A 116089-nucleotide genomic window follows, 5' to 3' on the forward strand; every position below is an offset into this window, starting at 1 on the left:
GTTGTTTGCTAATTAGGAGTTGCGGCGCTGCTCATTCGGCGGAGCAATGTATTGTCAAAGCTGACGACGGCCACACCTTTCGTGCGAACGCCGGCTCCTACGGCGTAGAACAGCAGCACCGGCGGCTGATAGGAACGCAGCTTGATGGATGTCACTAATTCACGCAAGAATAACTTCTCCAAAGGTAATCGGTTTTTTTTCTTATGAGCACAACTCTTCTCTTACTATTACAAACCACCAGCGCCGAAACTTTTACAAATAGTTTTAAAGAAGTCCGCGTCCTGCTGTAGTTGGCGGAAAATGGCAAACCTGCTCCACAAACCTTCTCGACTCCGCGTCTACTTTTTATTTAAACGCGCCGTTTTATTTCGTACAAAACCGGTTTTTCGTCACTAACTTTTTTGTTCGCCATGTAATTTGTAAACGGAGAACCGAACGATAAGAGCTTTTTTTGTCAAAAAACACAATTTGCGCAGCCCTAAGCCCGTCTTGATCCTACGCAATCCGGTTCCAAAACTACCCATCATTCCCATTGAAGCGTAAGCGCCGCTGCCATGTTCGCGTTGACACTAGCGCCAGTCTCCCCTCTAGTTATTTGTATGAAACTCTATGGGCAGCGCTGTGCGATTGGCTGAGGCTGCCAAAAGCAAACGCTAGTTAGTCTGGGCATATGAGCTTCCAGAATGAGCTATTTGCACTTAAAAGTAGTGCATATTTTTTTATAGCAGTAAGAATGGTGTGGTAAACAATGCAAGTTACGAACTCACACGTAAACATAGAAGCACGAGTGCGTACTGAGTGCACTATGCCGTTTATAGCTGCACAGCCATCCGGTGCGTTGAGCTTACACTGGCCAACTGGCATAAGGGACACTGCCTTCTGTGGCTCTTTTTGTCGAGCATACCCAATGTTTCACGAAACGATTATCATGAATTATAACAAAAATTAGACAGGTACAAATCCGGTGAAAAACGGTGTGGAGAGTGGTCCTGAGCAGTATCGTAGCACCATCTAGGCGGACCGATGGTAAACAAAGGCATTTAGGCGTTCGCTGCAGCCCTAGTCTAAATACTTGCGTTCGCTTTAAGTACCTGCCCTGGATACGTCATTGGAGATGTCGCGAAACATGCAATTCAGTGGGAGAATCAAAATTTTGGCTTAAATTTTAAAATTTCTCAGTGAATAAAGTATCGTGTGTTGCCGGAAAAGTGCTGGGGGCACTATAAAACCAAACTTTGCGAATAAAACAAACTTGTATTTTGTCTTCATGGCACTCCTTTAAAGCCAACACTGGGCAGAAGATTTACAACTGGTTGCAGGCAAAGAAAAAAAAAAAAAAAGGCCCGAGACTATCTTGTGCTTTCGTCCAATAGAAAATGCATAAAATGTTGGTTAACACTACTTTGAAAAGAAAAAGTGGGAAAACAAAAACTAAATTTATATCACAAAATAGAAGCAACTGGAAAAGATGCCTGGCCAAGCTGCAAGTTCGTGAAGTTGTTGCACTGAATACAATTTTGGAATAAATAAAAAAAAATGCGGGTAAATTACACAGCTGCTGTGTGGAACCTGCAGATATGGAAGAAAGTTTGAATAATTATACGTAGTACGAAAGAAAGTTACCATTGATAAGTGAAAAAGTTGCAAGAACTAAAAGTACCCATCACTTTAGCAGCAAAAAAACAAAACTTGAGGGCATACAACCTTGTTCCAGACCAGGATTGAGAACAGGACAGTACAGCGGCAACACAGCTGCTTGCTGGACACTCGCACAACCAGTGATCAGATGCCTTCAGGAGAGCAGACTTATTCGGTAAAGTTTGGAATGTTTGGAATCTGGGCAAAGCAAATTCATGAGCAAATATTTGTGCTATTAATGATGGCATTCGCTACAAAGTTGCGTTTCATTTTCTGTTGCCCATAACTAGCTACGTTCTTGGCCACCAGGCCGCACGACACGCAAAAAACAACGCCCCTTACTTGTCGAAGTGTTTTATTAGAAACATCTCCCTACGATCCTCATCGAAAAACTTTTTTTTTTCTATTTTTGTAGCTCGCAAATAACAGTGAACGCAAGACATACAAACAAACAAAGGTGGAAAGTCCGAACAAGTACATCAGCAAACAAACACACAGCCGCGCCGCGACACAGGAAAAGCTATGTATATCTTATGTATATATTTATATATAATATGTATAATACCACTCACACGCAAAACTTGGAAGCGTAACATCTACACGACAGCACAGCCAGAAAACAAAAATTGTCACCTTGTTCCTCAGCAAGCACACACCATCACACAAACGTATTTACAAAGGTCTGCGCTGTTTCTTCCCAATAATGTCACCTCTGTACAATGCACGAAACAGCAGCACTGATCCTACAGACACATTTACATCACCCCCCCCCCCCCCTCCCCCCTCAAAAGAAAATTATGTTGTCGACCCGAGGCAGCAAGTGCAGTCAACCAAGCAGCTGTATAAGCGGCCACACTTTCAGTCTTTGTGCAAACCGCTAGAAGCAAACATGAAATCCCGCTTGTGGCATGAACGCCGCGTGACGACGAAAGAACAAACTTAGGGCATAATAACAGTGCAGTGACTGAGCAAGGGGCTAGATTCAGTTTTGACAATCGACAGATACCCAGAGACAACTTTTCAAACACAGTTCTGATGTTACAATGCTCCAACTGCCCTGACACCCGGCTTACAGCGACATTACATTGCACACTCCAGTGCTGTTGCCCAAGCGCCGACAAAAAAAACACTCACAAACAGACACTAGCAAGTCCCACAACGCATTCTGTCAAGCCACGCTCGTGTTTCACTGCGAGAGAATGCAACACTGGCAACTGCAATATTTTCATAAACAATGCAAGTTTCAGGGCTCCTATCCCGCTCATTCGTTGGGCACTGATAAATTGCTTATTCATGCCTATGTCTCAGTCAAGTAGAGATTATCCAATACTTTCAGACCGGCAGAAATATTCCGTATTAGGCAATAAATGACACAAAAGCGGTGGCGTGCTTCTGCGGTAAACTTTCCGAGCTCTTGTGTGTAAAAAAAAAAAAAAAAAAAATCACAATCTGTAGGGCAATTAAAATTTGATGGCTAAATTTTTTGCAATCCTCATGTGGCCAAGCAGAGTTGATGCACAGACAAAAATCGTAATTCTCACAGCACTTGCGTACGCACGGAAAGTTGGAGAAGAGACGGACTGCCTTGGAAGCACACTGCACTAAAGATTTCCTTGAGCACAGCGAAGCACTAGCTCGAAGAGAATGCGGAAGTTTGTTCTTATGGCAAAACTGCTTGGTTTGAACCGTGTAATGGCATCGCATCCCTACAAGTTGCCCTAGATTTTAAAAAGGAAAAAATGGAATAAAGGCTCACCGAAGCAACTCAAGCGGCCGACTAATGCCCGTGTTCGGAACTCGATCTACGCTTGTTCCACAGCACGGAAGCCATCCAAAGCTGAGACGTGGGATGCCCAAGAGACGAACGTAAAATGCGCTAAAACACCTAAAAGGACACTTGTGGCTTCGCGTGTTCCTGGTATGTGTATCGTGTGTGTGCCTGTGTGTTCGAGGGAGTGTGTTGTGTTCTTACATTGCGCGCTGCTTATTATACAGTACATGGTCCGTGCGTTGCGCTGGTAACGCGCCTCTTTCATAGTTGCCTGCGGAGGCATCAGCCAACGCGGAAGGTGACACCAAACGTCGGCCGAGATTACATGCCCCGAACAGCTTCGTGCAACTTTATTCTTCTAATGCACGCTGACTAGCTTGTCTGAGCCTGCCCTGCTTAATAGGTCCCCCACCCCACCCCATCCTTTCCCCACAAGTTGGCTCAAAGACCGTGACGCTTGCTGCAAGTTTCAACTCAAGCTTTCATACCGACACTGATACGGACAGTGCAGCTGTGTTCCAAGCGCATTTTTTGCAACTTAGAGGTTCTGCCTACTCTGAAAATAAAGTTAACAAGTTCCCAGCACGTGTAAAACGCATGCGTTCTGCCTTTTGTAGGCAAAGTCGCATTGAGAGGCTTACTCCGCAAGGTTAAAAACAAGAGCAAAACTAGTTGATAAGCGAGACCAGCGATGTCAGCAAGCGATGTTTCAGCCAAATTTGCTCCCCACGATTTCTTGAAAGGCTCAGCTGAGCAATAATGCTACAAAGCGGAAGTAGGGTTACTGGTGCGAAGACGTACTTGTGGTATATAAACCGCAACGTGCAAGGGAGAATGGAAGTGGGGTAAAAAAGAAAAAAGAAAGAGTTGATTTTGTTCTGCTCAATAAAACGCACCTAGCAGACTCTTTCAAAACAAAGTAACTTTAAAGAAAACAAAGCAGCAATTTACACATGTGTAATGAATGGGGGAAGACTGTTCTTTCAAGCTAGGCACAGAGGACAGGGGCATCGAGAGGGTGAACCCTGGTTTACAATTAAAAGATGTTTGTCTCTAAAACATCATTGATCCTACTACCTCTTGATTTGATTGAAATCAGCATGGACTCCCCCAAACATGACCCCAGCCTCTTTGCCTGGCCCCCACTACCCATGTGCACTTAGCCTATGAGCCTAAACAGCACAAACTATGAAGCCATACATTTAAGCTATTCCACAGAACAAAAATCGAAATAACAATACCTAATATGACAAAAATCTGGTCCAAAATTTGCTCTCAACGAGAAAACTCTACATATTTGTTCCAATCCACAAACGCGTAAAAACGTACGCCACACCACAAAATAAATAATAGTAGGAAGTGGTTACAGCACGCAAAAGCAGTAGGGTGAGCTTACAACCATTTTTCTATACAACCTATACCTGCGACTTACAAATTTCTGTTCTTTAGTCAGGCGACAAAAGCCTTCAGCGGTACTTGTACTGCCCAAATCTACAATGCAAAGCACAGCATATGGAACACTCGATGAGAATTTTTTTCACTCCTCCGTGTATGGCAGTGATGACTCAGTGTCGTTGAGGGACCAAATTGCCGCATTATTTTGTGCTGGGCATGTTTTTCTCATGCTACAAACAGATTGCGCAACAATAATGATAACTTGACTGCAAAAACGATTCGATGTAGCTTGCGAGCTTTTCAAAAAGTAAAGCTATCGAAGTTAGCAATTCTGTAATGATAAGCAAAAAACAACGTGCCATTAGTTGATGTTAGTTTTGTCGCAAAGCTGGCAGTGAAGGCTTTCTCAAACATATCAGGAAAAACAAAAGGCAATGCATTTTTGGTACCGCATAAACTTGGAGACGTCTAGAAGACGTCTAGTAGTGCTCAGGTTTAGATTATTGCACTGTGGCACACAAATAATAGTGTCAAATATCTAAACTTCCTTTTTTATTATTTTAACGATTACTTGACGCAGGTAACTTGCTTCAGTTATTTTTAACCCCCTGAACTTTGTCCCCCATTAATTTGTCAAGTAAGAGCTCAAATATTTGTTGATTAAAGATTCATGCCTCCCTCTTGCTTGTTGCTGCATTTTCCTCTAAACAGGCATTGAAACAAATATGAGAAGTACGCTAATTCTTTCTTTTTAGGAATTGGTGATTAATTAATTATAGAACATAAGCTTCCGGTGAACACTGTGTAGCTTATTAGTTCTCAAAAAGTCACCATAGTCTGCTGAAATTTCACCACGAATTCTGACACTGAAGGCATTACAAATTTGAAAGGCCTGACAGCGCATAAAAAATCAGAACTATTTCAATTCTTCCCAAACATGCTTGCGCGCAATGACTCTCAAAAAGGTAAGTATGTGTTCTCGCTAATGGCACACTGAAAATGTCCGCAAAACAGCATTCTACTGCCACTAGTCTTAACCTTGAGCCGACATTTTTTTTTGTCTTTGGCAATCTGGACTTGTGCTCAAACCATTTAGTTCATCAATCTCGCATGCTCAACATCTGACTTTTGACTAAAACATTCAGCCTGTTCCCAGCTACGCCTGTAGTCCAGCAAGAAAACGCCTCAAGTAAAGGTTCGGGAAACAATGTGCAATGAACAATTTCTGGCACAAAGGAATCCACGCTGAAAGCAACCTTGAATTTTTAAATACCTGCCTTCACAAATGAAACGACGACAGGTTCTGAACTACAAGGATGGAGTGAAGAACTGTCCGTTCACATCTTTGAATCGCTAGTGGCTGGACAATATTTTGAAGCTGATGCTGACCCAAGTTTTAGTCAGAAGTTTTAGGAAGCCATGACCAACTTGTTTCCTATAACTAGTGGCACCATGCCAAACATTAGTACTTTTACTTCAAGGCTGGCTGGAAATTTTTGCTGGTACCCAAACTTGCATTACAAGCAGGCTTACTTAATAACAAGATCAGTAGTTGCAAAAGCAGACATAATTTTGCAGAAATTGTACATTTTTGTGAAAGCTTAATATTAAAAACAAAGCGCCATTTTGCCCTCCTAAAGTGATGTTAAAATGTGTGAGGTAATTTAAAAGTCATTTGAAGGCTCTTTTCTTTTTGTTCGCACCGGCAGAGCAAGTGAAGGCAGCATACAAAGTTCAAACACTTCAAAAAAAAAAAAAAAAAAAAAAAAAAGCAGCAAGCAGTCTTAATGACTGAACGAAACTCAGCCCAAAGATGCAAGCCAGCTTGCCTGGCATATTTCAATGTCATTCCACATTTGGCCACTTATTGAAAGATGTGGTACATTCATTACGTTGCATTTCTGTGCTCCAAATATTCAATACTTCTCTACCTGATGCTTGATAGCAGGCAACCAAAATCACATGCATCTGGCAAAAATACCTTAGAATAATCTCTACCTCTCACCTTGATTTTGTTGAAAAGCTACAGCTGGTTAAACTAAGTAAAAGAGTTTGTAAATAGGGGCAATTCGAAGTTTAAAATTATAGCATGCTGTAACTTTAAAGTAAGGAAATCAGTAACGCAGATGTCTCACAAATTGATACAGCACTGACCGGGCAACACTGATTTTAAAGAGAAAAAAAACTGAGTATAAACCCAAATAAATAAATTCTAAAAATTCCCGAAACTCCTCCGTAAAAATATTTCACGCCAAGTCTAAAAAACACGCATGCCAATTGCTCAAGATGTTAAAAAGAAGGAGTGCGAGTTACAAATTAGTTCAGAAATGCGTTAGCATCCCTAGCCAACCTTGAGGAAGTGAAAGCCAAGAACAGAACATTGCAGAGCGCTCGCATGCCTTGGAGCACAGAAACCTTCCGAAGCTTTCACATTTGCTCAGCGTTCTTTGAGGCCGCTAATGCCTCCAAAACAACAGCCACGACAGAGCAAATGACAATCACTGCCCTTTCTCCCTCCCCAAAATACTTCGCCCAATTGGCGGCGGGGTGCTTCGCATTCGCTTTGGCTGCACTCAGTGTGCAGTTCGGCCCACTTCCAGTGTTATGGGAGATTCAAATTCGGCCAAGGAGGCGCGCAGTACACGTCACCTTCACTCTGCCCCCAGAACCCAAAGCTTCTCTTTTCGTTCCGAAAGCCACAGCTTTCCAGAAGGCCTGCCTCGGCCATCTTTGGCAATAGCTCCATGGGCAGCCACTCACTCTTGGCACATTCAGTTTCAAAAGTGTTCGCTAGTGACTTCCGATTCCCCGCTCCTCGCATCTGCTACACTGACCTCCCTTGAGCCTCGCAGCTCGAGCTATCAGTTCTCGACGCTGCAAACTAGAAGTTGAGCCGCCACCTGTCCAGTGGTGGGAGGGCACCCACCGCACAAAGTGCAGCCAAAGCGAATAGCCCCGCAGTGCAGAGCCACATCTTCGCCCACCCAGCGAGGGGGACAACAGCGGTGTCCACAAACACGGCCCCAGCAGCCAGCCCTTGGCGTTGCGGCACTGTTCGTTTTGGCAGGTATGAAAGGCAGCGGGCACAGAGGGTCAGGCGGGCCCCTCATTGCAGTGGTGGCGGTGGTGGTCAGTGGCGGCAGCCACGCCCGCAGTGTCAGAGGTGCCGCTTGCCGGCCGGCCGCAGCTCCACCGCCTCGGGCGGCAGGGCCACCGTCTGCCCCCGCGAGCCCTGGTGGTGCCGGGAGGAAGAGGCACCGGCCGAAGACGAAGCCGCAGCCCCCACCGAGCCGTGGGCCGAGCGGCTGTTGTAGTGGCCCCTGCCCTGGCCGTAGCCGTGCGAGGGGCCGGCCGGCGGGGCACTGGGTCGCGGACCCCCCGGGTACGGGGGAGGGGGGCCACCGGGCACTGCGGAGGGGTCTGGCACACGCCGCTGCAGATGGACAAAAAAGCAAAATGAGGCAGCCTCTCAAATGTGCTGGCAAAGAACGACGACTGGATGGTGCGATAATCGTGAATTTACTGAAAACTAATTCAATTGCAGGATCCCAACATGAGGCAGAGATAATTAGAAGGATGAGAATGGGGTGGAGTGCATTGGTAGGCATTCTCGGATAATGAATGGCAGCCTACCATTGCACCTGAAGAAGAAGAAAGTGTACGACAGCTGCATATTAACCTACAGGGCAAAAACTTGGAGGCTAACTAAGAGGGTTCAACTTAAATTGAGGACGACTCAGCGAGCAATGGAACGGAAGATGGTAGGTGTAACATTAAGGGACAAGAAGAGAGCGGAGTGGGTCAGGGAACAAACGAGTGTTAAGGACATATTAGTAGAAATTAAGAAAAAGAAATGGGCGTAGGCAGGGCATGTAATGTGAATGCAAGATAAACGGTGGTCATTAAGGGTAACAGAGTGGATCCCTAGAGAAGGCAAGCGTTGCAGGGGGCGGCAGAAAGTTAGATGGGCAGATGAAATCAATAAGTTTGCGGGGATGAATTGGTCGCAGTTAGCACACAGGACCGGGATAAGTGGAGATCCATGGGAGAGCCCTTTGTCCCACAGTGGGCGTAGATAGGCTGATGATGAATTCAATAGCAAGCCAGTATTTCAAGCTCACTTCCAAGCTCCTCCGTCCTTGAATACGAGCCAGCCAAAAGATAATTAAGCATGAACCTTTTCCGAGTTGCAAACGGTCCTAATTTTTGCAACTTGCAGCAACACTGTCACAGCACACTGTCACAGCAAACACTGTCGCTCGTCTGTGGTGATTGACATCGCTCGGTTATCTGCCACTCTCCTCTTCGCACAGTGTACTCCTTTGGTTCAGGTGAGCACATTCAAGCTACAACACTTCGAATAATCATTTTCACAAAAGGGTACTTATGCAGCTGCACTTCACTCTGCATTTTCACAAAGTCAGCAGCTCCTGTTTCTATGTTGCAATGAATGAGGGCCTATCTGCAATCCCGTAAAGGCCTTCTTGGTAGCACCACACTTAGTTAACAGAAGACCCTGGTCTTCAGAAAACTGCCCAAAAATCAATTTTATGAGCTACTTTTATTTATAACCTACTCACTCTAAAGAAAATGTTTCAAAATTTTACAGCGCTATCACAAATATTTATTGACCTGTCATTCCCCAATGTCTTCCAAACGACTTGGTTTTACAACCACGTTTTAAAGGGACCCTGCAACACTCTTTGAGCAGTGCAAGTAAACCTGCGCGACGTTTAGATTACACTGCCAGGAATACCTGAGCCAAATATTACACGTGCACGTGAAGCGGTGAGCGCGCAAATCGATGTGAAAGACGCGGAAAAACAAACCGCTCTCTCTTCAGTTGTCCTCATTATGCATGGCCTAAGGGACGTCACATAGGCCATGGCTGCCCGATCGGCTGTCACTGGTCAACTTCGCGGCTAGATTCTCCCATTTCCGTCGTCGTCATCGCTGTGTACGAACCTCTTCTATGCCTGAACCTGTAGGCACAGTTTTGCCGTTTATTTTGTGTTTTGAGTGCGCGCGGAGTTTGAGTGATGAGCTCAATACTTCCCTTTCAACGGGACCACTCGACTACAAACGTTTATTGCTTCAAAAACGCCCTACCAGCCCGAGCGCGCAGTCTCGAGCAGGCACCCATGCCTGCTTTTTTGTGGCACCAGACCGGAAATAGGCCCCTCCGCGTTGCGGAGAAAAGGAGAAAACTACCCGGCATGTGATATATCGAAGGCCGCCGAAGAGAACGCCGCGAGCCGCCCCCCTCTCCGGGAGAGAGTGCGCAGCTTTCGTCGCCTTGTCCGCGCTCGATTAGAGAGGGAACAATTATGCGCGATTTCTCATCGCGCGTCGTTTCGTTAATTGTGAACGGATTTTCATAATTCTTGCGGGAGGAGATTTCTGGGACAATAGACTTTATCCCAAAATACAGTACTAGTGGTCGATGGCAAGTGTTGCAGGGTCCCTTTAAACTACTTTCCTCGTCTCCAAACTGACCTGTTTCTTTATCACTGATCTTTGCTGCACTAAACATCGTATCAATTAAATAGCACAATAAAAGTACGAAATGTTACACCCACTAGCACGAGCATACGGTATTTTTTCACACTAAACCAAAATAATATGTAGTGCTTTACAACATAAAATTTCATACAGTGGTAGTTTCGACTATGACAAAATAAAATTATGGTTGTAGTATAATGCCACTTCCTGGTGGTGTTTAAGCACAAGTATAAAGAAAGAGGCACAGAGGCAACCCGAGGCAAAAAGAAGGCAACTGTGGAGAGTGGGAGATTGGAAGCGATGAGCTCATGCGATAATTAAAGGGACGCTAAAAGCTGAATGAAATTGTGTTTCAACTAAAATATGTTTCGTAGCTCTCTTGGCATTTGTTCAACAAGCAACGATGCGTTACTTCCTCAGAAAAAGCAAATAAAGCTGGCATTTCTCTCTCCCATTTCCATTTCATTTTTTCGTGCCGTAGCCATTGCGTCGCAAAGTTGAAGCAAGACACCGGTGTGGTCTAGGCACTTTCACGCTGGCAACGGTAACTTTTAGGTCTCCAAGCCATGGCCGACCATGACAGCATTTCTCCAGCTGAGCAGGCTGGCTTGGACTTTTATCATTTTTGACCAATGGAATGAGCAATGCTTTTGAATGCTCAAGTGGCCAGCGCACCCACCTATACCAGCCTCCCAAACCCCATCGAGCCAGCTGCGAGCGAAGCCTTCGAAACAACAAGCGCCATTTCGAATATCAAGCGCTGTGTCCTGGCCACTATTGTTCAGGCTAGCACCCTCACCTCACCTCGTCCTGGTGACCGCAGCCGTTTCATATGATCTTCTCTCGCATGATCCCAGAGTGAAATAAACACTCTCATCACGGCAGCCGTGTCGAGGAGTCGTTCCCCGTGCCCCCCTTGCCCAAACATAACAAGGGCGGAGCGATGCACGCTTTACAGATTATCAACAGCAGTTCGTGGTGAACAGAAGAGCACAAGGTCAGATCGGCCAGCTAGCTACCCGCAGTAAGTACCGTACCTTTCACGAGCGATGAGGCTCAAACCAGGCGTGGGCACAATTTACTAATAGTAACATCTGCATGCAAAGAATGGGAGATTGGAAGCTCGGGCAGGTCCTTTAACCCCTTAAGGGCCGATTAAATGAAAGAATTCTGTCCTAAAATGGCCAATTTTTTTAATGAGATGATATGCTTCAGTAACGTGTTCAAAACAAAAAGATATTGTTTAAAATATTTTACAGCATATAATAAAGTTTTATTGGTCATTCTCCACTCCATATCATACGCTATACCTGGGGCATATCAAATGTATTCACAAATAAATTTCTGCACCTCCACAAAGTAAAGGCTGGGGGTTTCAATTGCTGCGCCGATAACGCACTATTCCTCGATAGTTCACCTGAAGCTAGGTGAGGCTACCATCTGTGTGGTAGCATTCAGAGCGCGGCACTACGCACAGAGCCTCCTCGGGGTCTATGCGGTACCATTCATGGGAGCTTTCCGTCGTATCATAGCGGCTGCCTTCCCCTTCGGAGTCGCTGTCCGTAAAAACGTCATCGCTATCCTCTTTACTTGAAGAATCAAACACACAGCCGATATCCTCATCACTCTCGCTTTCATCATCTGAAGAAGACAGATTTTTCGCACCAGAACGCCGCACGGATGAGGCCATGTTTGTATATCGTGCGGGAAAGAAACCACCCGTTCCGCCATCTAGTGTGGAAACTCTCATTGAATACAAGCGCTAATGGTCGAACCCGTGCTGCCATCTATGTTGTAAATAGAAAAGCACCGTTTGATGAGCTGGGCTCGTCAAAAGCCTCTTGTAGCATTGCAAAAGACCCGTGATGAGCAGAGCTCGTCATAAGCAAAATACTGGCAACTGCTCATGACAAGCTCAGGCCGTCGTCTCAGGCCGTCGTAAGCCCTTAAGGGGTTAAAAGGGTACTGACACCAATTTTCTGTCATAAGTTTATTACACAGTTCACTTCCTTTACTCAACAGAATACCCTGGCTGAAATATGAGCGGCCAGCGACGCGTACAGTCAAACCCGAATATAACGAACCCGGATAGAGCGAATTATGGTATATATCGAACAAAAATAAATCAGTTACGAAAATACATGCGAAACACATTCCTTATAACGAACTTCACATCTGATATATCGAACTCAGCGTGCCTAGAATGGCCGCCAAAATGCATGGTCTCGGAGCGGCGATTGACATTTTGAACGGTCGCGACTGAGACATTGCGCCTCGTATGGAGTGACATGACGCCCGACACTTTCCGTAACTGTTTCCGACGCGTGGAACTCATGACGGAACCCGCCCAGTCAGTGAGTCCGGACCAAGGCGGCAGCTCGCCAACATTCCCGATGCTGTGACGAAAGGATTGTCCTTCGAAGATTGCCCGAGTGTCAACGACGACGTTGCCGTCACTGTAAGCCCCTCGGACGCGGGCACCGTCAGCAGCACCGTCGTAATGCTGATGAAAAGCCCCAAGGAGGCAGAGGATGTCGCGAGTGAAAGCCGTCCGACGCTTAATGAAGTGCTTTCGGCAGTCGATGTCCTCCGCCAATGTTTTTTTGATATTGAAGGACGTGGACTCGAATTGGAGCAAACAATGTCTCGTGTAAAAAATGTTGTCCTAGTTGACGCTGCCAATACGAAAGGGAAAACAAAAATCACCGCTTTTTTTGGAAGTAGGCAGTTAAGGCGTTAAGGCGGAAAGTAGCTTTATTATTTGCAATAAATTGATTGTTTTGTGTATGGTAATGACATACTTTATTTTGTTCGTTTCTGCATGCAGAGATGGCAAGGGGATTCCCGCGTATTTCGAACTCGTAACAATTAATTCGTTATAGGCGGGTTCGGCTATATCGAACTGTTGGATATATCGAACTAATCGTGGCGCATATTGCAGTTCGCTATAACCAGGTTTGACTGTAGAACGTACTGCAATTTGATATCATTTCTTGCACTGACAGAACAGCACGTGGAGAGGCACGAAGCAAATGGACATCGACACGACATCACCCCGAGACAGCGAAAGGAAGTGACGCGGCCGTATGCCTCCAGCACTCACCAGAAACTCGTGACGTCACTTCACACACACGACCCGGCAAGTGGCGACTGGGCACTGGCACCGCGTCTTCAAACTGATGCACGCAGCCAGAGAGCTACAGGCATAACTGCTGCCCAGAAATGCACTTTTGCAAAGAATAAAGTTCCATTTGTGGGAAAGGAGCTGATAATATAGATCAGTATCGCGATAGAAGTCGCCATCAGGACTTTTATTGAAAGATGTCATCGAATTTCCGTCACAATGGCAGGCCTAACGCTTTCAGGCAGCTCAAGCGCTCATTCCAGTGGCGGCGCGGTCGTAACAACGCCTCAATCTAACAGGTAGAGCGTTGGTTGACATTCGTCATGATAATTCCTGATAACGAACATAGTAACAACAACTCGTGAAAATTTATGCCAGAGGAGGCAGAAGCTAAAGGCAAGGCCAATTGTTGGATGTGCTGTGTTCAGGTCAGCTGAGAGAAAGAAAGACAGACTCCAGAAACACCTTTCCCTCTTTTCAATACTGTGGCTAACCATACGATTTCTAAAAAAAGAAAAAGAAAAAGAAAAAGAGGGCAACTGAAGAAAGGTTGGAACGTTAACCAGGATCCCCCCCAGACTGACTAGTGGGAGTGAAGTACAGCGACCTGGTTTGGCCAGGGATTGTTGATGAAAGGGGCCATGAAGACAAACTACAAGCTTGGTTCATTAAAAAGACCGCCTTGCCTTAAGACAAGAACGACGCCCATTTTATTGCAAACTTCAAACAAATAATGGAGATACTTTTAGAAAAAGCAAATGACCACTTCCCAGCAATTTCTCTATGACATCACGAAATCTTGTTTACACGACTGGTAGTGGCTGAAATAAGCTACTGCCAAGAAACATGACTGGGCGATAATAGTGGGGCCTCTAGTTATGTTTGGTCATTTGACTTTAATGCGAACCTGTAGTTAACACACGGATCAAAATGAAACAAAATGGATAGTTGGGTGCGTTGGTGGGTATTCGTGCTGACGTGTAACAATTTTTACCTCATCCTTTTTGTGCTGTTACGATTCAAGATGATAAAAATGTTTTTAGTGCTGGCCATTAGCACGCCACTCCTGCCCATATTACGCTGCTATGGCGCAAAATTTGAAAGTTTTTCGTTATTTCTTGAATATTTTTGGTTAAAAGGTGTCTTTCGTGGCTGGAATGGAGCAGAGTGAGTTACCAAAAGTTAATTATTTCAAACTGAAGTTGTATTTTGTCATCACGGTCCCCTTTTAACCACGACACCCCCCCCTCTGGGATGTTTCCCAGCCTGTGATTCAAGCAGCTCTGTAAATACTCGCACAGGCAGCAGACCGCACCGACCTTTCTCCGGAAGGTGTCCCCAGGCCGCCGTAGCGTGTCGGAGATGCGCAGCGCGGGTGCCTTGCGGGGATTGCTGCTAGGCGTGTGCACGGCACAGCAGCGGATGAACACTGCCATCACCACGATCAGAGACACCATCATCAGCAGCACTGCCCACCAGTTGAGCTGCATTGGTTGCAAAGGGGGAGGAGGCGACTTTCAACAAGTGAGCACAGCAGTAGGAATATGTGCAACAAATCATGGCAACGTACTCTGGCACAAAAACAGCCATTTTCAAAGCTTCAAATAGCACCAGAACATTATGCAGTTTCACTCAACGTGAAAGCTGTCGAGCGCGCAGCAGTGATTCAACAAAGGGGCTGTGGCGCCTGTGCCCTCTCTTGACTAGTTTCACTATCAGCCTCATGTTGATAACGAAAGTAGTCAAGGGAGGGTGTTGCAGCCCCTGAAAAGGCCTATAAAAAGACAATGAATAGGGTATTCATTCATCTGGGGTAATTAATGTCCTAATTCATGATTTTTTCCACTTATTTTATATTACTGTACTTATTTGCGGTCTAGCACCAGCAGCATCTATGGCAGCAGCGTCATGCAAAGATCACCCCCAACACTTTGCGTATGAGTGTCGTGAGTATTGTGTGCCTGTGTGGACTGACAAAGCCAAGGTCCCGACCAGGGGAAGCGATCATCTTTTTTGAAGCCTCTTGTTTGGGTGCGTGATGCCGCGTGACTGCAGTATACCGTGACCCTGGTCGAGCTACGACAAGCCAGGCCCTTAAAGTGCTCTGCACTTAAAATGAGGCAACCACAGAAATACACAACAGGCACAGACACAAACACTTGTGCCTGTTATGCCTTCCTGCGGTTGTCTCCCTTTTTGTGCTATACGAAGCTATGAATCGCCGACACCAACTAGCCCCCGCACACACTCTACTAAGCCATTTTCGATATTACCTCAGAAAGACCAGCGCTAATGTATTTAACAGCATTACTAAGCAATGTCAGTAATCACAGCCGACTGGTATTTGACGACAGATTTGTACATTGCGTCCACAAAGCATCTCTCAGTCTCTTAACGAACTAAGGCCCTTAACGAGACATACTACCCATAACAGGGCAAAAACTGGTGTCTAGTGTCAAAGAGAACAGCGCTAGAGCACTGCACTGGCCTGAGCTGAGCTCAGTAGCCCACATCTTCTCCTCCGCCAGCGCTTTTTCATTGATTAAATTTTCCACTGCCCTAAGGCGCCTGCTCATAAAATGTACAATAAATTAAGCTATACCACACTGTGTTCTCCTTTATAGCACTGATGTGCACCAATCTGCATCACTGGTGATGAAACTAAGCTACTGGCCATATGATGGCAGCACAGCTTTTAAGTGCAGAGCACTTTAGGGGCTCGCCTCGTCGCTGTAGCTCGCTCGATGGACCAGAGCCCCACGGCGTTCTGTCAAAGCGGCTGTCATCAAGGCGTCCCACAGAGGCTTTGAAAGCCAAGCGGTTTACATAGTCACAAGGGTTCAAAATTCATGAACCGCTGGCGCTCATCATACATGTCCCCGTTGTTTAGCGCAAAGAAAACTGCTGGTACATTTGAGACAAAATATACGCAATTAACCGGCAGCGCTTGCATTCATTTGGTTAGGAACGCTCGTGGGTTGGTCTTTGCGATAGTAAGCGAGAAAAAGTGGCAGTTCAACGCCGGCACGTGTGGGAGGAAAAGTGAGCACAAAAAGAACAGAACTCCCGCTGGCGCAATTTCAGGCAGGGGTGCACGAGCACTGCGAATGCGGGAAATTTGAAATGTGTTGGACAAGCCTCCGTTGAATTCATCACGAGAGGGATGAGACAGGGCGGCGAAGAGAGTGATGGGTGGTAAGAGAGAGTGGATAACAGCCGTACAGCCCATTATGGCGAATCACTGCTCTGCACTTCCGACAGCTTTCACATTAAGTGGAACGGCTTTAATTTTTCATAGGTGACCTGGAGCAAAAGCCTCAATATGCAGCAGCAGGAGCCCAGCAGCACCACTGACCGTGACCCATTGCTTGACCGTGAGCAGGGACTGCCGGTCAAAGAGGAGCCGCTTGAGGCGCGCCAGGGGCCCCTCGGCGTCCACGTTGCGGCACTTCTGGAAGACGTCGCAGTAGCCGTGGAAGTTGTTGCACGGGGAGCCCGGGCGCAGCTTGATGCCCCGGATCTCCTTCATGCGCTCGATCTCGTACGTGCTCTTGCATGACTCGGGTTTGTCTGCGTGATTCCGAAGAAGGGCGACTGTTGTGACCGGGTTCTCAGAACCTTTTTGGTTATCCTCTATCCTCTACAAACTTTGGTTATCCTCTACAAACTTGGCTCTGTCTGTTTCATCGTTTTTCGGTTGGCCATGGTGCCGTGTGGTTTAATTTCTGTCCTGACCCTTTTTACCCCCCAAACCATTTGTTAAAGGTACGATTCAGCATGCTACTTGACATTCTCTGGGGCTTGTTTAAAAGTCGCACCAACAGCGGGTAATTTTTATTCTAATTACTATTATCAGGGAAGGCTTTGTAACACATTTTCATCTCAGCAGAGTAATAAATGCTGCGTTGTTGGTTGTGTGATTAACTCAAATAATTCTAAGCAGCCATAGTATGGAGTGTTGCAATTTAGACAGGTATGGTGCCCAGCACAGTGAAACGGCTTTTATGTGTATCGTTATTTGCAATCTGGAGAACCCAATCAGCTCAAGAAGAATGGCTACCTTTAGGAGCAGGTTTTGGATCGCTCACTTTTTAAAACAGTCGCGGTTTTTTTAAAGCAACCTAACAACATACATATATAGACGTGTCAGAGAAATCAAATCCCAATGCAGAAAGGATGAGTTCAAAGAATAAAAAGAAAGGAAAGAATACCTTTGTTAAATGTTGCTTTACTCTGAGACATCACTTAGTCATAAACAGAGGTCACATATAATACCCTTACACTAAGAAAAAGCTTCTCGTATTTGCGCATTTGCTGCCGATAATTGTTACGCTTCAAGGCACTTCATGCACACAAACGTATAGCTAAATAACAAATGGTCAAGCAAACCACGGTGCTTTCTCCACTCACGACCCGCATTGCGGCATCACGTGCCAACTAATCTTTGCTCGCAGTCACAAAACTTTTGCAGCCCCACCTATGCAGCAATGCACTCCCCACAGCACAGCCTCAAAAAAGCACTGCCCAAATGAAAAAACGGCCGTTACACAGTTTCGGCAGATCACATCTACACTTCCAAGCGATCACAGTTAATAAGGCATCCCAGGGAAAGCCACATTGCTGTAAAGCCTCGCACAGATGGAGGTGTCTACCGTCTTCGTCACAAGAGGTATCGGTGGAAAGCATAGAGAAAGTATATATATATATATACCGTAAAGTTCTGACCCCCCCCTCGAAACATCGACCACCCCCCTTGAGGGGTGAAATTTACTAAAAGACTCCAAACATCGCCATCCCCTAAAATCGATGGATGGCTTTAGCGCCGATGAGCGAACAAAATAAACGCGAATCATCTATTCATGTGTTGATGCGGTCGCTTATTTGCCCTTTCCACACTCTAGCCGAAAGTTCTCCCTTCTCCGCAGTTTTGGTCAGCGGTGCGGCCACATTTTCTAGTTTTTCGCACCTGACCCGAAAGATCGCCCATCCCATATTTTTCACTTCATATCTCTCCTTTGGGTGGGCGTGTTTTCGGAACTTCTCGGCAGGAGGTGAAATGGCCCACTCTGGCAGGCGCAGGTGAGCTGCCAGGTAATGCCACACTGAAAACCAACGCGGGCTACAAAGCTTTGCAGCTGCGACGGCAAAGAGGATAGCAACACCTGATGGGCAAAATGATAGCGACTACAGATTATTCCGGGGATGCGCAGCGAAATACTAATTGCGGCGCAACCGCTCAGTGTCTTCTCTTGCGACAGATGCTGCCCGCTTATCCTAGGCTGCTTGTGGCATTATCTGGCAGTCCTATGAAGTGCCATTTCCCCTTCCACCTCGTTCATACTCTGTGGTGGAGATGGAGGGTGGCAGAGAGAGAAGGAGGGGAAGAGAGTGCCGACCTCTCTCCTGGCAGGCGACCTCGCACATCTTGTCAGGCGAGGGGTTGGAGTCGTCGGTGAGGGAGCACTCCTCCATGCCGTACTTCTCGCAGATGGAGCCACTGCACTCCCCGCTCCAGCACACCTGCGTGCCGTTGTTGCACTCCGTCTTGTTGCGCTTGTGCACGGGCTCGGGGCAGCTCGCCTGGCGACCAGTGGAGGGGGCAGCGCAGCAAGTCAAGGCGTCCATACAACACCACGCAGCAGTCGTTGGCCACATTGCCTACTTGGCGAGCTGAACTTTCTGCAGCTACATCCGTGCTAACAGGTTCCACCACTAAAAACGGGCTCACATCAGACGCACGTTCCTGCGGACAAACCCTGTTAGGTTTGGTCAAACTTGTAGAGACACTTAGCCCTAAAAACTTTTCCTAGATATTTTCCAAGAGATGAATGATAATGACAACAGCTTTGGAGTTGCACACTGCGCAAAACAGACCGCTTTTCCCGAGGTTTTAAAAATGTGAAGCTACACGTGCTCAGCTTTCTGCAGTGCTGCACGGAATAAGTGGCGCGAACGCGGGCAACGGACAGGTGACCATCGAGCAAAAGGATATTCGCAGAAGGACAGTTCGGTGCAGTCAGACTCCAGCTTGCACAGCTTTTCCTTGCTCTCGAAGTTGCATGTGTCGGTGCAGCAGGGGCCTTGGCTGGGACTGCAAATGTGGGAGTGACATCACGAGGTCACATCACCAAAAGGAACAGGTAACAAAGAGTGCAAGTGACACATCACTGCAGTAGAATTCTCAGAGCTCAAGGTGCTAAAAGCTGTGCAGGAAAGACAAAAATAAGTCTAGGCAACCAGAATCAGGTGAACAAGTGGAATTTTGTAGTGGCAATCATTTGTCAGCAATGTGTCAGAACGAATTGTTTTTATAACTCAGCAGCAAATTATTTATGCTGCCGGCCACTCACTCAGAGTTTGGTATAATGGCTTTCTTTAAAAAAGTGTAGAAAGTTGCTTTCTCTAACAATAGTAACCCACCTAAGGTATTTTTTATGCGCTACAAAAACACGTGCAGCAACGAGCTCCTAAGTGCGTAATTTTGCAAACCAAATATGGCATTCATGTGGTGGTAGCAATGCTCTCATGAGATACAGAGCTAACAAAGACGTTTCAATAACGTTCCTACGATGAAAGAAAAAAAAGAGAAATAAAGAAAAGAAAAGATACGCGATACAGAAAAACTGCTTGAACATTACAGTGGGACGGCCGAGTTAGAACTGATTCATTGTAAGACTTTGCACTACACAAACAGGGTCATTCAGCGATACACACAAACAGTCATCTGTGTGTACCTTTCACTGTCCCCGTTTGCATAACACAGTTTTACACTGCTCAAATCAATGTTTAAATTTGCCAACTAAATTTGCTGATTGGAGTAAATTTGTTTTTAGAAGTTGAACTGCCTACTTTGGTAGTCCTCCTGCACAACTGGAAGTGCAACAAACCACGATTCTAACCAAAGTTGGCCTAGTATAGATATGATCAGTGAAACCTCTCCATGGCATTTCATCCAGACACTGCTTTTTGGAAAAGATTGATGATAGTAGGGTTTAAAGCGCCGATGCAACGCAGGTGATGAGGCGCGTCGTAGCGGAGGGCTCCGGATTAATTTTGACCACCTGGGGATCTTTAACAAGCGCCGAAATCTCGAACACACGGGCGTTTCTGCTTTTCGCCTCCATCAGAAAAGTGGCCGCCGTAGCCGGGAATCGAATCCGCGACCTCGTGCTCAGCAGCACGACGCCATAGCCACTGAGCCACCGTGGCGGGTTGCTTTTCGGAAAAGGTCGCAAACGGTCTCAATGCAGGAGGAGCAGCAGCAGAGTGCGCGACAGTACCTGCAGATGGCGCGGGGCTTGCGGGTGCAGCCCTTGCCCGTGTGCTCACGCGGGTAGCAGCACGACTCCATGCACTCCTGCTCCTCGTAGCCACAGTCGCACTCCTCGTCCCCTTCCACGATCTTGTTCCCGCAGAAGGGGCCCTCGTCCTCTGCAAACACCGGACAACAGGCGTCAACGGCCGCTTGCGGAGGGGAGCCACACCCCATCATTACACCAGAACACATTACCAGTAAGAATGAGATCCCCAAGCGGTGTCCCAAGTCTGAGAAGATCACCAGGGATTCGGAGTTTTGAAACGGACAGGTCTGGGAGCACAACAATGTAGTACAAGCATTCTTGGAGTTTCGGGTTTCCTGGATATCAGCTCTAAACCTGAAAGCTAAACAAAGCCCATTTCCTCCCTCCAAAAAGTTTGGCCCATCAAAATGGAAAAACTGCTTCTCTCCTCTCATTACGGAGGCAATGAAAGCCATTCTTAAATGCTCATTTTTAAAAATATTCATCAATTAGCAAAACAAAGGGGAAACAAATGGGGTGCTCAATGTGAACACAAAATCAAGGAATGACTACTCCAGCTTACGCCATCTGTGGCATTAAAAAGGAGGACTAGAATGCCAACAAGAGATTTACAACCAGAAAGCCTGCGGCACCAGCAACACAAGTCAGCTAAGTCCATTCCACCTCACCCACTTACTTAGTTCTGCAGCTTGAAGCGAGGCACATTTTTTCAGTACACAGTCGAGTCCACTTATAACGATACCGTTTATAACAATATATCGGATGTAACGATAAACAACTTGGGCCCCGTCAGCTTTTGTATGCGTTCTATGGTAACAGAAAGTGCTTATTACAACGCTCCTATGCCGCAATATCAGATATAACGATTGAATCCAGTTTAAGGATGCACTGATAATGCGAGTTGCCGCAGGCTCTCCGCGCCGACCGCACCGGCGGCATGTTCCGTGATATGCTTCGCATCCCATCCACCCCTCAGAAAACGAGTCGATTGTGCCGCTTACTTCCTAAGGAAGCGAAGGGCCTGAGGAAGCGAGGGGAGGAGGGGAGCAGTTCAATAAACGTTTATTCTCTCTCTCTTCCTCCTGACCCCCATCCTGGTGCCGCCGCTTTGGCGTTGTCCCCGCACCCACTCGCTTGCCCCCGCGTTTGCTTGTTGTGTCACATGCGCACCACTTGAATTAGGCTGGGTGCCTCTTCCACTGCCTCTGTTTTTCCGTGGAAGGGACACGAGGGCCAATGTTTCGGAAATGTCCGAGTTCCTCGCTGAAAAGGCAATCGTGCGGATAAATGCTGCGGACACCAAGGATGATGACGTGATTGCGCAGCCTACTCGGGTGGCGTCTTCGCAAGAGGCCCAACGTATGATGCAGTCCATAAGTGGCTTCGTTTCTGCCAAGGACCTTTTGCTCAGCTAGGTGAAGCACTTATAGATACTTTTGAAAAAAAGACGTGTGCAGCAGCTTCGCATGCAGCAAACAAAGCTGACTGACTATGGCTTCTTTTCTGCAAATAAGTAGTTGTACGACCTTGCTTGCATGCAAATGAAATGCTTTGAGCTCTGTTTTATCTATTTATTTCGCAACCCGCTCATAACATTTATCGGTTATAACGATGGCATTTTGTTGGCACTTGAATATTGTCATGAGTGGACCATACTGTACTCCCACAGCCTTGTTCACACTCTGCTTGGACACCCTTTTCCCGACACTGCTCACCTTGGAAGCAGTTCTCCTTCTGCTCCCCGCGCAGGATGGCGGAGAGGACGGCGGAGATGTTGCGGATGCTGCAGGGCGAGAAGCGCTGGTTGTTCAGCTGGTGGCCCTGGGTGGCGCTGGCGTACATGATGTAATTGCCGTAGCTGCCCCCCGGCACGCACTCGGGTGGGTAGTCGTGCTGCGGAAACGGGGCACGGGTGGAAAGAAAAGGCCGTTACGGTCAATCCTTCGACGTCAAGCTCCCTTATAGCGAACAGACCAAGCAGGCAAACGCCTGCATCTCAACCTTACCCTCCTTCATTGCCTTCACACTGTCTGGGAAAGGAACAACAAAAATTTCACAATTTAAACATTCCCGCACCACTGAGTTGCCACAGGAGCGTTCCAAATTGGCATCTACGACGGGTCCATCAAAACTGCACTGTACACTCTGTCCTTTGGTTATCAATCAAACTGCTTGTGCAATGTGCTGTGCAAGTTCACACCCTAAGCACCACAGCTATCAAAATTAGTATACAAATAATCTCGATCCTTTAAAATCTCGTCTGCACACTGGAAAAACAAACGTAGTGATTACGCCCCTTTAGTCAGTTGCGCTGCATTCTTGCCAGCAGATTTGATAATAGTTTTCTTAAAGCACTCGTTATTGCTCATTACATCACCGCCCTCCAACAAATACCCACGGCTGCCGTGAGTAGGACTTTGAAAGTACTGCGACACTCACGGGCGAGCCAAAGTTGTGTCCAATCTCGTGGGCAAAGGTGATCTCGGAGACCTTGAGCGGGATCTTGGCATTGTGGTTGAGGAAGGTGATGATGCCCGTGTTGAGGCTGCGCTTGACGTTCTCAGACTTGCCATTTATGTTCTCCGAGTACGTTTTGTACTTCTCGCAGATGCCGCCCGACGCACCTGGCAGGGAAAAAGAAAAAAAAAAGAAAAAAAAAAAATCAACGCTGTGTCCTTCTTTCGGTTCCTTGCGAAAGAAGGTGTCACAATGCAGTGAATATTTCCTCTTACCCCGCTCAAGCTGAACCATTGTAATAATGTACGCAAACTGGTGAAAGAAAGTGGTTACGTTTTAACTTCTGTATCAACTCTAATTTTGACACCTGTTGCGCAGGGAGATTTACGGTGCTAAGGTCCGCACTGACAAAGGCACACCATATTTGTGAGGGGAAAAACAACCAAAATAACCACACGGATAATACTTTACTTTTCTCACACAGACATACACGTAAGACTAGCTTTTTTATAACAAGCAAATAGGAGTAGAGAGAACAGGCAACTGACCGACACTGAAGTAAGGGGAACAGAAAAAGAAAAGCATTTTTAATGCAAGCAAAGCCATCAGGGCACCAAAAATGAATGCTGCAAAGCAATCCCTGCTTAGCAGCCTCCTTCAAACTTAGTGTTGCTGCACTGAGCATTGAATGGTGCATTCAAGTTTGCTGATGCAACGTTAGCACATAGGAAGCACTACTCAATTTTTTTAGAGAGTTTTCTAGGATAACAATCTGCCACGATGGGAATAATGCATGCGTAAAAGCACACACTAAACTTCCTGTTACTACGGTAACACCTTAATACTATATGCCCCGAGCGCTGCCGTTAGGGGCGCCACTGAAATCCCCCTAGCGGCCCGTTACGACAGTAGTCGCAGGAGTCTCCGGACCGCTCACCACTGTCGCCGCTGCTTTTGCAGCACGTTCACGACTGAGATTTGCCGTTTGTATGCCTTCAAAATACATATTAATGTGAAGTAGTCACTCTGTTTGCAAATGTGGTGTATTTATGAAAGTGTAAATATCTTTGACACGATCTTAGTGTGGTACACTCGGTCTGAGTGAGCGCCAGGTGTGTGTCACAGGCCGGCATTGCAAAATCGGCATATGCATGGACCTGATTGTCATTCTACTGGTCTGAATTTTACAAATAGTGTCTCCATAAGCAGCGTTTCCTCAGATGGTCATGCTACGGCTATACACCCCGATGTAAATCGGTTTTGTGCGCTTACATAATCTAGCGGAGCACTCACACCTGACAGCATGCCAGCTATGCTTGTCAATATCATACCTCAGATATTAACCGCTACCCTGGACAAGCCAATGTGGCATAAATTTCACAAACATTTGATGAAAGAAGTATGATGGATAATGTAAAATTGTACTCGGGGATCAGCATACGACAAACAATTTATGCTTGGTCGTCTTGTTGCGAGGTGAGCGCTCGCAAACATTCCTATATCCTCTGCGAGCAGTGCAGAGACGGGCTTATAGTCCACATGCACGACTGAACGCTTCTTCGAAACATCGTCACATGACACAGGGAGGTTGCAGAATCTTGCACAAACTGAAATCAGAGGGCCTTATCAGATACCACACTGTTCCAACGACACCTTTTATCGCTTGTGAACTGCCTACCCTGTATACTTCAAAAGATGCATCCATCGAGTGATAAGCTAATCGTTGGAAGTTGAAAAACAAAAGAATTACTAAAATGTGTGTGATTAATAAAATGTTCATTCCTTGATTTCTCTCTGCATTTGTACACGATAGTTAAGCGTCCCCCCAACCCCCACAGTCTTGCGAAATAGAGGTGCATTTCACACCTAGTTGGTCTGGTGAGCCCTACCAGATGAATGTCTTTAGCATTCCCAAAACTGCACTGGGCTTTTTCATTGCTGTTAGAGCTATTCTGTTTCTTCCGGACTTGCAGACCATTTACCGTGGTTTCATTAACTTTCTTTGGTTCTTGCTATAAAGCGCGAGTGGCCACATACTTAACGACACGCAGCCTTGGAATATACTTTAAGGTTGTTCGTTTTTCGGGTAAACCCCGATTTTACCCAATTTTCACACCCCAAACATGTTTCAGAAGAATCGGGGTAAACGCGATTTCTCCCCGAGTGGACCTTTTCAAAGTAGCAGTCTGCACGATTGTAGGCTGATGGTCCGCCGTTCTCAAACAGTACTATGCTGGAAGCAAGACCCACATGGTGTCGAACTCATTGAGTATTGGCATGACTCTACCGCTCACTACCCTGGGATGGCAAATGCTGCACTGACATTGTTGTGAGAAGCTAATGGGAGCTATGATGTCGAGAGAACTTTCTCCCGGCAGAGACATGTTCAATGATGGGACGGGTCTGGAATGGAGACCGACGTGTACGTTGCGTGTACGTAAACAAGGATGTATAACAAAATCGATGACCAGCTTATCGTGAATAAAATTTTTAATTTCTTGGATGTTATCAATGCTCTTTACCATCATTATTACTGATCCATTTCCAAACAAATGCCAAATTTAGGACAGTATTTGCCAGTAGAGCCTGATGTCCCCCCTTAACCAACTTGAAACAAAAACCAAGTTTTACGCGTTAAGAGTCAAGGAATTCATGATTCCTTCTGATAAAAAATAAACTGAGTGTATTACTGTTATGCATCTGTCGATTCAACCTGGAAAAAACAATATTTCGTAATGATTTTACGAAACAAATCGATTTTCCCCCGATTGTGACTTTGAAAAATAGCACCCAATTTTTACCTCCCCCTTTAAACTTTAAAAAAATATAAAACCCGAAAACAAACAACCCTAAATATATTTAACATTTTTCCGTGGCTTATATTCCCATAAGAGGCACAAGTTATTGTCTGGTATTGGGTAATTGCATCCCCAAATCATATTTTTATACGACGTATATATGCGAAACAAAGCCGCATTCGTTGTCCGCGCTAGCAAATGAAACCAGCCCCTCACTGTGCTAGTATCAGGTCTAAACGGAGCAACAATAGATATACCCTGTCCTGACGTATTCGGAGGTTACTGTGGCGATATGCTGTTGCCGTCGCTGACACCCATAAGAGTGGCCAAGAAGCGCAAAGAACTGCGCACCCGGATAGCTCATGTTGGCGTTCCAGACCTCTACCAAGACGCATCTGTTTTTGGAAGTGCCCCCAACGTACTATTTCCTCCCAGAAGTCATGATAACAAGTTGTTGAGGTCATGGAAAGACAAAAAGAAGCGAAAGAGAACCAAAACACTGCACGAGCCTCTATCAGCCACGCAGCGCTCATCCCGTAAACACTGCGGAGAAGCGGCGGCAGGCGGCACAGCTATCATGAAGCTCGAGGTGTATAACAAACTTCAATAGAACAAAATCCTTGCTATAACGAAGCTAAAATATATGCAACCAGATATCCATTTGGTTACATACTATACAAAAATACCGCGGCCATGCAAACAAAGAGCAAATGTAATGTGACCTGAGGAAGTTTTTGCACTTTCCCCAATAAACTCCACAATTCGAGGTTTGACATTCCTCCCTAACAGCTTGCACAAATCTTTGAGGCAATCGGCGGATAATTTAGACTCACCGTTGACGGAGGCGACCCAGGCCAGACCGAGGGTGCCGTGCTGGAAGTCCCTGAAGGTCCACACGTAGGCCAGGCAGAAGTCATCGTGGTTGGACAGCGAGTTGAGGTTCAGGAAGTTGGAGGCGTCCAGGTTGCCCGCACAGAAGGGGTTTGTCCGCCGGTGACGGTCGTCGTAGCACGCAGACGAGTCGTTGATCTGCAATGGAAGAACGCACGTTAGCTAGGGACAGTCTCGGGGCTCTCCACACTTGAACCAGCTTAAGAGAAGCCTTGCTCGCACCAAAGGTACAGGAAGGCTAAGCACAAGGAATGAATAGTCTTCCTGGCACAAGAGCGCATTAGCGATGAAAACACAACTACAATCACCGTCAGTGCAGTTTTGAGAAGTTTATCAAACAGACAGCTTTCCTCTCGTCAGCAGTCGACAAAATGTTTCACCAAGCTTCGCTATCTCTAAGGGGAAGGGCTCTCTGTCCTAAGCCACATGCCTTCAATTCTCCCCTGCCACAAACACTGCCCTATAAGAACCCGTCACATGACACGTGCCTGCCACAGTATGGTGCAACTCATGGTTTAGAGGTGCCACAAAGCAACCTTTCCTGAGGGAAGAATGTAGCATTCTTTATTTTAACTTTTTAGTATGCATTTCATGATGCGAACAAGGCAAGTTTCGGAAGGGAAGTGTGTAATGTCCATATACTCCGTCAGACACTGACCAACATAGCTGGCAGACCAAAAGTCACACTTATGATGCTTCGCTGGGTGACAAAACATCACGTATCCTTGTACTCATAATAGTCAGAGTGATACAGACTGTGTCTGCAGGAATACTGAAGTGGGGTAGTTAAAGAATTCTTGGTAAGACAAGAAATTAAAGCGTCTTTAATAATTCAGCCTCTCAAGAAACTACATATAAATGGACCATAACAACAAGGCAAAAATGGAGAAGGAAATAAATTAAATAAATAAAAGCATTCAAAATAATGCAAGCACTGAACGGGTGTTACAGCCGTTGAAAACCCAAATCTTGACGAGTGCAAAGACAGAACTAAAATTTAAAAAAAGGAAGCAATAAAACACAAGCTATTATAGATATAGTAGAAAGAAGACATGACAAAATTTCAAGTTTATTGGCACCATCAGTGAACAGTGCTAGCAGCTTACAGTCACTGTGGAAATAAGACTTGGACACCTCCAAGAACACGAAACCAGTAACACCCAGCACTGCCTCCCAGGGAGACGAATAAGAGCCAGGTATCGCTACCCTCCCAGGACTAGGTGAAAAGGGAAGGGTAAGGCAGACAGTGGGAACAGAGGCTCCACTGACCCGTATGCGCTGTACGGCGAACTTGATGTCGCGGATGCCGTTGAAGTTGGTGGAGCGGTAGATGCGGCTGGCGGCCTCGACGTGCTGGGCAATGAGGGAGGAGATCTCCTCGCGCGCCTTGTTGGGGTCCCTGCCCGTGCTGATGATGTGGTCCCACAGGTAGGTGTCTGTCTGCACAAACAGGTTGCACACGCGCCGCTTGGGCAGGTAGCTCGACCCGCCGCTGCCGGCCCCCAAGTGCAGGCCGCCTGCCGCTGCCGACCGCAGGTACTTGGCCTGGGGGGCCTCCGTCAGGTGGTGGTGGTCATCGGGGCTCGATGGCGGGGAGCGCACCGTCCGGCGAGGCTTGCTCCGGCTCTCCTTCTGGGAAGGGCAAGGGGAGAGAGAGAACGTTTATTAAAACTACCAGGGAAGAGGCAAGGGAGAAACAGCTATGGGCAGCGGGTGGTCATCCTATTTGGGTAGGCCAAGTAGGAAGAAACGGATACATTTTATGGGCCCCCCCGCAGCATGGCAGCCTTGTAGACAGCACCCTCGCGGACAGCCGACTAGGAGATATGCATGACCCTCTATTGCCTTTGATCAGTACAAAGATTATGCACCAATGTGGTGGTGTGAGGAGGGTTTACAAGCCATAAACAGACGTGTTTTAACACGAAAGTGTTTTATTCCCTGCTACACAAAGATTTTGGTGACATGATATCCATCACGGAAGTGACGTCGCCAGAAAAAGTGCAATTGACGCAGCGGCGCCCCGTTTCGATTCCACGACTCTCTGGCCGCGACAGGAGGTACGAAACGTGCTGCCGACTGCGCTACGAACGGACGCGTGAATGGGACGACAAACGCGCCTTATAGCCTTGCAGATGGTGCTGCGTGGCCTCTGCGATCTGCTGCCGGCCGCCGGACCCGGTCCGCTGCTCCTTTGCTCCTTTCGCTGCAGCGGACCATGTGTTCACCAAACGATTCGCTGACAACCCGTTTCTTTTCGTTCGCGAGGACGGTTTGCAAGCACCTGTGGTTTCAGTCAGATTTACGCAATGCTCCGGGGCATGCAATCCAGTGTCTAACGTTGATGCGTCTAACGGTGCCATACCGACGAAATATCAATAGCGACGTGCAAGTTCATATCGATGCACAATAAATATTCAACTGCTCATGGGAAGGTACATTTCACTTTTGTGTTTTACCGGTTCCTATGGAAGAGCAAACAACCACATTTTTATTGTATGCCCTGAATCACTATACCCTTCTGTGTCATCCCAGTCCTTGGTGGCAACCAGCTGAGATAATTTTGGACTAGCTTAAACAGGACAATCAAAGGGATCCAAGTGAAATTCATTTTTCCCTGTGGTGCATTTGTGGCCAACCACGTGACTCAGGCTGTCCCTGCTATCTCATGATTATCCTTGAGTGTGACAGCACACTTGCTTGCTTGAACTTTGGTTTGAACCTGCACTTTGCGCAGTGGGCTGCTAGATGGCCCGGCAATTGCAGTCGATTGCAAACATAGTGTTAAAGTGCGCAGTTAGAGTTGTTTATAGAATTCCATTCCCCTGTGGTGGATCCTACATAGGACAAACGGGATGGCAGATTGCGGGAACACACAATGCTTGCAATCGACTGCAATCGCCGGGCCTTCTAGCAGCCCACTGCGCAAAGTGTGGGTGCAAACCAAAGTTCAAGCAAGCAAGTGTGCTATCTTGCTCAAAGGAGCAAAGGGTTCAGGAAGTGATTAAGGCCTTCAGCGTGCCCACAATAGCACTCAACGATAAGGAGATAACAGCGATGAAGCAAAAAAAAAAAAAAATCCCATGGCACGTGAGTGCATGCACACAAAGATATCTTGTTTAACCTATTTCAGAAAGAATGCACACTCCCCATCACGTGCTTATAACTAACGGTCATTTGATTGCCCACCATCATATCGTTTTACTGTCCCTCGTCCAAGTATGCAGCGCACACCAGTATTGAACTCTAGACTATACCAGCTAGGCCCCCCAAAAAAACCTTCGATAACATGATTTTTTTTCTTCACAATACAACCCGCGCTCAAGTATTTGCGCTACTTAATTATCTCTCAGCCTCCCCTCCCATGAAATCCACCGTAAAGTTTCTCGGCTCTGCCTTTTACACAAGCTACACTATAATTTCCCCACACAACGCAGTACAGTTTTCCTCCCACCGGCCTGTTCATCGCGTCGCCTCTTATTAACTCGTTAATTTTATAGTGTTTACACGGGTCAAATAATGCTTTCACTGAATCGTTTTTACCTGCAGCCATTAAAGGTTGGAATAACCTGCCCGAAACATAGTCAACGAACGCAACCCCTTAACGTTCAAGCAATTAATCTCAGCTCATTTCAGTTGTTGTTAGCTTTTTGAGTGATACTGTTCCTTCCATGTATTTATATATTTGCCTATGTTGCTGTCATTTTATTATGAACCTGTCTCTGTACCATCGACCATCAACCATTACAGAATTTTGTACCTGCCCTCCTGTTATGTTATACCCCTCAAGGGGCCCTCAAGGGTACAATACATGATGATGACGATTCAGCTTACATGAGTGCAGCTGAAAAGTATCATACAAGCATAGAGGCAAAACTTGGCTAACATTCTTTTCTCCTTGGCTAGTTTTAAAAATGCGTGCTGATGCTTGTGGCCTAGCTGGCTTTGTTTCCTATGATACACACCTCTGACAAGCCTTTTAGAAGTCAAGAGCGAGGAAGCAATTTTCCCTGAACCTTGCCTCAAAGCACTACCACCTAGTAGCACTGAGCAACGACCAGAGTCAAAATTAACAAGCACTTGCAAAGCCTATAGATGACATGATTTTTATGACCCTGGAAGACGTACGACCAAATAATCTCGCTTCTCTAAGTTGAGGTGCCCCTTTCGTCGTATGCATAATTACTTTTTTGAGGGCGGCACGACGATTACTTCGAAATTGAGTTTCACCAGTATTCAAAGCTTTTTTTCGAACACGCCAAAGTGGCGCTAGTGAACTCTTAGTTTCAGCAAAGAGTTTGCTTCGGCGAACTCTTATCATTCACATTGTGAATGCAGCAGTGAGCCTAGCACAGAGCTCTCTACAACTCATCTTGGAGTATTTACACAGTTTAAAACACAAAACAAGCGTTAAATAGACGAACGGTAAGTAAGGACTGATAAAAAATAAGAAGAGAACTTGGCAAACAGAAGATAAGAGAGACAATTGCAGCCTAATTTTGGTTAGAAAAAAATTACGTGTGTCAACGACGATTACATAAAATATGGGGCGACTTTTACCGGCATTTTGCGGGGAAGAAAATTTATGTATATCCCAGTGAATACAATTTTGGAGGCCTTAAACATTCACCAAGACTGTCCATACATTAGCAGTCCCACCCTGAGCTTCTACTACAAAAACCAGTCGCCGCGACACAGACAATCCCACGACTTTGTGCCCACAACTACTTAAAGGGGCCATGTAGAGAAAATACAAATTTGTTTTATTCGAAAGATTTCGTGTTTTTATACTGCCCCTAGCACTTGTCCGGCAGCAAACAATGCTATATTCACTGAGAAATGAATAGATTTAGGTTAAAATTTTGATTCTCCCGCCAAATCGTGTGTTTTCCTGACGTCTGTCATGAAGTCACAAGGGTGGGTATTCAAACGCACTTCCAGTGTGTCATTAGGCTCTGCAGCCTTGCTTACAGTCAGTCCTCTCAGATGGCACTACTATATGGAGCCGCAGACTGTTGACCGCCGTTGCTCTATTTTTGACCGTATTTGTGCTTGTTTTTGTTACGGTAGAAAGCTTAATCGTTTCGTGAAACATAGGGTATGCTCGACCAACAGGGTTACATAATACAACATTGGTAACGCCAATCGGCCAGTGTGGCGTAAGAGAACTCCAAAGCGGTGGACTGCTGCGCAGCTAAAACGAACATAGTGTGCCCAGTACCAACAGCAGTGCATATCAGTACTTCTATGTTTACGTGTATTTTCGTAACTTTCATTGTTTACCCCACCATTCTTACTGCTATAAAAGAAATGTGCCCTAAAAGTGCAAATAGCTCGTTCGGCAAGCACATAAGCCCTGCCTAATTTGAGTTTGCTTTAGCCGGCCTCAGCCAATCGCACAGTTGGGCATATGACATCACAGGTTCAGCTGCGGTTGCATGGCCATTCCCTTTTTTCCTAATTATATGGCTTATTTGAGCGAAGTGTGCACTAAAAGTGCTGTCAGTATGATTCTAGCGAGGCAATCTTTCGAATGAACCAACCTTGCGTTTTGTCTGCACGACCCCTTTAACCACTAACCAGCGCGGCAGATGCCCCAACAGACACAGCGCAGCGCTCACCTCCACGTCTGGCACAGCGCTGTTGGCGACGGTGTCCATCCAGTGCCGCACATCTTCCGTGATGCCACAGCCTGGCCGAGCGTCGTTGCTGTTTCTCTCGACGTCGTTGGTGTCGCCGCCCGGGTGCATCTCCACGTCGCTGGCCGCGTACATGATGGAGTGGTAGGGCTTGGCCTCAGCAAAGTACCTGTCCGAACGCTCCACATAGTAGTGGCCCAGGGGCGTCTCAATGCGCCCCTCAAAGATGCCATCGTGCAGGGCCCCAAACACGTGGCTCGACGGCTCCCCTGCGCCGAGAGTGGAGGGGGGGGGGGGGTACAACAACCGTGAGGCATAGCCGGTTGACGTTTTTGACGTTTTGTTTATGTTTATTGACAGAACAACGTTCAATTGTGGTTTGTATTGGTGCCAAGGAAAAAGGCGACACTGAAAGCCACCCGACTGGGCCTTTGACACCAGACAGTAGACGCTCCAGACAACATGAGCACAACATAATTCACAACACATTGTAAAATATTGAACGCTCAAAACGTATTATATGAAATAAAATATCAATGCTCAAACACATTGCAAAATATCGAGCGCAAACAATGCAAAACACATACAGAGTATCGAACAAGGTACGGCAATATAAGGGAAAATGACAGAACTAGTGGTCAACACATACATCACCAAAATGACACATAACCAGCAAGGCCAAAGGAAGTACATGTTCTTTACGACTGAAGGGACCGAAAACAAAATGTACACAAAAATTACGATTGCTGGAGGAAGTACATTTTACTTAGACTTCCGTAGGCAAGCAAAGAGTGGGAACTCTCCATTGTATCCAGAAATGATGGATATAAGCAATTCAGAAGGTTCGGAATTTGCCATTTCAATAAATTGCACACCATATTTAGCTCTCGATTTAATCTTTACAAAGCTTTTATTTCTGAAATGATATGGTGTATCCGTATTTGTATACTTATCAAAAAACAGCTCACGATTTGCTTTCAATTAAAGAAAAATCATTTCCAACAAACACTGTTTATACAACATTTCTATATGAAGGATCCGGTTGCTACAGCAGTTCCCACATTGCTCACAGAAAAGGACAGCTAATACTTCAGCCTGCATATATTTCATCCCGCAAAGACCACCTTAATGAAGTTGGTGTTCCTTCTTGTCGGACTAACTTATATAACGATTACTTCATCCCAGGAACCAGTGTTGGCTGGAACCACCTTCCTGCCTCGACTACCGCCATTTCAGAACATACCCAATCCAAGACTGCCGCACAAAACCTCACTTGTTAAAGGGACAGACAACTGATTTTTGTCGAGCATATGTTCTCTATCCCAAATGAAAGGGCATCCCTTAAAGCACCTTGACGAGAAACGGTTTTGCTGATAACGCCCTACAACTTTTTAAATCGAAATTTTCAGATCTGTGAGCTGTATGTGTCCTCCCAAAAATAATGCGGCCAACCATGACATACAGTAGCCCGGCAACATACTTTTGTCTGTACGCGAGATGAAAAGCGATATCTAAAAACTTGTCCCCAGCTAAAAAAAATGTGAAACGCAGGCTTTCTAATTCCTTTATGTGTTTTCTTTTTATTCGGTAGTCTACTTTGCACAAAGGCTCCATCTGTTAGGATGGACGATAGGCAGAATCTGGCTTCACGTTGTGGAGGACGGCAGTTCGATTCTCCCCGGGCGCGTCCTTTTTCTTTTTAAGCTGACATTGGCGTATTTGGAAACTTAAATCAAATATTTCGACAGAAGAAAAGCCCCTGACTCGGACAGAATCATCAAAGCTCCTTCACTGGGTCTGTTTACTGAACGCTGCCATTGATTCTGGGCATAATGGCTTAGTTAGCCACACTGAGAGCAACCCAGCGGCGGCGGGTGGCGTGTCTTAAAAATTTTCAAAATAATGTTTAAAATACTTATACAATTTAAACTTATACAAATATATGCGTTAAAGGGTTTCCAATAGGTGAACAAACATTTCAGCAGTTGCAGTAGCTGCTAGGTTTGCAGGTCACGTGACCGGGACACATACTGTAGTGTCAATTTTGCACACTACAAACCGCCACCCTTCAGATTTCGGAAAGTTAGGTGCCAAATTAAAATTTTTTCGCCAATTTGTTTATAAATGGCATGTGGTTACCGGGCTATATAAAACGCTGGCTTTCATATGAGCTAGAGAACATATACGCAACATAAATCGGTGGTCCGTTCTTTTAACGTGTTTAGTAATACTATGCACTCCCTCTCATACACTCCCACTGTTGATTGTCGTAGCACTGTATCCCAACTACCTTCTGTAGTACCTCTTGGCTCTGGAAGAATTGCAAATAAGTAAACGAATAAATGCCGGATGTGAACACACGGCTTCCTTGTATGAAGTCAGTCCCACAACAACAACAACAACAACACAGCCATGCTGTGGATTAGAGAGAAGGAGACTGCGGGTCCAGGTGGCAGGCGATCACGATGGCGGAACTTACCTAGTAAATGCCCAGAGTAAATGTGCGACAGGTCGACAGCCAGCGGCTTCCTGTCGTGGGATTCTATCACAAGGTCATTGCTGAATACAGATGCGTCACGTTTTAACCTCAAGTGGAAGTGTCTGGAACAGATCAAAGCGAGAACACGGTGACGGTGAACAAGCAAGGTCCATGCGTGGCCTGATGGCGGCTGCAAGATGTCGAACAGCACCCCACACTGGACCTGAGCTTATTAGGTGCCGAGTACCTTAGGACTGCACAATGTCCGTCCGCGTCTGTGCACATAGCATTTACAATTGCAAAAAATCACACAGGCACTGGCAGGATTCAAGCCTGTGTCTGGTAGAGCAGACAGAGTTAGTCTTACCCATTGGGCTACGACCGTGAGTTAGTACCCGAGAGTCAAACGGCTTACTCCCTCGCCTGTAACGGTGTGGAGTACCTTAGGACCTCCCAATGTCCGTCTGTGTCCATCCGTGCACACACCACCATCAAGCGAAAATCAAGCGAAATTCGATTTGAGCCGTGAGTTGCAGTTTCATTTGGGGAATAATCAAGGTGCAACTCACGGCTCAAATCGAATGTCACTCGGGGCGCAACTTGGATGCCATTTCGAGTCCCTGTACTCCGCACCCTCGCCATCATCCACGGAGTGGAGATGCTGCCATTTTTTTGCCTCCATTTAATGCAGCTAGGCCCTGTCTTATAATGACGGCAATGGGTGCCTGTTACGGTAATATACTTTAGAATTTTACGCGTAAAAAGTTAGCAGTGAATTCAAAGCTTTGCTTTTTCTGGACCTTGTGTGCACAGTCAAAGTACATAAATTTAAAGGGGCCCTAAATAGGCTTCCGAAGGTCGCCATTTCAATCGCGCAATCGCTAGAGTACCCCTTCACGACAACGTGTACCAAATATTACACCTCTGCCTAAAGCAGGGGCCGCACAAACACGAAAAAAAGATTTCACTTTCTCTCCTGGCTCACCAACCATACCTTGCCGCCACACTTGCGCGCTCTGACGCAGTTCTTTCCGGCTCTGACACGCCTCTATGACGCACGAGACACTGCCCAGTGCGGCGCCGCGAACGCGAACCACAGCGACAGCGCTCACCGTGCAACCGGAATCTGGTGGGCGGAGCATGCGCGTCGAGTGCTAAAAAAAAAAAAAAGCGTGCGCAGGGCTTGGCGCAGCCAATGACTGCACGTACATCAAGGAGGGTGATGGATTGCCCTGTTTCTCTCGGTGGTCTTGCGCCGGGTCGATGACGGCGCAAGACCACCACAGTGCTTCGGAGGAGCTACTAGAGGAGGAGAGCCCCAGGCCTTATGGGCGGCCCCTTTTAATGAGCGATAACTCGGCTAATACTTAACGAATTTAAACAATTTTTGCGGGATGACGTTCCTTGGATAGTACTCCAGTGACTGCGCACGCAAAATCGTAACATTTGGCAGCCTATTTAGGGCCCCTTTAAGGCAAACATGGCATGGTTGCTAGACCTCAACGGGTGGATCACTTGAGCAAATCAAACCACCAAATGTTAACATGAAGCTTTCACAGCAAATGCCAACACTGTTAAGCACGTGAATTATACTGTACAGGTATCCCACGCATCTTAGGTAAGAATAATGATTGATACAAATAGAGCTGCAACCACATTCCTGAACCCCAAGACTACGCACCCAAAAAACGTGCCTAAGAAATTAATCTACACGCACACAGGGAAACTGCTCACAAATGGTATTGTTCAAATAACGACTCTAACTCAACAACCCCATCGAAACTTGTCATCCCCCGAATACACTTTTGAAATGTTTGCCTCTTAATTAAAACGCACATGAGCAAGCAGTGGGTAATAATTAGGCTGGACGCATAACCCTTCGTCCTCATCATCACCATCATCTTATCTACACCCACTGCAGGGCAAAGACCTCTCCCATGGATCTCCATTTATCCCGGTCCTATGCTAACTGCGTCCAATTTACCCCTGCAAACTTATTGATCTCATCTGCCCATCTAACTTTCTGCCGCCCCCTGCAATGCTTGCCTTCTCTAGGGATCCGCTCTGTTACCCTTAATGACCACCGGTTATCTTGCCTTTGCATTACATGCCCTGTTCACGCCCATTTCTTCTTCTTAACTTCCACTAATATGTCGTTAACATGCATTTGTTCCCTGACCCACTCCGTTCTCTTCTTGTCCCTTAACGTTACACCAATCATCTTTCGTTCCATTGCTCTCGGAGTCGTCCCCAATTTAAGTTGAACCCTCTTAGTGAGCCTCCAAGTTTCTGTCCCGTAGGTGAGTACCGGTAAGATGCAGCTGTCATACACTTTCTTCTTTAAGGACAATAGTAAGTTCATTAGTGTAAGCCAAGGACAGCTGGACCGGGAGCTCTATCGTAAATAGCCCGTGTCAAAAGTTAACTGCACGCACAAAGCGACAGCTGCACGCACAAAGCGACAGAACAGACAGTGAGCGAATGCTACGTACACCCGACCGGCAGTGCTCACCTGTTGTGTGAGTGAAATTTGAGGTGCAGTGCTGCGTCCCTATCCTGGGGAGACCTCTTGATGCGCATGTGACGCTCGTGGACGTCATTGTGATTGTACATCAAAGGCTCATAGTGCTTTACAAACCTATTAAGTCTTCTCGCTGCAAAAAGAGAGGGGGCGGAAAGAAAGGACAAAAGGGATTTTTTAGTCCAATATAGCACTGTGCATCAGCGCAAACGACAAAGCAACAACCAATCACTCGTACATCCTTTAATAACGTGCCTTCCAAAGAATGAGTAAGTAGGCAAACGTTACGCAAGGAGGCTTCGTCGTAATGTAGTCCAGTGACCAGTTTTACTTGCATGCCAATTTCTGTTCAAATCTCAAACTGCACCCTCACTGCAGTGCTACATGAGCAAACTGGTGACATGTGACGCATTTATCCAGGTGATCCATTCATGCCTACGCCAATATCCTTGTTGAGCTTCAACAAGACCACTTACTACTCCACCATATTGCAAAAGGAGCAACAATATGCTTCCACTAACATTCGGGAATACACTCCTCACTGCTATTAGAAATATACACATAACATCTGCCTAACACATTTCCCTGTTATTCCAGTTCTGGGTGCTTTAAAAATTCGACACCAAAAGCTCAATTACTTTTTGTTTGAAATGAAAGAAGACATGTACGTCTAAAAGCTCTTTTCTGCTTTCATCCGACCATAAACGGCACGTGGTTTAGAAGTAAATAACCATAACTGTTTTTTTTTCTTCCCCTCCACAAACTTCAAGACCTACACAGCCGTGAGGCGCTGCCATCTAGGGGAAGGTGTAGAAAGTACTGTGCAACTGTCTGGCCTGGTGAGCTGTAAAGTCGATGGCTAGTTTTGTTGCCTAGTCAGTGTGCACTAATAATATCCCACTGTTGCCGCCGGCTATTGCAGAAGATCAGACTTTTGCCGCTAACGTAATGTTATACACTATCACAATAGCAACAAGAACCGACCATTACTGTAGCATTCAGCCGGGGCACTTGTACGCCGAGGCAAAACATTAAGCTACCAAATTGAAACCAAAACGAGGTTCTCACTGCCTGCTTGTCACGTTTAGTAGCTAAATGTTGTGTTTTAAAAAGAAAAACGTATAGTTTTAAATGACATGTTCAACAAAATTTGCCGGAAATATCTTGCTGTTCTCTCCAGAAAAAAAAAAAAAAAAAACACCACTTTACAAGCTCCGGCGGTCCCCATTTGTAGCATACAGGATTTGTAGCACCACAAGTTGTACAAAATAATGTGTGGCGCAGCGGTAGCAGTTTTCATGCTTGTGCCATTTCTGTAATATAACATAGCAACTGCTTTCAACAGTGCGTTGTCAGCAATGCATTCACCGATTTAACCAGCTTGTTTTGGCACTTCAGCATCCCCTTAAGTACATGTTTTTTGCATTGGAATACCAACCACACCTTTTCTTATATATAAAAAAATCTTTAAAGTTGAACAAGCACATCATGCAAAAATGGTATGTGTGGGAATCAGAAATAGCAATGTAATATAAAAATAATTACGATATAAATACTACGTATTACAAGCCATAAGTACAAGGTTTCACACTTCAACTGACAATTCAAACATAATCTAGGAGAACTTTTTCACGCTTTTGAAAGAACATCAGAACATTTGTTCATATTGCCCAGAAAATTGACATTTCATAGAATTGACGGCTAAGTGGCAGTAAACATTCTCTGAAACTGAATTTTCTGAGCAAAGAACACATATACAGTTTGCACATGTACACAGCTGTTTTTATGCAGACTGCATAAAACTGATTTTTTTTTTAGGGGGAACCCAAGAATACATGCGGAAAAATTTTTTCGTTACTGTGAACAGGTTGAAATTTCTGTGCAACAGCAAAATTTTCATTTGAAAAAATTCCCCCTTCAACACTCAAAACAAGACTCATCTGAAGATTTGAGTAACTGCAACATTTCCATACCACATCGCATGCAAACCTGCATACAGATCGTACTATCAGATTTATCAAAATTTAGTTTCACATATTAAAGTGAAACCTGGGCTTATGAGGTGTGTTGTAGTGAAAGTCTACGGGCTAATCTAGACCACCTGGGGATCTTTTACATGGGCTCAAATCTTGACACACATCCGTTTTTCACCTCTATGACAAAAAGAACTGCAGCGACTGGGAATCGAACCCTCGACCTTCTGCTAGGTAGGGAATGGGCTCACTCACTAATACCTGTGCTATACGAGCGTTTGAAAGGACATTTCAGTTGAATGGCCTTCGAAATTTCAACTGCCACCAGAACTGGAAAAAGTTCCACCGCTCTCAAAGTTTCCATGTTCGCCCGCCATGTTTTGTTGTCGCTACTGCTGCCCTGTTTTGTTCTCGACAAAAGCTTAATTTTAAAGCTCGAATGGTCAAAAAGAAAAAAAAAGACAATTATTACTGATCAAATTGATTACAATCACAGGTGCGCACAAAACAGACAGTTTTTTTTTTCTTTCGCATCATCGGTAAGAAAAAAAAATTACGCCCATCTTCCCGCGAGGGAACCCTGATGTGATGCGACGCATCGGGGGGTTCCATTGGTGTTAACGTTGCCTTGAGCGTTTGGACTGACGATGGTATTGGATTGTGTCAGCCCACTCACTGAAGGGACCGTCGCTTCCATCACGTCTTCATCGGAAGAATCAAGTCAAGCACGGAGTCGTCAAGCAAAGTCACGCGGAGTCGAACGAGAGCGAGCGCTGACTGAACCGCCTCAGCGCGCTACCCGCTTTATATTCACAGCGCCTGAAGGAGAGGAGACAGCGGAGGAGAGTCGCGCATGCGCGCACATGCGCACACCGCGCGCGCCGGAGCAGTTGTTAACGCAGTGAAGCGCGCCCAAACAAGCGCGCCAGCTGTGGTATGCTAATGGGCCTGAGGCGGAGTGAGAGTGTTGCACACAGCTGTGGGAGAGAAGAACGGGGGAGGGCTGCGGACGGACGGCGCGACGACGCAGGAGGGACATGCCTCACAGCAAGAGATGTGTCGCATCTAAAAGTGAGAAATTATGAAGATCATGCACTTTAAACAGCAAGTTTTACTCGTAAATAATTGTTTTCGTAATTACAGCATTAAGAAACTGCACACGAGAGTACGACCGTTTACGTTTCAAAGGCCTTTGAGAACCTCGAAGGTTGTTGGTGGTGCTCCTTTGACTCAAATGCCATTGCAACCAAAGGCCTTTGAAAAACATAGTGCACAGCTCAAAGGTGTCATTCAAGTCAAATGACAATCGACTCAAATGCCTTCGAAATGCTCGCGTAGCATGGGTATAAGCCACTGTGGCAGACAGTTGCACGTCAGTGAAATAATTTTTTGCAAAAAGTAAACATTGTACAGTTGAACCTTGTTACAATAAACACTTGATATAGTGAATTGTTGGCTATAGTGAACTAAATACAAACTTTGGTTGGTCACACTTAATTTCAGTGACCCTTATTCTTTTTGTACGAAACCAAAACCACGAGAGCTGCGTGTGATTTTGGGTGTAACGAAGAAATAGTTGGTTCGCGCGAGGCGCAAAACTTGAAAGCTAGCATAAAAAAAAATGCAAAATAAAGAAATTGAATGATAACACAACCATTTTTTTAATCGTTTGAAGAAGTTTCAGAAATTTTGGTTCTGCTTCTAAGTAAATGTGCAAAAGTGAATTTTATTAGAAAGTAGAAAACTCCTTTACATGCATGGACACTGTAAAAAACTTTATCCTGCTCAGTGCTGTGAAAAGGCACCAGACAAAGTCACATATTTCTTTAAAAAAAAAAAATAAGAATGCAGGCCTGTTTCGTCAAACGAACTTTGTTCTGTTGTAATTTCGCATTCTTACGTTCCGGTCTATTTAGTTTGAAGTGCCACAAGGTGATAGGTAAGGATTACCCTGTTAATACAATATGCGAAGCCTAGAATAATGCGTTTTTGCATCTGATTTTTGCGCGATCCAGATTTTTTGAATGAGCCAGATTGCCAATTTGTTACAGCCAATTTTTCCTTCTGCTGTCACAACAAATATCGGATATAACGAACTAATTTACTGCCCCGATACTACTTCATTATAACGAGGTTCGACTACATTAGCTTATCTTCAGCCACTTGACGCTGACTTCGCAAATATGCAAGCTCCACAAAAATTAGACATTAATACCACCGCACTAGGACAAAAACTGTGAGAAAAGTGAAGCAGTTAGCTTCTAAATTAAATCATACCTAAATCATACCAGGTTTTTATGCAAGCAATGCCATCCCCAGAATGGTCATTAAGGCGTTAAACTGCGCCCCACTGCGTTACTTTCCTCCAAGCTCCGTTATATGGTAATTACTGCGGTCCATTTATTGCCACTCAGAAAAAAAAAAAAAAAGACTGTTCCCCGCGCATGCCAACCGGCATAGATGTTGAAGACGACGCGGTAAAAAACGCGACAGAGCATGCTGCTGTGACTTCCGCAGGACAGGTTCCTCCCTCCCCCCGTTTTCACTCCGCTGCAGTGCGGTTGCCTCTCTGGTGACCCGTTCGAAAACGTTCCCAGTCGAACTGCACCCGGTTGCCTGCCCGTCGGCCGACTCCGACTGCCCGCAGCGGCGGCCGTGGAAGGGGAGTGGCTGTTCACCTCAGGAAGTGGCCTCTCCTCTCCCTGCCCTCGCACAACCGGCATTGTTCGAGACGTGATCGGGCAGGCCCCCCGGCAGCTCGTGATAAAGCGGCAACTCCGTACGCCCCCGCCACCGGAGCGGCGTAGGACGCATCCTCGCTCCCCTTTCCGTACCTGTGTGGGTTGCGCGCCGGCGGGCAAGGCGCGCTGGTCGCGCGCACGCGTGTTCACACGTGCGCGGCCGATTTCAGGAGGATTTCACGCGCGTCACTCCTCCGCCCGAGCTGACGTACGGAGCGGTGAAAGAGGAAGTGCGGGCTATTCGCGCGATCGATGTCAAACTACAGCCCCGTGTACATGGACGCGACGGGGGCGGGGTGAGTTGAGTGGCGGGTTCAGCTTACCTCGACGCGTCCGAGTTTATATGAACCCCGTCCAAAGAATCGAGGTGAGGGGAGCGGGGGAATTCCCGGAAAAGGGGCTACCGTATTTTCAGGATTCTAACGCGCACCCTCTCTTGCTAAAAGGTAGCTTAATATTTGTGTGCGCGTTAAAATCGGGCTCAAAACCGAAATAGGCTTTAAAGCGGCCAGCAGCATTCCCATGCGCAACGGACACTAAGTACCCGCAAAATCCAACTCAATCCAATAAAAACAATCCGTCAACACCACGTGAGTGAATTTCGGCGCACTGATTCCTCAATGGTATGCCACATACCCTGGTCAGCTGTTGCACATTTTTTTGTGCTTCTGCTTAGCCCCTAATGCTTAGAATTATGAAGATCAAGGCACTTGAAATCGCAGGCAGCTTCAGTGTTCCCCGCTATAACTTTATTTCCAGCAGCAGCTGGATAAGCAACCTTGTGAAGCACAATTCATTATTGGCTTCCAGAGCTGCATACGCCAAATAAAATCTCCCTCTTCCAGGTACGTGGTGTTGTGTCTTTTCCATCTGCGCAGTACCGTCAGTGTCACATTTTTTTTTTTTCGAATTTTCCTGCGCGAAGTTACACGGGCCTTACGATTGGGGACGCGTTAGAACCGCGCAGATACGGTATTCTGCTCCCCGCGGCCCGCCGACTCAGCCCGACGAGAAAGCTAACCCACCCCCTGCCTCCGAGTTGACTGGACTCGTCGCGACGGCTCTCTGACCCACCCCGTCCGCTTATACATGGGGGGGTTGAGTCCAAAAAACCTGTTTATTTCGACTCAACGCGCCCTCGTCGGGTCAATGTAAACGGGGCTTACGTGGGCTCAACGGGACGGATGCGAAGCACTCGGTGGGAAACAAGTCAGTTCCCTGTTCTTTTCACCGGAGGTGCGGCTGAACAAACATTAGCTGCGCTTAATCTGGTGACAAAGACAATATACAATTGCAGGAACCTCTCATTATCAGCCCGAGATTGCGGTCGAGACGCGGCGTCCGCTTTTCCATCACGTGTATTCCCCAGCACCAATTATGCCAACGGGTGCACCTCGGACGGCCCGATCAGGGAGGCCAACTGGAAACTTTTGTCACAAGACCTCTTGTGTGCCGGGCTTCGGGGAAGAATAAACCCGCGTGCACGTACACCGGGACATTCATTTACCGCCATATCTTATTCGTGGTCGTTGTACCGCAATCCGGGTTCGGACAAAAAAATTACGAATAACTCCCCTCCCTCCCCGTGTAATGGAAAACCAGTGCGACCATTCTTTGCTCATAAATTACTGCGACGAAAGCGGAATGCCTTCCTTGCGAGGTGCCAATAACGGTGTGATAGCTGTGTTAAACATATCTGATCGCGTGGAAACGAGGCTATCAAACATAACGGGGGGCACTACAACCGCACAATTACCTTCAATTGGCGGTGATTTTTGTTTCTGGACGCCAATTTCGCCCTCACAGCAGATGGCGGGCCACCACTCTTACTGTCTGGATCCCTGAAATTGGCATGACTGCTGTTTTGACATCGAAATTTTCCAAACCTGCATTTTGCCTCCACGATCCCTTTACACGGAGTAGCTAACATGCTCGCAATGTTACGCACACATGCTTCTTTTATACGATATAGAAACACGCGTCGTATTCAGCTGCCTCGACAGAGAAGGAATTCGGCGATGGCATTACTCCGTACGGCGTGGCGTCGACATCGGAGAAGCGTCTGGCGTTTACACAGGATGTTGACAAAGCGCCTGCGCATACCCGGTCAGTTTACGCAGAGTTGTGGAAAACGCCAACGCAAAGAAGAAAGAATGGGGAAACATAAACATACCCCCCCACCCCCCCAACCCGCTAAAGCACGAAGTATCTGCAAAATAATAGAGGTGACGACAAAAAAAAATGTTTTCAATTTCCATGAAAAGTGGGAAGTTCACTTCGACTACTGCTAGGCAATAGTTTCAGTTAAACGAAGTGTCCTGCAATTAGACTTCTTCTTTGGTAAGAAATCCGTTGTTTAAGGATTGTGAGAGTTAGCTTTATCTCGAAAAAAAAAAAAAGATCCGTGGACCGCTCAGCAAGAGTTGTGAATGAGAAAGCGTTAACGTCAAACCGAATGCCGCTGAGTGCTTTTTCCGAGTTTTGCGCTGCGGGCAGTGTTCTCGTGTTTGCGATTGAATTGGGCCGGGTTATTGTTCGGACCGCGTACGGCACCATGTTGGCTGCAGACCGGATTCATTTGGACGATATATTACTGAGAACTCTACAGCCGCATGACTCGATGGTGACTGTCGCGCCGCCGGGTGAGTTGTCCAAACACATGAGCCGAAAGCGACGCGTTTCCGCACGCGTATTCCCTCTCTGGAAACCGGTCCGGCGGCGACCACGAGCCCGCATGAAGGCTACAGGACCGGTTTGGGAGAGGGTAAAAACGCGCGCGGGAACGCGTCGCTCTCCGCCCATGTGCCCCCCGCAGCGGTGGACACATGACACGCGCTAAGGAACGCCTCACACTCACGTGGGGCTAGGAGCCGTTTCGCTGCTTCCCACACCGGCTTTTTCTTCCAATGGGCCACGTAATGCGATCGCATCAAAATTCGCCAAACAGCACGCCAAAGCCACTTCAATTCTTTTCAGGAAAGACACCGAGTTGGTGTTCGTCGCGCCCGAGATGAACGTTTAAGAGTTTAGCAAGGAGCTCGGTAATCCCCAATAAGCTCATACAGCCTGCCAAGATGGGGATATAGGCGAAAGCACAAAAAGTTGCAGGTGAAATGACATACGTGTTTTTAAAGGGACAGACAATCGATTGTCGCCCATCCCTTAAAACACCTTATCGCGAAACGGCTTTGCTGATAACGCTTCGCTGATAGCTGATAGGACGCTTGTCCTCCCATGGTAATGGTTTGAAGGAATAAATGTAAAGTATGAAAGTAAGCCGAGCCCGTCTGCGGCAGCAATGATGCAGTAAGCTTGTACCCACAATAGAATTTTAGGTGAAAAGGTAGAGGCAACTCAAAAGAAACCTAAACTGGTAATTCAACTTCGGGGAGTAAGGGGTGGGGTCAGCATGGCCTCAGCAAGGCACGGGTCAGCATGGCCGAGGGGGGGGGGGGGGGCGGAAGCTCTGCCCCCCTGGGAAACACCGGAGAGGGTTCATGCCCCCCCTCCCCCCCCCCTCTTTTTTTCCCTATGCATCATTCCCACAGTATTGCACCGCACGATGCAACCACACCACCACACTCAGACAAGCGGAGATCATTTGGCACGCTGCACTGTTTGCTGCCGCCGTCTTGTAGCCGTACACTAGGTTGCGCGCATTACGCTCGCTTCACACACACACACACACACACACACACACACACACACACACACACACACACACACACACACACACACACACACACACACACACACACACACACACACACACACACACACACACACACACACACACACACACACACACACACACACACACACACACACACACACACACACACACACACACACACACACACACACACACACACACACACACACACACACACACACACACACACACACACACACACACACACACACACACACACACACACACACACACACACACACACACACACACACACACACACACACACACACACACACACACACACACACACACACACACACACACACACACACACACACACACACACACACACACACACACACACACACACACACACACACACACACACACACACACACACACACACACACACACACACACACACACACACACACACACACACACACACACACACACACACACACACACACACACACACACACACACACACACACACACACACACACACACACACACACACACACACACACACACACACACACACACACACACACACACACACACACACACACACACACACACACACACACACACACACACACACACACACACACACACACACACACACACACACACACACACACACACACACACACACACACACACACACACACACACACACACACACACACACACACACACACACACACACACACACACACACACACACACACACACACACACACACACACACACACACACACACACACACACACACACACACACACACACACACACACACACACACACACACACACACACACACACACACACACACACACACACACACACACACACACACACACACACACACACACACACACACACACACACACACACACACACACACACACACACACACACACACACACACACACACACACACACACACACACACACACACACACACACACACACACAGCAACGCGTACGAACGTACATGTTTTCACAATGCGTGTCATTTCTGCCTACGCGACACCTTCCGCCATCTTGCGCCGACTCCCCTGCACCGCCTGGCAGCCCTAACATCTAACAGAACGCCAGAGATAATCCAAATTTTGCGCGTTTAACGAGCCGAAGCTATGTTTAACGCCTGGGCTAAGATGCGCGCCACAGTAGAGGGCTCCGGATTAATTTTGACCACCTGGGCATCTTTAACCTGTGCCGAAATCTCGTACACACGGGCGTTTTCCCTCCTCGCCTCCATCAGAACAAAAGCCGCCGCGGCGGGGATCGAAGCCAAATCCTTGGTCTGAGCAGCACAACGCCTAGGCTACTGAGCCATTGCGGCGGGTCCAACGAGAATTAAGCCCTGCTGTTTTTCTGCGTGCAACCGCGTGCGCCAAGGGAACTTCGCACTGCTGCAGCACGCAGGATTAAAAAAAAAAAAAAAGAGCGCGAGAAGCACTCGTTTTGAATGGATTGTTTAGACGTGGTGTCATATTCGACAAATAAAATAATCGCGACAGCAGCCTCTTCGGAACCCACAATAGTAATTATCGAGAACCGCGAACAACGTCCCGGGAAACAAGCAACGACCGATTTGGCGCTGATACGGCGAGAGCTCAGTCACTCGACAGCTCATCAATCACCCGCCACAAGCTCTGACTACGCTGAATGACAACGCCGGAAGGCTTCTGTCGGGGCTGCCACCGAGTCGCGGCAGATGGGGAAAAGAAAGAAAAGGCCGGGTAGCGGAAATGAAGTAATCAAATCAAATTGAAGGTAAATTATCCGGTGGCAACTGCTGTCCAATATCGAATTGAGTGATGCGAAAAGCGATGGATACCCCGAAATGAACAAGAACACACGACAACGCGTTTTTGTTCTACTCTCTTTCTCGTCTTTGTCTCTGTATCGCTATTCCCTTGACAAACAGGCCCAACGCGCAGTTATTCTAAACGTCGACTCGAATCGAATACTTGTCAAATCGTCAAAATTATAAAGAAAGCTCGGCAAAATGAGAGCGACAAAACTCTTCACGGGGAGACAATTGCAATCGTCTTGTGTACATCTATCACACATAAAAGGCTGAGTTTATTTAGGCGTAACAGAAACTGCTGCCCCGACAACTCGGGTGGAGGGGGCTTTTCTCACTCACGGGTTAGAACTCCTTTAGCGAAAAAAAATGAGAAGAAACTTTCTTCTGCCGCAAAGCGTTTCCGCACACGCACAAGAAAACTTGTACGGAACCCTCCACAGCATAAAGCTTCTCTTCAAAACCTACGTTTTCATCGCTTAGCGGGAAGTGACCACAAACCAAAACCCACCCCAAACTGGCTCGACCTTCCAGTATCGAGCAGTCAAAAATCCGCGGCAAAACGGGTGAAGCAGGTTGTAGTTCGACCGCGGGCCCTAACCACGCCAGCCAGAAACCACACAGTCAGACGTCACAACTGCGTTAAACGCAACGAAAGTGACAATCGGCGACACCACCGCCGACAGCGACCGTCGCCCAGCTTCGATGAACTGTTGGACGAAGTGCGAGTGCAGACCGTTTTTCAGCGACAATGCGCACGAGGAGCGTTCCCGCCGACTCCGTGGGTGCAGTGCGCCGAATACATAGCGCGGTGCTTATCATAATGCGTCGCGGCGCCTCGACGATGGGATCGCGGTCACGCGTGAGCGCTGCAGGCAAAAGTGATAGAAGGCAGAGAGCAACCTTGGCCGCCCATCATGGATCCAGTCCATGGTCCCTCCGTCCCGTTGAATCTCGCGTTTAAACGGCTTCTTAAAAAAAAAGAAGAAAAAAAAAGAAAAAAAAAACGGGATAAAATGTAGCACTATTTAGCAAACCAGAAGTAGTTAAATCCGCATAGCTCCAACCCCATTGACGATGAGGAGATGGGAGTTCCAGAAAAGGTCAACATGCCTCCTCCTCCTCTTTCACCAGAACGTTCGTACCGCGGCTCGTACCAGGGAAAGGAAGAGCATGAATGGAGGAAAAAAGAACACAAATAAAAAGCCAAAGATAGTTCTTCTAATTAAAAAGAGGAAACTTCGGGATGGCGCTATGATCTACGTAACTTTCCGACTGTGTTGATCGTTTTTCCCCCGTGAAATCACAAAATGGCTGATCGTCGTGTTGAGCGCATACAAGAAGCTGCATATGGTTTGTGTGTAGTTAGGGACACAAAAATGACTAATAATGGTACTCATTACGCTATATGACAGGCGATGTTCTCTTCGTCCGCTTCTTGCTCTTTCCCTCTCTCTTTATCTCTCTTTCACCCTGAGTATACGCTAGTGCCACTGTTGAGCTCACCCATTTGACGGCCCGGATACGTACCACTTTTTTTTTCTCTGATCAGATTAGATCACGGCTACGGTTCAGTATGTTAGCGATAAAAAACAAGAACCTCCCCACCCCTCTTCGCCTTCGTGCGTTTTTTAAGAATTAATAACACCCATGGCAAAAAAAAAAAAAAAAAACACGCATATGAGCTGTCCCTTCTTAGGGAAAACCCCAACTTCGCGGAAATCGAGCGCCTCTTCAGCGCATCATTTTTGCGGTGGACGAGCATCTCCTGCTGAAGTTTGCATTGGCGCAGATTCTGAAACGCTAAGCACAGAAATGGTCAGTCGTATCAAAGGCTTTCCTTGATTTCCTCGTCATGGTGCCTAACGCGAAGCTGGAACGTGTCTATAAAGATGGCTGATAAGGCCAGGATATTATGCATGATATGACAGGAGCTGTAAAGACTTGGTTGATTGTAGGGTTTAACGCACCGGCGCAACGCAGGCGATGATGCGCGCCGCAGTGGAGGGCTCCGATTAGTTTTGACCATTTGGGGATCTTTAACGTGCGCCGAAATCCCCTACACACGGGCGTTTTTGCTTTTCGCCTCCATCAGAAGAGCTGCCGCCGCTGCCGGGAATCGAACCCTCATCCTCGTGCTCAGCAGCACAACGCCTTAGCCACTGAGCCACCGCGGCGGGTGAGCTGTAAAAACTTGATGTCTGATAAAAACTGCAAGACACGCTAAATAGAAAACACCGGGTTGTCGGCCAAGAAGTGTGATGGGTGCAGCGGGAGTGTTGTCTGTACAGTCCAGGAAAATGTTTGCGTCGTGTGGTGTCCAGTGCCTTGCACTGAACGAGTATGTGAACCACGGATACGGCCTCACCGCGCCTGCTGCACTGGGGTCTAAAGATCCCGAGAGCAGATACGAGTGCGTTGCATGGGTGTGCCTTGTCCGTAGCCTAGCCACGGCGACTTCCGTCTGTCTGTTGTGTGAGTCAGTGCGAGAAAGAAGGCTGTATACGGCATGTTTCCTGGTATTGCATGCGATAACTTATCACCCTGGATGCGTTGAAGTCGATTGCAACGCAAGGCACAACAGCCATTTCTTTCAGGGATCCTGAATAAGGTACCGCTATCAGCCTTCAGGCCCAGCTATTACGTCCAGCTATCAGCTCTTACATGATACTCCTTCAAAATTTATTATGCAATATTCCGTCGTTCTCTTCTTTTCAGCTCATCGTGTTTAAAACGGTTTTTACAGAAAAGCTGCATAGCTCTACACCTCCGCCCCCCCCCCCCGCCCCCCCTCCCAACGGTTTCATCGCCGTGGGAAAAAACAATCTTCGTCGGAAAAAACACCAAGGCGCCGAGGCCTAAGACGACGAGCGCATGTGTGTCAAGCAAATCAGGCATACAGCATAGAGCTCAGAATTTGCGTTTAAGGAAACAACAAAACAAGCGCTGCCGCCAGAGAAGCCGAGCCACTTCTACTGCTAAATGCTGTTACGCGCGTTATCGCTGATTCGCATTCGAAACGACGCAGCCGCAGAGCAGGGAGGACAAGCTAAGCCTACCAGAACTTTAGAACAACAGCGATGATGATGATGATAATGATGATTCCTATTGGTTTCCCCTTTGAAGCGGGGTGATGACATGTCATCTTACCAAAAAGGACTAATATAACCATGTTTTACACTCTTGGTTTAATACTAGCGCTGCTTAGGGCAGGCACTAAAGCTTATTAGGCCCGAAATACTTTTTTTTTCCCAGCTACAGGTGGTAACTGTCCTAGGCAATATTCCCCTCTGCTTTTCGTTCACCAGCATTCTAATCTTCTTTTCGTCCCCTCGACAGCCTTGAAGTTAACTTCCTCTCTGATACCCTTAAATCCTAGGGCTTCTGGAAGCCCAATATTCCCTTCATGTAGATTTGGATGGATACCCTCACATTCTAACACTATGTGCCGCATAGTTTCGGTTTCTTTTCCGCAGACCACACATACCCCATCATTTTGTGAATACTTCCCCACAAAACTTAGTCCGCAGGCAACCTGCTCTAGCCTCAAAAAGCAAAGCACTGCCCTGGGAATTATCGTAGAAATTTTCCCTTCTGACGTTCAATTTCTCAGCCCTGTACACCTCTAACGACGTTTTAGCTTCCCTTTTTTCCCTCCATTTATTCGTTTCAATCTGCCTTGCCTCTTTTTTGGTTACCTTGGCTGTTTTGGATTCTCCACTGTTCTTTCCGTATTTCATCGTTAGCCTTCTGGTCTTTCTTAACCACTGCGTGTCCACGCTTTTCAAGTATAGGTACCTAAAAACCTTAGCTGCCCACCTTCGTTGATCCATTGCCCTCAACCTCATCTCAAAGCATATTCTACTCTGAGCTTCTCTAACTTCAAATGACGCCCAGCCCATATCTCCCTGAACTGCTTCGTTAGTTGTTTTTCCATGCGCGCCTAAGGCCAAACGTCCTACCGTTCTCTGGTTTACTTCAAGGCCTGATAGAACGTCTGATTTTAAGCAGAGTACAGCATTCGCAAACGTGTGACCCGAACTACTTCATATTTGTTATACCCCCACAGAGCTCTATGCTTCATTAAAGCTGCGTTTCGCTTTCCCTTAACGTTAAGTTGCTCCTCGTGACTTCTTAAGTAGTTATCCCCTTCGTTTATCCACACTCCCAAATATTTATATTCCTTCACTCTAGGTAATTCGCCTTGCTGGATTGTTGACAGCGGAAGTTGCCGCTGTGCCTCATCACTGCAGCCGGATGTTACTCCGCGCGCCGCAAGTAGTGCTTTACTGGAAATATTTGGAACTAGGCACGAGCCGTTTCCGTAATTTTCTGTACTTAATATGCTTATAAAGTAACGCAGCGACGGCAGACAAACTACGCGAGGAAAGGCAGACGATATCACGCATTCATAGCATCTCCGTTCAAAACGCGCGCGCCCGTTGACATCCGGGTCCGTCGCTTTGGCGGAGTGATACTGTATATGAGCTCGTAACAACGAAATGGCGAAATAGCGCCCGTGAATCTTCCCAGTGTAAACAAATGCCAGGTAATGGGAACTGACCGTTGATAATGGCGGCGGCACGGAACAATAGGCGAAAGGAGTGCCGGTACTCTGTACCCTTATATAACTAGTGACAGTAACCGAGCGCAAGCGACAAGCCCGCCGAGACGACGAGAGAAACCTTTCATACCCTCCTCCATCACCATTCGTAGTGGTTTAGAACAGCTTTGCTGGGCATCCATTTTCACAGGGCGGGATGGCGGCCAACTGTTTCTTGCTATTCCTTCTTGACCGTCGTTTTCATTGTGTGGTCTTTCATATTGTGTTGTTGATGTTTTCACTGCGCACATTGTTATACTTCTGCGCAAGCCCCGTTATGCAATGTCCTCGGGCTTTTAAGCAGAAAATAAATGAAGCGATGACCGATTCTATAGGAGGGCAGTGAGAGGGGGAATGAGAAGCGAAAAAAGCACCCGGAAATTGAAGAAAAACGAAAGAAGCCCACACTAACGCGCAAGATTTCGAGGTAGGGAAGCTGTGTTCAACCTTCACGACCATCACGACGCTTTAAGTCCACGATTGCAGCTGATTTGCTGCTTCTTCGCTGCCGCAACAACCTTTACTCCATCACTGTTGCTATGAGTGCGAGCTCCCTTCATTTTTTTTTTTTTTTTTTGAGGTGATAATCATTGGACATCACCTTGGAGGGGCGTACGCTATGACGTGTCTTTTTCGTTACGAGCAAGTGTTGCGACGAATACGGCAAACGCTGGAGTATTTCTCGTACCGGGTAAGTGTTGCCACGATTACGGCGAACGCTGGAGTTCTGTTCTTTTTTTGGCCAATTTTTCTAAGTGGGCATGCTTGGCTTGACAAACGAACGTGCGCCGGGGACGCTGGGCGGTCGTCGCGAGGCTAGCACACACGAGCGCTAGGCATTTTCTTGATTTTGTTAACTGCCGGGCGGTCGCCGCGAGGCCCGCGTTCACGTGCGCGCGCTCGGCAATTTCTTCGCAGTTTTAACTGCGGACACGAAAAATTCCAATTTGCTAAACAGCTTCGCTGTTAAAAAATATGCACCGAAAGCCGGGAACCTATAGTCGCAGCCTCTGAACAATCGAACAGCTCATTCTTTTTTTCAGGACTAGTACACACACACACACACACGATTGCCACGGACAGTGAGGATCAAGCGCAAATGAGCGACACTGTGTGAATGTGCGTTTCCAGGCATGTTTTTTTTTTTTCACGGTGGTGGTGTTCACCGAAACTACAGTCACTGATCGCGCGAAAAGAAACGTTTTGACCGAAGGAAGCGGTAAAACACAACGAACGTGGTTGTTTTCGAAGTGTGGATAATATAAGAGGCCCCAATTAGCACACAAGCTGCCACTGTCAGCGATTCACCAAAAGGGAAAAAAAAAATAAACAAACAAAAACTGGATACCTCCAGAAAACAAAAATACGTGCCGTACAGTTTATTCGCCCACAATACAAATGCGCACATCCCGCGACTCATCCAGGAAAACTAAGGGATTTACGCTACCCTCGAATCGGTGCGCACGCTTCTTCGCCGGTAGAATCCGTCCCGCGCTTCTATTCAAGCCCAAAAAAACTGTCTTTTCCGCGACGTTTTTTCAATCCCACATTTCCCAGACTAACACAATCAAGTTGGCTTTTTGTTTCCCTGACGCACAGTGGAAGAATGAAATTCGTTGCGCGCCAGCGCACTTCCTTCAATCGATAACAGAGGCAAATATGCAAAGCTATTGTGGCACTGTTTTCAACTGGCGCTCCTTTTACATTGAAATTTATCGTTTCTAGCAGTGCTTCACATATTTCGTCTATGATTGTTGTTCTAACACTGCACTCAATAATCCTACTGCACTTTTTTTTTTTCGGCTCGACCTGTTCGCTGGTTTTCTGTGCCTTCTGGCATTTTGCTCCTCCCACACGGGTTTTCCGCTAGGAGTATTAGTACGTGCGATTCAAATTGTCCGTGGTGCCAAATTTTGCGTTGGTTGTCCGCGACTGGCGAAATTGAAATATATATACTTTATTCCTACGCAGATAATGAATGGCGGCCCACCACTGCCCCTGAAGAAGGAAGTGTATGACAGCTGCATCTTACCGGTACTCACCTACGGGGAAGAAACTTGGAGGCTCACTAAAAGGGTTCAACTTAAATTGAGGACGACTCAGCGAGCAATGGAACGGAAGATGATTGGTGTAACATTAAGGGACAAGAAGAGAGCGGAGTGGGTCAGGGAACAAACGCGTGTTAAGGACGTATTAGTAGAAATTGAGAATAAGAAATGGGTGTGGGCAGGGCATGTAATGCGAAGGCAAGACAACTGTTGGTCATTAAGGGCAACAGAGTGGATCCATGGAGAAGGCAAGCGTGGCAGGGGGCGGCATAAGTGTAGATGGGCAGATGAGATCAAGAAGTTTGCGGGGATAAAGTGGTCGCAGTTAGCACAGGACCGGGATAATTGGAGATCTATGGGAGAGGCCTTTTCCCCGCGGTGGCCGTAGATAGGCTGATGATGATGATACCTACGTGTACGCAGCGAACTCCGGCGAGGGCTGATCCTCCAGTACACGGCTCTTGTACGGACCCCACGTACTATAGTTTAGTATTGCCACTTGGACTCACTAAGCATGACGAAGCGATGCTACGTGGTGTGAAGCTACACACGGCACTTCGAAAAGATCTAGAGCACCTCATCTAGATACACCTGTACCTCTTATATGCACGTAGAATAACAAGCTAGGCCTTTCTTGCGGCTAACACCGCCAGTGGCACTTAAGTGGCACTTAATGTGCACAAAAGTGAGTTCAAAGTACACTGTCAAACTGCTGCATCAGATTGAAGTCTAGAAGGTGTTTAGGAGTGTATATTTCCGTCTGCATATTCTCCGACTATGGCATCACCTCCAGCAATCAGTTTACGCCGCAAATTTTGTAATGAGCACCACAAACGAAAGAACCTTAAAAAACTGAGCCATCCATATACCGCTCTGTGATGACCAGCGAAACTGCACAAAATACACATCACACACGACTATAGAACGTAGGCGGATGTATTTTCGCGTCACGCGGTAACACTATAGCGACTATGGCTTTGTGATAACTGAGCCCCGTAAGTCGTAACACAGACCTGACACCTACTTGGCTAGAAATTCAACAGCGGGACGGGAAACTGCGACTGCAGAAATGAAACGCTTAGGGGGTACTTTGACCCGTTCAATCAGTCTCCCCAGCTATCACAACAAGCGAGTCGAATAACATTTCACAACAAGGAACTGCCTTTATGAGGAAGACCAGGCGGATAGTGGGACGAAAAAGCGACATCGGCGGCAAGAAAAATCCAATTGGCTGCGAACGCGTTGCGTGTTCCCATACCAACACGTCATCCTCGGCGTAGATGGGAAAGACGTGGGTATGTCCCCGAGTGTAACCTCAGGCCGGCAACGAGGCAACGACTAGAAATCAGATCAGATTACGGGGTTCCGCGCGCCGAAGCTGCACTTGGGTTATGAGGCGCGCCGTAGTGGAGGGCTCCGGGTTAGCAGGGATTTATATACCCCACCCCCCAGAAGAATTTCGACACCCTCCCGCCCCCTCCCAACATCCCCTCATCACCCACCTCCCAAGACCCCCAAAATCGAAATTCTGGATAAACTCCTGACCTGTGGATCTTTAAAGTGCGCCGAAATCTCGAACCCACGGGCGTTTTCGCTTTTCGCCTCCATCAGAAAAGCAGCGCCACCGCGGCCGGGATCGAACCAAAGCCTCCGAACCCGCGTTTTCGGGCTCAGCAGCACAACGCCACAGCCACTGAGCCGCCGCGGCTGGTGGCAACGTCTAAATATTTACTGATGCTAGTAACGGCCTCGCCGAAACAACAACGAAACTTCTTCATATCTCAGCAACGCGGTCCGAATGCGCGTTTGGTCACATGGCGAACACCCCGCAACCCACCTATATACTTCCATACCTTCCATATGAGCAGACTTCGGTGTCCTCCGCAACTTTTCTGACCAAGAATCGAAATGATAGCACCGAAAGAAGTTAGCGCAGTGGCAGTTACAGCTCCACGGTAAAAGTTGTTCAGGAACTTGGCAAATAAACAGCCGAGGTCGCTTCGCTGTTACACTCCTCAACCTTAATGAGGCCGGCTTAATATCTCGCTCTTAGCTGTCTTAATGCGAGAAACGGAGCACGCGGCAAAAACGGAAGCGTAAATGCGTGAACCGAAGTAATTAAAATTCGAGCTAATGAGCCGTAAAGAGCCCCCGCACAAGAAAAGGATGGGCTTTCCTTTGTTCAGGGGGACGAAAAACCTTCTGAGCAGCCGAGAGGCGCACAAAGTTATAAGCCACAGCGTGACCGCGGGAATTTTGTTTAAGGTTTTTTTATTTATTTATTCTCCTGTGACCCTCCTCATGCCCTCTCTCGTACCATGGTTTCGGCTCATTATAATCTTCGTATCCAAGCAGGGTCCGCTAAGTTCACCTCGCCCCATCATGGCGGGATTCGGCCTCGAGCATCACCAGTGACGTCAAGAGGGTCTTCCCCTCCCATAGAGTTTCATACGATGTCCCTCCCACGGTGAAGCGCTCCGCTGAAGATTCAGTTAAACGCGCCAGCCTTCAGCCTTTTCCCGCGTTTTTAACGGCAGAGCTGTTTAAGCTTTTGGTTCCGCAGTCCGGCGTTACTACCTGAAAGAATACCGAGCGCACGAGAGCTTGCGCCTCGTGAGGAGCGTGTGGAGTCGGCCAGCTCGACCTTCTAGAAACACTCTGCCCAGCGTTCGCGGCGTGATCTCTCGCGTGAACTTCTCCTCGCCACTTCACGTGCGTTCGCGCCTGAAATGGGGAGCACACACGCGAAGCCTGCTGCCGCGTGTTTTAGCGCGTGCGAACGCGGTCCACTTTGGGAGAGCCTGCGGAAGCCAGGCAGTCATGGAGACCTTTCAGCGGAAAGTTCGGAAATCCATCTCAGGTGCAACAGCCGGGTCTCCGACGGTGGGAGTCTGCTGTTTCTCCAGCATTGCACCCATAGGGCAAGCTGCGCCATTCGCCCCCTTTCCCCCTTAAATACTCCTCCATATTTAGTCTCTCGACATGTTCTGTTTTCCTTCCTCCAGAACAATTTAATGTGCATCATCAGTTAACTGTCAGGGGTATACTACGACAGTTAAGGACGAAGGCAGCGTGGACCCCATGACACCGGGTAGCATCGCACCGGCTTGCCCACGGGACGAAAGAAGCATGTCCGCATTGCCATCTCGAGGTCACAGGCTTGCGCCATTTCCGTAAAGGTTGTGTGAAGTTTGCGCACACGTCCAACAAATCCGGTCGGCAGGTCTGGCTATCTTCCGTCGGTGCCCAATGAATCACCAAGGTGTTTTCGCGCTATGTCGTCTTATCGCAGCCCGCGACACCATCCCTCACTGCATGCCGAGATTTCCAGCCATTGCCGATCGTAAAAAATCCATCATCATCATTCGCCCATTCGCGTTTACCGCACGAAGGCTTCTCCCTACTGCTACTCCGGTCACGGGCTTCCGACTCCACCTATTTCCCCAAATTTTCGTATTTCGCCCCTCGATCGGGCATCATGATACCCCCGCCCACGTGATGCGTTTGTCGTCTCTCGGTATCCACTCCGTTAATCTACCTGTTTTTCCGTCATATCGCATCACGTGACCTGCTTAATGCTTCTTACGCTTCATTTGCACTAAAACAAAATGTCTTCGACCCGAATTTGTTTCCTAATCAAGAACAAGATGGTAAAAAGGTGTTGTGTGAACAAAATGTACCGACGGAAACAGAAACCGAAGGCTGGGCCCTCCTGTGTCAGACTTGCGCACTTGAGCTAGTACAGCCACTGTAGTGCTAGATCTACAAAGGGTCACTTCCACTTCTCCGAGTGAAATCTCGCCTCCTCCCGGATGAGAAACTGTCCGGGCGGGTAGTTGAAAAGCGTGGATAGCGAATGGGACTGCAGCGATGACGCAGGACGTTGTGGTAGGGGGCGTAACGTGCAGAGTGCGCGAACGGCTTGTTTCTGCGAACGATGCTCAAAGCAGGTTCGTGCGGCTCTCCCTTCCAGCGAGGTACCTTTAAAAATAGTGACGACGGACGAGGCGGGACTTGGGCGTGTAATTGCCCACGTTTAGCGACCAACAAGGGGGTCGCCGTCGCCACTGCTGCCGACGTCGTACCCGCGCAAGCACCGGGTACGGCACTGTCGATGACAGGAAGCCTCGTAACAAACCGCAGATGCCTTGTACAGAGGGCTTTCAAGGCATCTTCATTCGGCTGCCATTTCCGTTTTTTTTTTTTTTAAAGTAGCAACAAGCGACTAGACTGGTCCGATTACGCGGTAACCTGGGGGTGGAAAAATGAAATAAAATTCCCATCGTACTCCCCGAGTGAGTGAATTGAGTCTTGCTGATGGTCAGCTTTGGCAAACTTGCTGCTCAGTGAAAGGGCATCAATGCAAGTTACTCAGCGGCGTCTGTACCATGTGAAACGAGAGCAACGCAATTGCAAGCGCACACTGGCATACAGAAAGGACGAACGCGACAAAGGAAACTACCTGCCGACATTTACTGCGTCCGGTGCTACTCCCAAGAGTTTCTACAGGCTTGCGTCGATTTTTCCTCTACAAGGACATTTTTTTTTTTTTTTTTGCAGAAACACTTTTTCGAACATGAACTATCACTGGCAGTACAGTCAATCAAAAACGCACGTGATGGTTGAATGAATTATTTCTGAAAATAACGAAAAACGTTGGTTTCCGGTTGCACTGCATGTGCCAAGAGAGCTCAGCTAATGTCCGCTTCCCGACACGAGAGACTCGAATGACTCGTTCCGACCTTCGGAACTAATGGTCAGTGACACACGCCGCAACAACCCACCACTTTGTAATAAAAAGAAAAGAAAAGAAAAGAAAGTAGAGGCTTCAGGGAAAGCAGCTAGCTTCGCACGCGCCAGACCGGCGCCGCACCAGCTTATCGCTTCAAAACACAAGCGTCTCGAGTGATATTTGCTCCCAGTTAGCAGCTATATCGCGTGCGACGGAAACTCCGGTGAGTCAGAAAGGCGCGAGCGTTACCTATGCGAGCACCGTCCTCGCTATCCGGAAAGACAACGCACGGTCGTGCTCTCTTGACAGTCGGCAGAGCACGATCGCGTGCTCGTCCCGAGAGCATTTTCGAGCGACCCAAAGAATTAGCGGTCGACCACGACTCGCTCCCTCGGCCCACACGGGCTACCAAAGAAAAGAGATGGTCCGCCTGATCAACGCAAACAAGGTGCGCATCACAATGCGAGCCTGCTCGCGTAATTTGGGCGAATTTCCGGCGGTTGCTAAGCGAACACAATAGCTCACCCTGGTCTCAAAAGAAGAGCGCGCTTGCGAGGCCGATGGCTCTCCATACCTGGCCTCGCACAGCCTCTGTCCGAAACGTGACATTCACGAACGCTGCCCTCATTGAGAAAGCGGCAGCGACGCTAATCAAGGGCGCTATAAAACATTTAAAAATGGCTATTGGGTGTCACGGCTTCAACAGGACGTCGCGAGAGGGAACGATACTATGGCGTTTGAACTCAAGTAAACAGATCCCTCTCGCGCGAGAGAGGAGCAGGGTTTAATACAAAATCGTACGACTAAACCACTCTTTGTATACAAGATCAAGGATTAACTGCGATAGCGGGGCGCGTGAGAGTAGTTACAACAAGCATTCATAGCCCTGACTCGGATATCCGAAACAGACAGTGCCAAGCTCTACTCACCGCAATCAGCTGTTGTTGCATAAAGTGCTATAATAAAAAACAGCAGTTCAGAACGCATCCTACTGTCATCTGGTTCCGTGTGTCTCACTCCGGCCCCGACAACAGAGGAAGAAGGTGTCAAAACAACGCAGCACCGACACAGCACACACGCTCAGACACACAAAAGTGAACTGTACTTTGTTGCTTAGTTTTTTCTCGTCAAGATTTGCGAAGTGGCCTCTCGCTGCGCATGCGCGAACGACGCAAAGTTTTAATGGAGTCGAGAGTAAATTTTTCACATATCCTCCATACCAGCGGCGCGCCAGTGGACGTGCGCTTGGAAAATGGCGATTGAAATCGAGTCAGCGGAGTATGTATCGCAGTGTTTCACAACGTTCACCCTAATAGGTGTCTTACCAATCGTGTGCCGAATTGCTAAGCAACGTGTATGCGTTCTAAAAACAACTCTTACTTGTAGTTTTTATGCGCGGTGTTTTTCAGACAAGAAAGAACGATCTCAATTTTGACTTGGCGTTGCACGCGCGTCGCTTTATTGACTAGATTGAGCGTTCTTAATACGCAAATATACCGCAGACAGCAAAACAAGCACCATTCGCATACTTTAGCCGAGATAAACGAACGCTGGAGTGGCGTTCCGGAAGTCCGCAATGATTGCTGATGGAATGAGTGAAGTAAACAAGGTCTGGCAGCAAGTGAATGAACCTACGAAACTGATGCGCCGGTTGCCCCTATCTAGATTTTATATTGCATGTATCTCATTCTCAAAGTATTGCATGATTAAATTGGTAATAGCAGAATCGTTCCATTTATTGCAGCGTTGTCCGCCTGATACAGCAGTACCTGAAAGAGAGCAATCTCTTTCGGACTCTTCAAGTTCTGCAGGTAACATAACTTTGCTTTACAGGTTGATTTTGATTACAGCGCCGCCTTGTTGTTCGAAAACTGTTTATTTGCTTGCTCTGCGCAGGAGGAAACTTCCATATCACTCAACACTGTTGATAGTGTCGACAGCTTCGTTCAAGACATCCACAGCGGTCACTGGGACACTGTGCTCAAAGTTGTTCAGTCGCTGAAGCTTCCGGACAAGAAGCTGATCGACCTTTATGAGCAGGTAACCGTTTTCCCTTTGCGGAATACAACTGCGGGGTAACACAAATAAAATGAACGGGTTGACAAAAAGAACGTGTAAAAGCATGTATGTGACTTACTATGTGTATTGGAACGATTCAGTGAATATGTGTGGTTAGGCAGGACCACATACTTGAGTGCAGTTGCATTGGTCGTACATGGTTTCCCTTGATATCAGTCTCTACGAGTGGTAAGGTAACCTTTCCCCTTTGCTTTGATTCCAGGTGACCATACCTAGTTGTATTGGTAGCCTAAGCTGTCACTCTTTTAAGGCAAATAAATGTGGCGCCAATGTCGCTCACTGATCTGCCGTCATCGCCTCTTGTTTACAAATGTAGGCCTCGCTTAATCGGACATTAACACAAAGGGGTTCTGAACTCTCGAGCTCAATGCTCACTCGCTGTTTGCCTGTTGAATGGGAAAACTGATGTTAATGGGGTTGTTCCTGGTGCAGAACTACACCAAGTAGATGAACTTGTGCTATTGAGCAAGGATGATTAAAGTTTTGGCTAAAAAGCGTTGCTAAATGAAGGCATGCATAATTCGAGTGTGTTGGACTTGCGGTATCTTCTATGAGGCAGCTAACGTTACCAGGAATTGGCTCCTAGCAATTAGCCGAGAAAAGTTCAGACAGCTTTGTTTTGTTGCATGTTTGTGAGTTAAGCATGGAATGACAGTCTCGTTATTCTTATTTGTTATGGCTGCACCGATTCACAGCTTTGAATTTTAAGAAGTACTGTTCATTTAGTTGTTGTTTGTTGTTGGCTAACAACTTTGTGGTCATCTCGTTGCTGTTTCTAGTGCATCAATTCGTGTCCCATTAACACTCTTAATTAAAGAGTGTGCAGGTACATTTGTAGCAAAATTCGATAATACAGTTAAACCTCATTAAACTGTGCCTGACGGGGACGCGAAGCAAGTACTTACTAACCGGTACTACGGTTTATCCGAATGGATTAGATTGAAGGGAAACCGAGTCGGTGATTCAGCTTAACTACGTATAAAAAGAAACTACGGCTTATGCGGGTACAGTTTAATGAGACTCCACTGTACAGTGATCCATAAACCCTACTGGCCGGGAAGTACGAAATGACAGCATTACCACCCAGTCTTGGCAAGGTTTCAAATCATGACTATTGTAATTCGAGACTTCTTAGGCGAAACCCGAGTATGAGCGGGTGTGTGCCACTGTGCATGTGTGGTGCTTAATATTTTTGGAGGAAAATAAGCACAACATAGCCTTCAAACCGAAAATTGAATTTCCGAAAACGTCGCCAGAACCAGCGAAGAAGCAGGTGCGTGTAGTAACAAACCTTCTTTCCAAGTTCCTTCCGAAAGGCTTTTTGTCCGTTTCATTTTAAATGAAGTGTGCGTCTTAGCAAAGTTTGCATGCTTGCCTTGTGGGAATGTATTGGCTCTGTTCTGTGAGTATGCCTCCTAACTCTTGTGCAGTTAGGGCTGTAGTCTAAAAGTGTACTAGTTTGGAAGAGCTGAGGCCTCTCTGCCGCGGGTGCAAAATAGATCCTGGCACGTGGAACATTTCTCGTGCTGTGTCGTCGCGTGGTGTGACCTTGTTTTTACCGTACTCCATCCAGGTGGTGTTAGAGCTGATCGAGCTGCGCGAACTTGGCGCAGCTCGGTCCCTGCTCAGGCAGACCGACCCGATGATCAAGCTGAAGCAGGAGGAGCCAGAGAGATACATCCACCTGGAAAACCAGCTGGCACGGTCCTATTTCGACCCACAAGAGGTACGCGGGGCTAATTTGGAGGCTTCAGTGCTTAAAGCACGCCTTGCCCAAGCAAAGGCTAGATGATGAGAGTAGCATGGTGACTTCTTGCAGGAGCCGGTGTGCTCTGTGACTTTCATCACAGGCTCTTCTGTTGGTGAAGTTTCGTTTCTGCGTGCTTGCTGGGGAAGGCCAGTGTTTGTCAGACGTACTTTGCAGCTGAAACGTGGGAACATTGTTGCGAATGATCTTGTGCGTGCCAACCATTGTTTATTGGAAGTGAAAATAGTGCATGCAGCCTCTGGTCATTGGGCAAAGGTTTCTAATGACAACGAGGAATGTAGGTAAACCTTGCGATTGCTTTTGCGGCTGGTTGGTTATAGCAAGGTGTCGCAGTAGCTGCATGTTTGTTGTGTTTTAACAGTTGGCCTGGTGGTCGTTCTAATCCTAGAGAGAGGCGAGTCGAAAACAAGCTTTCTGTGGTGCTTCATGTTAAAAAAGTGCTTGCATCCGATGTGCCTGTTGAAAGCGAGACTATATGAATAAGCAGGGATCAGCAGTGATTGGCTGTATTCTATGTTCAAACTGACGTAAAAAGGGGACAAAGCCACCTAAACCAAGAAAAGTAATACGCAAAAGAGGTGAACTTTAAATGTGGCACAAACACTTTTCTATCCTTTTCTAAAGAAAGTTGAGAGAAGCACGAAAGCTTTCTGACATCAAAAGCTGCGTCAAAACTCTTGCTAAAACTGCATCCAACCTTCACCGAAAGTGCATCCAATCGATAATCAAACCTTCAAAGGCTCAAAACTAAGAACGAACCCATGCAGCGATTTTTCGCTCACTAAGTAAACGCAGCTACCAATGATCTAAAAGTATACCGATATGTGGTTTATGAGATACAGGTATACGGTCATGTCTCGTTCATACGGACCCCGTTAATATGGACACCCCACAATATGGACCAAATTTTCGGCGACCGGTCTCTCGCCGTGCAATTCTGCCCCGTTAGTATAGAAACCCGCAGTCCGGACTATGGATGGCCATTTTGGGAACGAAACGGGTGAATAGAGGCACTTTTGTCTCGTTATTATGGACATGGGTCCACAAAGCAAAAACAAGAAAAAGAGGACTAGTGACCCCCAGGGCCCCAGCGCGTACCAAGAATTTGCTTTTTTCCGAAGTATACAAAGCCGAATCATGTACTTATCTCGGAACGCTCTTCCTTCTGGTACCATCGAATTAGGTCGAGAAAATTCAGGACCAGTGAACAACACTCTAGGATAGTGACGACAGGGTGACACCGTCTGCCCATGAAACAAGACTGCCCAGTGCGACATATGCCGGAAAGACCAAGTCCTGAGGCTCAGGATAAGATAGTTCGTGCCAATATTCGCTGCGCATAAAAGGCAAGGCTTCTCTGGTCAGTTCGGTTGAGGCAATGGCTGGTAAACGGACAGAGCTTTCCCTTATGTTTCCTTGAATGATTAATGCCTGAAACGAGCTTTTCTTAACGTTTGGGCTTTCGACCTTGATTCATTACTATGGACGACTCACATTATGGGCGATTTTTCTGGGGAACAGAGCCGTTCATATTAACGAGACATGACTGTACTATTGCACTATTTCTTCACGATCGATGCGTGTATTGTCTAATCTAGAACCATTGCTTTTTCGCGATTTTCAAGTAACTGTTTGACACAATGGAAGCCCGGTTTCACACACGCCCTGCGTGTGCAGAGATCTTATCAGAGGTTTTTGGTCGACCAACCGGTCTACGGGGAAATGCGTTAGTGTTTTTGACAGGACGCCATATGTCCCACTAAAAACGCTTTTGCTCTAAGAACACGTCTTTTTTGTGGTGCTTCATGTTGGAAAAGTGCTTGCATTCGATGTGCCCGCTGATAGAGACACCAGATGAATAAGCAAGGTTCAGCATTGAACGGCTGTATTTTGTGCCCAAACTGACCTAAAAGGGACAAAGCCACCATAACCAAAATAAGTAATGCACAAAAGAGTTGACCTTTAAATATGTGCTTGACGAAAAAATTCCTGTTCAGGTAGCATAAACAGAAAATCAACCACCCCTCTGTCTAAGTGACAACGATAGGGGAATGGGAAGCTTTCCAAAATCAAGTCCAACACCAAACGAACCAACCCAAAAGTGAGCGGACCCACATCACACCGCCTTACCACACACAAGTTATTTCCTATCGGTACGGTTTACTGCACTGCGGTTGTGCTAGTGCTTTACTGATACAAGCATTCTATGGCTTTCCTTAGCGTTCAGCCATTGTTGTCGTTAGACGGAAGGGTGAATTTTCTTATTTTGCATGTCCATGCACCCCTCTCCAAATCAAAACTGCTTCGACTGTACCAGAATGACGCAGTCGGAGTAGACGTTGGCTTCATAACGCAAGGGATCCAGGTTCGATTCCAACCACAGGAAGCATTTTTAATTTTTGTTCGCTTCACCCACGACCATCGTCATCGTCAGAGAAAGTTGGCTTTCTGGCAGTGCTGTCTGGGTGGACTACAGATAACACCAGCTTTAAAAACTAAAATTGGCGGCATCAGAACTGCAAGCATCAATGTGGGAGACTGAGGCAGGGGCTTCACACCACTGAGGTGATTGAGACACACTTTATTATGTGGGGCTGTGCTATCCAATACAGTTAATGCTGCAAAGATACCCACCGCAGGTTCGAGTGAACCAAGCCATGAGGCAGAGTCGGCTTTCGCCACATATGTGCAGTCACTTCATTGGAACAATGTAGCACAACAGAACTGTGTTTAATGCGTGGTATGCCACCATACAATATCTTCTAAACACACCTAGCACTATATATGTAGCCAAAGCTATACAGCTTTCTCAAAAGCTTTGCAGTTGAAGAAAAAGTTCATCCTGGTCGAGGATTCGAATTTGGTACCACCGCCTATCTAGGGCAGTCACTGTACCAACTGCTCTAACCAGGAGGCCTGTTGTTTGTAGCACGAGAGCAAATTGATGAACAACCTGAATTTAGGGACAAGTTTTAATGGACCAGATCTGGTAAACCCCCCAGGTGGAGCAAGTTTCTGCAAAGGGAAATTTTGTCATAGGACATTTTTGATGGTGTGAGAGTTTAATAAGGCCAGGCATACACCATGTTCTGCGGTAAAAAATTTTTCACGTGTTCACAGCCTGCCCACTAGATGGCATGCCATGCTCTGACCCTTTAGAGTTCCGAAATGGGAGCTAGAGTCGTGCTGCCCTGTTGTAAGTCCACGTGTAATCCAATGCGGTGCGGAAAATCTCCTTCTAATGCTGACGGCACTATGCCTGGTGCCACTGGAGCTCTTTGATGTACAGTCTCACTGCAGATAGTCTGCAGGTAGTCTAAGGATTCCCCGCGCCTTAGGAATATACGGGAAAAGTGTATGCTTGGTTACCAAATCGAAGAACCGCATAGATAGTTCCTCGGATGCTGTCCAAAGTGAGGCAGCATATATCCTGCAAGCCCAACAGATGGCTTTCCTGCATCGATTCGGATTCCAAGATTGTGGATGATTGCTGTGCAACTCTAGCTCCCCAAGGGGGAGCGACATAGTGGCACGAACCATGTATTGGTTTTGTTTGTTTATGTTTTGTGTGCCAAGTGAAGCGCTGGTTCCTTTCTTTCTTATGCCGCACGGATTATCTCATTTGATACGGAGAGTGTTTTGCCCTAGTGTCACTCGACTGGAATAATCTTCTTTAATCTACAGTGTTCTCTATGTAATTCGACAGTTCGAGAAACACCTGTAGAGCAGACGCCGCGGCATTCGAATCGCCGGAACTCGCCTTTGTTGACTGCTGCTTCGTCACCTGTGTGCTTTTTGAGTTGTTAGGGGAGCACGAGTTCGCTACAGTAAACTTGTTTTTTTCCTTCAAGACAGCCGCGTCGTCTTTGGCTTCGCGAGTGCTCCTCGTAATGCCATGTGACCGTGCAGGCGTACCCGAGCGGCAGCAGCAAGGAGCGCCGGCGGGCGGCCATCGCGCAGTCGCTGTCGGGGGAGGTGAGCGTGGTGCCCCCGTCGCGCCTGCTGGCCCTGCTGGGCCAGGCGCTCAAGTGGCAGCAGCACCAGGGGCTGCTGCCCCCCGGCACCACCCTGGACCTGTTCCGGGGCCGCGCGGCCCTGCGCGGGGGCGGCCAGCCCGAGGAGGAGCGCTTCCCCACGCAGCTGTCGCGCCTCATGCGCTTCGGCCCCAAGGCGCACGTGGAGTGCGCCCGCTTCTCCCCCGACGGACAGTTCCTGGTCACCGGCTCGGTGGACGGCTTCCTCGAGGTCTGGAACTTCACCACGGGCAAGATCCGCCGGGACCTCAAGTACCAGAGCCAGGTACGGGGTGCGGGCTGCTTTGAGAGCGTGCAGTGTGGGATAAATGACAGTCACGGTGGGTTTTGGACTTGCCGCAGATAGTGTGCATGTGGTCAGAAGATTCCCTATGTCATAGGAATGTATGTGAAAAACAAGTATTAGACTGCTTTTCAGGGAATCTGCAGTGAGTCCGAGACTGATAATGGCTGGAGCTGGAAATTTGTTTGAACACATCAGTCTGCCTGTACAGCTTGATGTAACACTTTCGTTGCATTCGAAAGGCACGAGGGCCTTAGTACATTAGTTTACTTGGATACTTTTATGTACTGGAATACTGCTTACAGCTGGTTAGGCAGTCAAAGATTTTGCCTCGAGGGTACTTCCGCGGTGTTACGTGAATCATGGGCAAAAATATTTTTGTGCCTGCTAAGCTGAAAGCGGAAATTATGAACCACCCGCTCATGTTCAGCGACACTTGCAAAGGGCAAAAAAGGTCAGCTTAGTGGTACATACTGTGCGATACAACCAGGACAATGCACTTTCCCCTGTGACAAAGGCAAGCGTTTATTGCTGGTTTTTTGTGCTGCTCTTTGCAATTCCTGGATATTCTAAAGACTCAGCCCGCATGGAGTCCATTGTGGGTTGTGCGAATACTCGAATATTCGAATACTAATCGAATAGTGCCGCCACAAATAAGTCGATTCGCGAATCGAATATATTCGATCTTTCAAATAGTGCGAAAGTGAAAGATGTGTTAATGCACTGCTGCTACCCCCATCTGCTCGTTTAATCCAAATCACACTTTCAACGAGCGCACCCTGCAGAGGCCGGAAATTTCGTCCCGCAGCTTGGAGCCATTCGCAATTGCGCTTATAAGATCTTTCCATCAGGCCGTCGCTGTTGACTCTGGCCGCCATTTTGAATTCTGCGACCGGATGTTTACATGCTAGGGCAGGTTCCGTTAAGGCAATTGCCACCAATTTTGTTGTGTTTTTGACATCACCTCCATTAATTTAAAATCAAAACATACTCCGGCTTCTTTTATTCTAGTTGGCGCATGCTTATCCAAGTAGTGCGAGCTATCCTTCCGCAACGTATCGTTCATGCTTCACGTTCTTCATGTGCTTCCGAAGAAGGGCCTTGTCGTGGTCCGTGACTGTGGCTGTGCCGTGCTTTCGCATCATATTGTTCATGCCTGCAAAGTGCTCGCTTCGAGTTATGAGGCACTGCTCAGTCATTGCCTGTGATTGCAGTACAGCAACTCCAGTGCAAGTTGTTTTTCAAATGCGTATCGTGCCGGTCTGGATTCCTGAAGTACCGCCGTTTTATGGTGGTTTGGCAACTGGACCACTGGACTGCGGCGAATGAGGGTTGAAAAGTGCATTCTTCGGGTTAATAAATGACGTCCTGACTATCAAACACGCGAAGTAGCTTCTGTTTTTGCAATAAAAACTTATAAAAAATCGAAGCTTGTAAAAAAAATGCTATTCGATATTCGATTCGAAAGTTACTATTCACTATTTGCACACTTCTAGTTATTTTCCAAAGCATAGCCATTTGGTGAGTAGCTGAATGTCAGTCATGTTGGCAAGACAGCATAGCTTGCAACTTAGCCTGAAGAGGAAGCACACAGAATGAGGTGAGACTTATCAACTGAATTTTTATTGAAGAAAATGAACACTTTTAGTGTGTAAAAATTTTTGACTGCACGTGCATGCATGTTTTCACCTGACTGGCCTACATTTCAACAAAAGCGTACAAGGGTGCACATGCCTACACTTATTAATGTTCAAGAAATGCCAACTCTTTATTGTGCAAAGGCACAGATATTACTTAGTGGAAAGACATAGTTACTACAGATCCCATTACCGTGTTTACTCAAATCTCAGCCAACCCCTGAAATTCGGAAGGTCAGAAAATAAAAAAAAACTTCCCTCGAATGTTAGCCGAATGGAAAAAGGCCGAATGACCGGGACTTTATTACGCATGCGGCGTTTGTCGTAGCATGTTAGATGCTCACTAATCGTTGTCGTTGTTGTCTTCGTTGACATCGCTGTCCTCTTTGTCGCTGTCCTTTTCCCACAGCGCACTGCCCTCACTTCCGTCAAGCGCAACCAGGATGTGCACTTACGGAAGGCCCACATAATTAGCTCGGCCGGAATTTTGTCCCGTTCCACGGCGACCCAGTTCGCCCCTTGGCTGAGTGCGCTTGAGGCGCCGGTCGGTGTGAGTTGGTGGTCTTTCAGGGTCGGCCAGTCATAATGCTTCGGCAGCCTGTCCTTAAATAGCTTGCTGATGGCCACGTCAAGCAGTTGTAGCTGGCTTATCATACCACCAGGTATTACCTCAATGTCCGTACCACCCTCCGAAAGCACGGACTTAGCGGCACCTGTCAAGTGGCCGCAGTAGCAGTTGAGAACCAGGAGTGACTCCCTTAAACTGCAGAGCCCCGGCACAGTGCTGCCAAATAGTCTTAACCCAATCTTTGATGAGGGCACCACTCATCCACCCATTCTCATAGGCTCGTACGACGTCTTTTGGGAAAACTTCCCCGGCTGGAAGAATCTTCCTCTTAAAAATAATTTACGGCCGCAGATTTCGCCCGTCGGCCATGCAACACAACATCATGGTGGTGCGCTGCTTATCGTAGCCTGCAGTTTTGACTTCCACTTGTTTGGCGCCTTTCTCATTCACTGTGTAGGCCACAGGCTTGTCGAAATAAACCGGAGTCTGATCAGCGTTACCAATCTGGCCCAGTCTGTATTTCATTTCCAGCCACTTCTTGATAATAAAGCACTGGAATGCGACTAGCTTCTCCTCAAAGTCAGGGGGTAGGCTTTGGCACACAGATGTCCGCCGTCTCAGGTTGAACCCGAACTGCTTCATAAAGCGAGTGACCCAGCCCCTGCTGGCCTTGAACTGAGTCCATGCGATGCCTCGAATGTTTGCGATCTCCCTCGCCTTTGCCTGTATATCTCCATCATCACAGGCATTCGGCCTTCTTTTTGGTTTAGGATGAAGTCGGCTACATCCTTCTCCACCTCGTAGTGTCGACCTTTTTTAGGGTCTTGTGAAGGCCATTTACTTGGCAGTGTAGTTGAAAAGTTCATTCTGCCGCTTTCGCCATTGGCACACTTTGTTCTCATCGACGCCAAAGTCGCGCTGTGCTTGGAGGTTTGAAGTTCTCTCGGCCTCCAAAACTACCTTCACCCAAAAAGCCGTGGTGCAGTGGCACTGTAAGTGTAGGCAAGCAAGCACGGAACGCTGGGAGCTGGATTCACAACGTCCAAACAAAACAACAACAAAAAAAGGAGCCTGCAAACCTGTTGAGTTGTTGAGTGTCTAGTGGTGACAGGAAAGCCACATCCTTGAATCTAACCCAACAACAACTTTCGTAAATGACTTTTAAAAAAAAAAAGTATTGGCCTAGGTTCAAGTAATTACTGTATTTGCTAGTTATTCAAAGTTTCAAACGGGTATTATCGTGCCACTGAACGAAAGTCACGGTATCAGGGCCTAGAACAGTGAAGTTCTAAAAGCAGAAATTTGGCCAGAGAATCTGAATAGTTTTGCATTTGATAGCGATGCAGTGCTTTCAAAGAGGCAAAGGTTAACACGGGCACAGATTTCACTCGGAGATTGTGCCTTACCTCTCAGCAGTACGCAAAATAACTGTGAGTGATGTTGCGTGAAACGAACAGCAAGCTGTAAGTTTTCGTCACCTGCTGTGCGTCTGAGCTAACTGTGCCTGTACTGCCTGTGTCGTGCATTGCAGGACAACTTCATGATGATGGACGACGCAGTGCTGTGCATTTGCTTCAGCAGGGACTCCGAGATGCTGGCCTCTGGGGGACAAGACGGCAAAATCAAGGCAAGATTGACCATCTCATGCATTGTGTCCTCCTTGGCGATGAACCCTGAAATACGTGTACCGGTTTCACGTTTGTGCAGCGAGTGGCTGAAGTGTAGATTGAAATGCGAGGGTACTTTTGTGTGGGTTGAGGCAGGGGTGGACAGTTGTAGAAAGAGTGTTGCACCCAAAGAGAACAGCCCTGTTTGACTAAGACTTATCCTCATTGCTTTCATTATAAGTGAGCAACATTTTGCACGGGGCTAGAGCCCTATACACCACCACCCTGAACATAATAAGCCCAGTGTTCCTTCATCCTGATGTCGTGTAGAAAGGGATGCGGTAGCGTTGACATCATATTGTGGACACTTGAGCAGTTGACGGGAAAACAGGAGAGGGAAAAGTGAGAGCGTGATTGCCAGCAACCGTCACCGCACTGCCCGCAGGTGTGGAAGATCCAGACGGGCCAGTGCCTGCGGCGCTTTGAGCGCGCCCACTCCAAGGGCGTCACGTGCCTGACCTTCTCGCGCGACAGCAGCCAGCTGCTGAGCGCCTCCTTCGACCAGACCATCCGGATCCACGGCCTCAAGTCGGGCAAGCTGCTCAAGGAGTTCCGGGGCCACACGTCCTTCGTGAACGACGTCATCTTCACGCCCGAGAGCCACCACCTGCTGAGCGCCAGCTCGGACGGCACGGTCAAGCTGTGGAGCGTCAAGAGCACCGAGTGCCTGAGCACCTTCAAGTCGCTGGGCGCCTCCTCGGGGGCCGCCACCGCGGCCGGCGCCCTCATGGGCGGCGCCGACATCACCGTCAACTCCATCCACGCCCTGCCCAAGAACCCCGAGCACTTCGTCGTCTGCAACCGCTCAAACACCGTCTCCATCATGAACATGCAGGGCCAGGTGAGGGGGAGGAAGAGGGGGGGGGGGCATGACCGCTACAAAATCCAGCACACATCGTTACCTCTTTGTTGCACATGTGGCTCACGAGAAGACATTTGTCATGTTATACGCGTGTGCTCAAGGTACACCATGCACAGACAGAAACTAATATTATCTTTGTGCAGGCAGCTTGGTGCGGGACTTGAGCTGAGGGCTGTTTTGGGACCTTGGTCGGGTCGCAGTCAGCTTACACATGCAATCAAAGCTCTCTTGGAGTTTCTTCGGAGCACACAAGTGGACTGAGCTTTGTGATTGAAAATTCGGGGTGCATCAAATGACATCTTTTCGTTTTTATATTTTTTTGTTTATTGTTTTCGTTGATTGATTGTGGGGTTTAACGTGCCGACGCAACGCAGGCGATGAGGCGCGCCGTAGTGGAGGGCTCCGGATTAATTTTGACCACCTGGGGATCTTTATCGTGCGCCGAAATCTCGTACACACAGGCGTTTTTGCTTTTCGCCTCCATCAGAAAAGCGGCCGCCGCGGCCGGGAATCTGTTTATTGTTTTCTTTCTCTTTCTTGTTTTTTGTTTTCTTTCTCATTTTCCTCTATCATCTAGTGTAGCAAGCAAGCATGATGGCTCATCTAACCTCGCTGGTTCTCATTGAAGTTTTTCTTTCTTCACTTATTCCACCAGTAGAGAACATGAATGCGTGACGTTAGGTGGCACGAGCACGTTGTCGAAGGGAACGGACGTGTCATGGGCACGCGGCACGGTCATCCAAAATTTGCGGAATGTCTTGCCTGCTGCTGATGCTGAAAAACGGGTTGCGCTGCCTGAAATGTGTGTCGCTGAGAAAGGCAGGGCTGACAGAAGGGGTGCCTCAGAGCTTTGAGGAGCAGGGTCCTACTGATAACCTGTGGACATTATTCTGCTGCAGCTTCCTGGCTGATAGGCTGCCTCATGAGCAACTTTTCCGGTCATGCTCAAAGCTCTCGTGTTGCAAAAAAACTACTGAGAAATCACATCATTCATTTTGGTCACTTTGTCACTTGCTTGAGGGAAGGGATTTTAAGCAATTTTTGTTACTTTTTATCTTACACACTTGACATTTTCTCACAGAGCATCTTTTGGATGCCAAAAAATGTACAATCAGTTTTTGTATATCAAGTGGAAGTTAGGTCGCACCGTTTTGCCTCAAATTTATTATCTGTGCTGTCGGACTTTGTACTGTCTCAGACTTTGTAAAGTACTGTCGGAGTTTGTACATCTACTACGGTTTAGTCCACATGTAGCAATATCCAAGTGCCAAGGAAACCCCATTGTTATTACTGATAATTATTATAAGCGGGTTGCGAAATAAAAAGACCAAGCAGAGGTCAAAACATTTTATTCACGTGCAGGCAAGGTTGTAGTACTACCGCAGTTACCCGATGCTAACGCGCACCCGACTTTCCTGGCAAAAAAAAAAACCCGAAAAAACTTGCACCTCCGGTTGTAACGCGCACGACACTTTGTGAGCAAGAAAAACAAATGCGAGAGACACGGGTGATTTATTTCCCGAAGTAATCTCACTCCTCGTCGCTCTCCGCTGACCACAACATCTCGTCCTCAGTGCCGTCAAGCGCGTTCGCGATGCCACACTTCATAACGAACGTTCAACCATGGTCGATGGGATCGTGGCCCACGCCTCGCACGCCCATCCTGCGAGCTTTCTCCAGAGGCGCACGCTTCAGCCGACCGCTCGTTTTTAACGCGCGAGAGCCGCTGCTGCCTTTACTGTTATCAAGCGCGCAAGTGGAACGATTTGACTATTTGTGTGAACGGCGATAGAAAAGCCTAGGCGCCTATGCTTCCTGCGTCCGGAAAATCATTGCTAAAAGCTTTGGCGCCATCTTGAGATGGCGATGGCGATGGGTGGGACGAAATTTCTGCTGTTTCGGTTTCGTATCCGATTCTAACGCGCATGCGATTTTTCGACCTATTTTTCCGGAAAAAAAAGTGCGTGTTAGAATCGGGTAAGTACGGTACTTATATGCAGAAAATAAGCCATAGTCGGTCAGCTTTGTTTGCTGCACGCGAAGCTGGCGCACATCTTTTCCAAGAGCATCTGTAAGTGCTTCACCTAGCTGAGCAAAAAAGAGTCCTTGATGGAAACGAGGACCCTGAAGGACTGTATCATGCTTTGGGCCTCTTGCGAAGACGCTGCCTGAGTAGGCTGCGCAACCGCGTTGTCAGAGTCGTCACTGCCACCACTGTCCGCAGCATGCATCCACGCAACGATCACCTTGTTAGCACTCAGACATTTCCTAAACATCAGCCCTGACGTGCCTTCCGTGGAAAAATGGAGGCAGTTGAAGAGGCACCCACCCAAACTCAAAGCAGCGCGCACGTTACACAAGTTAATGCACGAGTGCGGGGACGAGGTTAATCTGGCGGCACTGGGAGGGGGGGTTGGAAAGGAATACTCCTCTCCTCTTCCCCTTACTTCCTCATAAGCGGCGCAGTCGACTCGTTTTCTGAGGGGTGGATGGGATGCGAAGCACATGAGGCGCATGCCGTCGGGGTGGTTGGCGCGGAGAGCCGGCGGCAGCTCGCATTTTCGGTACACGCTGTAACCAGATTCAATCGTTATATCTGATATCTCAGTATTGCAGCATTGTAATAAACAATTCGCGGTGGTTCAGTGGCTAGCACGAAGATGTGGGTTCGATTTCCGGCCATGGCGGCCACTTGTCTGATGGAGGCGGGAAGCAAAAACGCCCGTGTATACGAGATTTCGGTGCACGTTAAAGACCCCAGAGTGGTCAAAATTAATCTGAAGCCCTCCTCTACGGCGCGCCTCATCGCCTGCGTTGCGCCGGCGCGTTAAACCCTACAATCAATCAATCAGCATTGTAATAAGCGGTTTATTTTGCCATCAAACGCATACAAAAGCGGGCTGTGCCATAGTTGTTCATCGTTATATCCGATGTATTGTTATAAACGGTATCATTATAAGTGGACTTGACTGTATACGGCAGCTGTAATTTTAGCCTTCTGACTGCAAAAAATTAGGAACGGGCAAAATTTCGTGCGGTAAAGTGCGGCTATTTCGGTCACGTAAAGTACGTAGTGCTTTATTTGTGTTGCCAAATGTTACATTTCCATAAGTTTGTTGCACTGTTTAATTAAGAACCTTTTCAATGCAGCAAGAATGATGCAAATCGACCAGTATATACCTACCAAGATGCCGCGAGTAACACTCCCATTGCAAAAAAAAAGTTGGTTTGAAGAAAAGGAGGATAGAAGTTAAGACATGGAGGTGAAAATGGTGATTTAGAGGACTTCAGAGTGTGGCAGTTGGTTGAACTGCAATGGTAGGACCATATTATTTTGGATTTTCATCAGAACTTGTCAATTGTAATTCAAAAAGTATGTCAAACTGACTTCTTTGATTTAATTTTTCCCTTAATTTAAAGGCCTTAAAACGAACTCTGGTTCATTAAGAATGCCAATGTAATGAATGTCACGGGGTAGGGAAAATATAAAAATGAACTTGCAGCTGTTCCAGGACTGCCTTTGATAAAATGTGTGAACATTCAAAAGCGGTTGACGGCCAATCCCTTTCCTTTCTGGTTTGCAGATTGTGCGCAGTTTCTCGAGCGGCAAGCGGGAGGGCGGCGACTTTGTGTGCTGCACGCTGTCGCCGAGGGGGGAGTGGATCTACTGCGTGGGCGAAGACCACGTCCTGTACTGCTTCTCCACTGTCTCGGGCACCCTCGACCGGACGCTAACGGTAAGAAGGCCGCGTTCTGCTCGGCTGGGCGTCTTACTTGCCGCTTCCTTGAATTGGCACCTCTGGATGTGGTTCCCAGGTTAGCGCGCAGGTTTGTCGATTGCGTGTTTACAAGACCCTCGAGGATTGCATTGGTTGCCACTTCTTCTGGCATCTTGCAATCGCGCACGTTCCGCTCGCATTTCACTAATTTCAGTTTACTCCGTTTGTGGCTTTTCAGTGGCACAGACAAGACCGAAATTGTTAGTTTACAAAGCAGGAAAAACCCAACAGCAGGATTTTTACCGGAAACATACATTTCTGCCATTTGGCCCCGTAAACATTTGTCTCTTGCTCTTTTCTCTGAGCTCTTTCTTATCTCCACACAAATTTTTGAGTGAAAAATGCTAAATTAAGCTAAATGAATGTTTTCTGTTTATATTAAGGGGAGACGTGGGTCTTGAAATGAACTTTTTTATTAATTGGTCTGTGATAATGAAAATCACTGTGCATATGTGTTTTGTCTTCCTCATTTCAAATATGTAATTAGTTTTCAAGTGGTATAATTATTTTCTGAGTTATAAAGAAAACACTGGAGCCTAATTAAGTAATTTCTTACGGGCCTTTAAGGAACTTTTATTCAACTTTTTTTAAAAATAAATGGTATGGATGTGTAGCTTAAGACCTGCCATGCATGCTGAAGCTATTTATATTCCTGTAAAGCTGGTTGATTGGATAAAATTATTCTAATTATGCCAAGTACAGTTTTCAGAAAACTTAATGAGCTCATATTATTACTCATAACATTTATTTGGGGCAAAATGAGCCAATTAAAATAGCATCAGCATGCAGTTCATTTTATCCCGAATTTAACGGTATAACACTTGTAGAAATCCTTTGAAAAAAACTATCTCAAAACCCCTGTAAGGCTAGGCACATATGCAAAAAAAGGGAAGCCGAGAAAATCGCAGTTGAAGTTTTACTACAAGTGACAGTTTTATCTATTGAGCATATGAAAAAAAGAAAGGTTCTAGAATGTAGCTCGCTTTTCGCTCAACACGAGCATACCAAGTTTGCTGAAATCAGTTGATGGGAAAATTATGAAATCCTCTGTCTACAGATGGCACTTGGCAGAAAAACTGAACAAAAGCAAAGCCAGAACGTTGCTTCAATTTTTATGCTGTTGGCAGCGCGCCGCCACTCTTTGGCGACTAGGGCTGAGGTGCCGATCGTGCACCACAGTTGTAAATGTTTATTTTGTTATGTTACTGCTTCATTTGTAGCAATCAAATCGGATTTTCATCGCGTGAAATGAGTTGCAGCGAAGGGGCTGGTAACGGAATGCCCGCCACTGTTCTGTAACGTGCATGCGCTTGGCTAAGTGGGATAACCACGTTTTCGGTTTAATCTACTCGTATATCACGTCACCAACGCAGATTGTGCACAGTGCGAACATTTATAATTCTCAAATCGCTCATCTATATGGTAAACTGCCGACGAGGAAGCGCGCGCCGGAGTGCGGGCTGACCCGCCGCGGCATCGTTGATAACAGAATGAACACACTTCCCTTGCGACGTCTGCATGCGGCATCCTCCACTTTATCATTTCTTTTCTTTCTATTTGCTGATGATCGAAAGATAGACGCACCTTAGTGCCCCCGCAGGCGTAATCATATCGCTACGCTATCGTCTCGGCAGCCCGCGCGGGCGCTAAGCCTACCTCCGTCTCGGCGCCGTTCTCGCGATAAGTCGTCATCACACGAGCAGAAAATCGTATTTCAGGCGCTTTTAATAATGCATGTTCTTCCTTTCGGTTATCGATAGACATATTTACTTTATTTTTACGCCATGCGGGGCTTCTGCCGGTCCTCGCATAGACGAACACATGAGCCGTTGCACTGTGATGAGAGTGCCGAGCAGACGACCCACGACGCCCAGCCAATGAGGTTGAGCCCTGCGGTCACGTGCAGTCAGTAGCCAATTACGCGGCGCGTTCCGTCTCTTTTCTACCCTGGTTTTACTCGCAACCAACGGACGAAACGGAGTGGTTCTGGCAGGGAATTGAAAACGAAAAGACGTGCTTTCGAATGAGACCAAGATGGACGCCGTGGCGCAAGTAGAACCCGAGGGGCGAGTCGTCGAAAAAATGCTATTTTCGCGTCGAATCTTGGCCGATTTTAGTGGTTGTCGGTGCTATAAATTGATATTATGGCTCAAATACGTACTCCTGGGTCTGGATATTTTGCTAACAGGTAGAAAAATAGCTCTACTTTCCGAAAATGGCGATTTCTAAAAATCAATTTTTTGGCCAAATTTCGGGATTCCAAGACCCGCGTCCCCTTAATTTCAAAATAAATTTCAAAAGCTTCAAAAAAGTTCAAAAGTTTCGTGCCTTCTGCTTAAGAGTGCCGCGAAGCTTCTGAATGAGCCTCAACCTATGGGTGGCTACAGCTACTGACACTCCGTGGGCATGGTAGGAAAAGGGTTGAAAAAAGTAGCGCATTTCTTGACAAACATACCGGCAGCAAGAGAGCAGTTGATGTGCAAGTTGAATAGCTTCAGTTGCATTTGCACAATACGCGTGCCCTAAGGGCTGTCTGTTCTAAGAAGCAGGCAGTCACACCGTCACCATTCTTGTCAAGACGTGCGAATTTGGTCAGTGTAGTGAAGCTGCCCGATGCAAAGCAGACCATGCATGGCGATTGTGACTACTCTTGCCACTCTGGCTCTGGCATGGCGACTTGAATACTGAATGTCCCTCTGTATAGGATGGATATTTTGTGTTTAACCGACAGACGTAATTTTAGCTGCTATTTAGCCCAACTCGCTGTACGTGGCTTCGTCAAGGCTTCACTGTGCACTCTTTTTAATCAGTACTGCATTTTTGTAGTAGAGCTGTGCACACAGATAGCAGAGAACAGTGTATGGCCTGTGGTTAACGATGGAAGATGTATTGTAATACGACTAGGTCAGTGTTACAAAAGAGCACCGCAATCTTGCAAAGTATAGACCGCTTATTACGTATGTTGTGGGAGCTGCGGAAATCCGCACAATAAGGGGTACCGCACTGTAAGAGATAATAAAATTACAGTCTACGCCCATGACAACAGACCACCTAAACCCGGAAGAAAATGTCCGCTATATCCAAAGTATGCAGTATATGAATGTTGGTGGGGGTTATATGAGTGTAAAGTGAAACACGCCTGCAGCATCTCTGCACAGCTTTCACGCGGGGGAAAAGAATCGCCCAATTCTGTTTTCTCAAGCTTAGCACCGGTACGTGGAAAAGGCCTAGCACATGCAGTCGAGTGTGCACGCTAAGGTGAGCAAATACAGCAACAATGTAACTAGGAACAATTACTAACCAGCTGTAAGAATCGGTCATGGCCAGCAGAATAAGCCAGATTTTTTTTTTTTTTTTTTTTTTTTATGACGAAGCAAATTTACTTGAAACCGCTCTTGTTAAACAATTCGGGTCGCTGTCTGACGTTTACCCAAGGCAGCTTGTGCATTTTTAATAATCTTAATCTGGTCAGTAAAACAGCTGATACAAAATAATCTAATGAAAAACAGCTGTAAAATCGCAAGTTAGACCAGTTTGACTCACAGCCTGCAGCAGATTGCACACAATGGATGAGAACCATCTCTCTGCTTGAGGCATTTCTTACCTTTTTCATCGAACGGAACGAGAATGATGCATGCATGGGAATAATGGATGCCAAACTTTACTGAACCTGGGTTCTTATACAAAAAATTGTGACGAGGGCAGACTCGACCTCTGGGTGCACCACTTGGCGTATTCAAAAGCGCTGTTCTTCAATCTCACCGAAGTTGCGTTTTTTGGCAGCGTCCTTGTTTTTTGACGACCGAGCGGACCGTCTGCTTAGACAGGCCGTACTTCTGGTGATGTCAGCCTGTTTTTCACCATGTTGGACAGCGTTGATTATGCTTAGTTTACGCGACAGCGCAATCAGCTAAATCAGCTACCATGCTGCTGGTCGCACAAAACAAAACAAAAAACGGCCTTTGGCACTGGCTTGGCTTGGCTGTGCCAACAACCCATTCTACGCCAACCATGTTGCCATACATGGTAGTTTCCTCACCAAAATAAACAAAGAAAAGGCGTATCAAATGGCAGCACCGCGAAAGTCCACCGTTAACGTTCAGTCAAAACAATTTTTTCCCAAAATTTAGTCTGTTGTAGCCGATAATCTGCTACAGCCGGGTCTGTTATTAGCGGAGTGGATTCCACATAAAATGCAAGGGGACCAAACAAACCAACAAACGTGGTCTGTTCTAACCGGAAGTCTGTTGTTGCCGGATCCACTGTTACAAGTGTAGACTGTACTTTCAAGGTCTGCATGAATGCAAAACATGTAGACAGAACGGCCACATGTATGCGACGATTGAGGAATGTGGCTGGAACATTTATTTGCATTGCGTTTACAAGCTTAAAGGTGCACACGCAAGGACCAGCCTTTCCACACAATTTTTGTGTGAAGCAGAGAAGAGAAAGACGAATCAGATTTGAGGCAGAGGGAGAATAAACATTTATTTTTGAAAACTGGGCGATGTGGGAGGGGGGAAAGCAAAGCAGGCAAGGGCAGCCATTTTAGAGACTCATTTAACTCACCCCGAGTAAAAAAAAAAAAAACGTCATCACTTTGCTTTGGTGTTGCTTCTTAATGGCCTTATTGATCACCTCATCTTCTATGGAACTTGGCATTTGAGTACATCTTCACTGAGGTTATTTGCTGTGCAAAACAATTCTAGTTTCTTCAAGTAGTCATTTGTCCTTTTAAGCAAGATGTCCGGGATTTTGTCATTGTCCACATCGAGCATACACTCGTACCATTTTCCACTTGCTCGACCGACCATGTTCACCTCTGTTTCGAGTTAATGCTTGACACTGCCGGATTCCCAGTCATCCACTCTGTGACTGGCATCTCGGCTCTTGCAACCACACTATAACCGATACGCATAAATCCGTTTCGGCCCTGGTGTTCTCAGTTGTGGACACCACTCAAGATTCTCCTAGATCACGAGGAAAAAACCACGAGAGCCAGTCTTTCTGAGAAATACTTGTTGAGGGATGCCATTTGTGCACCACAAAGAAGAAAGAGTTGCTGTTCGGGACGACCCGAAAAACCGAGGCCCTTGTTTCAAGACATGTCCATAAATCTATGAATACTTCTACATCTAGCTGTAATTCTTGTTTCTATGCGCAGGATTTTCTAGAATTAAAAAAAAAAGAGCAATTTTTTTTTTCCCTTGACATAAGAATTTAATTGCCCCGTGACCAAACTAGATACCATGTCTATAATAGTGATTACTTGCATTACAAATGAATTCTCGTTTGTAAGCTTATGGGGTCCCAAAACTTTAGAAAACATGCCGAAGTTTTTTTTTTTTTTTTTTTTTTGCTCAATATATAAAAAAGATCAAGGCTGAAAGCGTTAAACGTGGAGTGGTATCATGTGAATTAACAAGAGTCTAAGCAGGCCATATTACAGTCAAACCCGATTATGTCGAACTTTCAAAAAACACCTATCAGTTTGATATGGGGGATAATTCAATATAAGCAAGCTAAGGAATTGGACGTCATAAAAGCACATAGCATTTATAGAAACACTTTATTGGTGAAACTGCCTTACTTTTGCACGTAGTAGTCCTGCATCTTCTGCTTGAACAACCTCGCAGCCTGGGACTATATGCACTTCTCCACATTGTCTAAGGGGTCGGAGCAGCTGAGGCCGCGACCTTTCACATTTGCGAAGAAGCGCCGGACTAGTGCGAGTGCACCAATCGCCTCAGAGGGTGTGAGCAAAGGATTGCCGTTGCTCTCCCCATTGCGCCCGCTTTCACTTGCGCTCGGTACAAAATTTGGCAGTGTAGTCTTCCGAACCCTCCCGTGGTCGTGGCACCATCATTCACACTCGCAAACTTGCCGACTGTTGATCTGGCAATGGCGTCCGGAAATTCCGACAGCTCTTTCCACACTTCAATAACAATAGCAGTGGCTTCGCTGTATTGCTCATGATTTTAAGTCATCACCAGCACGCACAAGCCGGAAGATTTGAAGCGATTGCCCAGAACCTACTTCGCAAGGTGTTCTCGGGAATCTCGTGCCTGATGGGGACGTCCGACCTCTCACCAAGTTGGACTAGATTTATGATTGCCAGCTTCAAATTTGGCTGCTTTACGCTAGCTAGAACTACTAAATAAGCCTTTATTCAACGACACTAGCGCTAGCCACCACAGCTACACTTCAGAAAGAGCCCACAAAGTGCTAAAGATGCAAACCCATTGAGCGGGGGGAAAAAAAAAAAAGAAAAGAAAACCTTGCGGGTGGGTCGGGATCATTTTTGGCAAGGGGGGAAGATCCACCTGCTGCCCATGAGTGGCCGGGCTAAACCACTTTGAGGGGTGTGCCAGCGGAATTTCTTCTCCACCCTGAGGGAAAGCCAACTTGGAGGGGCACTTCTGCAGCATGCGACTTTGGGTATATCGGTTGTTGCTGGTATTTTTGTTCAATATAAGCGGTTTTTGCTATATATTCTCACAGTAAATGTAGCGTGTCCAGAAATAGTCTGGTATAAAGGAGAATTCGATGTAAATGGGTTCGATATAGTGGGGTTCGACTGTGTATCTGGTCTTGCCGTGTAAGCGGTTATGTTGTGAGTGGTCTGTCTGTTTCTTTACTTGTACGCAATTCTTACTAAGCTTACTCAGTGGCGCAAATTTTGAACCAATGTGCTAACGTTACTGCTGCGAGGTTGGCATGTACTGGACACAATGTAGTTATAACCCAACGTAGTGTGCCTTTTGCCCTGTTTTCTGTGCTCAGCATGCAGTGTTGGGTTTTTCCTTTTTTTTTTTTTTTTTGTACTGATTACAAAGAAAATGTGGCAGCATAAGATAAGAAAGGCATGCATTGTGAGCCAGACATGCACTGTTTTGATGGATACGCCCGACAAACAAGTGCGTGTAGAGCAAGTAGCACCGTAAAGATCTGTTTTTGAAAACTCCATGCCCTGCTTATCTTGTGCAACCTCCAGTGTCAGTCAACCTCTAATTGCAGCAATTGCAGTGTGCTAACCGCTTCTTTCTTCCTCCTGCAGGTGCACGAGAAAGATGTCATTGGCATCAGCCACCATCCCCACCAAAACCTCATTGCGACGTACAGTGAAGACGGCCTTGTAAAGCTCTGGAAGCCATAGATAAGCACCTTGTAAATAAAGTCACCAACGTGGAACAAAGGCAGACTGGTGATAAGGCTGCTTGCTGTACGACTCCATCAGGTGCTTCACCGAGTGCAGTGGCTGTTTGCACGTGGAAAATCACACTGTAAGAATTATGAGAAAAAAAAAATGCCCTGTGGCCCTTTATAGATTTGTTGCAGGAGTTACAGCAGGCACCAGTTCACTCCAGCTGGCAGTTTTTTACATATACATTTCTGGTTCCATCGTTTTGGTGCCAAGTGAGTAAAAAGTTGGGGAACTGGATGACTTTCATACTACACTGGGGAATTCTGCATTTACAAGGGGACGCTGGTCTTAAAACAACTTTTAATTTGCAAGTAAACTTTGTGAAACTTGTCAGTCTTGCTGCTTTTTTCCCCACTGATTTCGAATATGCCATTTTTTCAGCAGGTGAATTAGTTCCCAAGATAATTAGCCATTTTTGGTCAAACAATTGGCAAAACAGTGTTGGCCATAGAACTGTAATCTTTATATTTTCCAATACTATGAAGCCTGGTGAGTGCAATACGAGAATCTGTTTTTTGATGCATTGCTTGTAACTAATTTTACAGCTCATTAAACTTTGGTGGCACCAGTGGCAAGGAGCTATTTTGAGTGCCCATTTCAAACACCGAAGTTTAATGAGCTGTAAAATAAGTTCCAAGCGATGCATCAAAAAACTGCTTTGATTATTGCAGCACTCACCAGTGTTCATAGTATTGGAAAATGTAAAGGTTGCAGTTTTATGACCAACACTGTTTTGTCTATTGTTTGACCAAAAATGGATAATTATCTAATTATGAACTAATTGACTGACTTTAAAAATGGCATATTTTAAATCAGTGGAAAAAAAGCAGCAAGACTGACAAGTTTCACAAAGTTCACTCAAAAATTAAAAGAAGTTGTTTTAAGACTGATGTCCCCCCTTAAGCAGCTGAGAAAGGGTACAACCAAAATATTTGAATGTACGGTTCCTATCTCGCATGCCTGGAGCCATTAAAGTGATGGTTGAGCCAGACTGCAAGCGTCCTAATTGCTGCATGCTCATTTTTTCAGCAACATCATAGTTGTAATCGCATCGGTCAAGACATTAAAGGTAGATGAAAAGTGCGCACATGTACAGGATGTCTTACAGGCGCCACTTCGAAGTTTATGGCAGTACACTTTCGAAGAATGAACTACTGTGTGTTATTTTTTTTGGTCGAGCCTGGGTATCTTCTGTTACCCTCCGAACTATTAGTTAAGAAAAACTGAAAAAAAAAAAAAAAAAAACTGAAAACAACCAGGCAAGCTAGTTTCAAACAAAAGTCTGACCTTCCCACAGCCATTTTAGCATTCATTTGGTGTGGAAAGATGCTTTATATGCTAGGAAATTGCTAATCAAATAATGCGTGTCCCTTCCTCATTTCCCTACCAGCGATTCCATGATGGAAACAACTGGTTGCTGTTTGCATCGGAATGAACCAGAATCAAGTGAGGCAGCAGTGATGCGCAGTGCTATAGAGGCAACCAAATACAACGCACCATGTACCAAGCGGTTTCGTCACTTTCGGTCAATTCAGTCGTGCTTCCTTGAACTATGTCCTTTGCTGCTCTGGACCACCAAGTAAAAGGTTTCTTTATAGCATCAGTGATCAGCATTAACGCTTTTGTGCAATACTATTTTGTCATTTTAGGCCGTGTGAAGGTTGGCGTTGAACCAACCGCTTGTATGCCGCTCTGGCTCTTTCAAAAGTGCAGCCTTAACTTTTGTTAAAAGTTCCCGGAAACGCTTTTGGGGGTGCCAGGTAAAAGTATATCGATGATTTGAGTTGTCAACAACACTGTATTGTTACAAAAAAATCTTAGCCGATTCTGGCAGAACAAAAAGCAGGTAAAACTGTTATGACAAAACAGATTGCTCTGCGAGTGCCAGAACAACATGCTCGCATGTTTCATAGCGTAAATCTTTTGGCTGCTTGTACGGAAATAATTTTGTTTAGAGCTAGGAATATATTCGACAATGAAATGCTGAATAATCAGCACCTCGGCAAGAACCGACAATGTTGTGTTGGCCTCGTCCACCTGTCGCAATTTTAAGTCATTTTGAACCTTGGCAGGACTTTGGTGGAGCATGCAGTATACCTCTCTTTCCATAAATGCTGTGACAACAAAGTCCTCTTATTACTCTTTGCTACAGGGAAGGGTGGAACAGGCAGGCCTCCACGAGGTTAGATCCTGCTCCTGATACCTTACAAACTTCCCTACCACTCTCAGTAAGGACACAGCTTCTTACTCATTCTAGCTCAATAAGTGTAGTTGGACAGGACACGTCTTGCAAATGAAGATCAACCGACTGGTGTTTAATGGAAAGACTACCAATGGACCACTGAAGGGGCTAACCAACGTCTCGATGGAGGGATGAACTCTGAAAATTTGGAGTAAAGAATGGGATCTGCAAAACTTGCATTATTGGCTGGAAAGCTTTGGGTGGAGGCCTTTGTCCTCCCCCACTGATTTTGCGACTTAATTTTTCCTTCAAAAAATGAATTAAGTCAGCTTCATTTAAGCCAGGCACATATCGTACTGTATAAAAAAAAAGTACAACTGTGCTAACATTCCTTGAAGGCAAGAAAGCAGGAGACATGTAGGGACATCATGCAGATGTTCATACACATACCACATTGCAGTGCGTGTTTCCTGCAGATTCCCTATGCTGAGTGGGAGGGGATGTAAAGCTTGGCGAGCGGTAACAAATTCACTGCGTCACCATCACACGTGATAATGGGGTCAGAAGAGAGAACACGCTGCCATGTTCTTTGCCCTAATAAGTGCTACTGCATAAGAAAACAATACTGTCCCACGTTTGCCTGACAGGCCAAATGACAGGCTTGATACCTTGCCAAATTTCCACGCAACTTCAGTGGTTGCTCTGGCATAACGTGGGGCGGTTCAATGCAGGCACGTGGGGCAATTTGGCACCTGTGAAGTGAACACGAACAAGACAAAACGTTCGGTCTAGGCTTAGCCTACCAATTCTGTTAGCCTATGCCTTGGCTTGCTTTACCATACAGGTTTGTTCAGGAGAAAATTTTATTGCATAAAACATATAACTTTTTGTTCTTAAAAATACAGCATCGTCTTGGTTGTAAATATGGATGCTTACAAAATCAGGGGCCAGTAAGTGCACCATCCCTTCTTGTGGCCTTATTCTGTTTGTAGAGTCAGTCAATGTCGCTCGTGGACGACGTTTCTTCACTGAAAGTGCAAGCAAAACATTTAGATGTATAACGTCCTAAACATTTTGGAATAATCTGCTGTGAATGCGACTTGAACCTTTCTCGGTTAAAAAAGGTGCGCCAAAGTCAGTTTCAGAAATTCGGTTGCAACTACCACATTTATTCGAATATGAGGCGAGGTTTTTTCTTTTCCAAAATCCATAGACTTAGTCATACCCCACCTTATATTCGAAGCTCATTATATGTGTCTGTGACTGTCTGTCTGTCTCTGTGCGTGTGCTTGCGTGCATGCGTGTATATAAAATCTTGACCGCCTTATATTCAAATCAATACGGTACCTATAATTTTCACCAACAAAGGTCACCCGCTTTTCGTGGTTGTGCCGGTTTCCGTTTTTTAAAAGGGTGTGCTCTAAAAAATTCATGTACAATGTAGACCGCTGCAGTGCCTGCTCTTTTCTGCCAACAGCTCCAGTAAAAATATCCGGTTTACCGTGCAAGCTGTCTGGCCTCGCCATGAGCCATTTCCTTGTCACCAGGCTTTTTTTTTTTTTTTTTTTCATGCTTACATGAGTCGAGGCAATATCTACAAATCTCTACGTATAAAGAAAAGGTATGCGAGAGGTCTAACAACTGCTTTGGAGGTGGTTTTACAGAACTAGAGATATCTGCCATTTGCGAGTGCAACAGCGGCACAAAAATAGCAGGCGAAACATGAAAAGCCGCTTTAGGTGGTTTTAGTTTGAATGCTGAAAAGAAACACTGTGAAAGGAGCAAATTAGAAAAAATATATATATATACATACATACAGTAGAATCTCGATCAATGGAAGTCGCTTAAATGGACTTGCCGCTTAAACAGAACAGTAGCCTGTAAGTTGGTTGGTTTTGTATCAAGATAACGTAAAAAAACTTTCGGTAATCCGAACTAAAATTTCCGCGTCACCGTGTAAACGGAAGCAGAAATGGAACTACTTGTGAAACCCATTGGCATGAGAATCCGTTTTTTACGGTTCTGGCTGTTTCGTTTTTTTTGTTCCTCCATGTTTTTTTTAGCCTCGTAAGCCTCGTGTCATTAGTGGTCAGCCGTGTTAGCGCAACGAATGCAACATCGCAGTTCTTGTTCCAGTCGCTTTGTCTCGATTGAAGACGCTCAGGTTACAGGGCTCAGCTCCTTCTGCCTTGTTTGTGCCATCGTGGTGTTATTCGCGCTTCATTACCGCGTTTCCGTCTTCTAAATTCCGTGGCTCGTAAGCACTCGCGAAGTTGAGGCCTCTAGCCTCTGTGAAGATGCAGTTGTAAGGACTCAAACAAAAATAATTGATGCGTTTTGTAGTGCACAGCGACTCAGTGTTGCCAAATCAACTCTGTGAATGCTGTGCCTAAACCTCTTGTAGTTTCCTTGCTTTCTGAAAAACTATCAGTTACATTCACCTTCTAGTGCTTAGAGTTCCATCACGAGTACACACATAAATTTGCACTTTAACACATCTATCTCAGTAAATGGAACTCCTGTTAAACGGAACTAATTTTTTTGGTCCCTTGAAGTTCCCTTTATCGAGAGTCTAATGCATATATATATATATATATATATATATATATATATTTATAAAATAAAATATGTAAGGTAACAAGTGCATGTGCCCTTTCTAAACCAACCATTTGTCTATTCTCTCTCCATGAACACTTTTCCCTAGCCTTTTACCCACATGTCACCGATGCCCTGCAGGAAGGCCTGTCGCCGCTAGCAGAGGAAGTGGTGAACATTTGCGGAGGTCAATCACAGGCGCACAAGCGCTCAAATTTTGATACTACATCTGGAGCACAAATAGCTCAAACTCATTGTAAAGAATGTATTTTGTGTGTGTTTTTTAGACTAGCGTTTCCTGTCTTCAACAAGACAACTTCACGTGCCAGAGTTCATTCAAGCAACCATCCCTTGGCGCTTTCAACTTCTAAAATATTTGAAGCTAAATTGAATATCGCTTTATTCGCTCCGATATTTAAAATTTGCAAATACCGTCGCACACCCTAGTATAGATATGAACTTCATGCATTCTTTTCCTTTATTTTTTCCTCCTTTTACAATAAAAGCTCGCAATGCAAGTCTACGGTATTTGGTTTTTATGTCAGTTTTTTGGTTTTATGGTTTTTATGCCTTGCTGATGGCAAAACGTAGGCACTCGGGCCATCTTTCAAACAAGGTGACAACTCTCTGCTAGCACCAGCAATTTGGCCTCCGTAAGTGGGGGCGAGGGTCAGACAGTAAAGAAAACATTATTGGCTTATTTAACAATTGTGAGCCAATTTGCATTTGCAAAGATCTTTTGCATTTTACAGCTTCAGCGGACATATCATCGGAGGTAGAACGATTCTAAACTGGCAAAATTTGAACAAGCACACTTAAAACTTGAAGCGAGATCCGGCCATTACTTGGTTGTTTTGTGCGGCTGTGTGTTACAAAAAAATAAAAAACGGCAAAAACATGCAGCCTGACAGTCCTTACAAAAAAAGGACTGCTATTAAGGGGAAAAGTTCAAACTACACAGATGATTGGGCTTTGAACAAATGGGAACCAGATATGTCTTTCTGCATCTATATAACCATTGTCAGGTTCATGGGGTTCCACCTTTTGTTTGAAGAAAACGTTGATGGCATGTACACAGTGGTATAACATGGCCCTTTAATTATGGTATCTTTCTCATTCTGTGGCTTGTGCACCTCTTTTCGCTTGTTACTCTTTAAACTGTATGCGTACATACTCCTGCGTGTTTTTCAATTTGCGAGTAGTGTGCCCGGCCGTCTTACTCGTTTCTCCATTTTCGTTTTTTCCCACATTTTCTTTCATGTGAAAAAAAAAAAAAAAAACGAAAACGGAGAAATGAATAAGAATCACGCACGTTTACCAACTCATCCAACTCTCCTTATTACGTCTGAACTTGGTGCGTTGCTTGGCAGGTTGAAGCATTTTTCTAAATGATAAATTGTTACCTGAAATTACACATCAGTTTTTTTTTTAATCTTTCGACTAAGAGGTGCACTGCAAAGTGCCTTTTTATACGAATGTTGCTTCAAGCAGTACAAAAGACATTTATGGGGTGGATATTTCACAACTGTACGAGTTCTCACCAGACCGTATATCAAATTGTGTCGAACTCACAATGTAAAATTTCTTTCCACCAGAGAGAAAAACGGCTACTACACTAAGGTCTAAGACTGAGGCTGAAACATTTACACTTACATCGCAAGCTTAATTAAGCAGCGGATACTGGTGGGGATGTTGTACATGTTCGGACATTCCCTTGTCCCTCTTGCAGGAAAATTACGTCTTTCATTAAAGGTACACTCATCTTCAGAAATTTGTGGTCCTATATAGTTGCCTGGACCTTGTGCTGCTCTGTACAAAGCATGTTTGCATGCATGCACTCTCTGCACCTACCAGACCAGCGCACTCTCGTCACGAGTGCATACGCGCAGTCAGCACAGCTGCAGCATTATTCGCACGCAGGCCATGCCAACCCACCTGCTTTTGGAAAGCAATATCCCCATTGGTGAGAACTTGCTGGATGTGCAAGTTTTTGGGATCTTGGGCTTGCCTTAAGTACCTGGGCACATACTCGAGTCCGTGGTCTCCCTTGGACGAGTAGTTCTCCAAGTAGGGCTTTTGCAGCATCTCTTCCCGGTAGTTCCTCAGGAAATAGGCCCACGCTTTTAGCTGCTTCTTGTTGCTGCCGTTTGGCTGGTCCAGCTCCACGTCTTCCTCTGTCCGGACGTAGTACTTGGGATGAGACTCAAAGTCGTCTAGCTTGGCCAGCATTTTGTCGTCGATGCGGTACACTTCCCCGGACACATTCTGGGGCCAGCGTGCAGAACAGAAAATAAATTTGTTGATACACATCACGCAAACAACATATGACGCATAACACAAGAACAGATTCATATTTTCGAAGCAAAGAACCTTACAAACAAGGACGCCACAGATATCAACATCACCATCACCATCAGCCTATCCAAGTCCACTGCAGAATGACGGCCTCCTCCATTTATCTCCAACCATGTCTGTTCTGCAGTGCCCGAATCCATTCTATGCCCCAAGTTGCCTTATACCGTTGCTCCATTGAGTGAAAAACCTTACCCTACATCTTGTCCCGTCTTTAACTAGCCGCTCTGGGCGGCCGCTCTTCTGTTGGAGGTGAAAAGCAAAGATGCCCGTGTGTTTGAGATTTTGGCGCACGTTAAAGATCCCCTGGTGGTCAAAATTAATCCGGAGCCCTCCACTACGGCACGCCTCATCGCCTGCGTTGCGTCGGCGCATTAAACCCTACAATCAATCAACTAGCCACACTCTTACCCTGGCAGCCCGCCGGTTTTCATTTTGTATCACTACATGTCCAGTTAAAGTACATTTATTTTTCTATATTGAACCATGATTTCTTCCTATTGAGTTTGTTCTCCAATCCAAGATGTTCGTTTCCTGACCCTGAATATGCTAATCCCATCATCCTTTGTTCCATGGCTCGTTCAATTGACCAAAGTTTTCTTTTTTTTCGAATGTGACGAGTTTCTGCCCCATATGTCGTTACCAGCAGTGCACACTGGTTGTACAGTCATGGACAAATGAAACACAAACACACAAAAAAATTACACCATCTTCCCGTGGGGAACCATGAGGAGGATGCGAAGCGTCATGGGGGTTCCGCGCAGGTTCCATTGTGTTGCCGTTAGGTTGTTTCATTTATCGGAGCACGAATGGGAACGTAGTGTGAACCCCCATGTAGAGACAGCGAAGAGACCGACACCGGCGTTACCTGATCGAACACCTCCTGGTTCTCGTCTTTCTTTATTGTGTGCTCGCGCTCCTACCCCGCTTCCCGCCCTCTTCTTTGGTTGAGCTGCAAGGCGCATGGCGCTTCCCGCCACAGCTTTCCCACGGGAAATTCAACATCCTCCTCTAAAGTTTTCAGTTTGTTGTTTCCGCTGACGCGTGCCTTCGCGTGCCTTCGTTGTATCAGTAGCTTCTTGACGCAGTTTGAATGAGTAAAGGACATAACGCGTGCTCGTAGCACATGCTCCCGTCTCGGTTTGTAGCGCAGTGGGAAGAGTGCCACGTACCCCCCGTTACGGCCAGAGAGTCGTGGGATCTAAACCGGGCGCCACCTGACTATTTCTTTTTATAGTGTACTGCGCTGACGTCAGGCCAAACGCCGATGGGGCTGAAGAGACGCGCATGCGCAGTAGAGTGCGGACGGCGTACAACAACAAGGGAGGGAGGGACACAGCCCCAAGCATGAGATGCTTTGCATCTAATATGAATCAGAATGCACAAATAGCGCAATTTCTTTCCATGCAAGTGATATCGTCGCGTGGCTTTACTACAGTAACAAAGATTGTAAATGTGTCTTCCCAAATAGTATACCACTAGTGAGCCATTATCTTCACTACTCTTATTCCTTGATTTTGAGTGTTCTGGTTCATATTTTCGTGTTCTCACTTCATTTGTCCGTTACTGTACACCATTCTTTCCAGTGATAGAGATAGCCTACTACTCGCCTTTTTACAGTGTTTGCCAAGCATACCTCAGCCCATTCCTATTCTGTGCCAGACTTCCTTCTTGTGGTTGGGATCAGCACTGATGACCTGTCCAAGGCAGTGGTATTCATCCACTTGTTCCAGCATTTTGTTATTTTGGGTGAAGAGATCTAGTGCTTCCTGCATGTCTATTTAGCATTACATTCAATTTATTCATAAATATGAACAACCAGAAAGTAAAGTAAGTCTAAATAAATAAATTGAAAGATAAATATCTCTAGCTGTAAAGTCAAGCTTTCTGGTGGTAGTTCGTGAAGTACTTTTTGCAGGTTTTCTGCCGACCCACTGAGCAAGAATATGTTGCATGCAGACCTCAAATGCCTCAACTACTCCCCGTTTATCTGTAACCCTGCATTTTCCCAGTCAAGGTTGTATTTTGTCTTTATGGCCCCTATAAGGTCCCAGCCGAGTCATGCAGAAAATAGTTTTGCTAGTTTTCTTAGAACAATGTCGCCTTCCTCCTTTGGCTAGCGATTGATGGTTATGGCGTTGTCTCACCTGGCTTTTCCTCTCATACCTTTCAGCACCTTTTCCTCTAGTTACTAGTTAACATTGCTGGCTTTTAACCTTGCTAGCATACAGCTTAGTATAGAATCGTTCCGCTGCTTTTATTATCTCCTCTGTTGTATGCAATGTTTTCTTGTTCATCTATGAGGCTGTAAATTCTATCTTTCCGACTCAATTTTGCCTCAACTTTCGTGCTTCTTAAGCTTCTTCCGTTCTTTAAATGGACACTGAAGGCAACCAGCAAGTTGGTTCAAGGTCTGACCTTCTCATAGCCATTTTAGCACTTATTTGGTGACGAAAGATGCCTTGGTTGCTGAGAAAAATGACTAAACAAATGCTGAACAAGTGTGACGCATTTGGACGCCATTTGCGTCATGATAAACCGTTAGCAAGTGAGGCAGCAGTGATGTATAGTGGTATAGAAGCAACCGAATACAATGCTGCCAATCAGTATCAGATAAATCAGTTGTGCTTTGCTGAACCTCCATGTCCTTTGCAACTCCGGACCACTCAGCAAAATGTTCCTTCACGGAACCCGTGATCAGTATTGACGCTTTGTTGAAGAACAACATTTTGTCCTATTGAGGCCCAGCAAATGTTGGCATCAAACCAAATGCCCGTCCGTAGCTCGCACGCTTCCTCAAAATGCGGTACCACCACCAAAATTGTGGACGAGAGGCGCCATTCAGTGGCAGCCACGGAAGACGTTGCACGGTATAGCCAGTGGCAGCAGCACACGTTTCCACGTTTTCGCTATTTTCTACCTTATTTTTAAAAAAAGCTACTCATAAGAGTAGTATATTTATGTTCTCGGTCAGCTAATCTATCGATCTCGAGTAACTTGTATTTTGACTTGTGTCCACGTTTCCTTAATCTTTGTCATCTACTGTAAGCACAAGTGCCGTTAACTTTCGTATTAGACAGCTTTGCGAGTTCGGTTTGATTCACTATTCTTGACACACTCATATTTCATGCATGTTTTGCAGTAAGATCCTCAGATATATAGTTTGCCAGCTTCTTTTTTGTTCTCCTTGCGCTAGTGCTCGCTATTCACTAGGTTACCACTTAGTATGTCCGCGCTGTCTTCACTATCGTTGGTTAAAACCACAAATCTGTTCTGTGGGGTTGCACATACCCTACCTCAGATAAAGTAGAGAAAGATGTTGAGCCTACTGTTTGAGGATCCTCTAGTAGCGCAGCCATTGGCGGATCCAGAGGGGGGGTCCGGATATCCGGACCCCCCCTTCAAAAATTAATTCAAAATTAATTCAAAAATTAAGGGACTTAATTTTTGAATTTAAACCTCCAAGAAGATGACCACTCAGGTCGCAAAAAAAGGTAAATTGATGACTTGTTGTATTCCTTGTGTTTTTGCTTTCCCGAAATTTCAGTGAATAAATAAGGCTCCTCCTCCTCTTCCTGCTTATCATCATCATCATCACTGATAGGAGCTGACCCCCCTCTCAAAAAAAGCCTGTATCCGCCCCTGAGTGCAGCTAAGCTTCCTTCGCCGACAGAGTTAATTTCGCGCGTTGAGCGTTGCAAATTCAAATTCGAGAGGCGATCATCCCGGACCCAGCGATTCCTATAGCCCCGGTCTGCTGTATCGCTGGCCTGACCGGCGCCTTACAGCGGGGGCCGGCTAAGAGGCCACAAAACTACATTGTAACAAAAACTCAGGCAGATGCTTACGCGTTTATGCGGCAATGTTTCACACAACGAACCGTTTCGGCGACACCTGCAGTATAATAGCTGGAGCAGCAATCGGCGAACGGAATTCGTGCCAGTTTTTGTGCGTGCGCACACAAGTGCTGTAAACAGCGGTAACAAAGGCCGTTGACACTTACGTGCCCCTTCCCCTCGCAGTACAGCAGGTACGGTATGTTGTACGAGGACCCTATGACGAGTGGCCACTTTTTGACCGTCTTGGCGGTACCGATCAATGTGGCACTTCCGTTGGCCGGGTCCGTCATAACGGCGTAGTTGGGCTCTCCGGTCTTTAACGTCCCATACACGAAGACGTAGTGAGCAGCCTGCGCAGACATGACTGTGAGAGAGCGGCGGCCGCAGTTGCTGACAAACCAACACGAGTGAACAAGCGCAGATGCGGGCATTTAACTTTGACGCGGAGCACGTGACCAACAGCTGATTGGCGAGGTTGTTTCGGAAGTGTAACAGTTCGGCTGTTCTAATTTTAGGGGCCTTAGTTCTCCGTGTTTAGACGTATAACACAAGCTTATCTGTGGGTCTCTAACCTCCAAGAGCCCAAATGAGATGGGAAGTGTAAAATGCGCTGATAAGGCATTTTTAACGGGAGGTACTGACTCCTGAGGCCAAGAAACCGGAAATCCGCAAGGGGCGCTGCTGTAGAATACTGGAGGATTGACTGGACAGCAAATTTTGATACAATAACAACCATAAAGTTAATGATAACAACTAACTCTTTGGTAGATATTACTAGAGTCCTTCAAGCATTGAAGTAGAGTGAACTAGAAGGAGTTCTAGTACACTCTAATTGAAGCATGCATTGAAGGACTCTGATATCACTAAACAGCGGCTAGATGTGGAAATCCCCCACGTGGGTATGCTATGCGGACATCGCCGGTGGACGCAGGTTCAGGGTCGCAAAAAAGCTGGGAAGAAGAAGTCGATAAAGTGTCATCATGCTGTGATGCAGGGCACAATTAAAGAGAAAAACGAGTTGCAAATTAACTAAATTTAATTAAATGACTATCGTAAGCGAGATGGCGCGTGTCGTTACTCCGATTGTGATATATGTACTCCATGGCCTATTTCATGATTCAAAAGGAGGCCGCTCATCATCATCATCGGAAAGTGCTGGAGGAACTTGCGAAATGAGGTTTACGAGTGCTACATAGGAAGTGTTTACAAGATATTTCTGGCGCACTCCGCGCACTCCATTTAATTTGTATGAGTAATGCGTCCTCTCGGGTGGAACAGCGAACGATTTTAAAGGGCTGGTCCACGCTGGGCGAGCGGAAAAAAGTTTTGTCGCGTCGTCCCGGCAACAAACAGCACTGACAGCACCGCCATCAGCCGCGACGTGCGATTTTTGGCCCTGCAATGGGCGAGTGGCAGAGTGACGCGCGTGACACGTACGAGTTCAATGAGAGGCTCATCACGGAGGTGGAGGAGCGGCGTGCTTTGTGGGACACGCGAAACCCCGTGCCGAAGTTCGTTAGGGACGATGGTTGGAAGCTGGTCGCCGCCGCGCTCGGCACCCCCGGTAAGACGCCCAGGTCCCCGCAGTGTTTGAATCGAACGCTGCGTTCACTGCGCGCAATCGACGCGGCCACGAGCGAACCGAAGTGTTGGCTCTGCAGCATCTTGGCGTCAGCCGATTTCAGCGGTCCGGAAAGGTCGCTGCCGCTCCTGGCAGATATGCCGTAACGGTATCATTTCTCGCGCTCATACCTTATGGCGATTAAGGGAAAGATGTCCCCAAGTTGGGCCAATCTTCTGTCCTCGCACTCCGCACGCACGCACTCCCCCAGAAAGGAACGTGCCGTGGTCGTGTGCAGCTTGTTTCGGTCAATTGCATTACATCAAGACCCTCCAGGAGTGGGCATCGTTACCTCTGAGCCAGGCGCACCCAAATGAGACTGTCATGTCCCTGTGGGCTTTCACAAGTACCATGGGGATTGTAGGCGCCCTCACCTCCTTTACCGCCTTCCCCAGCCCTGCGTAATAATAATTGGAATCAGCTTGCACCAGGTTTTGTGTCATAGGTCTTTCTTGCTTTAGGCCCCCTTCCTGCAATGTTTTTGGGAAGGCTGTGGCTAGCGTTCCGTCCAGACGGAACGATATACAAGTGCTAAAGTTCCGTCCAGACGGAACGGGGCGCTGCGAGTAATCCTTCCGTCCAGACGGAATGCAACTGAGAGCTTAGCGTTCCGTCCAGATGGAGGCGGCGTAAAATTTGTACGGTTCCGTCCAGACGAAAGTAAAACCGGCTGATTAGACGCCATCTTGAGTATTCATATTTGGTGTAGGGGTTGCGCCTCGGATAATGGCACTATCGTACCGGGTTCGATTCCCTCCGGACATGCTTTTTTTTTTGCGTGGTTGTGCCAGCGTTTTGTAACAGCTAACTTCGCGCCCACTTTACAATTGACGCGGTGAGAGCGGTCGGTCTAAATTTTGTACTCACCAGAGCCAAGGCCGACGCAGCCATCGCTAGTTACGCCCGATCTCCTGTAATTATTACCAGTGATTAACAGTGAGTCAGGCTGGTGAGCGGAAGCTGTTGTATCCGCCGCCCACCGAGTCACCATACGTGGCAGAGAGATGCAGACGCTACCTCGTACCCACGGAAAAGAGAGCCTTTATTCTTGTTACACGATATTTATAACCGGGCTTGCGGTTCTGATGATGATGCTGGAAATTGGCCACCTTAGCATTGTGCGCCACCTGGTGGCATGAACAGAACTACATTACACAACACAACATCCCCTCCTCCCAAAAAAGGGGCAGTACACCATCGCACAACACAACAGAAGCGGTTTGGCCGGTTGGGTAAAGATCAAAAAAGACTGCTCTCACTGAAATATTGTGAAGCGGGCGGAGGATGGCGGCTTGAAGATCCGTTTGAATTGAACTAGAGTTAGTCCGATCATCTGTGCTTATTACTAATGATTAATAATAAACAGTGATTCTATAGTCAGTGAGCGGAAGCGTTTTGGCAGGTTGGGTAAAAATTAAAAAAAAAGACTGCTCTCAACACAGGTTGTTTCCTCTGGGCGGAACTTTAGCGACAGTTGTTGCCTTTCCGTCTGGACGGAACTCGACACTTTTCTCTTCGCGTTCTGTCCAGACGGAATGGCAACTGTCACTAAAGTTCTGTCCAGAGGAAACATAACTCGCGTTGAGAGCAGTCTTTTTTGATCTTTACCCAACCGGCCAAACCGCTTCCGCTCACTGACTAGCCTGACTCACTGTTAATCACTGGTAATAATTAAAGGAGATCGGGCGTAACTAGCGATGGCTGCGTCGGCCTTGGCTCGGTTGAGTACAAAATTTAGACCCACCGCTCTCACCGCGTCAATTGTAAAGTGGGCGCGAAGTTAGCTGTTACAAAACGTTGGCACAACCACGCAAAAAAAAAAGCATGCCCGGAGGGAATCGAACCCGGTACGATAGTGCCATTATCCGAGGCGCAACCCTTAGACCAAATATGAATGCTCAAGATGGCGTCTAATCAGCCGGTTTTACTTTCGTCTGGACGGAACTGTACAAATTTTACGCCGGCTCCGTCTGGACGGAAGGATTACCCGCAGCGCTCCGTTCCGTCTGCACAGAACTTTAGCACTTGTATATTGTTCCGTCTGGACGGAACGCTAGCCACAGCCTTTTGGGAAGACTGTGTCTAGCGTTCTGTCCAGGTGGAACGATAAGTTCCGTCCTGACGGAGGAAAGTGCTGCGGGTAACCTTCCGTCCAGACGGAATCCAAATGAGAGCTTAGCGTTCTGTCCAGACGGAACCAACGTTGCGACTGTGGAGTTTCGTCCAAACAGAATGAAAACCAGCTGATTAGACGCCATTTCTCGTCTTGGCACTTGATTTGGAGGCATTGCCTCTGATGGCGAATGTTATAGTCATGGGTTCAATTCCCCCGTGGCTTGTGTTTGTTTTTATTGTTATTATTGTTTGTGTGTGTGTGTGTGTGTGGCCATGCCTAGCGTTTTCACACCCACCTTACAATTCACACGGCGAGGGCAGTCGGTCTGGATTTCTACTCAACCGGCCGAACCGCTACCGCTCACTGAAACCAAGGCTGGCGTAGCCATCAGTAGAGTTACGTCTGATCATCTGTAATTATTGACAGTGACTTGTAGTTACCAGTGGCTCTGGCTAATCACTGAGCGGAAGCGGTTTGGCCAGTCATGTAAAAAGCAAGACTGCTCTCACTGAAATATTGTGAAGGTGGCGGCTTGGAGTTCTGTCCGGTTAAAGCTAGAGTTAGTCCGATCATGAACAAACGCGTGTAATTATAAATAATGATTAATAGTTAACTGTGATTGTGGCTAGTCAGAGAGCGGAAGCGGTTTGGCTGTTTGGGTAAAAATCAAGAAAGGCTGTTCTCACCGCGAGTTGCGTCTCCTCTGCACGGAACTTCAGTGGCCGGACAGAACTCCAAGCCGCAATCTTCATAAGGATTCAGCGAGAGCAGTCTTTCTTGATTTTTACCCAGCTGGCCAAACCACTTCCGCTCAGACTAGCCAGAATCACTGGTAATTATTAACCACTGTCAATAATTACAGATGATCGGATGTGACTCTACCGATGGCCTAGTCGGCCTTGGCTTCAGTGAGCGGTAGCGGTTCGGCCGGTTGAGTAAAAATCAAGACCAACTGTCCTCACCCCATGAATTGTAAGGCGAACGTGTAGTATAGCTATTACGAAGCACTAAGCACGGCCACACACTCATAAAAAATAATAATAATAATAAAAAAAAAAACCAAGCCGCGGGGAATCGAACCTGTGACTTCAACGTCCGCAAGCAGAGGCGATGCCTCTACATCAACTGCCAAAACGAGATATGGGGCCTAATCGGCTGGTTTTTATTCCGTTCGGAAGTATCCTACACTCGCAACGTTGGTTCTATTTAAACAGAATGCAAAGCTCTCATTTGGATTCCGTCTGGATGGAAGGTTACCCGTAGCGCTTCATTCTGTCTGGACGGAACTTTACCACGTGTTATCGTTCCATCTGGACGGAACTTTTGCACTCATCGTCCCGTCTGGACAGAATGCTAGACACAGCCTTTCAGGAAGCATAAGGCTAACTGTGAAAACGCTGTTAAATGTGATGATCTTACTATCGAAGCAATGATTGCAGACAATTTAGCTTTCCTCCTTGCAATGTGAAGCAACAGAAGTGAGCGATTCTGTTAGGTGTCGCCTTCAGATGTGGCGACTACAGCAATTTGTCTTCACCCAACTCTAACGCCGCTGTCGCCTTTGCAGTAAAAGAGGGAAAGTGGTGTCAGATTTTCAGACGTCACTTCCTTCAAATTGCCAGGACATTATCCTTTGCAGGGTGGGGGAAGGGGGGGGGGGAAGAACCACATTGACCAAATGCAGAGTGTATGCGCAGCACGCATCAAGTTCAGTTTCCACCACCACTCGAGCGCTGCTGCAAACAAGTGACATGGTGAAATCATTATACAATCCTGGCAAAACTTGAGAGATTAAATCTTTGAAAAAAGTGTTGCTGAGTTGGAGTACAGAGCAATACGTACACATCTGCCACACGTTTGTAAAGCTTTGTTTCAAAACTATTTTTGCACTTCGGAAGCTGAACTTTTGGATGTTTCATCATAGTCCCCATTGCAAGAGTTAGGCACACTTCATCAAAAGGCACGTGTACCCTGATCAAGTATGGTACGTAGATCGCTTGCCCTGTGCCATCCTGTGGAGGCCCTGTGTCCTATCAGGGCACAGAGGGCCGTGTGAACAGCTCATTGTACAGTGCAAACTGACGTGTTTCGTGATCACGAATTGTGGACCCCTTTATAGTTCCTAATTTTGATGCGCGCACAAAAACATGGCTTCAGGATCCATGCTTTGGGCAAGTGAAAATGCATAAATGTTTGTGGATGACACATTGTTAACAGCACTTGCAGAAGAAATCCAGAGGTGACACGATCTGTCGGACTTTCGTGTAAAGTGTTTTTGGTAACTAAATGCAGTGCTGAGGCTTTAACTGTGAACGTCCGTCAGTGTTAATGTGGATGGAGAACATTGTTGTGTGCCCAATAGTTCTAAATATTGCTTCCGCACCATCAGTCATGAAGCATGGGGCGTCGAAGAATGGAAGGTGCGTAAATATGCGACCTTTTGGTATGCAATAACTTCATTAGTACTGATCATGTTGACAGCATCCTTGCGGGAGTCAGATAGGTTGGCACGGTGCTGTGTGGGTACCCTACGTGTTCCATAGCGACACGTAGGGTGCTTCAGAACCCCTTTAAAACAGACGTTTGCAAGGGGTGTAGAAAAACGAATCCAGAGCATTGAAGGACGAAGCGTGTGTATATAGGCTCCTGTCTATATCTGATTTCTTGTGTAAGTAGCTAACGTTCTAAAGAGACATCTGGCTTCATAGCAAATGGCTTCCAATCTCTCTAATGTTTGTGAAATCCCCCAACACTTCCTTGCAGCTCCCCGAAAAATCTGGCTAATGCAGCCAGGACTGAAATGGGCAGCTGCGTGCATGATTCTGTTCACCCAGCCTCAATGAAAAATTTGCTTGCCCGTAGCTCGAGTGCCAGGCGTCGTAATCTCAATTCGTAAGCCCTCTCCCTCACCAGTTGCATCTTTCTCAATGCAGAAGAGCTGGTGCAAAGGCGCTGGAAGAATCTGAGGGACACGTTCTTGCGGAAGTTGCGGAAGCTGGAGGCAAGCCAGGACAATCGGCTCGTGATCCGCTGGTGCTACTTCAAGCGGCTGATGTTCCTCCATGACTGCGTCAGTGACAGCCTAAAAGCGGAGAAAAGGCAAGGGCGCCTTGACTGTAGTGTACTGGCGAGGATTATTGCACGCCTTGAGACGTTGTGTGTTCTGGTAAATTTGAAGCATCTGTTTGTAACCCAGACAAGCTTGTGCACCGGACAAATGCTTAGCGTACGGTGCTACACTAACAATGACAGATGGGGCTAGACAAATGGGAGTGCAGTAAGTTTCGCGATCTGTCGTGGCTAAACACATGGCAAGCATGGCTGCGTGCTGTGCACAAGGACACAGGTTCATTACCCGGCCACAGTGGCTTTTTTTCTGATGGAAGCAAAAAGCAAACCATCCGCTCTCACGCGCCAAGTATAGTAACAAAAAATCCCGGGCCATCGCCACTAAAGGGAAACATAGGGAGGGGCAAAGCATGCAGTGTATAAGTGGATTCTTGGCGTTTTTGCCCATGGTGGTGAAACCGTTGGGGGGTAGAGGTATACAGATTTGCTGTAAAGGTCTCTTGTCTTTGAAGCACGAAGCTCTCTAGCGGGAGGCGTAAACGAGTGTGCTGGTGTTTTTTTTTTTTTTTTTTTCAGTACACGTTACAGTCTAGCGCGAGGCGCAAACAACTGTCCTGGTGTTTTAGTACCGTGACTACATGAGACGACGGTTACAACAACATGAGACGCCAACAGCGCGAGCCCCTTAGGGGCTTCGCCTCTAAAATGCCCATGTGTTGAGATTTTGGAGCACTTTAAAGATCCCCAGGTGGTCTAAATTAATCTGGAGCCCAATGCTATATGGTGCGCCTTAAAGGGACCCTGCAACACTTACCGTTGACTACTCGGAATGTATTTTAAGGTAAAGTCTATCGTCCCAGCAATCTCCTCCCACAAGAATTATGAAAATCCGTTCACTATCACCGAAACTACGCGCGATGAAAAATTGCGCATAATTGTTCCCTCTCAACTCGACCACGGACAACGCGACGAAAGCTGCGCGCTCTCTTCCAGAGAGGGGGGCGGCTCGCGGCGTCTTCTCCGGCGGCCTTCAATATATGCCATGCCGGGGAGTTTTCCTCTTTTCTCCGAAACGTGGAGGGGTCTATTTCCAGTTAGGTGCCACAAAAAAAAAAGGCATGGCTGCATGCTCGCGCTCGGGCTGGTAGGGCGTCTTTAAAGCAATAAACATTTGTTGTCGAGTGGTCTGGTTGAAAGGGAAGTATTGAGCTCATCACTCAAACTCCGCGCGCACTAAAACCACAAAAGAAACGGCAAAACTGTGCCTACAGGTTCAGGCATAGAAAAGGGTCGCACACAGCACCGACAGCAGCGGATCGTCACTGGAAATGGAAGAAATTAGCCGTGAAGTTGACCAGTGACAGCCGATCGGACAGCCATGGCCCAAATTACATCGTATAGGCCATGCCAGGGGTGCATAATGAGGAGAACTGAAGAGAGTGCGGTCAGTTTTTGCGCGTCTTTCACAGCGATTCGCGCGCTCACCGCTTCACGTGCACGTGTAATATTTGGCTCAGGTATTCCAGGCAGTGTAATCTAAACGTCGCGCAGGTTTACTTGCACTGCTCAAAGAGTGTTGCAGAGTCCCTTTAACACCAGGTCTAGCTTTTTTTAACACTGGCTGCGGTATCGCACAGGTGTTGTATAATGCAGGGGAGAGCATATTCTTTACACTCGCAGCAGCTGTATTCTATCACAGGCCCAACGTGGCGGGAAATTCAAACATGCGCTGCCATGCTTGGACATTGACACTTCTAGCCACCTGTTTTCTATGACCAACCGCAATGTTGCAGACTTAGCTTTACACAGTATGCACACGAACAGTTGGTGTCGTAAGCACCATTGCGTTTTGGTGCAAGCTCTCAGGGTTGCTGGGAATTCAGTGTAATATGACAAAAGATTGCCGAAGTACACAAGGCATGCTTGCAGTGTTGTTGGTGCCTGTGTCTTCTGTTGCTGGTGTTGGTCACACATATCGGAAGCTGCTAATACCGCAAGAGATCTTAAACCAGCTCTTCTCTAATGTGGACCGAAAGAAGCCAATATTTTAATATGCTCATCACTTGAAATTCTGTGTCCAACAACTGATTCATAGTTATAGCTTGTATTCACTGGCGAGGCACGCATGCAGGTAACCATGTGACTGCGCCGTTACTGGTTATTTCGGGCTCCGGGGGATGGCGGTACTTGTCTGTGCAAAGCATATAAATTGTGTTGGACATTCCAAACTCTGCCCCACGAAACGCGAAGTAATGCCTCGACTCCAATGTGAGTGCGATTAATAACATCTCTGTTGACACCACCATTGAGAATCGGGTTGAAACAGAGCAGACAATGCACAACTTTTTTTTTTTTTTTTTTTCGACATGCAGGTGCAGCGGCACAAGCCACGCCATGTGCGTGGCGCATCGGCCATGCCCGTGGCCGTTTCTAGTGTTGTCAAGCAAAGATATTGACAGCTGACCTTTTCAATGAATACCACCTATATGGAAACACATGCTGTCTTACGTTGTCATTAAATTGTCAGATAACTGATGTTACGATCTTCAAACTCACCGAGAAAAAAATTTTGAGCAAGAAATTTATGTTGTGGTACAAATTAGGTGTTGTTTTTGTTTTTTATGGTTCATTTTTTTCATTATGATTGAAGATATTTGTTTGGGGTATCAATACTTTTATCTAAAGTTATCAATTCAAGCAGTTCTTGGTAATTGTAGGGGAAAATACTGAAGGTTATGAAGGGGTTATGTAGAGAAAACTTATTTGTCTTTATTCAATTTTATCTCCTTTAATAACTTTTCAGAAACATGAACCTGAAATATTTGAGCTTAATTAAGTGCTTCTCGATTTTATGAGGTGTCCTTGAAATGCTAATTTACAGGCGCATCTCAAGCCACCGTGCAATACTTCTGGTCGACAGCATAAATAACAGTGGCGTTATGCTAATAACATTCAACACTTGCATATCGTCATCTTTGTTGTATTGGAAAGCTGCGAACCACATATTTAAAAATAATTAGGGGTACGCAAATGTTCAAATACAAATCCAATGGTGCCTCCACGAATAGTTCGATTCGTGGATCGAATATCTACGACTCGATTTTTCGAATAGTTGAATAGATTTTCGGATTATGCCTGGCTCTGCAAAAGTGATAAATGTCGGCGCACGCTAGCGCACTGCTGCTGTGCCTTCTGCTCATTTTTTGTCTGCTTGGCAAGCTTCATCAAGAACACGCTTTCGATGAGTGTGCCTTGTAGAGGCCATAACTTTTATCATGCAGCACACACGGAGTAATTTGCGATTGCGTCAGCGAGATCGTTCTCGACTTTGGTGGCCACCTTTTTGAATTCTGCGACCAGCAGTTTACATGTTAGGGCAGCTCCCGAAGATAGCTAATTAATGCTGCACTGCAGTGCTCAGCATTGTCTTTTAAGTGCAGAGCACTTTAGGGGCTCGCCTTGTCGTCGCAGCTCGCTCGCTAGACCCAAGTAGAACCACGCGGCGTTCTGCCGTAGCCGCTGTCGTTGCGGCGTAACCCAGAGGCTTCAAAAGCCAAGCGGTTTATATGGTCATGAGCGTTCAAAACTCATGAACCACTGGCTCTTGTCATACGTCTCCCCGTTGTGTAGCGCAAAGAAAACTGCAGGCACATTTGAGGCAAAATATACGTAATTAATTGGCAGCGCCCGCGTTTGTGTAGTTAGAAACGCTCGGGTTGGTTTTACGATGGTAAGCGAAAAAAAGTGTCAGTGCAACGCCGGCACGTGCGGGAGGAAAAGCAAGCACAAAAAGAATAGAACTCCCGCTGGCGCAGTTTCAGGCAGGGGGCGCGCGAGCACTGCGAAGGCAGGAAATTTGAATTGCATTGGGTGGTAGCAGTGGGCGGATAACAGCGCCACAGCCCACTATGGCGAATCATTACTGTGCACTTCCGACAGCTTTCACATTGAGTGGAACGGCTTTAATTTTTTTTCCTTCTCCTCCCAGTCTGCCCAAATTCAAGTGCGAGCGACCTGCCAGCCGTCGCAGCGCAAGGCTACCCGCCAGCAGTCGCAGCGCAAGGCTACCCGCCAATCCCCGCTGGATGCTGCCGACAAAGCCCGTCTGCAAGTCTGTTGCCGAAGAGGTGGGGAGCAACGACGCACCAGAGCCTGCTATTGGGAGCCATTGTGAGGAGGAGTCCGTTGAGTTTGAAGGGGAGGATGACCCTGCACTCATCAAAGTCGTGCCCGTTGACTGTGAACCTCCGGGAGCAAGCCCCGCTCCCAGCAGTGAGACGTCCAGTCAGGTTGACGATTCCGCAGAGGAGATGCCTGCGTCTTCAGTGGCTGTGAACACAAGCTCGCTGGTTCTGTCCGACGTGAGGTCTCTGGCGAGCAGGAAGCCGGCAGTCATCAGCAGACATGTTCATCGCAGACACTTGTCTAAGCTGGGCGGCGGCTCGGGGAGCAGTGCAGCCGTACCTGACAGTAGTGGTGATGCGCGGCCGTTGGGGCAAGTTGAGGATCGGCTCGACGACTGGGACCACTTCCTCGCGTCCCTGAAGAGGCACCTGCGCTCCACCCCAGACCGCCTGGTGGGCAACGCACAGATGCACTTGCTCCAGGTGGCTGTCAGCTACGGGGCGGGGAAAATTCCCGCAACCCTCTTGCCACTGGGGGAGTTGTAGGCTGCACTACTGTCTTTGTGAGAGCCTAATTGTCCTGTGCTTGTCAGTTTTCAAGGGAGCTGTGGCGTGATGCTCTGTGTGGACATTTTCTGACCTTGTTCGACAGGTGAACAGTGGCTCAGTTGTTGTGCGGGTTGAGCCCACAGATCCAGGTTTGATCCATCCCGGCCATCTAAACCAGCATTTTTCTTTTTGTTATTAAAAATGAAATTGTGTCCAGGCTCCAACACACGTTAAATATCCCCAGGCGGTCTAAATTAATCTGGAGCCCCCTCGTTTATGGCACGGGAAATTATCAGAATTTGAATTTTCATTCAACAGAAGAAGAATTCAGTGTCAGCCTGACGGAAGTTTGGACGTGTGTCCTCATTCCGATGCAGTGAAGTTCATTTTGCATACAGTGTGTCTGTCTAATTTATCCAAAGAAAGCAAGTTGTACATGGACGTTTTCTGCATAAAAACAGAAACTGAAAGGAACACTCTTGAGATACTTTGTACTCTCTTCTTCACTTTTTTCTTGTTCATCTTGCACTGGACTCATTTGCATTAAACCACTCTTTTTTAGGCCACCGCTCACACTATCCGAAAAGGAAACTGATTATTCAAACGTTACATTTTAATTTAACGTTAAGGTTTGTTCGAAAGGTGCATTTTTTTTTATTTTTGTACTTTCCCGAGTTATTCATTGCTTCTTTAACTGTGTTTTTTTTTTGTTGCAATTGTTTCTGCATCTGCGCAACTGCCTGGACCAATTGGCACTTGTGCGGGCACTCCTGTACAGCACAGGTCCGACCTGAAATACTAAATTTGCATTTGTCGCTCAGCCTACATCACACTATATGCCAAAACTAATCCAGTAGCTGATCAAGTTGCTCTAAATAATCCTTTCATGCTTGTGTAAAGCCGTCGAAGTGAATTTTTAATTCCTTTTTTTTTTGCCTCCGAAAGACCGCAGATGACGCACAGCAGACATCTCGCTGACCACACGGCCGCATTTTTACACATTTTTTTACTAGTCTTGATTTGAATGCGTATAGAACACTTGTGTGGTCGAGCACGTTGGGCTTCTTCAGCACAAAAAATTTACGTAAGCACCCAAATACCATTTTCTGCCCAGGTCGTCGAGCGGCGAACGACGTATAGTTTGTTTTTTCACCAACAGATGGCGCCACTGTACGGAAAAATCCACAATAGTGGACCAATGCCACTTTTTGATGCGTGGGGCCTATGGGGAGTTTTTCAACTTCTAGATCAAGTAACTCTGGGTGGCAGCGTGGTAATTAAAAGCTTCTGGACTGTGAGTGACCTTTGAATGCCGCATGTCTGGACAGTTTGTTGCCCCGAGTGCTCTCAGTAGTTGTTAAGCAATGGCAATCAGCCGTTTCGATATCTGTTTTTTCCTGGTGGCCACTACTGTATGTTGGGTAATGTTTGTTTCTTGGCATTCATTGATTTCTGTGACAGTGTTTCTGCAAGCTACTTTGTTTTCAAAACTGCTCTGTGTCCCAGTGTGTTAAAAATGGGGAACTACTACATTGGTACAGTTGTAGGCACTTCACTCAAGCTTGAGTGTGCTGTCTAAAGGGGCCTTGAAGACAAAATACAAGTTTGATTCCGTAACGAGACTGCTCTGTCCTGATAACAATGCTTCCAATTTTAATTGCAAGCTTCAAAGAAACAATTGAGATGTTAAAGAAAACACATCAAGCAGTGGCGACGACTCCCCGGACACTTTATGGCGATTTTGAATGTCGTCACAGAACCTTGCTTGTGCGATTAGCGGCCACCAACGAAAGACACCGCTGAGAAACATGACTGGGCTATTGTAATACAGCCGAACATCGTTAGAACTAAGTAGTATGGGGACAGCAAATTAGTTCGTTATAACCGATATTCGTTATAACAGTAGAAGTAAAAATCGGCTATAACAAATCGACAATCTAGCTCGCACAAAAATGCTTGATACAAAAATGGAGGCTTCGAACCCTTACCTTTCTTGTTGCATTTCGAGTTCAATGAACCGGAACACGAGTAGGTGAAATTGCAACAGAACAGAGTTCACTTGACAAAACAGGACTGCATCCTTATTTATTTGATGAAGGATATGATCTTCGTTTGGTGGCTAGTACTCACAGCACTGAGCAGGATGAAGTTTTCCACAGTGTCCACGAACAAAAGGGCCTTTATACTTCGGCAGTTTAGGCTACGGGGGGTTTTTCCAATTAGCTTCTCATCCTCCTGGTCAATATTTCTCCGTTATATCCCATGTCGCGTGGCTCTCACGGTTTCAGTTTCTTTATAAAAGAATAAGTGTCGTTGAAATGGAGCGTGGCCAACCAAAGTTCGTATTTAGTTCACTATAGCCAATAATTCGCTATATCGGTGTTCGTTATAACGACGTTCAACTGTAGTACCTCTAGTTCTATGTATTTGGTCTTATCACTCGAATGCTAACGTGCAGTTAATGCCCTGATAGCTACATCTTTAGTGCTAGCTGATATCGCATCACTCCCACCCATATTACACCACTGCAGCACAAGATTTGACAGTTCTTCAAATTTTCTTGTTTTTTGTTTTTCGTTAAAAAAAATAGCCTTTTGTGGCAGGAATGGATCTGAGTGTGTTACCAAAGACTACTTCTTTCAAATTAAGCAAATTTCTGTTCTGTGTTCATGGCCCCTTCTAATATATTTTAAAGCAGTACTGACACTTAATTTTTATGTTCCCTTTTTAGTGCTTTTATCGGTGCTTAATGGCCTGTCAAACTCAAAACAGGACTCTATGTACTTGAGTGTGTGGTAATTAACTACATAGAGCAGCGTGAAAGTTATTATAGTTTCAGTTATGATATCTTCCAGCCTGGAGGGCATGTACGACAGAACCATGCCATGACTGAGCCGCCTGATGGCGTTTAGGGCTACCATTGCAGCAGATATTTCAATACTGCTTTCAATAAAAGTCTTGACAGTGACTTCTATTGCGATTCTAAGCTATTTTGTCGGCTCCTTTCCCTCATGTCGTAGCTTTTGGCACGAGTGTCTTTCTGGGGAGCGGTTTGCGTGTAGCTCTGGATACCTGCATAAGTTCATGAATGCGGCGCCGAGTCGCCGCTCGGCGGGCTGTGCATGCGAAGTGACGTCGCAAGTTTCTGCCAAACGTCGGAGACGCTCTGCTACGTCACCTGCTTTCCCTACCACAGAGTGATATCACGCTGATGTCCATTTGCTGTGCACCTCTCTGCGTGCTGTTTTGTTGGCGCAGTGCGATAAGTAGGATCAAATTAAGGTATGTTCCTCGCATCACAGCTGTTCATATTTCACCCAAGTAATTCTGTTGATAAAAGAGTCGAACTGGATAATAATATTAACCCCAAAAATTGGTGTCAGTAACCCTTCAAAAGCGTCAGGTTGAGGTAGCTATTGCCACATTCTTTGCATCTAGATAAAGGAGGTGTTGCTCTCACCTATGCACTTTGTGACTTCAGCGCTTCTCTCCTTTTCTGCTGGTTTCATTGCCAACATTCTGGGTGTACTAGATCGACATATGTAGATAGATATACATGCTGGATGTTAATGTCTGAACAACTGACAGAGCCATATTCCTGCATGGCGTGCAGATAGCAAGAAACACCGTGACTGCTCTACGCATGACCGTCTTTACAGGCAAACTGAATGCTTGTAATCAACGGGGAACAGGTGTAGGCAAAGGGGCAGGCGCTGAGGCACATTGGAATGGGTTATCAGTTAGCACTAGTGTAATTGAGAAGACATTAAAGATAATATGTATTACGCCAGATACACTTCATAACAAATTAACAACACTCTGAGCAGTAGTATATGGTGCTTTAAACTGCTTGACAAATGCAAGTGCCTGGTGAAAATACCATATGCGACAATGAATGCCTCACTCGGAGGAGCACATGTGCTGGCCTGCATCGCAACAGCATGCAGGCGTTTTCTTTCCTTGCTTTTACTGTAGAACCCCGATCGTACAACCTTCTCCGGACCGTGAAAAAGCGTCACAAAATGTGTGCTTTGTAAAATCCGAACAACAATTACGCCTATAAATGTAGCTTTGCGCGACAGATTTGCTCGGAATTTCGATGTAAACTGCAAACTATTGTTTTGCCAGGCTCGGAAACCCCAGTCACTAAAAAAAAATTAAAAAATGCGAAAAGAATAACGCAGTGCAGATTCCATCATTATCATCATCAGCCTTCTCAGGTCCACTGCAGGGCGAAGGCCTCTCCTGTTAGGTGCCAATCACGCTGTATTCAAACAAACCTTGTACCGCAGTCCACTGCCACGATTCCTGCCAGCTAGTGGGAATCGTGGCACACGCAATCACGATAAATGCATGCAGAAGCCCAAGCCTGTCAGTGTAACCTCACTGGCAATGCACAGCTGAGTGGGAGAAATGAACACCTGCACTGTGCACACTGCCCCTGCGACCGCTGGACAAGACAAGAAGAGGCGCCAACGAGCAGAGAGGGAAAGCAATTGTGCAGAGGAGTGGGCCGCTACTGGAGGGAAGAGGAAGGAAAGATGAGATAGAGAAAAAAGCTGCGCAGGACAGAACCGATTGAGCGGGTTCAAGGTCTGCGGAGCAGGACTGCGGCATGCGGCACTTTCGTTCCGCCCACCATTCGGTCACGCGCTTCGCCTGGGTCGTGGGATAATGTGGGTCAGCCATGAAATCGCGTCGGATAACTTAGGTTTTTAGTACATTGTGTATACAGGGACTTCGCCGGGGCTCGACTTGTTGGTCGTAAAACCCAAGGGCATATAACCAGGGTTTCACTGTATCACCTTCTTAGGTCTGAATGGAAAGTATTGAAACCTATACGTTCATTTTAAAGGGGCCATGCTGACAAATCACAAGTTTGGTTCATTGGAAAGATTGCCTTGTTAGAATCTTACCGACACCTCCTTTAACGCACACTTCGCTCAAATTGGTTACATAATTAGGAAAAAAAGGAATGGCCATGCGACCGATGCGACCCACTAGCTCATTTCCCGCAACAGAACCTGTGATGTCATATGTGCCCAGCTGTGCTATTGGCTGAGGCCGGCAAAAGCAATTGCCAAACGAGCTATTTGCGCCCATTGAGTTTCATACTAATATATTAGTATGAAACTCTATGTTTGCGCCTAAACGTAATGCATATTCATTTTTGCAGTAGTAATAGTGGTGCGGTAAACAATGAAAGTTACGAAAATACACGTAAGCATAGAAGTACCGATGTGCACTGCTGTTGGTACTTGGCGCACTATGCTTGTTTTAGCTGCACAGCGGTCTGCCACTTTGGAGTTGTCTGCGCATGGAGGAACGCTGTCTTACGCGACCCTTTTGTTTAGCATACCCCATGTTTCACGAAATGATTACTTTCTACCGTAACAAAATCATGCCAGGTGCAAATGCGGCCAAATATATCCAGGAACAAATTGGCCGCGACTCTTTCCCATGCTTTTCCGCTTAGAACTCTATTCCTTCCAAGTTTATTGAAACTAGTGTTTTGTTTCGTCCATTTCTTGGTCTGCGCTCAGCTGGGAGCAAGGGCTGGGAGCGTAGTGGCGGAAAAGGGGGAAACTGCCCGTTTTAATGGTGTTTTCATAAGGTAAGGCGCTAATAGGCGAGAAAAACGAGCTCAGCGATGGTAAATTTTAAGTTTCTTCAAAATTTTGTAAAAAAAAAAAAAAAAAAAGGTCGGAACAGCAGGACAGCAGCGCCGCTCCACATAACTGGGAATTTTCCATCTTGGTCACGTCACGTCGGTGAGGGCGGCTGAATTGAAGGTTTGAAAAGCGTTGAAAGTCATGAAAGTGCACGTTCATTGAAGCAGTTAAAGCAACGCAGGCCGTCGAGGTCTACTTTGTGCGCCAGGGCTGCTTTTCGGCTGACACTGACCTAATTACTTATGGCTACCAGCCCAGATTTCTCCTTTCGCAACGTGTCTGAGTCCGCCAGCAGAGTTGCGGACAAATGGAGCGCCATTCTAGCGAAAACTGACGACGACGACGAGCAACCAGTAATATTTGACGAACCGCTTAATCCCAGCGACTTTGAAGACGCATCCGACTCCTGGACTACAGAGGAAAGCGGCAACACCATCGAGAGGGACCGGAGCACCTCGTCCAAGCACGGGGAAAGCTCAGGTGACCACTCGGACGGGACCCTCGTGGCGGATGACGCCGGGGCAGAACCAGAGAGCGGCAAATGCGGCGACTCCGACTCCGACGACTCGGTTGCTTCTGTCTGGGAAGGTGTGACGCTAGAGGACATTCCTCCGTGTCCGCTGGGGCTGCTGTATCTGATAACGCCCCCTTTTCGTCCGGATGACCATCTTCGCAGGATACTGGGCGAGGAGCAGTGGAACAGTTTTTTCCCAAAAGGAGCCCCGAAAGACACGTGAAGGCCTATTTGCTGAAATTCCGGGCAGTATTCGCCCACGCTGGCGCAGGTAGTCCGACTGTGCTCACGTTCGAACTTCGAAGTGCATCTTGCCAGAAGCCATGACCAGTTTTTTTTTTTTTTTTTTTTTTTTACCATTTTTAATCATTCTTCCCTTCATTTTATGTTTGGAGCAATGTGCGCAACCTGCCTTTTTTCGAATGCTGGTTAAGCGTAGTACGTACTTTTTAATTGTACAATCAGCAATAACGTTGGTCCGCGAGAGGGGACCATTTTTCTTCGCAAGTAACATTGCTAATTGCAAGTGACATTGATAAAGGTGTACAAAAATGTGGTTGTTATTGTGTTGATTAGCAAAAAATAATTGCTTCATGGCGGCAGCGGGCACAGTTTGTGGGACAAGATTGCCCCAGGCCCTGGCCACCCAAAGCTGCTAACTGTTGGAACCCAGTACTGTTAGCCCCCTCTGTTTCAGTGCGATAAGGTGGTTGTTATCTGAAAGTCGTCTTGTTGCGTCAATTCTTAACACGCCTTGTGCTGGTTTAAAAAGGCATTGCTGGGCTGCTTGTGACAGGTTGGTAATCTATGTTGGGTGTGCATTGGTTCGCACAAACACTGATCTCGCTTGGGTGTCATTGCCCCACACCTGGTGGTACTGACAGTGGATGGGATGAAAGGGCGTTGCCTCTTGTAAGAGCCTTGCGTTGCCTCGGTTAAAGGGGTAACCAGATGGAGTGATTTCGGTGCTTGACGCGACAACTGTAACCAGCGACAGAGGGGCCTGGTGGCCGTGTGTTGTGAAGTGTGGGTGGCAACTTGGCGCCGTCGCCCACACCACTTCAAGATCTGAAATGCTTTCAGAACTTGGTAATCAACCAGTCTAGAGATTAGGTGGCCACACAGCAGCGCAGCCAAATGTCACTGCTTTACAGCCATCGTATAACTATGAAACTTGCCCGGAAGGTTTTCCTCCATTTCTCGGTCTGGGCTTTGTTTCCACATTCGAGTGGCGTCACTTGGGCTCTATGGCAGCTATTGGTTGGTTTCCATTCTGTTGTGGCAATAGACACATTCGATAGCCACTTCGAAGGAAACCACAAGAAAAGCAAGGGAGAAATTTAAGGAGGAATCTGATGTGACCAGCAAGTTGTCCAGTAGATGGATGGATTATTGATGGATCATTGGGTTTAGCGTGCCAAAACTACACAGGTTATGAGGCACGCTGCAGTGGAGGGCTCCGGATTAACTTTGACCACCTGATGATCTTCGTGTGCCGAAATCTCGTACACACGAGCGTTTTTGCTTTTCGCCTGTGTGTACGAGATTTGCCCCTCAAATTGAAGCTTTGCAGTTGCAAAGAAAGCATCCAAACTCGCCACCTGTAAAACGCACTCGTGCCCAAACTTTAGCACGTAAGGTCGTGCTCAGTCTTTTGGGACCGGCACACAATAGCCTTGATTGGTTTTTCCTGGAAAAGGAAGTCTCGATCACGGGGGTGTGCCATGTTTCACTGCTGTGGAAACTGCTGGAGGCTATCAAAACCAAGAAACTTTACTATCCCTTTGGAAAGGATGTTGAGAGAAGTGTGAAAGCTTTGTCCAATTCAAGGAAAGTGCGTCCAATCAATCGTCAAACCTTCAAATACCCAAATTGCAAATGAAGAACGAGTCCATGTGACGATTTTTCGCGTGCTAAGTAAATGCACCTACGAGTGGTTTAAATGCACACCGATGCGTGGTTTCTGAGATAACTGTATACTATTGTGCTCCTCCTTCATGACTGATGTGTGTTGTCTTATCTAGAACTGCCCCTGTTTCGCGGTTTACAAGTAATCGTTATGACACAATGGAAGGATGGTTTTACGAATGCGCTGCTGCGTGTCCAGAAATCTTATCAGAGCTTTTCGGCCGTCCAATTGCCGGTCTATCAGGAAATGCATTAGTTGTTTGACAGGAGGCCACAACACGCTAACAAAGGCTTCGCTTTAAAAGCACAGCATGTTTCGCTTTAAAAGTGCAGAACGATGCCCCAATTTACGAATCGCATGTTGCCCAGATGATGGCGCGCTGCAGCAGGTTTAGAATTGTACCGCAGTCCCCTTATTTGCCCGACCTCAAGCCGTGAGAACTCCACCTCTTTCCATCCCCAGAACCGGTTCCACTCGCTCGCTGTCACGTTCACCTGTCGCGCACTATGACGTCAGCACCGCACACTGGCTAAATCTTCTTCGACTACTGTTAATGCGCCGAGCTAGGTCCGCTCGATTTACCAATTATATTTACAGCAGCGGTCATTTTTTTGTACAGCACAATGACGGCAATGCCAGTTTTGCACACGCTTTTTTCTAAATATTAAATGCTTGACGAAAGTAGTCAACCAGCACATCCAGGGGGGTTGCAAGGTACCTCAGCCAAAAATTCCTGTTCTATGCCCATCAGATCACTTGGAAACTTGCTCGAGAAGATTTTCTCACTTCTCTGGTCTTTGGCGTTCTTCAAGCGCTTGAACGACGTCATTACAGCGGTGTAGCAGCTATTCGCTGGCTTTCCTTCAGCTGCAGCAAGGAACGCTTTCGATAGCCACTTTAAAAATAAAGCCACAAAAGCAAAGCAAGAAATGGTAGGCGTATCTGCTGTGACGAGCAAGTTGCAGTGCCGCGCTGTGCTGGCGATAACTATAGTTTTTGCAGTGCTTCCAGACGTGAAAGAAAGAAGGAAAGCATTTGTCAGAAGTGCTGCAGGGTCCCTTTAAATGGGCCATGCAGACAAAATATGAGTTTGTTTTATTCGAAAGATTTTGTTTTATAGTGCCCTCAGTGCTTGTACGGCAACAGACGATTTTAAAATTGATTCTCCCGCCAAATTGTGTATTTTCGTGACGTCTGCCATGAAGTCACAGGGGTGGGTATTCAAACAAACTTCCAGTGCACCATCAGGTTCTGCAGCCTTGCTTAACGTCAATCCTCTCAGACGGTGCTACCATAGAGAGCCACGAACCGTTGTCCACCGTTGCTTTATTTTTGGCCATATTTGCACCTGGCTTGGTTTTGTTACGGTAGAAAGTAATCGTTTCATGAAACATGGGGTATGCTAAACAAACGGGGTCGCGTAAGACAACGTCGCTTACGCAAATCGGGCAGTGTCGTGTAAGACAACTCCAAAGCGGCGGAGTGCTGTGCAGCTAAAACAAGCGTAGTGCGCCCAGTACCAACAGCAGTGCGCATCATTACTTCTATGTTTACGTGTAATTTCGTAACTTTCATTGTTTACACCACCGTTCCTACAGCTGTAAAATGAATACGCATTTCATTTAAGCGCAAATAGCTCATTTGGCAAGCTTATAAGCCCTGCCTAATTTGCTTTTGCCGGCCTCAGCCAATCGCATAGCTGGGCATATGACATCATAGGTTCTGTTGCAGAAAATGAGCTAGTGGGTCGCATGGCCATTCCCCTGTTTTGCTAATTATATAGCTTATTTGAGCGAATTGTGCATTTAAACTGGCGTCAGTACGATTCTAGCGAGGCAATCTTTCGAATGAACAAACTTGTGTTTTGCGTGCATGGCCCCTTTAAGGCTTCACCTAAAAAGGAAAAATCATTGCTTCCCACGGCTAATTTCCTATACTGAACCTCTCGATCATCAAGTGAGCTATCCCTGGGCCACGGAAATGCAGTGTTTTGATGTCGAAAAGAAGCTGGAAGTTGAAAGGGTTTAAGCCATATGTGGTATCGTGATTGGTCTGCGTTGTAAGCATCCAACGTATCGCGCACAACTGACTAGCGGCAATAGTCAGTGTGTTCTGCGAATTTAAATACAAGTGCACTCGCACGCACAGGGATCTTTAATATGAAAAACTGAAATGAACCTTGTGCACGTGTAACGGAGGATTTCAGTAAACCTCTATTTTATGAGGCCTGATTTTGCAAATTTTCCCGTTTAAAAAACAACTTTGGGGTTCCTCTGCAGGTTCCCATTACCTGCATCCCCATCCTGACTGCATGAAGTTCTGGATCTAAGAACCAATTTGCAGGTCTTAGTGATTTCATTGAATCGGTGTTCAACTCTATACCAAACGCAAAGCACACATTAAAATAAACCGCTTTTTTTTTTTTCAACTTTTCGTTGCAAAATAAATGGCTTGTACGAGCAAGCGACAAACTATTTGGGGAATGTGAATTCCAGCCCTGGACCAGTGATCGACCAGTCGTTGACCTTTACTGCTTCCGC

At 46.7% G+C, this 116089-nt stretch overlaps 5 protein-coding genes across 6 annotated transcripts; 3 read left to right on the forward strand and 2 right to left on the reverse strand.

Moving 5' to 3' along the window:
• Positions 1-3598: 3598 nt before the first annotated feature.
• On the reverse strand, positions 3599-60259 carry Kuz (zinc-dependent metalloprotease kuz). The gene is made up of 14 exons (XM_077707515.1): positions 60056-60259; positions 37508-37649; positions 34996-35117; positions 32499-32785; positions 28147-28509; positions 26820-27015; positions 23171-23355; positions 22447-22624; positions 20711-20861; positions 19423-19521; positions 18827-19020; positions 16786-17000; positions 14750-14914; positions 3599-8237 (listed from the first exon to the last, which is right to left on the reverse strand). The coding sequence occupies exons 1-14, from the start codon at positions 60111-60113 to the stop codon at positions 7962-7964; spliced, it is 2631 nt and encodes an 876-aa protein (XP_077563641.1). The 5' UTR covers positions 60114-60259; the 3' UTR covers positions 3599-7961.
• A 52-nt stretch (positions 60260-60311) lies between these two features.
• Positions 60312-83004, forward strand: Smu1 (Smu1 spliceosomal factor). Its single transcript, XM_077707516.1, has 9 exons — positions 60312-60404; positions 60871-60937; positions 61023-61166; positions 62779-62931; positions 66883-67272; positions 71027-71122; positions 71548-72003; positions 75609-75761; positions 82861-83004. The coding sequence occupies exons 1-9, from the start codon at positions 60379-60381 to the stop codon at positions 82957-82959; spliced, it is 1584 nt and encodes a 527-aa protein (XP_077563642.1). The 5' UTR covers positions 60312-60378; the 3' UTR covers positions 82960-83004.
• A 3016-nt stretch (positions 83005-86020) lies between these two features.
• LOC144179232 (gamma-glutamylaminecyclotransferase-like) lies at positions 86021-94642 on the reverse strand. Of its 2 annotated transcripts, none has more exons than XM_077707518.1 (3): positions 94140-94642; positions 89802-90049; positions 86021-86217 (listed from the first exon to the last, which is right to left on the reverse strand). In XM_077707518.1, the coding sequence occupies exons 1-3, from the start codon at positions 94404-94406 to the stop codon at positions 86184-86186; spliced, it is 549 nt and encodes a 182-aa protein (XP_077563644.1). In that variant the 5' UTR covers positions 94407-94642; the 3' UTR covers positions 86021-86183. The 2 variants fall into 2 exon arrangements, with proteins under 2 accessions (XP_077563644.1, XP_077563643.1); XM_077707517.1 differs by having other exon boundaries at positions 89720-90049.
• Positions 94643-95205: 563 nt separating this feature from the next.
• Positions 95206-105589, forward strand: LOC144179233 (uncharacterized). The gene is made up of 3 exons (XM_077707519.1): positions 95206-95539; positions 100646-100811; positions 104770-105589. Exons 1-3 carry the CDS (start codon positions 95377-95379, stop codon positions 105449-105451), a joined length of 1011 nt encoding a protein of 336 aa, XP_077563645.1. The 5' UTR covers positions 95206-95376; the 3' UTR covers positions 105452-105589.
• A 5595-nt stretch (positions 105590-111184) lies between these two features.
• Positions 111185-112196, forward strand: LOC144179235 (uncharacterized). Its single transcript, XM_077707522.1, has 2 exons — positions 111185-111714; positions 111803-112196. Exons 1-2 carry the CDS (start codon positions 111369-111371, stop codon positions 111913-111915), a joined length of 459 nt encoding a protein of 152 aa, XP_077563648.1. The 5' UTR covers positions 111185-111368; the 3' UTR covers positions 111916-112196.
• The last annotated feature ends 3893 nt before the right edge of the window (positions 112197-116089 follow it).

The sequence above is a fragment of the Haemaphysalis longicornis genome, unplaced genomic scaffold (assembly GCF_048455015.1).
Source record: "Haemaphysalis longicornis isolate Haplotype H1 unplaced genomic scaffold, Haemaphysalis longicornis Haplotype H1 scaffold_4, whole genome shotgun sequence".
NCBI classification, from domain to species: domain Eukaryota; kingdom Metazoa; phylum Arthropoda; class Arachnida; order Ixodida; family Ixodidae; genus Haemaphysalis; species Haemaphysalis longicornis.

Bases quoted from the DNA above. Each gene is read 5' to 3' on its own strand.
- Smu1 (XM_077707516.1), top strand. From the start codon at position 60,379: ATGGCGATTGAAATCGAGTCAGCGGA. The intron at 67,273-71,026 runs GTACGGGGTGCG...CGTGCATTGCAG, and splicing joins ACCTCAAGTACCAGAGCCAG to GACAACTTCATGATGATGGA. The intron at 75,762-82,860 runs GTAAGAAGGCCG...TTCCTCCTGCAG, and splicing joins CCCTCGACCGGACGCTAACG to GTGCACGAGAAAGATGTCAT.
- LOC144179232 (XM_077707517.1), bottom strand. From the start codon at position 94,406: ATGCCCGCATCTGCGCTTGTTCACTCGTGTTGGTTTGTCAGCAACTGC. The intron at 90,050-94,139 runs GTAAGTGTCAAC...CGCTGGCCCCAG, and splicing joins ACTGCGAGGGGAAGGGGCAC to AATGTGTCCGGGGAAGTGTA.
- Kuz (XM_077707515.1), bottom strand. From the start codon at position 60,113: ATGCGTTCTGAACTGCTGTTTTTTATTATAGCACTTTATGCAACAACA. The intron at 23,356-26,819 runs GTGAGTCTAAAT...TTTCCCTGCCAG, and splicing joins CTGGGTCGCCTCCGTCAACG to GTGCGTCGGGCGGCATCTGC. The intron at 8,238-14,749 runs GTCGGTGCGGTC...GTCCATCTGCAG, and splicing joins GGGACACCTTCCGGAGAAAG to CGGCGTGTGCCAGACCCCTC.
- LOC144179235 (XM_077707522.1), top strand. From the start codon at position 111,369: ATGGCTACCAGCCCAGATTTCTCCTTTCGCAACGTGTCTGAGTCCGCC. The intron at 111,715-111,802 runs GTGTGACGCTAG...CCATCTTCGCAG, and splicing joins GGTTGCTTCTGTCTGGGAAG to GATACTGGGCGAGGAGCAGT.
- LOC144179233 (XM_077707519.1), top strand. From the start codon at position 95,377: ATGGGCGAGTGGCAGAGTGACGCGCGTGACACGTACGAGTTCAATGAG. The intron at 95,540-100,645 runs GTAAGACGCCCA...TTCTCAATGCAG, and splicing joins CGCCGCGCTCGGCACCCCCG to AAGAGCTGGTGCAAAGGCGC. The intron at 100,812-104,769 runs GCAAGGGCGCCT...TTCTCCTCCCAG, and splicing joins AGCCTAAAAGCGGAGAAAAG to TCTGCCCAAATTCAAGTGCG.